Source organism: Chenopodium album, chromosome 19 (genome assembly GCF_948465745.1).
Source record: "Chenopodium album chromosome 19, dcCheAlbu1.1, whole genome shotgun sequence".
In the NCBI taxonomy this organism is placed as follows: Eukaryota; Viridiplantae; Streptophyta; class Magnoliopsida; order Caryophyllales; family Amaranthaceae; genus Chenopodium; species Chenopodium album.
The window spans coordinates 3,926,474-4,048,369 of record NC_137852.1 but is presented as its reverse complement, the minus strand read 5'-3'; the positions used below and the strand labels follow the sequence as shown (position 1 = coordinate 4,048,369).

The 121,896-nt window shown below is 34.5% G+C and overlaps 14 protein-coding genes, 1 long non-coding RNA gene and 2 other non-coding genes across 21 annotated transcripts in view; 13 read left to right on the top strand and 4 right to left on the bottom strand.

Moving 5' to 3' along the window:
• The first annotated feature begins 3,801 nt into the window (after window positions 1-3,801).
• On the top strand, window positions 3,802-6,738 carry LOC145595155 (uncharacterized). The gene is made up of 2 exons (XR_014102919.1): window positions 3,802-4,090; window positions 4,609-6,738. It is a non-coding gene; the product is annotated as an uncharacterized LOC145595155 (long non-coding RNA).
• Window positions 6,739-10,661: 3,923 nt separating this feature from the next.
• Window positions 10,662-14,251, bottom strand: LOC145595364 (uncharacterized). Its single transcript, XM_081651761.1, has 3 exons — window positions 13,623-14,251; window positions 12,400-12,616; window positions 10,662-11,686 (listed from the first exon to the last, which is right to left on the bottom strand). Exons 1-3 carry the CDS (start codon window positions 13,962-13,964, stop codon window positions 11,196-11,198), a joined length of 1,050 nt encoding a protein of 349 aa, XP_081507887.1. The 5' UTR covers window positions 13,965-14,251; the 3' UTR covers window positions 10,662-11,195.
• Window positions 14,252-21,133: 6,882 nt separating this feature from the next.
• Window positions 21,134-25,777, bottom strand: LOC145595350 (DNA replication complex GINS protein PSF2-like). Its single transcript, XM_081651744.1, has 9 exons — window positions 25,631-25,777; window positions 25,479-25,553; window positions 25,259-25,373; window positions 24,804-24,903; window positions 24,692-24,722; window positions 24,512-24,604; window positions 22,822-22,974; window positions 22,020-22,083; window positions 21,134-21,335 (listed from the first exon to the last, which is right to left on the bottom strand). The coding sequence occupies exons 1-8, from the start codon at window positions 25,676-25,678 to the stop codon at window positions 22,063-22,065; spliced, it is 636 nt and encodes a 211-aa protein (XP_081507870.1). The 5' UTR covers window positions 25,679-25,777; the 3' UTR covers window positions 21,134-21,335; window positions 22,020-22,062.
• A 1,945-nt stretch (window positions 25,778-27,722) lies between these two features.
• On the top strand, window positions 27,723-33,364 carry LOC145595152 (triosephosphate isomerase, cytosolic). The gene is made up of 9 exons (XM_081651520.1): window positions 27,723-27,883; window positions 28,834-28,909; window positions 29,002-29,125; window positions 30,174-30,258; window positions 30,383-30,515; window positions 31,059-31,153; window positions 31,872-31,950; window positions 32,866-32,948; window positions 33,081-33,364. The coding sequence occupies exons 1-9, from the start codon at window positions 27,845-27,847 to the stop codon at window positions 33,126-33,128; spliced, it is 762 nt and encodes a 253-aa protein (XP_081507646.1). The 5' UTR covers window positions 27,723-27,844; the 3' UTR covers window positions 33,129-33,364.
• Window positions 33,365-37,317: 3,953 nt separating this feature from the next.
• On the top strand, window positions 37,318-40,438 carry LOC145595151 (receptor-like cytoplasmic kinase 176). Its single transcript, XM_081651519.1, has 6 exons — window positions 37,318-37,477; window positions 38,147-38,424; window positions 38,622-38,757; window positions 38,864-39,006; window positions 39,089-39,212; window positions 39,521-40,438. Exons 1-6 carry the CDS (start codon window positions 37,420-37,422, stop codon window positions 40,018-40,020), a joined length of 1,239 nt encoding a protein of 412 aa, XP_081507645.1. The 5' UTR covers window positions 37,318-37,419; the 3' UTR covers window positions 40,021-40,438.
• Window positions 40,439-40,909: 471 nt separating this feature from the next.
• On the top strand, window positions 40,910-48,326 carry LOC145595149 (uncharacterized). The gene is made up of 10 exons (XM_081651517.1): window positions 40,910-41,328; window positions 41,435-41,510; window positions 41,646-41,743; window positions 42,339-42,440; window positions 42,597-42,683; window positions 43,119-43,235; window positions 43,527-43,630; window positions 46,858-46,997; window positions 47,073-47,209; window positions 47,686-48,326. Exons 1-10 carry the CDS (start codon window positions 41,065-41,067, stop codon window positions 47,881-47,883), a joined length of 1,323 nt encoding a protein of 440 aa, XP_081507643.1. The 5' UTR covers window positions 40,910-41,064; the 3' UTR covers window positions 47,884-48,326.
• Window positions 48,327-48,702: 376 nt separating this feature from the next.
• Window positions 48,703-52,455, top strand: LOC145595150 (serine/arginine-rich SC35-like splicing factor SCL30A). Its single transcript, XM_081651518.1, has 8 exons — window positions 48,703-48,837; window positions 49,586-49,790; window positions 49,921-49,998; window positions 50,955-51,119; window positions 51,236-51,279; window positions 51,664-51,748; window positions 51,834-51,992; window positions 52,100-52,455. Exons 2-8 carry the CDS (start codon window positions 49,594-49,596, stop codon window positions 52,218-52,220), a joined length of 849 nt encoding a protein of 282 aa, XP_081507644.1. The 5' UTR covers window positions 48,703-48,837; window positions 49,586-49,593; the 3' UTR covers window positions 52,221-52,455.
• A 1,852-nt stretch (window positions 52,456-54,307) lies between these two features.
• LOC145595663 (16 kDa phloem protein 1-like) lies at window positions 54,308-57,594 on the top strand. Of its 2 annotated transcripts, none has more exons than XM_081652084.1 (5): window positions 54,308-54,498; window positions 55,694-55,759; window positions 56,120-56,258; window positions 56,589-56,721; window positions 57,124-57,594. In XM_081652084.1, the coding sequence occupies exons 1-5, from the start codon at window positions 54,432-54,434 to the stop codon at window positions 57,193-57,195; spliced, it is 477 nt and encodes a 158-aa protein (XP_081508210.1). In that variant the 5' UTR covers window positions 54,308-54,431; the 3' UTR covers window positions 57,196-57,594. The 2 variants fall into 2 exon arrangements, with proteins under 2 accessions (XP_081508210.1, XP_081508209.1); XM_081652083.1 differs by having other exon boundaries at window positions 55,691-55,759.
• A 332-nt stretch (window positions 57,595-57,926) lies between these two features.
• TRNAK-UUU (transfer RNA lysine (anticodon UUU)) lies at window positions 57,927-57,998 on the top strand. Its single transcript has one exon. It is a non-coding gene; the product is annotated as a tRNA-Lys (tRNA).
• Window positions 57,999-58,101: 103 nt separating this feature from the next.
• On the top strand, window positions 58,102-58,173 carry TRNAK-UUU (transfer RNA lysine (anticodon UUU)). Its single transcript has one exon. It is a non-coding gene; the product is annotated as a tRNA-Lys (tRNA).
• A 1,770-nt stretch (window positions 58,174-59,943) lies between these two features.
• Window positions 59,944-62,086, top strand: LOC145594977 (uncharacterized). Of its 2 annotated transcripts, none has more exons than XM_081651331.1 (6): window positions 59,944-60,081; window positions 60,234-60,350; window positions 60,710-61,010; window positions 61,181-61,755; window positions 61,836-61,895; window positions 62,040-62,086. In XM_081651331.1, exons 1-4 carry the CDS (start codon window positions 60,013-60,015, stop codon window positions 61,612-61,614), a joined length of 921 nt encoding a protein of 306 aa, XP_081507457.1. In that variant the 5' UTR covers window positions 59,944-60,012; the 3' UTR covers window positions 61,615-61,755; window positions 61,836-61,895; window positions 62,040-62,086. The 2 variants fall into 2 exon arrangements, with proteins under 2 accessions (XP_081507457.1, XP_081507458.1); XM_081651332.1 differs by having other exon boundaries at window positions 61,184-61,755; window positions 62,040-62,078.
• LOC145596155 (uncharacterized) lies at window positions 61,745-63,041 on the top strand. Its single transcript, XM_081652577.1, has 4 exons — window positions 61,745-61,750; window positions 61,836-61,895; window positions 62,040-62,123; window positions 62,535-63,041. The coding sequence occupies exons 1-4, from the start codon at window positions 61,745-61,747 to the stop codon at window positions 63,039-63,041; spliced, it is 657 nt and encodes a 218-aa protein (XP_081508703.1).
• A 610-nt stretch (window positions 63,042-63,651) lies between these two features.
• LOC145594536 (AP3-complex subunit beta-A-like) lies at window positions 63,652-84,770 on the bottom strand. The gene is made up of 11 exons (XM_081650851.1): window positions 84,409-84,770; window positions 83,691-83,767; window positions 81,379-81,628; window positions 80,400-81,026; window positions 79,739-79,912; window positions 78,675-78,801; window positions 78,470-78,579; window positions 77,643-77,843; window positions 74,948-75,954; window positions 73,491-73,760; window positions 63,652-64,211 (listed from the first exon to the last, which is right to left on the bottom strand). The coding sequence occupies exons 1-11, from the start codon at window positions 84,622-84,624 to the stop codon at window positions 63,842-63,844; spliced, it is 3,429 nt and encodes a 1,142-aa protein (XP_081506977.1). The 5' UTR covers window positions 84,625-84,770; the 3' UTR covers window positions 63,652-63,841.
• Window positions 84,771-86,678: 1,908 nt separating this feature from the next.
• On the top strand, window positions 86,679-92,234 carry LOC145595731 (protein INVOLVED IN DE NOVO 2-like). 2 transcript variants are annotated; one of them, XR_014103001.1, is made up of 9 exons: window positions 86,681-87,009; window positions 87,573-88,525; window positions 89,041-89,222; window positions 89,443-89,532; window positions 89,650-89,937; window positions 90,041-90,250; window positions 90,667-90,904; window positions 91,732-91,790; window positions 91,890-92,234. XR_014103001.1 is itself a non-coding variant. In XM_081652149.1 (7 exons), the coding sequence occupies exons 2-7, from the start codon at window positions 87,616-87,618 to the stop codon at window positions 90,895-90,897; spliced, it is 1,911 nt and encodes a 636-aa protein (XP_081508275.1). In that variant the 5' UTR covers window positions 86,679-87,009; window positions 87,573-87,615; the 3' UTR covers window positions 90,898-90,904. The 2 variants fall into 2 exon arrangements, 1 of the variants encoding a protein (XP_081508275.1); XM_081652149.1 differs by lacking the exons at window positions 91,732-91,790; window positions 91,890-92,234 and having other exon boundaries at window positions 86,679-87,009.
• A 12,762-nt stretch (window positions 92,235-104,996) lies between these two features.
• LOC145595529 (factor of DNA methylation 1-like) lies at window positions 104,997-108,785 on the top strand. Of its 2 annotated transcripts, XM_081651945.1 has the most exons (6): window positions 104,997-105,145; window positions 105,734-105,942; window positions 106,524-106,660; window positions 107,248-107,382; window positions 107,492-107,707; window positions 108,267-108,785. In XM_081651945.1, exons 2-6 carry the CDS (start codon window positions 105,756-105,758, stop codon window positions 108,498-108,500), a joined length of 909 nt encoding a protein of 302 aa, XP_081508071.1. In that variant the 5' UTR covers window positions 104,997-105,145; window positions 105,734-105,755; the 3' UTR covers window positions 108,501-108,785. The 2 variants fall into 2 exon arrangements, with proteins under 2 accessions (XP_081508071.1, XP_081508072.1); XM_081651946.1 differs by lacking the exon at window positions 104,997-105,145 and having other exon boundaries at window positions 105,809-105,942; window positions 106,514-106,660.
• A 2,087-nt stretch (window positions 108,786-110,872) lies between these two features.
• LOC145596154 (factor of DNA methylation 4-like) lies at window positions 110,873-113,466 on the top strand. The gene is made up of 7 exons (XM_081652576.1): window positions 110,873-110,876; window positions 111,340-111,744; window positions 111,840-111,979; window positions 112,302-112,463; window positions 112,549-112,761; window positions 113,164-113,340; window positions 113,443-113,466. Exons 1-7 carry the CDS (start codon window positions 110,873-110,875, stop codon window positions 113,464-113,466), a joined length of 1,125 nt encoding a protein of 374 aa, XP_081508702.1.
• Window positions 113,467-120,456: 6,990 nt separating this feature from the next.
• Window positions 120,457-121,896, bottom strand: part of LOC145593821 (expansin-A4-like) — a 2,891-nt gene continuing 1,451 nt past the window's right edge. The window contains exon 3 of the mRNA XM_081650189.1: window positions 120,457-121,060. Within this exon, the coding sequence (XP_081506315.1) occupies window positions 120,751-121,060 (310 nt within the window). The 3' untranslated portion in view covers window positions 120,457-120,750. The remainder of the gene's footprint in view (window positions 121,061-121,896) is intronic.

Here is a 121,896-nt window from a genome sequence, read left to right as displayed (position 1 = left end):
CTTCACATTTAACATATAGTTTAAGACTAAGAGCCTGTTCACTTTTACTGAATTGAGCTGAGCTGAACTGAACTGATTGGAGCTGAACTGAGCTGATATGAATATTTTATGTGAGGGAAATTAAGAGCTGAACTGAACTGATCTGATTGGAGCTGAACTGAACTGAAATTAAATAAATATGAACAGACCCTAAGTTAGCAACATATTGTGTCACTGTGTACATATTTTTAAAATGATTGAATATTTAAAAAAACAAAGTTTTAACTATTTAATGCCGCGACGTGAACTTTTGAAATAGCTACTCTTAATCTACTGTACTCCGTATTTAATACTCCGTACCACATATACTTTTTTTTTTTTTTTTTAGAAATAATACCACATATACTTTTGAATAGCTATTTGATACCAACCTACTCTACAATGTATTTGGCTTTAGATTAATGCCGCATACTTTTTTTTTTCTTTGAGGAAAAAAAAAAAAAAAAAAACCTAACGTTACAAATAGGGGTGTACAAAAACTGGCCCGAACTTGAAATCAACCTGAACCAGACCTGTTGGGATCGGACCTGTAGATTAAGGTCTGGTCCCGGTCCTTGAAATTCAAGGATTTTGGGTTTCAGGTCCGGTCCGGGTAAAACCCGGAATTTTCAGTTCTGGACCTAAAACCGGTAAATCTACTTTTTTTTATAATAAGTCTAAAAAAATCCATAAACAGGTCCATAAATAGGTCTAAACAACAAGTTTATAAACAAGTCAGCTGTGTTATATTAGGTTTTTTTTTAAAAAAAAAAAAAAAACAACAATCAAGTCTATCCAGGTTCAAACCCAGACCTTAAAAATCAAGGATTCAGGTCCCGATCTATTTAAATTCGATCCAATTTTGAACTGGTGTACAACCCTAATTACAAACCTAATATTAATTAGTATCACAGGCCACAATACATAATAACAGGCCCTATATTAAATACCATACTTAATAACAATTTAACTTTAAGATGTAAATTAAACTTAACTGAATATGCCTTAAAAAAAAGGTTTGATTGATACATGATGCAATTGTTGAATTACGTTTTCGTATGGGTCGAGTCTCACCAAAACATACACGGTATATCTCTATACAATAGTATTTTTGATTAAAAACCAACAAACACAATAAAGTCTCTTGAATTTTAAAACAAAGTTTGGTTTACAAATAATGGAGTAAGAAATAATGCATCATTTCACATTATATAGGAGTAGTATTTAAAGATTTGAAATACACGTCTCTCTCATGATGACGTGAAAAAGGGAACCAAACGCAACGGGGGAAGCTTTAGAGCATATACTGTAAACGCCCATGTTTGCTTTGCTTGGTCTAGATTCTTCTACACTAAACTAAGTAGTAAGTACAAAGTACTAGTATACAAAGTGCTTACAACATTTTAAAGTATCAGATTTGATCATAATTACTACTCCTGTTTAAATTATTTGTGACAATTTGACATTAAATGTGAATAGGAAATATGTATCCATTACAGATAATTTAAAACGGAGGTAGTATAATATTAGATAACACACTCCTTTAATTTCAGTTTATTATTACTCCGTACCATTTATTTTTGGGTGTGGAGGGAGTTACAAAGGAAACGAGATATACGGGATCTGGTAATGTGGCTAATTTTCTATACAGAGTACATTTTTCGTATCTAAATAGATTTATCACGAGCTGCTTAACTAGTGCTATATCTTAACCATGTTTGTATGATATTATCCGTGTTAGTCTAACTCACAAGAATTTGTCTTGAACACTTACAATGGGAATATGGGACCTAAGCTAACAGGAAAGGCTACACATATAATGGTTGTATGTGGGCCCCCACATACAATCATTGTTGGCAGCATTTGATTGGTTTGCATTTTAGGATCCACTTTTCCTATCTTATTTCTTCCTATTTTTTACTCTTATTTTTTTCCCTCCCTTTTGATGTGGCATACATACAATGGTATCGTATGTGGGGTACCACATACAATCATTGTATGTGTAGCATCACTCTAAGTTAACACCCTATAACAAGTAAGGTATGGTATGTAAGAGAATCTAATTCAAAACAAGTACTCCATATTCATGTAAAATTAAGCATCGTCTGGTTATTATCGTGTCCACTATTCTCTCTCTCTCTCTCTCTTTTTTTTTAGAGGGAACACTATTCGCATAAGTTATAAAAAAAAAATCAATATAAAGATGTATGTCTAATAAGATAATCAAATCAAATACGTAGTACGGTAGTGTGTATATATATATACACATATTATGAAAAATATTCCATACAAGTATTGAAAAATAGTCAGATCGTTAATAATATATATAAAAAGTCAATTACTTTCTTTGTCCAGTTTGATGTTTAAGTCTACAAACAAATAACATAGGATCTGTTCTTATTGACTCAACTCAGCTGAATTGAAATGAAATGAATATTTTATAAGAGAAGGAAATTAAAAGCTGAACTGAACTTATAAGAGCTGAACTGAACTGAACTAAAAATAAACGTATGAGAACAGACCCTTATGTATATGCAGAGTATGGAATTATCAATTTATTAGAGGACCAACTCAATAAAAAGTTTCATTTTTCAAATTAATTTTATTATAATCTCTTTTGACAAGTTTTTTCTTAAGCAAACTCAACAAAGCTAATTTATTTGATCAAGCTAATACACTTCCCTAGCTACAAGGTGCTTTTAGGGACTATTCTCATACGATTATTTTCAGTTCAGTTCAGCTCTAATAAGTTCAGTTCCGTTCAGTTCAGCTTTTAATTTCATTCTCTTATAAAATATTCAGTTCAGTTCAGCTCTAATAAGTTCAGTTCAGTTCAATTGAATTCAGTCAATGAGAACAGACCTTAAAGTATTATGCTTTAATGCTTTATGTATACTCCCTTCGCCCCTAAATTACATTCCTATTTATAAAATTACACGAGAATTAAGGAGGAAAGAATAAGACAAATAACAATAATGAATTATTTCAACGGGAAATACAAAACTTTGAATGATGTCTTTGAGTAAAACAAAGATAGATTGATGATTAATGATGCATGTCATCAATCCTTTGAAATAAAAAGGACCAATAACATGCTTTTAATTGAAAATTAAGAACCAATCATATTCATTAGGTTGGTTATGGACTCTTGGGAAGTATAAACTTGAGAAAAACGATAGAGAGAGAAAATAAGAGTGAGATTAGGATAGTAAGAGTGAGAAAGCATTAAATATACAATAGAAAAAGAGAGTTGATTTACTAAAAAAACTTACCAAAAATAGTAAGGAGGAATGTAATTTTGGAATACCAAAAATAGAAAGGAGGAATGTAATTTAGGGACCGAGGGAGTACTAAAAATGAAAATGAAGAATGTAATTTTGGAATACCCAAAATAGAAACCAGGAATATAATTTAGGAATGGAAGGAATACCATTTTTATAAATTTAAATATTAAATATTTTTTATTTTAATTAATTTATAATTATAGAAGTGCATATCTAGGGTTAGAGATTTTGTGTCGAGGGGTTCAAATTTTAAACATGTGTCCAACTTTAGACGGCACACCAAAACACAAGCAATTCTTATCTGTCATGCCTTTGAATTTTCTCGTCCATTAAAAAAAACCCACCTAAATTTATCACCAACCGACTTAAATACGTCATCATCCATCTAACCGTCCATCCCACATCCCTAGATCTAATCTCAGCCGTTCCTTTCCACCCTATTCCTCAATAAATTCCCCCTCTTCCGCCTCACAACTTTGTCATTCATTCATTCATTCTTATCATCCTCTCGTATCTTCTCTCTCCTCTCAAAAACTCTGCAACTCTGAATTTCTCAGATCTACGTAATTGAGATCTGATTCATGAATTTCTTTCAATTGATTCGAACAGATCGTTCGATGATCTACGTTTTGAGTATGATTTCTTCGTGTTCCGTCAATGGATGTTCTCTCAAATCCGATTTACTCTGCTATGGCGGTGATGATGCTGGATTTGTTGTGCTCTTCAATTTCTGGAGGCGAAATACTCTAGATCGTATGCAATCAGAAGCATATTAGTCATCGGAGATGGTGAGTTTTCAGATCTGACCTATTTAATTTATAGTTATGTGATTATGAGCCTTTAAACTGTCAGATCTTGTTGATTTATTTGATTTTCAATCAATTTGTCTCGTTTCTTTGATTGAAATTACTTTATAGCATAAGATCTTCACGATCTTTCGATTACACATGGTTTTTATAAATTCTAAACGATTTGATTGCAAAGAACATGATATATTAGCATGTCTTCGACTTATTGAATCAAATCTTATTTGTTAACAAGATTTTAATTATACGATTGTTCGTAATTATCATGATTTATGTTATTTCGTCTTATATATTAGATCGATGCAACTACAGAGCATGATTTATCAATAATTTTTGTTTTTTTTTTGTTTTTTTTTTATTGAAAAACCATACTTTTTGTCGTTCAATTTTTAAGTAACATGATTATTTTACACTCTTTCATTGAACATTGAATATATTGAGCTTTGTTTTAGTCAAATCTTAATGTTGTTGAGCTAATTAGTTTTTCTTATCTCTATCAGATCGATGTTACATACTGATGAATTGACTTGGTCAAGATCAATGTTACGAAACCCGTGCTGATGGTGATTTCACACACGGTCGAGTATCCTTGAAGCTAAAGTGAAAGCGTAAACTACAAGTGGATTTCGATGCTGCTGCTGTAATGGTGGTTTGTATGTATTGCCAGTATGATGGTATTGGATTTATGATGTGATTAGATTTGAATCTGGTAGGATTCATTTCTTAATGTGCGTGGTGAGGATGAAAAAAATTGTGAGTGAAAATAATCCGACCTTTGCCATGTTGGGTGCGCTCGCTTGGCAGGTCAACCTTAATAAAAAAAGAAACGTTTTTGTGGTTTGTTGGGGAAGATGGCACGGTGTTTTGGCCGGCTCTTCCCCACTGTGTGCTTGTGTCTGTCTTTCTTCTCTCTCTCTTTTCTCTCTCTCTCTTTTCTCTCTCTTTCTTTTCTCTCGGTACTTCTCCCTCGATTGAAATCGTAGTTATTCATCGATTGACAGCTCCGATCATATCAGTCTATCATCATCTGGAGCGCTCGATTTACAGGTATATTTTCTCAGCCAATACTCCATTTGAATATTCCATTAACTATCATCGATTTTAGTTTTCATTTACATGTTGGTTAAGGATTGAAATTATTATGTCGTTAAATTAAAATCATCAAATCAAAGATAATAACGTATGTTTGTCTTCAATTAGGAGTTAATATTAACTAAATTTAAAAAAACTTTGCCAGATTTTGCTCTTACTTCTATTAGGTCATTCTATAAATCTTCATTTTATGATTAATAGACTAGTTCGGTCTTCAAAATTAGGAAGTACTATCTCAAGTAATTTCAGTCAATTTAATTATCAATCCTGAAAATTCATAATTATATCATGCCATCGTCCAGTAGATTAATGGTCAAATTTACTAATCAATAATCGTGAACTATCTTGGCCAATTATGATAAACACTTGATCAACAACATATCAACCTTGGTGCATACACTTGATCAACCTTGATATCTTACTCCCATCATACTATTGGGTTAATCAGTCCGTGTTGTCCTAACCATTGTTTAGAGATTTGTCAATGATTTTAACCGCCGCATTCAACCGACTTATATCCACTATTTGCGTTTTGGTGTCCATTTAGTTTGTTTTGTTCTATTTTCATTTTGATCTTCATATTTCTTTTCAATTTATTATAATTATATAATTAAGGTATATTTTGCATTTGCAAATATTTAAAGTCAGATTATGATTTATTTTCAACAATATCCCGTGGTGACATTGATGTTGTTGTCAATGATCTGCCTAGCGGATATCAGTTGTAAAGTAATTGTGTATAGGTTGTGCTAGGAATTGTTAGGTATTCTATGTACTGTTGTATTATGGTTGCAACCTTTTGTACGAGTATTGGGCAGTTTGTTCGACATTATACCATTCTTATTGATGAGGCGGACAAGCAAGTGGGTGCTGGTGCTGGTATACCATTCTTATTCATGATGCGGACGAGGAAGCGGGATGAGGGAGCTGAAGACTCGGAAGATTTGAATTTGGAACCTTGAATACGCAAGGTATTGATTTTGGTAGCTGCACGGGGTTCCTTTGATTAAAACAAACAATTTTGGCATCATATCTTTAAAGATAATGCCCTCTTTCAATTTTTCATGGTAGATTTGTTCTTTTTTTAGTTCGTACATCTTTGATATCATTGTGCTGAGATGGAGAAACACTGTCAAGTTTCTGTACCTGTGATCTGCTTCTCTTGAGTGCATCAGGATGTTTTGTTCAAGTGGTTGTTGCTGTTGACTAAAGTGGATATCAAGTCCAGGCATATCTGTTATACTGGTGTTTTAAAGATAATCGCCTCGAGTTTTATTCTAAATATGAATTGAAGCAAATTTTCATCGATCGTCAAGTGGATAAGTTCTCTTCTCTGTGAAACCTTGTTTAATATCAACTTCTTATGCACAATTATTTAACTTCTGTAAATTTATTGCACTTATTATTTGCATAAAAATTGTGATGAAGCCTGTTGGAAAATGATACGAGTTTAATCTCATGTCAAATTAGTACCAGTACATTTATTAATCCTTCTTTTATTGATTTGAGTTTAATCAAATGTCAAATTAGTACCAGAACATTTATTCATCCTTTTTTGTAAATTCTACAAATAGTTGCCATAGTATTGGCATTTCAGTTTATGGCTTGGTCTCTGTACTAATTGTTGCGACATGTTTTTTCTCGTTAGTTGTTAATTTGTGGTTTAAACCAGCCAAACCTATGCTTAACTATGACAGTTGCCTCTTTAGCAGGATTTGCAGGATTGCAGCAGTTGGTTGATTTTTCGCTTTTTTTTCCTTGTAGAATTTTGAAAATCTTTTTTTTTTTTCTCTCTTTTTGTTCAATTTCTTTATTTTTTAAATTTGTTTTAAATACCTTTTTAATTTTCAAAATTTCGTTTTTTTGATTTAACTTTTGAAGAAAAGATTTTGATCTGTAAATTCAAAGTTATTTTGATTAATTAGCTTATTTAATTGTGCTTTTGAATTTTGGTTTTATTACTATGTTTAGAAATAACTGTTTTGATCATAAATGACTGAATTTTTGTTAATATTTCAACTCTTGTTTTTGTGCAGAATTTCATAGGCATTTCTGATTTTTCTTAGAATAGATATCATTACCTGCTAATGCCGTGCATGTTTTTGGGAACTTTGTTTTTGCTTGAACATTTTCTTCCTTTGTACAAGAAGTATTTTACCTTATTAATTACTTAACCGTTATAAAATTAATTTTAGATAAAATAGTCTTATATTACGTATGACTTACTAGAACATTTTTATTGCATTGGTTTATTTTACGCACAAAAATAAAGAAAGCTACCAGGAATAAGGGCCTGTTCTCTTATGTTGAAATTCAGTTCAGTTTAGCTGAGTTCAGTTTACTTCAGCTCCTAATTTCCTTCTCTTATAAAATATTCATTTCAGTTCAGTTCAGCTGAGTTCAGCAATGAGAATAGGCCCTAAGTCACATTGAGCTGAAAGATAAATGGAACTGTAAGCTCAAAATGGTAGAGCGACCAGGTTTTACAACCTGGTAGGTTGGTGGTTCGAATCCACCCAGGTCCAATAGATTTTGATTTGTCAATCAATCTGAGTCCATGTCTTTAGCCAAGCCTTGGCTAATTGTAAATACTACCTCCGTTAACTATTATTTGCAACAAAGGGGTATTATTTGTGAGATATAAAATATTCCTTTGTTGCAAATAATAGTTAACGGAGGTAGTAAAAGACTTGTCTGTTGGCTAATTACCCAAGCCTTGGCTAATTGTAAACTAAAGACCTGTGCTGGCAAATTGAAAAGAAGGGACTTATCTGTTATTTTTGTGTCTAGACTTGCGAAGTTATGATGATGTTACTTCTTTAACAAAACTAACAAAAGAATGATGTTTAGATATTGTTAAGAGTTGTAATCTCAGTAGTTTTCACAAACAGGCCTAATATGCATTAATTTAAGCCTAATTGTTATTTTTACCCTTTTTTTATTTTTAAGGTTTGACATTGGTACATTTGGTAGTGAGGCTTAAGCAGGCACAACAGGTTTGGTTTGGTGCGCGAAGGACTTTTAGAATAACGTAGACATTGCCTTTGCTTTGAACCCTGTGATTGTTGGTGGCAACTTGCAAGTAAGGTTGGCGTAGTTGGAAATTGCAAGTTGAGGTTGATTAATGGTTTTGGCAATGAACTTAATTTTTTCTATCATTTTTTTTTAACATAATTAGGAGAAATATTAGATTTAAAGGCTAAAGCCTTAAAATTTTTTCTATCATTTGTTAAAAGTAAAAGATATACATAGTGTTTTTATGGGGGTAATTTATTAATTTCTTTTTGGTTTTATTAAGGGCTCGTTTGGTTGAATAATGTAGGAATTACAAATTCCTTAGTACTTTAATTTTCATGTAATTTGATTTCCAAGGAAATTCTAAATGTGTTTGGTTAACATTACCTAGGTCTTCTAAAATTATTAAATTCCTTCATTTTGTGGGAAATTAAAAATGAGGATTTCTACTTTGCATGAGTATGTCAATTACACAATTGAAAAGAATTTCAACTTTCATGTTTTTAATTGTCAACCATATGACGGCTAAGTGTTCGGATTTATTAATACAAAACATTTAGGGCCTGTTTTTATTGACTGAACTCAGCTGAGCTGAATTGAACTGAACCTTGCACTGAAGTGAACTGAATATTTTATAAGAGAAGGAAATTAGGAGCCGATCGAACCGAACTGAAATGAACTGACGTGAACTAAACTGAATTGAATTTCAACGTAAGAGAACAGGCCCTTAATCAATTTGATGCTCTTGGTCTTAGGCAATACCACCATAAATTCGAAATGATTGTTGCTTAATGACTATCCAATTAAGGCTTTGTTTGATTATTATCTGTATGCTTATTGTTATTTTGTCTGAAATAATTTGAAATTATGTATGAGCTATAATTAATTTTTCTTAATTTATTTCATCAATTTGAACTTGTACTATAAAAGGGTTTTCCATATAACTTCTGAAATCACTTTCTCAGATATGATGAACATTGTAAATAGCCATGAAACTAATACATACTTGGGCTTATGGAATGTAAGAGTTAAGTAAATCTCACTTTAGTAGTATCAGTATGACATTCTCAGCCTCTAATTACTTGATACCAACAAATCATTTTGTGTTCGTTGGTATTACTAAGAAAAAAGTTTTTTGATATCATGGTAAATTGGCAATGCAATCAAGCACAATTTTGTATTAGTGAATATTATTAGTCATTAGTGACTAAAATTACTAAATGCTGAGAATTTTTCCGTGTAATTATAGACCGGTCCGATTAGTAGTACTATCATTATGAGAAGGTTGGCATCACATTTGAGATGTTATTTGCCAAGGTACAACTGCATAAGGTATTGGGCACTCCTGTCAAAACTTGATGTAAAAAATCAAGTGAAGGTGGAAATGTAGTTCGATATCACAACAAATTATTTGGACCCATATGCGGATATGCCCCACTAGCCGGTGGTCTCGAATCAATGGTTGGAGCTTGGAGAGCTTGGATGAATTTGTACAACAGGCTTGTAGTTAATAGGCATAATTGGATGGTTTAACTATTTAAGTAGTCCCCTGAGGTCTTATGGGATCTATTAGAAGCTACTCATAATCTATTCTTGATGAGTCCGAAAGTGTCGAAAGTCCACAAGTGCATGTAGAGGGGTGTTTTCCGGGATCATAAAAGTTGATTTGAAACCATAACATATTTACTAATGGGTGTATAAAGCACCACAAATGAGTTTAGGAAAATGCTGTGATTTTAATCAACAACTAGGCATGTAGGGGTTCATTGATGTTAATCACTAATTTATTTATTTCACCTTTGTTAACGGTTGTTCACTTTGTTGTTTAAATATGTTCACTTTGTCACACCCTTCATTGTTGATGTATCTAAAATGGGGCTACTCTATGTTAAGAAACACGAATAATTTAGAGCTCCAATTCTTAATTATTGATTTAAGTATTAAGGAAGGGTACACATGATACTACCTGAAATGCATTACTAAATTCATACCAAGAAAGGTAATTACATACAGTGTACCTTTGGATGCCCTTTTTGTAATTGTTTAATACACATAGATAATTATTCTGATATTTTTAATCATTTTTATGAACTACAAATTCCAAAACTCTCTCTCTTTTTACAAAAATCAGCTAAAAGTTCCCAAAATGCACCCATTGAAATTCGAAAATACAGCCAGTTGTAATTTAGTAAACTTTGTTGAACACAACACAAGCAGACAACTTTGAAAGTTGAAACCTTTACTCATTGGAATGCAAATAATATACGCCTTATCATAGGATGATGTACACTTTCGTAAACGCGTAAACCGACCATTATTCAATAGAGAAAAACGTGCCTGAAAACTCATGGTAACTTCGTAGACAACCAGCAAGCAATCCCGTATAAATTTACAAAATAAACGACAACTCGTATTATAATACTAGAAAGAATTGATTTTAAGAGAATTACTATAAAACGTATTCAATAGTTACTTATATTATACCCGTAAAGATGTACTGGGAAAGTTATGTTTAACAACAATGCCATCGTAGAGATTACATCAACGATTATAGACTAGTAAAAATGGAAGCAAAAAAAATGACAAAATCTCCCGGGAACCTAAAAATGACGGTCCAGGAATACATTTTATAGGCAATTGCCAAAAATATAGTAAAAATATTACAAGATCCAAAATGAAAGGAAAATGAATCAAGGATACTTCAGAACCAAGGGAGTCCCGGCAATGAGATTCAAGAACACAAAATTAGCTTACGATAAACAAACAGAGCTCTGGATGTGGAATGAGGCCGACATGTTGTTGCTTGTGTTGTACGAAGCTATATTTCTTGAACCATGAGATGATCCCACTGTCGATTTTATTCCCTATTCTCGAAGAAAAAGAATTTTTGGTTTTGTAAGGTTTAGAAAAAGAAAATGAAAAAAAAAAAAGTATCTCTCAACGTAAATCACAATTCCCGCGGCAAAAACTTTTGTACAGCTCAAAGGGTCCTGAAAGAAGAGGCTTTCCTCCTTTCAAGTTTCAGCCTTCTGCTGGCTTCTCTCTTAATAGGCTTCAGCAATCGCTCAGTTCCAATTTCCGACTGAAGGGCGGACTGCAGCTGCCTTAGATGACCACTGCACTGTATATGGCCAGTAACAGTAGAGCTATTGACAATCTGTTCTTCCAAGGTTACCTTTCTTTGATAAGGCGAATGCCACTTAGCTTGTAAATAAGCGAGGGACCTCCATGGAGGAAGAGGCATAGAATTCTGCTTAAGAGAAACCCTGGCAGCTTCAGCCATAACTTGAAGGAACTGTTTCAGCTTTATCAATGAGCCCACAAAAACAACTGGAAGTGATTTCAATATCTTGTCATATGATTCAACAGCTCTAGCTATCTCAAAATGGCTTCGAAAATCAATGTCAATTATCAAGCGTTCGGTGCTTCCATCATTCAAGTAATTCACCACATCAATATACTCATGGTCACCTTCAGTAAGAAAGGAATAAAAAAGAGAATACAATCAGTTTGTCTACTATACTTATCACTAAGACAGGACCTCTCCAGAGTCTCCACTAACAAATGTGTTTTCACATAGAAGAAACTAGACAGATCCCCACATTGTCCGATAGCGAACGGTTTATTGAATAGATTATAAATCAACCAGAAAACTCTTTATGTTTGAAGAAAACATACTCTAAATTAAATATGAGTATTTGACAGACAACAGCCACGCTACAGACAATTTTAACTCACAACTCTTAGATAATATAGCACATAGCTCCAAAAGTTCCAACTTCTAGACAGCAAATTCTATCTCTCTTTCCCCAACATTCAGCATGATCTGAATGAAATTTAGCAAACACTAACAATGAATTAAAAAGGCTAACGTTAACAATATCCAACAGACACACGTGTACTTTCTCTCAACATCCCACATGCTTATAGTGCACAGTTATCAGCAAAAAGGTTGGACATTCAAACAGTTCATAAAAAGAATACATCTAAAAATACTACTAAAAGATGTTCAGCAATTCCATAGAGCCCCATGAACAGCCAAAAGCGAATAGCTAAGGAATTTTATTAAGCTAAAACTGATTGTTAATTCTACTCGTAATTGCAGTAGATGTCAGCATAATGGAGTGAGCTAGAACATGCTCAAAATATGTGATTGTTAAGAATTTTAGGGATATGACTAATACCTCCAGGAACCTTGTTACAACCTTGCCATTTCGAAGCACACACTGCAGCATCATAGCCCGACGATCTGAGAAGCTTTACCAAAGAATAACGAATACAACTTCCATTGCATAGACCAGACTTAAAAAGCTGAAGATCCTTTCCACCCATCGAAAGTAAAAGGGATTGAACAACAGAATTTAGGTCACTCTCATACTGATCCACCGAGCGCTTAAAGAACTGTACAATGGCATTAAGGAAGAGCTCAGCACAATAGCTAAAAAAAACATTACGTCAAACATCTCATAGAGGCTATAAATCAAACCATGAAAGCAGAAATGAACCTAATGAATGTCATCCTACGACAGTATCAGAACAACAGGTGTTGATGTAACCAAAATTCGGATTACAACTGCAGTATTATGCACCAAATATTGGATCTAATGAACAAAACAAAATAACATCTTGAAATTGCAAGTGGTGCATACTGCATAGGATACAATCTAATGAGCTGCCTCTACCGCAATAATCGTATAACATAAGAATCAAAACTCGAATTAATTTTATGAATTGGATTTTCCTCAAGTAAAAAGTTTCAATAAATTAAAATCAGAATTAATTCCCTTATTTCCAAGCAAGTATTTCAATACTCAAATATAAAAACACGTTTCTTCCCAAAATGTCATTGTCCAAGGTTAATCCAATCAAATTCATAGCACAAAGTTCCAAATTTACAGAGCTATCAAACAAATGCATCAAAATTCAGCCAAAAAAAAAAAAACTTCTCTTCACGCTAATTGAATTCACTACTCAACTCCTACAAGAATTTCTCAATTAAACAGGCAATTTTCAATAAATTGGACTTGAAAATTACTCGAAAATTCGTTCTCTCGTATGCAAGCAACTGAAATTCAAACATAAAACGTCTAATTTAAGTAACTTCCTAATGTAACAGTAACGAAATTCAGCTCAAAAATTAAAATCCATTAATCAAAAAAATAAAAATCGCAAGAGCCAAATTCAACAATTAGTAACAGCAAAATTCAGCTAATTTCAATTCTTTATCTCCACAACTAATCAAATTACACAATTTTCTTCAGCTCAAACAATTTTTCTAAGTAAATTCCCGCAAAAATCACTAAAACCAGCTCAAAACAATCAAATTTCCACAAATTCAAACAATTTTCACCAAAATTCAACCAAATAAAAAAAAAAATTAGAGCTAATTAAAGCGAAGAAAAAGTACCGAAATCTTGTCGGCGAGGTGGTGAAGATCGGAGAAACCAGATTCGCCATCACTGCTACACAAAGAATCGGCACCATAACTTCCATTATTCTCAAGAAAATCACTAACCATGGCAGCCAAATCATGCTCGCTTTCATGGCTGAACTTTCTCTCTCCTCCGCCATTACCACCGCCAAAACCACCGCCTAACACTGTTCTCCGCCATATATCTCCGGCAGGACTACAAACCTTGACCTCCATATCATTCACCTCCGTCGTCGACGCCGGAAATACCTTGGCGCTTCGATCGAACCACAAATTTCCGAACCCTAATTTTTTACCTGTTGTTCGTATTTTTATCATTCAATTAAAATTCGAAAACTTTTCAATTCAAAGATTTTCGCCCAAATTTGACCGGAGAAAAATTCAAAAATTCAATTAACAAACAGCTGAAATTGTTAATTGTATGAATATTATTGAATTCAAAATCTTTGGAATGAATTTTGTTTTTTTTTTTCTTTTTGTTTATGAGTAGTATTATTTATTAATTTGTTTACTAATATTCAAATTAATTTGGTTTGTTTTATGATCCAAAGGGTGTGTTGGTGAAAAATAAAATTTGAAGAGAGAGAAAAAAGTGGTAAACATACCCAAAGGATGAAGAGAACGAAAGAATTGCGAAATTTGGTCATATAAAGAGAGTGGAGAGAGAAATCTTTTTATTTGACGAAAATACCCTCACCTATTTTCCAGAATTATGGAGATGTTACTAATTACTTTTAATTGAGTCTTTTTGTAATTTACAGTTCAGCGGGAAGATGGGAGGTTTTGAATTTGGACGGTAAATTAGGCCACATTTTTTGACATTAGTTTTTTTTAAAAAAATTTATGAGTTACACTATCCCAAATGTTATGGGTTGTTATTTATTTATTTAAAGGTAAGAAAAAGATGAAACATTATGAATTTGTTTATAGTCATTACTCATTAGTGTTCATGAATACGTTGTGATGCAAAATAATGGTGACAACTTTTTAGCCTGTATAATACGGAGTAATATTTGTAAAAAAAACCTTAGCTTGAATATGTTACATGGTTATACTACGAGCAATTAAAGCATTAACAAATAACAATCAACAACTTCGTTATGTTTTATTGTATACTCCATTTGTGCAATTTAAAAGGCTCAAATCAAAATCTATAACTCTAAAAAAATACTCTGAAGTTTATCTCTAAATATTTGTTTGAATAACTAAACTTCATTTTATATTTCAATTTTCTTAAAATAGGGATTATTGTTTCTTACAGTACAAACTATCAATATTTTCAAAAGTCTGTATCAGTCTATCATATACAAAAGAACGAGTTTAATATTCCACTAAAAGTATATTCTTTTTTATTTATATAAGTCTGTTACCGTCTTCTTTCCACCCAAAATTATACAAGTATTAAGTAAATAATCCAAACTTGAAACTTGAAAGGTAAGAATGCAATATAGAAAAGGGCAATGAAGTAAAAAAAAGGATAACAGAAAGAGTAATGCACAAAAATAGGAAGATGAGTCATAATGACAACATTATTAAAACAATAAAAATGTTATGGCTTGGGGAGCAAGGTAAAGTTATAGAGAAAAATGAGGAATCTTATTATGGAGAATTACACTCTGGCTGGATATAATACAATCAACCATAATCAATAAATCAATAAATCAATAATTTATAATCAATAATCAATCCTCTCTTTTTCTTTTTATATTTTTTGAAAAAAAAAATGATTGATAGCTGATTGGATGAACCCATCCAAAACGCGCCTCATACGGCTCCCACCCTACTACTCCTAGTCACTAGGAAATTAACAGCTTTTTTGAGTTTATACTAAAGTTGAGTTGGAGTTTGGATGTTTCATTTTCTTTCCTTTTCAAAAATAATGACGACATTTTCCCATCATTTTTTAACTTCTTAAGGTTGGATTGTGGGTCCCTTTATAACTAGCTCCCTCTCTCATGAATCATTCGTGATTTTGGTGGGTTAATTCATCTTTATGTGTTCGATTTGATTTATGTATACTCCGTAATCAATAACGGGAAATTTATTTGTTTGGTACGGAGTATATTTTTTGATATTAAACTGATTTATAGTGTTTTGTTGTTGTAAATCTTGTATAATGCATTAGTGTTAGAATATATAAAGTTTTTTTTTTTTTTTTTTTTTAACTTATTTGATTGATTTGTTAAAAAATAAAATAAAATAAAAACTTATTTTGATTAATTTGAACACATTTCATAGACGTGTACATGTTTATTTAAATTATTTTGTCTTTATAATTTATTTATTTTTTTTTAATTTCTAATAAGTTGAAAAAAATACACACTTTTAGATATTAATTTTAAGAATTATGTCACATTCGAAGCTTATATATTTTCAAAGTATGGGATAAGGTAATAATACGTGGAGCAAAAGAATTTTTCAACAGCAATATAATTTAATTTTAGCTACAATGATAGAGTAGTAGAGTACTCCGTATCAAAGTATGGGAAGATGTCCAAATTTTAGCAAGCTGTAAATTTCGTTACAACTTCCAAATACATGATAAAATCATCATTCATAATGAATAAGATTGAGGCGTATAAGAAACTCCAAATAAGTCCTAACAACCCTAGTTGTAACATGCTCAACATTTTTATCATAAATTCATACTATTATGTTAAAAGTTATTAGTTTTCAAAAAAAAAAATAAAAAAAAAATGTTAAAAGTTATTATAATGTCTTAACCTCCTACGAAATAGGGGCAAATCCATCTTATTATGTTTTCAAAATTACCTCAATTAACCAAACATCTTAGTTCTTCCTTATAAAGGATTTGCCATTTATTCTTTGTTGATCAAAAATATAAAAAATGATTTGCCATCTTTTACAAATTCATCCATTCATATAACAATCATCCATAAAACCATTAACATTATCCAAAATGCCAACCCATAATCACCTTATCCAGTACCTAATCCTCACGTCTTGTACAAAAGCTAGCGTGTTAATAAACAATTTTGCTTGGAAAAGTAGGAATAAGCTAGAGAAGGTGGGAATTAAAATTTGATTAATTAGATCTTGTATATTTTATAATCCGTATTCTTCGCATTTAGCCATTGACTTTTACAATAAGCCATGGTTGATTAGTTGGTATATTTCATTGTTTTGGTTAAGCAATTGAAGTAATAATAACTTAGGTAACATGTTTAAGATATGTTCTAAATAAAGTATGCTTTTCATCGACCCTTAAAGTCAATGCATTTCTTGCGGCAACTAGATGAGTTTTGAAACTATGCTTAATAGTTATATGCATCAAAAATTTCAACATAGGCCATTGAGTCAACGTTGAAGTCATCTCATATGGGATTAGTCACTCCATTATATAGTAGAGAATAGGGATGATAGAACCTAACTCGCGAGCTACTTGAACTCAGGCTTTGCTCGATATATATATTGCTATGACTCAATCATAATGAAGCTCAATTTTATAGACTCGCGAACATGACTAATATGTGTGAGCTTAAGTATGGTAACATGTTCTGTAAATTTATAATATTATCAAGGATCACAAAATATTAGCAAAACATTAATCATATAAAAGTTGTGAATTGAAAACATTTGTTTAATTAATATTCTTGTATTCAAATTGTAGTTAAGCAAAGTGAACTTGGACATTTAGAGCTATCAAAAGGCTTGGATTTTAACTCGAGCTTCCCTATAGATGTTACAGTCAAGTTAAACACTTACTTCGTATATAACTTTTCTCAATTCCTACCACAATATCTACGACCAGAAAATAAATATACACACACTATGTTTGTTTAAAATTATCTATGCTCTATACTATATCACGAAAAGTATCAACCAACAATACATCAAATAAAATGTCTTGAAATAATCATTTGATAGATCAAATAGTATCTTACTTTCAACTATCAAAAGATTCCACTCCTTTAAACAATAAGGAAAAACTATAAGTCCCATAGAACATATTACAAAACGGGGAAAAGGGAATATAAATAATTAGCTAAAGATTGTCCATTAATCAAAGAATAATGAGATAATTAAAGTAAAGAAATTAGGTCTTATGCTAATGCAGAAGGAATAATCAGACTTTTAAGATCGCCAATTGGATATAGCTGGCATAGGTTTGCACCTGGAAAGAGGTTACATTATCTATTTATTTTTTAAAACTTAATTTTTGATAATGATATTGAATTATTTATTTAATAAATTGCATATTTGCATATGCTTTGAACCATATACTAAAATTAACACATTTGTTGGCTGAATAAATTAATTTGGCAGGTAAACTTCTACTCTGTAGTTGCCAAGTGTAATCTTAAATTATGAAGTCAATGATCAGATTGATTAAGCTAGGAGTATGAAATATAATACTTCAAATTAATTAGGCAGGTTCATTAATTTTAAAATATGAACGATCCTTAGTCAAACAAAAATTACGAGTTCACAACCAATCCAATCTCAAGAATTTCTTTAAAATATTTCAATTAGTACAATATTTTAGTTGAGCTAACTTGTTGGATAAACTACATCAACATCCTATCTATACCTATATCTTGATTGTCACTTTAGTTTTTCGAAATCGAATCTTGTCATTTTTTTTACTTTTCTTTTCTTTTTTTAAATAAAGGGTGACCTTTTGTTCTTATCATAAGCATATAAGTTGTTATAAAATTACCAGATAATGATCGTATAAGTACATTTGAGTTTGTAATACAAACATAACAATACTTTACTTATAATCTATCAATACATTTTGACTATATTTATTGGAAATTAAAGCCTCAATATCTAAGAATAAGTTCGTACAAAAAAAAAAAAAAAAAAAAAAAACTCTTTTAATCCAAATTACAAGCACTAGTAAAATTAATAGTAGCAGTAATTTCAAAATAAATTTGTATCTCAATTATCATTGACATGAAACTTCCCATGGATACATGCATATACACTTACTACCATCATCATAATCTAATACAGCGAATACTACCCGCTTTTCACATGTCAACTAAATTAGCTAACATATTCGCTCAGGTTTCCATTTCTTGACAAGCAAATGACACAAAGATTAAAGAGTGGCTTCTCTGTTCTAGTACAAGTTAGCAATGCATGTTCCATTAGCATCAATGTAGCTTGTAATTTCTGAAATAGAACACATCTTTCCTCAAAACTTAATATTTTTAACCATCTAAATTATCTTATAAATGAGTACAAAATCTAATAAAAGAACTCCAATATTGATCATTGTGACAACCATATTTACTCGAAATGCTAAAACTAGCTGTCGACATACAACAAAGGAAATTCATTCATGTACCTTTCTCTCTAATCTTTGTAGATCTAATCCAAACAATAACTCATTCTATAAAAATAACCAATAAATGAATAATGGGATTCCTCACATGTTCTTGGATCACTACTAGTAACAACTTTGAGATCAGTCTTTTTTTTTAAAGAAAAAGACTATCCTTACGTATTATATAGGGTAGGGTAGATAGAGTGGGGACAAAGAAAGGGAACATAAAGTGGTGAAAATTTAGGTATATCTCTTTCATGCCTACCCATTTCATTTCATTAATCTATAGAGGTATATCCGTATATGCTAGCATCTCCTTCCTTTCTTTTGTTTTTATACCTAATATAAAAACATTTTGGCCATTGTTTTTATCGGTAGTTACGAGTAATCCCTTCGTTTCATAATATCTAATCACGTAACGAAGAAGATTTGTACTGTGTGAAGTATTTTATACTAATTTGTTAATAAAAATATCCATACGTTATTACTCCGTATGTGAATACTAAAAAATGAATTTTGTATTGTATTCAAATTTCAATTAATTGTAAATCATACAATGATTAACTACCCGTTAAGAAGACACTTAACTAAGTCAAGTGATTTTTTTGAAATGGACATGTTTATAAATTGAATTTTAAATAACTTACATATTTTTAAATATTTTCAAGTTCAGAAAAGTTTTTTTGAAACAAGTTCAGAAAAGTTTTAATCAAACAATAAATAAAAGAGATAAATTATGGTCCCTCTCTATCCTCTCTTTTTCCTTGTTACTTCAAAGCAACATGGATTTCTATGAAGCCTACAAATATTATTATGGCCACTAGACACACACTTGGCATCCGTTAAATGCAAGAAAATATCTGTAATTTTCTTAGATCACCTTCATACATAAATGATTTAGCATATCTTTATCAATCTATTAATACATATAATAAATGCAAGTAGAATTATTTATTCATATTGTATGCAATTTAAGTCATGTTTTTATGGAGTTCATCCTAATCCTGTGACAAGTGGTTGACACTTATAGTTAGGAAAATGTCAGCGTTACTTACTCTACTGGCAAATGTGTCTGAAAGGATAGTGCAATAAAGATGAAAACTACAACCACAAAATACAACTTGATTTTTACTTCGTATTTAACTAAAGCCAACTATGAAGGGCTACTTTACTCTTCATGGGAAAATTACCAACAAAGTAGATTTTTCTAAAAAGGGTGTTTTAATTACATGGGTGAGGAAGGTACTTCTAATCCACCTCTCCATTAAACCTAACATCTAGAGGAAGATAAGGACATGCAAAGCAACTAATCCACTCGCAATTGAGGTTATTGTATACTCCCTCTATCCTGCAATGTTACCTATATCCCACAATTTTTTGTGTTTCGCGCATTTGTGAATTAAGGCAAAAGAATGAAAAATTATTGACAGACTTACTCAAACTCAAAGGGCCTCTGTTGCATATGCATTATTGACAATATAATTGTCAATTGGACCTATTAGTATATTATTGCAATATTGCAGCAAAAAGGCAAATATTATCTTCAGTCATGTCAGTGATAAATCAATAATTCCTACTCGTATCATTATTTTTCATAATAAATCTTCGTGGACATATTTCAATCACAAACCTTTTTTTCCCCTAAAAAATTGTTTTTTCCACATTCAATGTAAGAATGTTAAGGCAAATGTACACAGCTGATAAAATGAAACATCAATGGCCCAAATTATTGTATAAAAAGCTTGCATATGACAAACAGAACTTGAATGATAACAAGTTCCAAACTTTTATCATATAGCAGATGCCAAAACCTTGGGCATTGTTTGGTTCTCCCTACCAATATTATTCCTAAAATGATTAACAGCATCAAAGCTGCTTACCGTGTTTCTTACAAATTCAACAAAATTACAACCACCTACCGGCTACCGCGTTTTACATAATTTTTATACCACAACCTACAGATGCTCCACAGCAATTCCTACCTAAATGATCGGAGAAAGTGCAGATTTTTTATAGAATAGAATTGGCTTTGTTACACTTCCTCACAGAACTATATGCTAAAATATTAGATATATACTTTATATAAGGGATAAAAGAATTGTAGTTAGTTCAACAAATGTGGTCGAGAACCCAACTATCTGGGCACTAGACACGGAGATTCTCTCTATGATTTTGAAGCTATTATAAAAAATTTCCGAAAAAAAAATGGTTCATGTTAATGATCAATCATCCATGACACAACATGACCAAAGAACAAACAACGCTAAAATAGGACTAAAGAAAGGAGATTTGTTCAATGACTTACATAGTTTATGTGCAAGATACATCAGTTAGCCTAAATTATAATGTAGAAAGCCATGTGCTTGTTGAGCAGGAACCACAAAGGCAGCAACCTGACAGGAATGAGTGATTTTTCAATTTCAAACTATCAGGATCGTCGGGCAAAATGACATTTTAAAACAACAAAACTAAACGCAATCAACTACTTATCGAGGAAAACATGTACTTGACATTCATGGATTAAAAAAATCAAGTTGTCATACTTCTATGCATAGTCATTATACTTTGTTCTAAATACGATTGTCGTACGAGGAATAATAAAGTGGCAGCTCATATTATGGTGAAAGCAGGCTCTAGTTATTGTTAATGACGGCCAGTTAATACACGATCATCTATACTTGAATAGATAAACTGCCATAAAGGCTGGCATGCCAACCACGATGATAAAAAATAATTTAAAGTTGATTATCTTAACCAATCTTATCTTTCTATCTTTTAACCTTCAATAAACTGTATCTTCTTTATTCAATGACTGGTTAAAGTCAATGCTAAAGTTTTAAATACTTATTGGAACTCCTTTATTGACTAAGCTGATGTCCTTGTATGTTCCTGAACACTGTTTAAGAACATTACTATAAATTCGCATAAGTTTAAGCTCAATATTAGACTGTTTCTGTAGATTTTTATCAGGATATACTGCAGAAATAGTTACAATTAAAGCCTTCAAAGGCATGTTAAATTTCCGATTTGTTAGTGCTTAACTAGCATGCAAAGAACTTGATCAATTGGAAGCTTACCGACAAAGAGGAACAGCTAATCTGTTCTTGGGAATTAACTTTCCTACCGACGACGCAAATCCCTCTGTAGATAAAAAGGCAAGAAAGTACAGGGCATTAGACAATTATAATTTCTAAGTCATGCAGTCAATGAAGAATACCATTCTTACTTCAACCTAATTTCTATATGCAACAGCCTTTATACATTATGCCTACTCTAGCATAATTTGAACTTTTGAAGTACTTCATAATTCAAAAGTAGCCTCTGTTCCAGGACAAATTTGACATCAACAGATGCATATGATATATATTAGATACAAAAGCATGTGCAGAAAAGCCTCTTGCCAATGGTAAGAACAAAGTGCATCCTTCAATCACAAGCAAAAACATGGAAGAACATGGTGCACAATTATGGAATGGTATATTTCTAGAACGGCTGATCGATGTGTAAAGAACGACTGAAAGAGTTCAAGCTCAACAGTCTGAACACCAGCATGCTAATAAGTATTAAATAAAAAAATTGTCAAGTTTTAGCTAGAATTCAATGGTCAAAACAAGTAGATGTATAGGCAAGACATGTTAGCAATACAAATGGTTTCACACCTGACCATGGAAGAGAAGTAAAAGCCATTCAGCAAGAAAAAGTCGGAAAACACTAAACCTTAAAATCAGCCTAACAGCTATTCAACACAAGCTTTTGCATTAGATGATGAAGCCCTAAACCAGAATTCCAGGACAAGCTTGAGAGCACATTGCTCCAAGAACTTCTAAGGCTCCAACCCTTTTAGCATTACCAAATGTACACTTGCAACATGAAACTTACTCTTGGCCCACGGTCAGTAGCCTGTGGTTGTCTAGTAGGCATCTGAACAGGTTGTTGAATCATCTCTGGACTGTCATGCTTGTAGAATGACTGGAGTGTTCTCACGACAAATGGGCGCACTATATTCACCTCCATTGCAGAAAGATTTTTCAGCTGATATCAAATCACAGGCAAACAAAACCACTTAGAATAATCAATGGATACACCTCATGTTTACACTTAATCAAAGAACACAATTCAAACAACAGATCCACAAGTTCAAGATAGCACAACAAAATTTGGTATAATCCAGTCTACTTTAAGTGATAGTGTCAGGGTCCATACTAAAAATTAGCGGCATTACACACCCTCCCCCCCCCCCCCCCCCCCCACCCCCAACAAACAAAAAAGAAATGTGTCCGAAAAAAGCAACATAACATGCAAGGGAGTTGCCTGAATTTACAACCACACGCTTATCAAAAAACTAACAGCAACCAGAAAGATTGATAAATAAAGACGTTACAAACAAATTTTTTTCTGTCAGTCGGGTAGTAAATTAGGAGTTTCAACTGTGAACAGTAATAAGCTGACACCAACAGTTGAACCTAAAATCAACATCACATCGACAAAAGCCCTAACATTTTTTACAGATCAAAACAATCAGAGTACCCATGTTACAACTTGAATACAAACCTATCATCTTCATCATTCTAGACAATAACTAAACATAAAATAAGCCAAATACATCGTTGCAAAGGAGAAATTTACGTGCAACTCCATCTCATCATAGCCAGTCAGATCCAAAGCATAAATATTCAATATGTTTGTCCGTTAGTTTAAATGATAAGCCATCTATTAAAATTTGTCCAACAAAATTTCCTTGAATGAAGCCTTTATATGTTGACCATATTTGCTAAAAATTTTGAAAGCAATCAAACCATATAAAACTGTAAAACATTATCACTCAATTGTCACGCTAAAATGTGCCTCAAGATATGATATTTCAGCATTATATATTTTTAATAGGTCTTAACTGTTATTAGTTGAGCTTATCTAAGCAGAGAAAGTACTTTAAAAGAGCAATATCACACAACGATCGTTGCCTCATCAAGTTCTGTTGCTGGGCACAAACAGATACTCTGAAATCATCTTTGCTCCTTGTTCTAAATAAAGCAAAAATGGCACACACTACAGGTCTACAGTCATATCATTTTCCCTATTTGGCAAGATAGCTTCGCCATACTTTTCACCCATATTCCATTATATGAATAAATTTATCATGCTCAAAGCTGTCTTCTTCTGTCAAATTGAGTCATAAAAAGTTTCAATGTTGTTCACTGAGACTGATCTCTGAAATTATCATAATGGTTTTATAAAATCCCTTGTTATAACTAACATCTTATTCTCAGAGCTGTCAAAGCCTAACACCCCCCCCCCCCCCCGTCCCCGTCCCACCCATCCCAAATGGGAAAGAGTTACCTTCAGGTTATTACTCTTACTAATATGCCAGGAGGCCCAGCACAAAGACAGTAAACTGTATAAATTATGCATATGCTTTTTCTAAAATAAAGCAAACTAAAGGGCAAAATACCATTAGAAAACACTCTGAATATGCTTCATCATGAATTAATGATTAATGAAAGGCACAACTAAGAATAACAATCATGAGGTCTCTGTTAAATGAAGCTTAGTTTGAAGCAACTAACAATACCTTCACTGCATGCGTCTGAGCAGATATGGTTTCCAAGCCAGACTCGACTTTATGGAATCTCACATCCCTAATGTCTTCAATGAGAGACCTCACCTGCATAACATGACTACATGAGTGGGCTAAAGTCTCAGCATGGCAAACATCAAATGCAAATAACATGTTTCAAAATCTTCGACTGACCATGTATATGTCTGGAATATCATCCCTGGCACTGGCATAAAACAAAATCTATTTGTCAGTTGAACCTCTTAAAAGGTCATGGATCAAGTAAACTCTGTTAATTAGGACTTACTGGTCAAAGAGAAGCCGAGAAATTTCGATGTAATGGAAAGGTAGTGGCTGAAATTCCTTAGGGGAATCTCGTTCAGACTCCAAAACTTGTGTTAACCTCTCTGGTATCCACAAATGTATATGTCAAGTCGTTAACACACCCCATGTAATTATGTCATAACACAATGCAATAAAATTGAATTACATATATAATAGTTAATCCAACAATATAATTGGCAATAAAACAAGGATACAGCCACAATGCGCACACATGTTGATAACTTGACACAACTTCATATTATAAATCCACTTTACTGTAAATTTATCTGAAAGTAAATTCTCTATACAACAAGACAACTTCCTAATTGGGAGTTCAAGTGATTTGAGGTAGTAGAGTTTGCCATATACTATACGCCGGTTGTATACTAAACAATCTCATATTCAATTGACAAAAAAAACTCAGATAAAAGTACCCACCAATGGACATCCACTCGGGTGGTCGAATCGTGCACTTCCCTCTTTTCTTCAATGCCACAGCAAGCCACAAAGGTACTTGTGTTGCTATTTGGGGGCGGAATGGACCATAATCACCCTAATAATCAAAGCAAACCACCAAATTCAACTCTCTAATAAACCCAATTAGGGTTTAACCATAAAATTGACAAAAAATAAATCAAAAAGTAATCAGCAAAATTACCGATATCAAATTGAGAGGCTCCATTCTCATATTAGGTACAATTTCAATCATTTCATCTTCAGCCAAGAATTCCATCTACAAAATCCAATAAATTGCATTTCTGACAAAACATGAATAATTAAATAAATTGTTGAAGATGATGTGAGGATTACCTCGGCTGCTGTAAATACTGAAGACTGGGGATCTGATTGGCCCGCCATTTCTGGAAATAATTGCTGAATGATTAGCTGAAATGCTTGAATTTGAAGTTCGTCGCCTGAATTTTGCCTAAAATGATTGATAGAGTGGAGTTTGGCGAAAATTTTCAATTTTGGTTGCGTGAAATTACAAACCCTAAAGTCCTAAACTAAGATGGCGGGAAATGAATGGACTAACTAATGTTACTGATGTTCACCTTTTGAATTTTTCTCTATAATCTTAAGACCTCAATTAGTAATTCAATTAAATCCACGAATAATTACTGTTGTCTATGCCATACAAATTACAAAGTACAATAATAAAAGAGATTTTCTGGTGTTGTGGCTTACGAAGTCGCCTAGCATTCTCAAAGTGCAAGGTTCGATCCGTGATAAATCCCCTTCCCCGAGTTCCATTGTATAAGGGAGAAATTTTGATAGCTTATAGAAACGTTGCAAGTATTAACATCTCGTTTCAATACATTTTGTACAATTGTGTGAAGTTGTAGCCTTCCAATCATATATCTATTCATAGCTATCGATTTGCTATTTGTGCAAGACAACTTAAAAGGATTCACACTGATTTTCATTAACCCTTATGTCTGAGACAAGCATAGACATCCTATCAAAGCAGGTTCATACCTATAGTTAGATGAACATAAACCTAATTTGTCAGTTCCTAAATTTTTTCTCTCATAAAACAATTCATTTCAGCTCTATTTAGTTCAGTTCAGCTTAGTTCAGTAAATTAGAACAAGCCCTCACTTGTCATCCATAATATTCTTATTTAAAAAGTATTACAGTTGTGGATAGTGGCTTGTGTCCTGGTAGGGCACATGCCAGAAAAAGTTAGTAATTTTTTTAAAAAATAGAATACAAAGTGTATTACAGTGTTCTAACTTACTAGTAGCCTAGTGGTTAAAACATTACCCTGTGTATTAAAGGTCATGGGTTGTATCTTGATTTTTTCTTTAACAAAATCTAAGACCTTGACTAAAGTGTTCCAGTTAGGGGTGATAATGAGACTGAGCTATTCGTGAACTATTTGAGCTCAATTTGATCAAAGCTCGGTCAAAGTTTGATTTGTGGTGGCTCGGCTCGGGTTTGAGTTTGGCTTGAGACCTTAACGAGCCAAGCTGAGTTATGCCAAGCTCGGCTCGAAAAGTTCATGAACAAGCTTGATTCTTTTTTCTATATAAAAAAATCATGTATATAAATATAAATATATTTATCAATAGATATTACACAATAATAAGTTAGTATTTTCATTATTAAAAATAAACTCGTTGTAAAATAAAAACTTTAATAATGAACAATAAAGAAGACAAGTAAACTAGGGCTAAGAATAAATCAAGGTTGTTCGTGAACAGCTCGAGTTCGGCTCGGTCAACGCTTAGTCAAAGTTCGGCTCGGTCAAAGCTCGACTCATAAAGGTTTGAACTCGGACTACTCGGTTCGAGTTTTAAGCAAATTTAAACGATCACGAGCCGAGCTGACCATAATTCGGGCTCGGCTCGCCTAATTAGCACCCTAGTTCCAATAGTACCAGGGGCGGAATCAAGGGGGGTTAGGGTAGACCATGGTCACCCCCTTAATTTTTATATAAAAGATTTCGTATGTAAAAAATTACTATGCTCGATAGGTAGATCAAATAGTTAAACTTGAGATAAGTTCATTATTAAAATGTGATTATGTTTGGTTCGAAACTTGCTACACCTAATTTTTTTAATGCGAGGCCGATCATTTGTACCTATATTCGTTCAAACTACTGTAATTGCATGGCAAAATCGGCAAAAAAATGAAGCTTTACATAGGATTCATCACCACTTTGGTATAAGTCAACTCTCAAGTCTCAACTCATGTGCTAGTGACAAGGAGCACACCGTTTTGTTCGTCACCTGTCAGGCTGTTACAAAACTCACTCACACCACACACTCTAATTTATGAGAAAACTCGAACTTACCCTCGACAAAAGGCACCAATAATGAACCTTGTCCAACGTGTCAAGGTCATAAACGTAATTAAGCTCAGAAGTTACTAGAATATCCAAATATTCGCCTCCGCCGAAAACCACACATAAATAAACTATCCACTTTACATCTCATCGAACTCACAGTCACAGAAATCTCAAAACCTAACTAATCGCAAAAAAACCAAATCTCAGAAAATTTTCAATCTTCTTCTTCAAAAATGGGCAGGAAATTCTTCGTCGGAGGCAACTGGAAATGCGTCAGTCTCTTTTTCTCTCTTTTTGGTTTCGAATTTTCTATCGATTCTGTTGTTTATGTGTTCATTAGAAGTGTTGATCGATTTTGCTTTTTGTGTGTTTTTTTTTTTTTTTTTTTTTTTTATGATTTGTTGATGTAGAGTTAATCTGGTATTGAATTTTGTGAAGTCGTTGCTGAGTATGATTTTGATTATGGATCAAATCTGGATGATGATGCCTTTTTTTGTGTTGATGTTTGTGATTTGTTTGTTGATGTACGATTGAAGCTTTGAGTACAATTTTACGAGTAATTAGGGTTAATTAATGCTTGATTTAGTTTTTTAATCAATTCACGTGAAGTTAGGTTTGTTTATTTAATTGGACAGTCAAATCAGCAATTAAGATGTTGAAGTACTTCATACTAGCTAAGATGTGGAAGTTGTCACTAATCTAATCTCATGGGTTGAGAATTTTACGAGTAATTAGGGTTAATTAATGCTTGATTTAGTGTTTATCAATTCACATGAAGTTGTTGGGTTGTTCATTTAATTGGACAGTCGAATCAGCACTTAAGATGTTGAAGTACTAGCTAAGTGCTTCATGAGTAAGATAATACAGAGTATGATTTAATTTTAGGAGCATTTTGGTAACATCTGGAGTAAGTATGTTTGATTTAATTGTACTTAATTAGTGTACCGTCGTGTCTGATTGTGTGTATTGATTTATGTTTCTTTAGAGAACAGACAAGTAGGAGCTGAATGGCATATAATTTCTTATATTAAACTTCATGATTGCATTTTTAAAATAGACCTTACTAAAAAATGGTGATGAATTTAGTATCTATATGATATATAATTATACTTCGTATATGTTGATAATGGAAGTTGTATATAAAATCAATGTTGATCTGAGTTATTTCAGTTTTAATATTGATGTTTATTTATTTAGTTTTACCTTTTCCTTGTTTCTATAGAACGGGACTTCAGGAGAGGTGAAGAAGATAGTAGAAACTCTCAATGCAGGGAAGATCCCATCAACAGATGTTGTTGGTGAGTGATTGTGAATCATATAAGGAGTTCTTGAATTAATCTGCTTTATGGTTGACAGGCCAATTTATTTATTTTTGTTTGGTTGCTTGCAGAGGTTGTGGTCAGTCCTCCATATGTTTTCCTCCCCGTGGTGAAAAGTTCATTGAGGCCTGAAATTCAAGTTGCTGCCCAGAATTGTTGGGTTAAGAAAGGTGGCGCCTACACCGGTGAAGTTAGGTACGTTGTTTTTTTTTTTTCCTTTTTTTTTTTTTTCTTGTTGCTGTCTCTTTTTTTTCTTGGTTGTTTTTGGTTGCATTTTATGGGTTTGCTTGTTTGTGCTTTTACTTGATTTATTTATTCATAATTTCCTGTCTCTTGATGAGATGTGACAATAATCAATTTCTGTGTAGACGTCATCGGATTATCCGACCTTTTTGCAACCAAAATATCTCATTTAGGTGTTTCACCTTATCATTCTCAATACTTAGGGTGTGTCTAATGGATACTTGTCCTGTTGGTTATTTTATGTTTTCGCATGTTTGTTGCATAGTTGATTTAGACTTCATTCCATGGCATTGCTTTCTTTAAGCATAATTTCAAGGAGAAGATGGATTTGAGATGCTGACTCTTAAGCTCTTATTATGTCCATTTTGGGTCATCTGTATTACATATTTCAGCACATCACTAGGGATTTGTTGGATGTAGAGTCATGTGGAGTAGGAAACATACATTATTAAGGCATCTTTCTTGCATGATGAACTAGCCACACACACCCCCCCCCCCCCCTCTATCTTAGATTAAGTACCATTCACTTGCTTGTTTTTACCGGGTCTGATATATTAGGTTGCATGATATATGTGTTGAGATCACTAGAGCTTGTTTTATAGCAGTCATCTAATAATTATTTTAACTTTTTCTGTATATTATTGATGGTCATTTTTATTATTATTTTTTTTCCTTGTCATGTTAGTTTGTTCATCTGAGAGGTTTCCAAGTAGAGAGTTTATAATTTGAGGATATGTGTTTTAGATGACGGGTGCTGTTTATCCTATGAGTTGGACAAATATATAGATGAATCCATTATTAAGATACTTGTGACGAGTTTTGTTTTGAAGAATGTCGTTTCTGTATGTTATTTTGGGCTTGTAATATGTCATTGACATATATAGAGAACGATCAAATTTTAAAGTTGTTAACTTTGGCCTCGGGGGTTATCAGATATTCGATGTGTTTCTAAACTATAATTTATATACTTTTTTCTTATTTGATATTTTTCTAAATGTAGCGCGGAGATGCTTGCTGACCTAGATATTCCATGGGTCATCCTCGGTCACTCTGAAAGAAGGGCTTTGCTAAATGAGTCCAATGAGGTAGGGATTTGCATTTTCAGTTGAGTTACTATTATCATTGCTGTTTTTGCAGTGCATCTTATTGCTTTGGATAAGTTCTGTAATCTTTGCTATTTATTTCTGATTTGCATATTTCTTCCTGAAGTTTGTTGGGGACAAGGTTGCATACGCTCTTTCAAAAGGTTTGAAGGTCATAGCTTGTGTTGGAGAAACCCTTGAACAACGGGAAGCTGGTACCACTATGGATGTTGTTGCTGCACAAACAAAAGCAATTGCTGGTATATATTCTGATGTTCATGTTTGATAATATCATTGAAGATGTTGTGCACTTTATAGATGTTATATTGAGCTTGAATGTGACTGGTCCAGCTTAAAACTAAATGGGATTCATTATTATATTATATTAATACTTTAGATGCTTAAACTAATCAAATCTGTCTTGAGCAAATATCTATGTATTATTAAACATAACTCTATTGCACATAGTTATGTTGGCCATGGATATGGATCCCCAGTATCTACTCAATATCCCCAGTATCTACAATTACCTCACTTTTGTGAAAAGTTAGCGTACAGATGTTGGTAAAAGATGAATAGTCATGTATAGCTTTGTCTAGTAGAATATACTGTTTGGTTAATGACCTCTATATGTGCTCATGTTAAGCCCTATCTCACTATGTGGAATTTGTTCTCAGTTATGCATGCACCTTCATGTTTTTATATTATTACTTCTTGAGCATGGTTGGATTGTAGATGTCAAATTGTCAAGATTACTTTATAATATTTCTGACATCTGATCCAATATGATTTTATTACCACAGACCGAGTAACCGACTGGACAAATGTAGTTGTTGCTTATGAGCCAGTATGGGCTATTGGAACTGGAAAAGTTGCATCTCCAGAGCAGGCTCAGGAGGTATATTTTTAGTTTTCTTGTCCAAATTGGGGTTGGGGTTGTTTTTTGTTCTTTCTTGCTGCATTAACAAATCAAATTTCTGCCTATCTTTTAATGATACAGTAGCTAAATGTGTGGTTAAAAAAAAATGATTTTCTTAAAACATTTTTATTTATTTATTTTTAATGATTGTATTGCTTGGGGCAGGTAAGAGTGTAAGACTATATACTTCTCTGACCTTAAACCTTGCATGGGATGGTTTTATATTGGGCAGTTGTTGCATTATACGTTTATGTCTTTTTGGTCTTGAGCTTATGTTGATGCATTTAAAATTTTAGAACAGAAATGAAATTGCAATATGCCAACATCCTCAGTATGTTTGCCAATGAACTGGATAGAGCTACTCTTGCATAATCAGTTAAATAAATAAGTTAGTTTGGATTCAAATAATCTCCACCAATTATGACATGTATTTTGTGCTTAGCCATGTTTATTTATTGGGTCGGGTTTTGGCTTCAACACAAACGATGGTCTATCTTATAAATTTGTACAAGTAATTTTTTTTCTCTTGTCAAGCATAACTGTATTTGTAGCAGGTTTTAGTTTTGATTTCTACAAATTCGGCTACCAAAGTTGTAGGCCTTGGGGGTTTAAAATTCTTATTTTGTTCTAGTGCATGAATTTATTATAAGCTTTACTGTAGTCATAATCTTTGTGAACATTTTATATCATACAACAGGTACATTGTGAATTGAGAAAATGGCTCGCAGCCAATGTCAGTTCTGATGTTGCTTCCACCACTAGAATTATCTATGGAGGTACTTCCCTTCTTTTCTAGCATCCTCTGTCCTTTTCCCCGTCTTCTATCGTATCATTATGCCTGACATACTCCTAGCTTGTGTTTTTTAATCTGATTCTGTTGATAATTCTCAATACGGTGTCAAGTTTATAGGCTCTGTGTCTGAGGTGTGTTGCATTTGTTCTTGCTCTTCGGGTCTTCCCCTTCTTTCAGTCTGCTAAGAATTCACTCTATTCAGCTATTGCTACCTCTTGTTCCCATGCGAGGAATATTCTATCGAACCTAGCTGGCCTGAGAATCAGCTTGTGAAATTCTGAGTGTTTGTCTGAGGCAGGGTTCTGAAACCCGTAAAGTGTCTTTTTTTTTTTTAATATAAATAATCTGAATCCCCATCTCCCATCTTTGTTTTGTTGCATAAATGAAAGAAAGCAACATGATGCTTTGTAAAAATATTAACCAACTTGCACCTATTCTTTTCGAGGCTTATCTATTATCTATGTTGCATCATGCAACTCTTCAAAAATGCTTCATGCCTTTTCATTCCTCATCAACTAAAATCTCCACTTTTTGAAAGCATTATACCATTCAAAAATAACAAAATAAAAAATCGAAATATCTATGATTGAATTGCCATAGTTTTACATATGTAGTTAATTAGTATATCCTAGAAGTTTAAAATGAATTGTATGGTTCAAATTAAAATCAATATATTATGTGTACTTGTAAGAGTAAATCTAACTTAATTAAATTCGAGTATTGAGTCTTTTGACTTTAAGGCTAAAGAAAAGATAAAATCAAACATTTTTACAGAGTACTAGAAGTATTAAATTTACACAAGAGATGTACAAGAGATTTATGGTACTATGTAAATACATAGATTCTTTCCATTCTTCTAGATACACCTCTCAATTGATTACAATATTTGGTGCTGCAGGTTCAGTTAACGGTGCAAATTGCAAGGAGCTGGCTGCTAAGCCTGATGTTGACGGTTTCTTGGTTGGAGGAGCCTCTCTAAAGGTATGTTCCTCATCTAACTTTTGATCTTTTGCTTGCCAGAACCTGCTAACTGCTACATACAAGTACAGTGTAATTTTTTGTTTTTTTTCTTGCTCTTGATCTCTAATCAAGATTGATTTTTCCTTTGTTCAGCCGGAATTCATCGACATTATCAATTCCGCTACTGTCAAGAGTGCTTAAGTCTACGGTGTATGAAAAAGCTTCGGTTAGGAGCTGCATTCAAGGGCGATTTTTTTTTGAAGCTGCTTTTGAGAGAATAAACTAGAATCTGAATCTCTGTATTTTGGATTACCAGTAGCGTTTGGTTATCATGTAGTGGAAATAACAATTTGATGTTGAACTATTTCACTGTATGACAATTACCCAGTCTCATTATCTGTGTAATCTTAATTTAATTTCTCTGCCCAGTTTGAACATTTGACTCAGCTTCTAAAAGATACATTTTTGGAGTCGTCGATGTTACTTAACACTGCCGAATTGATGTCAATGTAAACAATTTGAAAAAAGGCAGGTCCATCTGAATTAATTAACACTACTATCAGGTCTGTTGTTAATCAAACATTAAATTGGCTTAAGAATTGATCTTTCGAAATACTCAAACCGTTTGACCTGTTTTTAGCATATATAAACTGGTAATACGAGTTGTGTCCTACGGAGTAACTAATTTCAGACAAAGGAAGTAACAATCGACAATGTAAGAAAGTCATGGCTAATCTTCTTTTGAGGCCTACTTCAGTGTAGAAAATGTTCTCTATGGTTTAATGAGGAACATCGGTGTAGGTTGGTAGGTGCAATAGGATCTGTAAAATAAAGGCGCATCATTGTACGTGTGAAGAAGCTTACCAAATTGTCAAACGTGTGGGATTAATGCAAGCTGAAACACAAGGTTTAGAGTTACTAGTTTCTTGGTCCCAACTGAAATAGGAAACGATCAAAAAGGGTGGGGATTGGGATAGGGTTGTGATTATAATTAACATCATTAGGGTTATCTATCTATCTACACCTTCATGCAAGTCATACAAGAAGATAAAAGTCTACGAATTTGTGTCGCGAGTCTTGTGGTGTGAGATGTCGATCTCTGCTTTTGGACTAGTTCTACTAGTACTATCAATTTGAAGTAGGGTTTAGTAACTTGTCATGGATATTGTTATAGGTTTATACACCTTCATACAAAAAGATAAGTGTCTCCTTGGATTTGTGTTGCTAGTCTTTTGGTGTAGATGTGGACTTCTACTTTTGGACTAGTGCATACTAGTAATAACAAAAATAAGCTTAGCAGTGTAATAACTCATCATCGTATTGTTATTGGTTAAGTAATAAGGACTTTGTCTAATGTATTGGAACTTATTATCCGTAAGTCCTTTTAAATTTTGTTTGGCAAATTAGAATCCTGAAACATTACCTAATATTTCACCAAAAAAAAAAAAGGAACTCTAGTTAAAAGATACCGCACAATGTAGTGATGTTTCTTTTAGATATACGAGTATACGAAAATAGGTTGCACATACTATGATACTATCACATACAAGTATATATATTGTATAAGAGGATCTTACTTGTCACGTACAAAACACGTGGATAGGAAAATATGAGAGGGATAATAGATGATCAATAATACAAGTATTAAACTTAAGTTACTGCCCTTTATAGTTTGTAACACACGGACGTAGTTATCCTTGTGCTAGTAGCTAGCCTATCACTTAACTAGTCTACAGTCTCTATACTCTATCCAAAAGGACATCAACATCCGTTTAATTATCTTTCATGTCATCACCACAATGATAAGCAAGCTTTTGGTTACGTAAATTAAATTATAATAAATTACTGTCATTATAAATACTTACAAAGCTAGCTTAGGACTTCCTATTTACAATTAGTCTTACCAACGTATTATTATTCATCATTCCTTTTTTTTTTTCCCTTGGGACAAGATTCATCATCACTTAAAATTTTGGTACAGTATTTAGCACCAAAACTAAAAACGTACTTTATTATGTTGTATTGGATGAGTTTTAAAATAATGTATTATTATCAATGTAATAAAAAAATAATCAGCTGAAAATTGAAACATCAACAAAATTTCTACCTTCATTAACAAATATAAAGTCGTTAATGATTATGACATAACTGGCGTCACGACAATTAATCGTATTAATTTTCACTGAAACAATAATCATATTATTTATTTTCATCAGCTAAAAATTTTATATAAGCTGTTTATTATTTCTTATTGTTGGGGGTTAGTGGGGACTGGGGAGGTTGGGAATTAGTATTTGTATCATTTGACTCATGTTATTCTATGATTATTTGTTAAGGACTACGTAATTTTTTCATATAACCAATTATTCTCATTTTTTTATTTGTTGCAAATGGACAATTATATTCTCAATAATACAGTAGACCTTTTCTTCTACTTTGACTTTTCTTAATACAATCAACATACGTAGTATGAAAATTTCCTAACGACTCAACTTTTCAAGTACTAGTATAGTAGTATGAAAATTGATCACCAGCTTAATTTGTTCAATAATAACTTTTTATTTATTTATTTGTTTCTTATGATATAATCATTTTATAAAAATTATCGATCCTTTAACTAATTTACTTTTATCGTACTTTAACTAAATAGCTATTAATCTTATCTCAAATTAACTATATTACTCCAAATCAAATGTGTGTATTGCCTATAAATGGAAGGCGTATGGTGATACTTTTAAATTAAAGAAAACATTTACAAGTAATCATATACAAGTATATAAATATATACTAATACTTGTACCAATTTGTTTGGTGGATGTCACCTAATTTGATGATATTTTAAAACTTCTCCAAAAATATGACTATATCTTTTCTTCAATGACTCTTTATATGTCAAAAAAACAAAATGGAGAATAAAGCAACTAAGGTGATTTGAACAAATCTAAGGACTCTTCATCCTTGTGGAATTGGTTACGTTGCTGGTTGCCATGCAGTCTTTCATGCACTTTCTATTGTCTAGAATGCTTACTAATTCTTCATGCTCTTAAATTATTAGGTAAAAAGCTAGAAAAAGTTGAGGCCCCTCAAGCTTAATTGCTTGAGAAATTGATGACATTAACATTATTATTATAATGAAAAACATCTATCGTTGTAATAGACTAGTAGCCTTGACTTATGCCTTATGAAAACTACTGCTATATATGGAAATATGTTCCCAAATAATGAAAATAACCATATTGCAACTAGTTTATTACAAGACGTGAGGCCATGTATTTTGAAGAAAGAATTTGACCTTCACTTGTCATTGTTCTTGTTGGTAGATGCTTTGAATTTGGATAAGTTATTTTGTAAGAAACAATAATTTTCTCCTCTTTCAATCTTAAATAAAAAAATCCTCTTGATTTGAGGAGGGGGGGGGGGGGGGGGGGGACCTACGAGGATTCATTCTTGTTAGTACTTATATGTTGAAAATTAAAAAGGTTTTTTAAAGTGAAAACTATTTATTGAGATGAATTATTTCGATGGTCAAGCTGTATAGATAGATATGTATGTTCGATGGAATGTATACATCATAAATCATTAAAGTTAAAGGTGTGAACTATATATACGATGCTAGAAAAATGGACTAATATGAAGTCGAAGCATGTACTCATCACTCACATGTTTGATTTTGGCATTCAACATTGAATATGCCAAAACCTTTGAATTCATTCTATTTGTAGGTCTCATTCTAAGAGGACTAGATACTCTCATACAACAAATCACAAATCTTTGAATATGCCAAAACCTTTGAATTCATTCTATCGTAATAGAATAACTCTTTTACACTGATGTGAAGAAAATCACAAATCTCGAATGATAAAGATGAGATTCAATCTTAATTAACTCTTGAAAACTGCATACCTTTATCCAAACTTTACCAATTATTCTAGTTGACATTGACACGAAATTAAAAAAAAAAAAACAATCCGTGTGTATGTAATGATGGACGATGGGTAGATCATTATCAACCTCAATTATAAAACATGAATTTCTTGACCATAATCACCAAATCCATCTCCCACAACACACACATAGATGATAGATCAGTTAAGTTAGCACTACCTATAATAAACTATTCAGTCAACTCAAAAAGTCTACTACAGAATTATTTTAAACTGTAAATAATCAAATTTTTCTTTAATTTCGACTGCATGCCAGGCTAGTTCGCGCAAAAAGCTATTGCAAAACGTTGAAAATTCTTTGTTTTCATATCAAATTGCTGTCACCTCTCATCTTCCCCTGTCCTTTTCACTTCTATTAAAATCTTTACTACAACTTGCTTAAATTTCTGGGTATTTTCCTTTTTTAATTATCTTTTTCTCATATTCAAATAAATTCTACTCTCCCCACCTTACCATAAATCTGTTTATTTTTTGCAAAAAAAATTTCCCAGAAACAGGAGCTTCAAGCTCAAGCTACAAGAAGAAAATTTCCTGAATTTTGAGATTTAATGGGGTGTTGTTTAAGTATTCAGATTAAAGCTGATGAAAGCCCTGTTCATCATTCTGGTAAGCACCCACTAAATTAATTATATTTTGGGGTTAATTTTTTGCAATTTACACTGATTTACTGTTTGATTTTTAGTTTGTTTCATGTTTTATTGGGTTCATATAGCTATACATACATACATTAAGTAATGTTTGATTGTGTCTTGTATGGTGTTGGTTGGTCAATTAATTTCATGTTATTTTGATTGAGAAATGGGTAATTAGCTATAATTTGAAATACCCAAGTGAATTTTTCATCTTGTTATATTTTGATTAAATTGTTGTGATTATTGATTATTTTGGTGGGTTATTTAGATTCTCATTCTTTTAGTCATAAACACATGACTTTTCATAATCTACCTGGTAGAATTGGATTACTTTTTCTTCAAAGGGGATGATAAAGATAAAAGATTGGAACTTTAGTATAGTCAACCATAGATTTTACTAGATTATGGGCATGGGAGAATGTCCATTGTACACCCAAGGCTAATTTATGTAGCTAATTTGATTTCGAGATAGCCTTGGGTATAATCAACTCTAGGTATAATCAACTCTAGGTATACCCGAGTGTATAGTGGAAATAATAGTCGATAATATAGTAATTGTGGTTAGATATATATAGAGCATACTTTGTATTATCTCTATGTCCATTACTAAGGTTTAAGTTAAATTGTTTTTGTTCTTATAAAGGTGATGGCAATGACCGGGCTCGATCTGATAGATTAAACCTAAGATCAGAAGGGGAGATATTGCAATCGTCGAATTTGAAGAATTTTTCTTTCAGTGATCTTAACCAAGCAACTCGAAATTTTCGACCTGATAGTGTACTTGGAGAAGGTGGCTTTGGTTGTGTGTACAAGGGGTGGATTGATGAGCATACCTTTGCACCTGCTAAGCCTCGTTCTGGAATGGTCATTGCTGTCAAGAGGCTTAATCATGAAGGATTTCAGGGTCATAAAGAATGGGTGGTAAGTATTAGTTTCATGGCATTTCATGTTAATCTACTGACTTTTTGAAATATTTTTGATTTATTACTCAATCATTAGGCTAGTTGTTTCCTCTTAATTATAATGCTTGCGTTCTGTGCTTCTGCTATTTTTTACCTTCTTGGGTGTCTGTGTGGATGAATCTTACTAATTCACTGTCTGTATGTTTTGAATTGCAGACTGAGATCAACTACTTGGGGCAACTACGACATCCAAATCTCGTGAACCTGATTGGATACTGCTTAGAGGATGAACACCGCTTGTTGGTATATGAGTTCATGCCGCGTGGTAGCTTGGAGAACCATCTGTTCAGGAGTGAGTTTTATAACTTTTCATCTTCAATGGAGTAAAGAACTAGTTTGCTGGTTTCTGTCTTCTAATTTGTGGAAATCTGTTTTTTTTTTTTTTTTTTTTTTTACAGGATCATCTTATGTTGAGCCTCTATCTTGGAATCTCCGAATGAAGATTATTCTTGGCGCTGCAAAGGGGCTTGCTTTCCTACACAGCCCAAAGATTAAAGTCATTTATCGAGATTATAAGCCTTCTAACATACTCCTTGATTCAGTAAGTCTAGCTCCTGTGTATTAGCTAATTAAGTACTTCTAAACTCTCTTGCAATGTTTAACATTTTAAATGTGCAATACAGGATTTCGATGCAAAGCTTTCTGATTTCGGTTTGGCTAAAGATGGGCCATGTGATGACCAAGGCTATGTATCCACACGAGTCATGGGTACCCAAGGATATGCAGCTCCTGAATATGTAGCTACTGGTAAGAGAAGAGTTCCTCTCTCTGATTTCTCTTATCACATGCCTGTTGTTTCAAAGCGTACAATCGTCAACTGTTTTGATAGTAACTTAGGATTGACCTTGTATGTACAACTAGCTCCATTGGACTTGATTAGAAAAAGGTTGGACTTAATCTGTACTCCTTCAAATATTTGGACCTTCAGACTTGATTAGGAGTCAATCCATTGGAGTCCAAATTCCAAACACAAGGCCAAAATTATTTATTGTGATGTTGGCTCTTGGACGTGTAAGCTATACTCTGACAGTGAGTTTTCTTTGCATTTTCTGCAGGTCACCTCACTCCGAAGAATGACATCTACAGTTTTGGAGTCGTTCTCCTTGAAGTACTGACAGGAAGACGAGTGTTAGATGAAAACCGGGCTGTCAAGGAGAGGGACCTAATTAAATGGGCAATGCCTTACCTTCGCAAGGAAAAGGTAAGCAGGATCATGGACACAAGAATCCAAGGGCAGTACTCTTCAAGGTCAGCAAAAATCATAGGCAACCTTGTTATCCAGTGCCTGTCAGTAGACCCAAGGTTCAGGCCGAATATGGTTGAGGTTGTCTCAACACTAGAGCAACTCCAAGACTGTAAACCCACAGGTGGTGATTTATACCCTGCTGTCCCTCGCGATTTATATCCTGTCAACACTGAAGTAAAGCAGAGTTCTAATCGGAAAAACCAAGGACCCAAAAATCGGAGGAGAAGTAACATTGCTAATGAAATTTGCAAGGGTGGTATTGTTATTTCTCCCGATACAACATCATCTATTCCACCTGTTCTTAGCTAACATGAGTCCATCTTTAATTGTTTTTCCTCATCTTTCGGTTAAACTGTTTAAGGGAGGGTAGGAGTTCAGAGAGTGTATGTGTATCTCATGCCGCATATGATTTAGGAGCATCTGTTATGGAATGAGAAGAGATAGTTAGGTAGGTTGTGTTAGCATTTGGGTTTATCAATGTAGATTGAAGAACTTGGGTAATGGGTGCACTGATCCCATGCTTTGGGTTATGATTGTACAGCAAGTTTTTATTGTTGTAACTTTTTACATTGTGTGGAGTAGAATTTTTTTTCAACTTTATTAACTTTTGTTTGTTTGGTTGATAATATTTTCCAGAGGTGTTGTAATATAAAAGATTTGGTTGCTCCTCTGAGCTCAGTAATCTGCAATAATATGTCTGCATGATATCAGACTTTTACATCGTCGAGTGCTCTTTGCCTTTTCTGTATGCTGTATGTTTATCCTTCAGAGTTGTAGCCTTAATGCCACAATTTACTCAAGTACTCTCTAGTTTGATTTAGAAAGGACTACAAAGAGAAGTAATGTAGATTGGGTTCGATTGTGGTCTTGAATTCCATCAATGTAAAATTGCAGTTTTAGCACACACAAACTTCAAATTGAGAAAAACTTTAACACAAAAACCTAATCTACATTCATACGGAATATTACATTGTACGGAAAAAAAATATCATTCGAGTAACAATAACAAGGATATTATTATACAATTAAAAATCCTTAAGCACACAACCCCTTCACTCCAGTCTTAGGTCCCTATTTTCGATACTTTTTTTTTTGTTTGAAAGAAGTCCTATTTTCGATACGTAGTCCAACTACGACACAAACCGAGCCGATGTGGTCTTGAGCCGATTAACACCCCTCTCACTAGGTAGCATTAACCTTCTTTCCACAACTAGTCGCCAACTTGGTGCAACACAAATTGCTACTCTACACTTATTATCCATTCACAAAATATACACAGAAAAAACACAAGCTGAGGTTTTGGGTTTTTGCTGCATCTTCTTCATCTTCTTCCCCAAAACAAAGCAACCAACAATGGCGCTACTTCAGCAAGTATGGTCTATCCCAATTGCACGTGCCTCAATTCACTCACGTGCTTTAGCCCTCACAATCTCCTCTCGTTCATTTACGGTTGTTGCTGCTGCTTCTCCTTCTCCTCCTACTATTACAACTAGTATTGATACGACGCCGTCTAAACTTTCAAAAGCACCGCCTGCCCGTGCGTCGCTTTCTGACCCCCGTGTTCTTCTCGGCATGTCTGAGCTTGAACTTCAACAACTTGCCCTTGATTTTGGCCAGGTAATTTTTTTCAAAAAATGAAATAAATCTTGTTTATACCCATGAATTTTATTTGATTTTTTCATGATTTTTGATGTTTAATTGATGGAATTTTGTGGGAATTCAGCAAGGTTATAGAGGGAAGCAGCTTCATCATTTGATTTATAAGAGGAAGATCAAAGAAATTGATGAATTCGTTCAATGTGAGCTCTTAATTTTAGTGAATGTTTTGATTCAATTGTTTTCTAACATGCTTAGGGTAACTTATTGCAGTTTTTTGATAAATTGGTTGTATTAATTAGTCACTAATTAGGGGGTTTGTTTATTTGTGAGGAAAGTGCCACAGTCATTAAGGAATGAGCTGCAAGAGGCAGGATGGAAGGTGGGCCGTTCGCCGGTGCATCATATGGTCACTTCTACTGATGGCACTATAAAGGTTCAAACCCTTGAAAACCCCATTTGGGTTCATTGCTGAAATAAAAGTGTTTCTTGGTTTTTGTATTGTATTGTTTTGTTTTAGTGATTTGTGTAATTCTGTTGGATTGCTCTATGGTGTCGGTCTGTCGGATTAATTTTGAATTGATGTGTTTTTTGTATGTTGCGAAGTTTAAATTCCCAATCAAAAAGCATGGATTGTGTTGTTTGGGATTGGGATTCCTATGTAGAGTGTAAATATTGCCCCTTCTTTGTAAAATATATATGTTGCTATAGGTTTTGAAAAAGCTTATGTGAATTTGTAGATTGAAAGTTGTTGTACATGTTTTAATATACACCATAATTATTGCAATATACTGTTTTGTTGATTTACTTTATGAGGGTGATAGTAATGTAGCTCTTCACTGAAGTTGCATAAGAGACTGATGAACAGTTCATCAATCTGATAAAGTTTCTGCTTTTGTGATCATCTTCAAGTGTGATAGAACTTACTCTCATTTAATTCTTATTACTGGTGTATGCTTTTGGTAAAATGATGAGGCTATGAATGATTGCTCTTTTATTGGCCTCAAAGAATCTTTGTATTATCCCTGCAGTTACTGCTAAAGCTGGCGGATGACAGGTTGGTTGAAACAGCAGGAATACCAGTGACAGACGAGAACGGTTCAGTAAGGCTTACTGCTTGTGTTTCATCACAGGTCATTTTCTGAAACAGGCCTTAATTTCAGAAGAATCCTCTGCCTTAGCCTCAAATATAATATTTGTTCATTTAAAAGTCAATTACTTTTGTTTGTCCATCTGATCTTTCTGAGTAATGCTACTCATCTTTTATGCCTTTCATGTTGGTGGAGTAGGTTGGTTGTCCATTACGATGCTCATTTTGTGCTACCGGGAAGGGTGGTTTCTCGAGAAACCTTCATAGGCATGAAATTGTTGAACAGGTTTGTTCAATCTCTATTCTGTCTATTGCAAATTTGTAAGGTCTTACTTGTTATTAGTCCAAAAGCATGGAGCCATACATATGATGTAGCATCAAATTTCAATTGATCAAACTGAGTTCAAAGGGCAACAACTTGTATCAAAAAGCAATTACATAATTCTTGTCAAGGATTTCATTTCCTCATCTATTGTCATACCATGAGTTATGTTTATGAACTTAAATGCTGCAATAGGCCAAGAACTTATTTTACAATCCATTTGTACCATTTTTTTTTTTTTTTTTCCTTTTTCTATTTCTCGATTCTATATTCTTCTTTGTACTACCTGAAATCATGAAAATTTATTTTGAATTTGAATTTGTAAAATGAATGAGCTGTAATTGTTTTTTTTCCTTCGATTTAATATGGCATTAATAATTTTATAAAAAAATATTTCAGGTCTTGGCTATAGAAGATATATTTAAGCATCGCGTCACAAATGTTGTTTTCATGGGCATGGGGGAGCCTATGATGAACTTGAAATCTGTTGTTGAAGCGCACCGATGTCTGAACAAGGTAGTACCTATCATTTGTCCATTGCTCTTATGACAGAAGAAGAATTGAACTTTGATGAAACTTCTTAAATTTAATAGTCTGCCGCCATGTTTTTTTTTATTCTAAGATGCAAGCTCTATGGGAACAATTACTCTAGTTTTGACACAGATGATAAACACTAGTTTTATTTTATTTTTTTTTTTAATTTTTTTATTTTTTTTTTGGGTATGTTATGTATTCTCTTTAACTCAACTGTCTTCGTATGCTAGATTTTCTTTTACACTCATTTAAAGTGGTCATCTCTTATTTCAGGACATTCAAATTGGGCAAAGAATGATCACGATATCAACTGTAGGGGTTCCTAACACAATGAAGAGACTGGCTACATACAAGCTTCAATCCACATTAGCTGTCAGGTACATCACCGTGAGAATGTCTACTAGTACTTCTCTTGGAACTTTGTGTAATTATTTTGGTCTAATAAGCTGCACAGATATGTGGCTTACTTGTTTATCTACCCTTGTGCTTAGTGGTCTTATGTGTACTAGAAGCGGTACCACTTTCTTCATGCATTTCCCTTTGTGTGGTTAAGCTGTTTTATGGTGTTAATATCAATTTATCAACAACGATAACCACCTAATATGGATCTTGTTATAGTGATTCGTGATGCTAGTAAAGTACTCCGTATAATATATTCACATCTATATATAGTTTGATGTAGTGAGGTGGCCCCAAGCCCCCAATTTGGGCTTTCTTCCCATGTAGTAACTAGTAAGCTCTTTTATGTGTTGATTTGAATTCCCAAACAGCCTGGACAATGTTTAGGTGGCCCAAAGACTTCATTGTGGATCATTTTAGGACTTGTATGTTGGATATCTCAATAATTCTCCTGGATCTGACTTCTGGCCTTTACTAAGGCTAATCTGTCAACGCTGTAATTATATGATCCAGGAGACTTCTTAGTTATTGTTGACATTTTATGCCGAGCCTTGGAAAGGTCTCACAATTGCGCTTTATAGTCTTTTGGCCCTTCATGCTAGATTTTCTAGGTCGTTTTTTGATGGGTGTCATATGTGCTTCAGATATGTATTGTAGACTCGAGCAGTATAGAGAAGCGAGCCTGAAATATGGCACCATCAGTATCTTAAGTAAACGTTGGATATGTTGTCTAATAGGCCTTTAGACCAATCTGACTTTGCATTGGGAGGCTTGATAGATAGCATCATAGCAACATTAAACCAGTGATGCATCAATGTGAAATGAGCTTTCGTCTCTTCATTTGATGTAGATGTAATAGTATATTCCGATGTTCATTGTTGGGACTTGGGAAGGTGCAAAGAACATCAGCCAGTGCAAGAGGTTCTTGCTGTAGACAGATTGATGGCCTCCCGGGGTGTTATGGGAGCACCCCTGACCCCTTTCCTTTTCGGGTCTGGAAAAGTAAAAAATTGTCCAAAATTTAAGGCAATATAATACACAAGATCAGACAAATTTTGGAGGTTTCAGGATCTAGTGTCGAAATTTTTTAGGATGGTAGGGGATAAATCCTAGGATCATATTATGTTTGGAAATATGTACGACCACTAGTTAGTCACATAAAGGCTCGTGGTGGGCTAGAGTTAATTAAGGGAGGAATGTACGTAAACGGCTAAATTGACGGTTTTAAGACAAAGTGGATGATTCCAACTGCCCAAATGGCCTCTCGAGATGTTGTGGGATCCATGGGAAGCACCTTGACCTTTTTCCTTTTCGGTCCGACAAATGTAGAAAATTGTCCAATAGTAATAATTCACGCTTTTGGACCAATTTTTTCAAAATTGAATTGAATGCGTGGTGTGACCCCTGTGGTCATATAAGTTGGTTTGGAACCATAACAAGCCTACCAATAGGTTTCAACTACCCAAATGACCTTTATTTTAGCATGTACTTGGGACTTTAAAAAAGAATGAAGTAGCATTTTTGGATGTGCCAAGATCTTATATGTGAAAAAATAAGTAATGCGCCAAGATCCTATACTTCGTCTGCTATGCACCTTTTGGTAAACTGCTTTGTGCTACAAACACCAAGTATTCTCCCAATTCCAGCTGTAAAATTTTCCTATTTGTAGCTTGCCATGTAGATTGTTAGGGCCACTGTTAGAGTGTTGGGTTATTAAGACTTTCGTCTTTTGAACTTTCAATTGTCATCTTTCACTTCTAGTTGTTCTGGGACATGTGTGATTCCCTTCCCCTTGTCTCCCTGTTGTATGTATTACTGAATAGTAGTACAATAATTTCTTGGGGTTGGAGATGTCCAGAAAAAGCTGTTCTCTTTAGTAATGATATGTTGAGGAAATTGGACTAGTGAATATACTTCATTTGGATGGAGAGAGTAAAACTCTTTCCAATCTTTTCCATCCCACAATAATCTTTTATCACTGCTTTGGAAATTGCTCTATTATTGCTTTTACCTCTATGTTGTTCTTCACTATATATCACATTTCTAGAATGTGTTCGATATTGAAATCCCCCCCCAATAATTCTGATTGATTAGGTTTTGGCATTTGTAGATATTCGTACATATCATCACTGGCGGACCCACGTTGGAACCTGGGGGGGCACGTGCCTCCCCCTCAAAAAAAAAAAAAAAAAAAAAAAAAACTTTTGTATAAAATAACCTGTTTTAATATAAGGTATATATATTTTATATTGCATTTTATGTCAAGAATGGTAAGTTGCTGCAATGGTAACTAAGGAGTGTAATAAATTGCTATGTGTTGGTTGGTGAAGGTTCGAATCTCTCTCCATTCATTTCCTTTTTTTTTTTTTTTGCATTCATTTACCCTTTTTTTTTTTTTACCTTCAGTCTTTGTTTTTCCAAAAAATAATTAATCAATGTTTTACATTCATTTTCCCCTTTTGTAGCTTTAGTATTTATTTTTCTTTTTTATCAATGTTTTTTTTAGTCTTTGTATTTTTTAAAAAAATTATCCATGCTTTTTTTTTCTCTTCCCTTTTTGACATTATTTTTCCCTTTTGTGCCTTTAGTATTTGTTTTCATTTTTAAATTATCAATGATTTTTTTCCCTTCCATGCCTTAGCTTCTTGATATTTACGTATATATCTTTGTTTTACTTTTTTTTAACTATCGGTGCTTTTTTCCCTTCCATTCTTGACATTTACGTATATATTAAAATGACTTCAAATAATTCATAATTAACATGAGTATTTTGATAAATATTACTATTTACTCTATATTACTTTGACTGTTATTTATTGATTTGATTGTCATATTGAGTATTTGATACTTTGTAACTAGTATGGGGTATATAATTTATTTGTAAAAACCTCATGGAGTCATGGGCCTGGGAAATTGATCGTTTTTTAGATTTTATAGTTACTTTTGAATGATAACACAATACATTGTGTTAAAAAAATTAATTTGATCTATGCTAGCTAACTACATGTGTTATCATTAGCTTAAAAATAGTTTGAGGCTCAAGTTATTAGGAATTTTTTTATTTGGTAGTTTCTAGTGCCACCCCTACTTCAAATTCCTGGATCCGCCACTGCATATCATCATTAGCTGTGTTCACACCTGATGCTCTAGTTGTGAAAGTTTTAACTGATTACTAAACAGCTTTACTCTGTAACTTGTGCGTCAGCTTACATGCACCAAATCAGAAGCTTAGAGAAACGATCGTCCCAAGTGCTAAAGCTTACCCCCTGGAAGCATTGATGCAAGATTGCAGGGATTACTTCCTTGAAACTAACCGAAGAGTGTCTTTTGAGTACACTCTTTTAGGTACTATGCTCAATTAATTGTGCCATTAGAGTTTGGGTGTAGTACAAAAAGTTCACTGGCCAATGTTTGTTTCAGCTGGAGTAAATGACTCAGTAGAGCATGCAAAAGAACTTGCTGAGCTACTACATCAATGGGGACGTGGTCATCATGTGAACCTGATACCTTTCAATCCAATTGAGGGCTCTGAGTATAAGAGGCCCTACAGAAAGTCGGTATGTTTGCTTTCTTTTGTGATGATGAATTCTTGCTTCTAAGTCTCTTGGAAATCCCTATCTCAATTTTAGCACTAGCTGGCTATTAGATTGGACTAACTCAGAAATTAGCAAAATAAATGAATTCCTAATGGCTGATGGGTGAGGGAGTGATGGTATAATAGATCTATCTCAGAGATGGGGAAGAATATATAATCTTAGGGACATTCTTAGCATTCCTGACATATATAGGGGCATTCTGGGGTTTCCTGAATCCTGATTGTATAGGGATCAGTTTTAGAAGAAATTCCTCTTTAGTTTGGATGATTTTGCCCAATTGACCATCTCCATGATCAGATTTTCATGACTTTGAGGGTCTGGACTCTTAGGAAGGGTTGGGGAGAAGAGGATCATAGGACTGTAAGGCAGCAAGTTTTTTGTTGTCACTCGAACATCAATATTGAATGGAATGCAAATATGTTTTATAACTACTACAGGTGATTGCCTTTTCTGCTGCTTTGGAATCTCGCAAGATAACCACAAGTGTACGTCAAACAAGGGGACTCGATGCAAGTGCAGCATGTGGACAGCTGAGAAATGAGTTTCAGAAGACACCTTTGGTTAAAGATGCTGATGCTGCTGGTGCTGAGATGCAAGTCATGCAACAATCTCAAGATGTTGCCCTTGCTAGTTGATGGCATTCATTAGATTCTGTGTCACTTTGGCTATAATAAGGATATGAAGGAAACTAATAAGCTGGTGCCAGACAAATAACTTTGTGCATTTCAACTTACATCTTTGGTGAAAGAGAAAGGGGACTGAGGTCAAGATTATAGATGATAATATTGAGTTATTGACAAGAAGAACCTATTCCTCGGCGCTGCCTAGTTACAACAGCCTACTGCTTATAATTATGGGTAATGATTCTCGACAAAAGCTGGGATTTTGAAGATGTGTACAGTTTTGTAATATCAACTCGAATTGCATAGCTTAAAGAGAACCTTTTTTTTTTTTTTTTTTGAATTAACATTCGTAGATGTTTTTTTTTTTAATCAACCTATTGTTATAATTGTTTTTTTGTTACTTTGTATTACATAGCATAATGAAATTTTTAGAGTAAAATTATTTAAAGAGTTAACCTCTATGTTTATTTAAGTGTGATTGACACTTTTTTTTTTTTGAAGATACTTTGATTGACAGTTTTGCAACACGAAAGGTTGACCACTAATATCGTTAATTAACAATAAATGTAAATTATAAAAAGTTAATATTCGGTAACTACACAATATAAATTGATATGAATATGCTTGATTTTATGTACCCATATTACGTAACTTAAACATTGGTCTAAATGGTATACATGAGGTCGTGAATAATGCAAAAGTCAAATAAAGGGGAGCTATGAAGTTTAGCCGTTTAGGTGTTTCCGGTCCACACGAAAAAAGGAAAGAAAATACTCGAACCGGCCCACGGTTCACAGTGGTTAACCGTACATACGTTTTGGGTGTCGTCATTTAAAAAGAAAGTACGAAGCTTAGGCGTTGAGTTTCAAGGGTTTTCTCTCTCTTTCGGGAGCTCGTGTTTCAATTCTCTCTCTTCTGTCTTTCTCTCTCCTCTTCATCCAACTTTCTCTTTCAATCCAATTTCTGGTAATCTCCTAATTCTTAATCCATCTTCTTTTTTTCCTTTCAATTTTATGAATTTAATTTGTTATTTTAATTTTTTTTTTTATAATTCGTCGGCGACGAAACCCTAATCTGCGATTTTTTTTTTTATTTTGTTTTGTTGTTGTATCAATTTTGATCCTTGGGAAAGTTTTTTGTTTGTTTGTCTTTAGTGAATTGATTTGCCTTTGATTTGGTAGATTTTGTGCTTTTGAGATTGTTTATCTGTGGATTTTGTTGTTTTTTCTCGAATATCATCTAGAAATTAGGGTTGATGAATTCTATTTTTATTGTCAAACGATTAGAGGTGAAGGTGGTTAAAGGTTTTCCGTACTTGATTGTTGTATGAAATAGGCAGTATAAAAATTGGAACTTTACTTGCGATTCATTTGTCTCAATTTACTAGCTTCCTTTTGAATTGAATATGTTGTAGAAAATTGCTTTGTTTTGTTTATTTTATAGGTATTTCCAGTATTTCTCCACTTTTGTTGTGTTATTGATATGAAGAGGTATTGTACTACTATGGAAGTTAAGTTACTGTATGAGCCTGGGAACTCGTTTTGTCTCTCACTTATGAATTGTACCCCTTGGAAATTATAGAAAAGGTTCTGTCTAGAAGTGTTGTCCCTGTTTTAGTTGTGTTATTAAGGTATTTTAAGCACTTTGTTTATTGTCTGCTATCGATATAGTTCTTGCTTTTTCGAAAGTAACTAATGATTTGTTTGTATCGTAGCCCACATCATGAGGAGGTACAGCCCTGGTTATTACAGTCCCCCACGAAGGGGTTATAGTAGTCGAGGAAGAAGCCCTCCGAGAGGTGGATATAGCCCCCCGAGACGGGGTTACAGTCCTCCAAGAAGAGGACATGGTGGTTATGGAAGACGCAAGGAGCCAAATCATGGAAGCTTGTTGGTTCGTAACATTCCATTAGACTGCAGGTAACCGCATATGATGTTTTTCTCCTGTTTTACACTACACTGTTTTATGCTTGTTATCTTGTTAATTTTATTTTTCAGGAATAGATTTTTTTAATTCTGCAAATAATAACTGAAAGTTGTGTTATTGTAGACCTGAAGAACTTCGAGTTCCTTTTGAAAGATTTGGGCTTGTCCGTGATGTCTATATCCCAAAGGATTATTATACAGGGTGAGATGTTTTTGCTTTCTTTTGCTGTGTGCTTTAAACTCCAAGAATCGTAGGTCTTGACATGTCATTTTTTTATTCTTCGTCATCCTTTTACATTAATTGATACTTTATATTAGTTGCATTATTAGTTGTGCTGTGCATCTCCACCCTTCTTTGGAACTATCAGTCTCTATCCCTAATATGGGAATAGCATAATCTTTATTTGTTCAAAAACCTGGAACTAATAAATGGAATAGTTGGGACTACATGTTTTTGGGATGAGGGTAGTGGCAATATGCCAATATGTGGATGCTTGCGAAATTTCTTTGGATAGTGCGTATGCAAAGTGACATTCTTCAAATTTGTCAAACATATCTCTTTGATTGTCAATAAGATGTTTTCTGAACTGGTTTGTCAGGGGGTGTATTGGTTTGAAGTTAAACAAGCCCAAGCCCCACTTTTGATCAAGATCCACTGTATATGATTGCTTAACATTTTGCCTGCCAAGATTTTAGAAGTAATGTTATAAAGAAGAATCTACCTATATGAAGAAAAAGTATGTGATGTTTATCAATGAAAGCTTGAGTTGAAGAAAGATGATTGATTCTTGATGAAATGAAGACAAGATGGCAAGGTTTTTAGTTTCATCCAAAGTTGAAGAGTTTCATTTATTTGCACGTGATTCATTTAAATACGCGCATTTGAGGAATTTCAAGTCCCATCCTTTTGAAGTTGCCATTCACATTTTTTGAGTGCAAATGGAAAGGTCAGTACCATAGTAGTGGACTCTGTATTGCATTTTGTGTAAGGCTGGTCTGGGCTTCTTGTTAAGGACGAGCTTTGGTAAATCAAGAAAGAGGTATATGTATTGACATTATGGTCTTGCATCACTCACTGTTTGTTTGCACATTTCGGTCTTTGTTTGTTATGCATGGAGTGTTTTGTGAATTGAACTCTGTTTATGAATTGCCATACAGGGAACCTCGTGGCTTTGCCTTTGTGCAGTTTGTGGACTCTTATGATGCTTCAGAGGCTCAATATCACATGAATGGGCAGATTTTTGCTGGACGAGAGATCAGCGTAGTTGTTGCTTCAGAGTCGAGAAAAAGGCCTGAGGACATGCGCCGGAAAACCAGGCAGAGGTAGGCATGCATATCTGTTTTGACCTCAAGACTATTGTGATTGAATGCTTGATGGGAGCCTGGGTAGTAGTGAGATATTTATTTGATGATTGTTTTTATTTTTGGTACTTGTGCAGAAGTGGTGGTCCACGATATGGTGGACGAAGATCACCTGGTTACAGTAAGTATTGGTCTATGCTTATGAATTTTGTCATTGATGTTATCTATGGAAGCATATTTCTTGCCTTAGGTCTTGTTTATGTTTATGATTTTTTTCATTAATCGTGGGACTGGAGATTTAATATTATTGCAGTTTTGTGCGTATGGTTTATCATGCTATGCTGTGCAGTTAGTCCATATTTGTGGCCATGTCTGATGCTCATATTCTGTTCAGTTGCTAAGTTGCCTTAATTATTTGATATAGCTCTATTACTAAATGATACTCTTAGTAAAAAACCCAAGTTATACTCCTATTTGATCTGGTTTTTGATGCCAAACCATAGATTTTATTTACTTTATCATTTACGATCAATGTTTGATTAGGGTATATCTATGTTGTTGTCAGGACGCTCTCGTTCACGATCAGTTTCCCGCTCACGCTCGCCTCGCTTTCGCTCTGGTTCTGGCTCTAAAGGAGTTCATCACTCAAGGTGCATTTTAAATGTTGTTTAAATCTACCAGTTTCTAATACGCAGATGCACGAGGGTGCATTATATGCTAATATGTTGTTATCAGGTCCTATTCCCCCTCTCCTAGAAGACGTGAGGAGTACTCAGCCTCTCCTAGTAGAAGGCCTGTTGATCGCTCGAGATCACCAAGGGATTCACCACGTGGTGGAGATGCCCGTAGATCATTTTCCCCTGATCATGAAGATCGTAATGAAACTGCTGTTGGGTATGACAAAAAGTTGTGTTTATTTTTTGAGTTTTTATTGTGATACACTGTCATTTGTTAATTAAGGTTTTACCGCATTCATACTGAATTATTGGTTATCATTCCAGGAAAGCTAAATATGAAGCTGAGGAAGAACGAGGCCGCGGAGATTCTCCAAGGCGTGTTTCTAGATCACCATCTGGCTCAAGATCTCGATCTGCAGATGCGTCACCAGCCCCTAGTAGATGAGCAGCGATGATGTGATTCTAGTTTGAATCAGCTTGGGCTATAATCTGCTGAATCATTTTATAAACTGCTTGTTCTTTTAGTTTAAATGTCATGTGAACTAGGATCTTATAATCTGTGATTATGCTGACTCGTTCAGACTTTTGGATCTTAATCTAGTACTTCGTACTTCATGTCCTTGCCAAAGCTTCTCTCATGGATGCTTTTGTTATCAGTATGGATTATACATTTTATGTTATATCTGTGTTTAAAAATTACTTTTGGAACCTAACCCTTTTATGATCTTGGGTGAAGTTATTATTATTACTTTTTGGATAAAATTATAGAAACATTCCCAACAATGGATTAATTCAAATTGATAAGAGTATATTCCAACTATACTCTCACAAATTGTCCCAACTACAGTATATGATTTACTGTAACTTGTGACCGGCGACCCACCACATCCCCTCTTCTCTCTTTCCGTTGTTACTTGATCTCTCTGTTATGTAACTAACATCTCTTCTCTCTTTCCGTTGTTACTTGATCTCTCTATTATGTAACTAACATGATAATCGTGTATCAGTGTACAATATAAACTTGTTTACAACCTCGAAAGAAAATGAGGATCAACAATGTTGCTCCGTATTGGAAGTCTTAAAAAAACAAGGCAAATCTCCCTACAAATAGGTAACCATTGATTATGCATGGAAATCCATTTACTACAAGATCCAATTGATTCAATAATCAACATTTCCATATTACTATCACCAAGCGTTTATAAGGACAAGGTAAATTATTATTTATATATATATATATATATATATATATATATATATATATATATATATATATATATATATATATATATATATATATATATATATATATATATATATATATATATATATATATATAATCTTCCAAAATACAGTGAAAGAACATAGACTAACTTGTGCTATTATCTTCCAATTTCTATATCTATTGAAACATAAATATTACTCTTAGGGCTTGTTCTCATACGTTGAAATTCAGTTCAATTCAGCTCCTAATTTCCTTCTCTTATAAAATATTCATTTCATTTCAGTTCAGTTTAGCTGAGTTCAGTCAATGAGCACATGCCCTTAGAATCCAAACATAGGAGTAATTAACATTGTTCCTACCAAAAAAAATAATACAAGTTCACATAAAAATAATTAATTTTACTTGTGCTGCTTAATCATTTTTTCCCACAATTATGCAAACGTTGTAGTTGCCACAAAGCTCGTTGAATTTTATCCAATGATCATTATGTTGGACAAGAGTTGTTAGCGGTCAAAGTATAGCTGGTTTGGCATAAATTAAAGCCGCCATGGTTTAATTTTTATAAAGGGAAGTATAAAAAACTCAATTAATTAATTAATTAATAATCAGAATATGTCATAAGAATTTTCGGATGACTTGACTTTCTAACATTCTAGGACATTGAAGTTTACCATATCTTCGAGAAAACATCCTCAAGTAGGATATAATCTACCATCAAGATTTTTAAACCCTATAAAATATTGCGCACAACGTTATTTATCCGTAATAACAAAACATTCTTTATATTTCTTCTGTCTTTAAAAGTTTGACTTCTGTATTTTTGACATATAATGTAATTTGCAACGTGTATGTTATTTTTACATTTAGTAATTAAAAAAGTTAAAAAGAGTTAAAATTTAAAGAATTTATAGTGTAACAAATATAACTAGATTTCACATGTAAGAAAATATTAACTTTTTTTATTATTATATAAATCATAAAATGTAATCCGTTTATGATTGACATTATTTGATTTTAATCGCTTGAATAATAAGTGGCGTACTTTAATTACACTAACCCCTAAAAAATAGTCAAATAGCACAAGTTTCCCTTAATTTATTATGAAATTCCCTCCAAAAAGAATAAATAAAAAAAAAATAAAAAATAGTGAAATAGCCGAAGGGATGAAAGTTTGACCTATTCTGTAAAACTTCAATTTCTCCGTCAACTGATCACAAAAACGAGTAACGACTCCAGCTTTATTCCACCTTATATATAACTTATAAGGACTTACTCTCCACAAATAAACTTCATCATTTTCCAAAACCTTAATATTTTCATTAAATCTTCTCTCACAAAAATTAAAACTTTTTTTGATTAAATTCATCAGAAAATTAATTACTTTAACAAAAACAAAAATTGTCGAGGCGAAAAAAAGATAATTAGGAAGAAATGACAGGAGGATTGCTTGAGGTTCTAGTGGTTGCAGCTTCTGGTCTTCCCAACGTTGATTTTCTAAGTATGTCTTGTTTTTCTCTTAATTATTTATTTTTATGATTTATTTCGATTTAGTTTGTTAATTTTATACTCCCTCCGTCCCTAAATTACATTCCTTTTTCTAGCATTTATTCCTCACATAATAGAGAGAAAGAGGAATGTAATTTAGGGACGGAGGGAGTACCATTAATTTACAATTTGTATAAGTGCATGCGTGCTTGAGATGATTTGGTTGAATTCGTCCTGGAAATTTGAGTATTTTAAAGTTGATTACAGGAGAAAATATCATCAATTTAGAAGAGCACTGGAGGAAATTGGGTAGAAGTTCAACAAAACAACTAAGATGGTTATTTATGTTTTAAAGATTGGTTTTGATGTCGAGTATAGTTACATGATTGAATCTCGTTTACATTATTAATTTTTACGGGGTTTAGTGTTACAACTTACAACTCTCTATAAACCAATAGAACTGATTAAATTATGATAATTAAAATAGTTGCTATGTTATATTCCTGGAGTAATTCCCTAATTCATACTGTATTCCCTAAACAGCTAAACTAGGCTAATAAAAAACGGAGGAAGTATTATGCCCCATGAACAGTAATGTTGTTCAGATTTCAAATTCAAAAATAGTTGGTTTTTGAACCATATTTGTCGTTTAATGCTTTAATAATCCTGGATATCATGTACACCAGTAATTTATGGCAGATTAATTGGCAGCTTTGCATGCATGAGTTGTTTCATACTTTGACTCTAGTCAGTTTCAAATTGTAACAAGTTCAGTTAAATTTGAGTTTACGCCACGTGTTTAATGTATCAAACATACGAACTAACTTAAATTTAATTTATTTAAGAACGAAGGGAGTAGATATTCTAGATATCAAGTACGAATAACCTAAACATATGTTGTTGTAATCTATTGTATCAATTTGTTGAGAAGGACAAAATATATACGAAGTATAATTTCGAGTCTATTGTGTGCCATTGAATTTCAATTTTGCGTGATATGAATATATGATAGCTAAATCACCTCATAAGAAATTTTGAGTCAAGCTTAAATGTCCTTTGATAATTAGGTGACTTATTAAGTTATTAGTTGAATCATGCATGCCACAACTTTGAAGTGGTTTCAAGTTGATTTGTTCTTTCTTAATTACAAGTATATTTCTAAGCACTTCAAAGTTCTAAACGGTTTTATTTTTATTATTTGTTAGCAGATAAAATTGATCCTTATGTCGTGGTCAAGTACAAAGGGCAAGAGCGAAAGACCAAAATTGCAAGAGGTGTGTATCGGTTATAAACTTGCATTACATTCTATATGTTTTTCCACTTGATTATTAGGTTAACTTGCATTAAGAACTCAAATCATAAAGTGAATATCCTATGCATCAGTAGTTTAAGTAGTTATTTGAGAATTGTAAGATAACTAGCTTAGCTTAACACTATGTTCGTCTGGATTTAGTTGTCACATTGCTAGTTGAAACCTTAATTTCGGACAAGAAAAGTTGAGCTGAGATGTATGTACGTCATATCAGACTGTAAGATCAAATTTTGATTAAACCCTTTTGTTACGAGCTTGGTTAGGATTTAGACATAACGAAAATTGAAAATTACTTAACAATTGTATATATTGTCCATTGCAGGACAAGGTGGTAATCCAGAATGGCACCAAAAATTGACATTCAGGGCAGAGTACCCTGGCTCAGGTAGTGACTACCACATCAATCTAAAGATCATGGACCACGACACTTTCTCTTCTGATGATTACATTGGTGAAACTATGTACGTATTTTTTACTTCTATATCAATTCTTATTGATGAAAATTGTCTTCTATCTTTAATCAATTTATCACTTTAGAAAGCCTTGAAATTAGATCATTAGTGTCTGGAAATAATAGTCTTGTTGTTTACTCCGGTAATATGACAAGTAAGTCTATTGAGGTTGTACATTGATTAATTTGTATACTAAAAGAAATATTATAGATACACAATTTTGTGTGTGATACACAGCAGAATGAATATAACTTTGCTATATCCGTGGCATAAAATTAAGTTTGGAGTTGTGATTAATATAGGTAGTTGGCTGATTGAATACTTGGTGTATTATAACAGGATTCATGTGGAGGATCTCCTAGCTTTAGGAGTGGAGAATGGTTCTTATGAAATGAATCCGACAAAGTTCAGAGTGATCGGAAGTAATGATAAGTACTGTGGTGAAATCAAAGTTGGTGCTAAATTCACCAAGGTACAATCCCTCTCTTTTTTCTTAAATGTTGAGGAAACTATTCTTTTAGTTTGCATGATTTTGCTTGAATAGTTGAGATGTACATGCTTGTAAATGGCTTCCAAAACTAAGTTTTAGTACCTGATCTAAGTTCCTTTCTTTAGCACGATGAAGTAATTCTTAAGATAATCTAAAATACTTGAGTTATACTCCGTATTAACAAGTGTTGTGGATAAGAAACTAGAAGAGTAAAGTTAGGATTGTAGAAATGCTAAAGTGTATAGCACCAAATTGACTAGTGACTTTGTCGTAGATTACCAACTTACTCGTTATACAATGTTAAAATACAAATATGTAGAACTTAACCTTTTTGTATAGATTATCAGCATGATCTAAATTGGGTGTTTATCTTGGATTTTGCAGGCATCAGATTACGACGATGATGAAGAGTTTGGAGGATGGAAGAATAGCTATGGTGATGAATCTGATGAATAGCTTCCTTAATAATTAATGAATATTGAATTGGACTTCATTCAAATATCAATTATTGTAAATATTTGTACTTTGTAGTTGAATCGGTTTGGAAGTTTTCATCTTCTAGTGTTCAAGTTCAATCGTTGAATCGGTTTGGAAGTCTTCACCTTAGAATTTCTGGTGCTTTGAGTTGATCTCAGAAGACTTGGGACAACTAATTTTGTAATTTAGTTCAAAATCTTAGAATCTATTCAATTTATATCTTTATTCAGCAAAAAAATTACTAGTATAAATTCCAACAAAATGTATTAATTTTGTAGGGATCCAATTGTACTTCTCATCTAAATCGTGTTAATTGTATGGAGTATTAGACTATTAGTTATTATGATATACGAGTATTTGTACTGTGTTTTCATTTATTATTGAGAAAATTGATAGGTTTTTTTTTCTTTCAACATATTATTATTAATCAGACAACAAAGTAAATTATTCACATCTTTTTTGAAGTTTCCTCTACGATGTTGTATTCGTTTTGTAGTCTCCTATATATATTCCGAGGAAGTAAAAGAAATGTATGTATATGAAGTACTATCTTGTATTGATGATTCAAACGCCAACAAGTGTTCGAAATAAAACATTAATTTATAGGATATCCGATATTCATTGTCTGAAGCAGGAAATATGAAAACTTAGAGTGAAATTATCAATTAAAACTAAATTAAAAAATAATTTGTTAATTGTATAATCATTAAGCCTTCTTAGCTCAGTGGTAGAGCGCGTGGCTTTTAACCACGTGGTCGTGGGTTCGATCCCCACAGACGGCGTTTTGAAATTTTGCAATGTAGGAGTTTTTTTTTTTTTTAAAAGTTGCAATGTAAGATATTTTTGAATAATTATTTAAATTAAACATGATTTAATATCAATAAAGCCTTCTTAGCTCAGTGGTAGAGCGCGTGGCTTTTAACCACGTGGTCGTGGGTTTGATCCCCACAGACGGCGAATTCGTTTTTGAAACCTTTTAAGTTTCATTTTTGGAGAATTAATAGCAAGAGCGCATGCTTTTTAACCCTGTGATCGTTGGTTCAATCCTTACAAACGGCGGTAGAGTTCATATTAATTTTTTATTTAAGTTTCATTTTTAGAGGAATAGTAGAGTTAGTATTCGGGTTCAAGTCAACTTCATCTATATGGCATGAGTCATACTATATTTCAACTAGAACTATTTCAACTCAATCATTCAATTTTAGGTATAGTTTGAATTTCATATCGAGTCAACTTTCTGCATGTGGCCGGCTAGCATTCGTGGTGATCGTAGGCGGTGGGTTAACCGGCTCCCCGCCTCCGTTTCGGAGCTCTATACAATAAAACTCTTATCGAGTTACTCTTAATGAAAAACAAAACTCACATTAACTTTTTACATGTGGCCAGCTGACATACAATAAACTTTTACCGAGTTATCTCTAGCCTATTTATTTACTTTTGACCGAGTTAAATTTTAGACCGAGTCAATGTCAAATCATTTAGCTAGTACGATTCAAAATTGGATTGAGATATTCAAATCCGATTCAATATTGTCAGCTATAATATTGAGCATGAGTATCTTGTCATTTTCAACTCCATCAATTTTGATCAACTACTCATTTCAAAATGGGGCTAGCGGACCTAAGCAATATAGTATTATTAAGTTCAACTCCTACAAGTGATTGACTTTATAATATAATTATACTTGTATCCACTAAATTAGTTTTGTTCCCAATTAATCCCTTTATGATATTCGTTGACCAAAAACGGTTATTTTAAAATAATGTTGTCACAACAATTTAACAACTAAAATAAATAATACTTGTTGAAGGCGAATGTTAGGGTTTAAGGGAAAAAGAATGGTTAGATACTTAGATGTTGATTCATCAGCTATAACCTCATGGTAGTTGAAGCATCACTACCACAAAACGGAAGAAATTACTTCAAAATGGATACAGTTATGGATATTAGTCCTACACTCCCCATATGTGGTTGACAATTTCTTTTTATGCATTTGTTTCCAAAGGTTTAGTTTTTACTATTCTAGCGACTTTCAAAACATTATACAAAGGTGATTTGTTATATTACTCGAACTCTCAAAGGCGTGACTTGTTATGTGTCTGTCGCTATCTGATGTAAGACCTGTCGCACCCAAAACTTGCAAAGAGTTTAAAAAGCCGTTTACCCTCTCCTGCTTGAATTAGGAATTGGTACGTGGTATAATGTGTTACATTCAGTTAATATAGTCAGCACTATAGACATATCATTGCTGATGTTGAAGTTTTAACCCCTTTGCAGATCTTGATTAAAATATCATTAAAGCCAAGGTCATAAACTAGTTATATTTAATTAAAAACATAAGATAATCTTGTCAAATTCAAAGCACTAAAACCCTGACAATCTCTTTATCTATTGTGCCACCTGTTTCTATGGATTCTGAGTATAAACCTGTAATATTTTTTTTGGGAAAGATAAAAAAAAAACAATGTCATGCGCTTCACGTCCTTCACCTCCCTTCAAATAGGCATAAAAATAAATGAACACAAATGGTTTCATGTGATTTATTTCCTTTAAGTTATTATGTTAAAAACCTTAATTTGATAAGTTATACTTTCTCCACCATCACCTGATCACTAACCTCTCCACCGCAACTCAACTCAACCTGCTTCTTGTTATTCATTCCTTTCCTACCTTTTTGTATTGCTGCCTTTATTTCTGTCTCTTCATCCGTCCTTTATAACTCGACTAACGTTATGGGCACCAACCAGTATGCTCGTATGTACGTGTGAATTGTGATATTCCTTGCTAGAACGAACAATGAAATTCGAAGACTTCTTAATGCCATCAAGTGAAAAGCAACGCAGAAGGATTGCTCTCGAGGAGGAGGTAATATATCTTTTGAATATTTAAAAACCTCCAACTTATAAAGCTACAACAAAAAAAAATATCAGAGCTTTAATCTCGATGATAGACCGTGGCTACCAAGATTCTATAAATGTCGAAAACTTAGATTAATTACCTGAATTTATGTTCTACAGGTTGAGGAGCTGCAAGAGAGACTAACTGGGGAGCTGCAGATAAACGGCGTGCTGCAGAATGCATTAAAGGGATCTCTTCTTTCCTGTTCTTGTCTTTCTTCAAGGCTACCCCTGGAGGTAATTGTCTTTCGCTTTCTTGTAGTACTAGTTACCTGGACGTTAGACGTGAAACTAGTTAACTTGCAGTCTTGCAGACATGCCACAGTTAGCTGGTTATCAGGTCAAAAAAACAAGAACAGTAATGAAGTTTGAGCATTTAACCAAAAAAAAATGAAGTTTGTGCACAATACAATATACTCCAGTGAAGAAAACAAAAATTTTTAACAAATTGATTGCTACATTCACATGAAAAATTCTGAATGTAACCACAAAGTTTCGTAACAGTTATTTTAATTATCCTATAACATATAACCAATCGGAATCCAAGGTTGCAAAACATGTCCAAAATCAGAGTCTAAATTATGCTTCTGGTGCAGGTACAGTTGCTTCTAGCAGAATTAGAAATGGTAGAGAAAGAAATCAATTGGCTAGAAACTAAAGTCGAGAAGCTGAAAAAGAACACATACAACGAGAAGAAACTTATCAAAGACAGCGAGTTAGAGCAACCAAAAAAGTACCTTGAGTGGCAATTACCATACAAACAGCAAAATGGAGGAGAACTTAAAGATCCAAAATGGGTTACAGTAACAAAAAGTCATAACAGGCGAAAAAGCAGTTTAGACGATGGAAGATTATCTTTGAGCTCTATCTCAGACATGCAAAGTTCTTTTGCGAAAGGTTAGTATCTGCCTTTTTTTTAAAAAAAAATCAGAATTTCAATCTATACAATCCAGAAACTCCTTCTAAAGAATAAATGTAGCAAATACTCCTATGGATATAAAGTAAAAAATAAAAAATATACTTGTATATCTTATTCACTTAAATTTTCATTGCACCATGGATGAAAGCAGAAGAAACTGCCAAGAGATACCTGAGAATTATCAGGAATAAACCAAACCGAGTCATAGATGCTGAAGCCAGCAGTGAGGAGCCAAATAGACTCTCTGAAGAACTTCTCAAATGCTTGATAAACAAATTTGTAAAACTAAACCAGACATCATCGGAAAAAGAATCAAATTCTGCTGCTTCCAAGCATAATTTAAACTGTATCAACTCCAAAGGCTTCTCACCAAAAAATACATTCAGCTGTAAAGCAAGATCATCTATCACCAGTGATGATGGAGTTTCACAGGATGGCACAGAAATTGGTTTTGGCCCTTACAAGAAATTCATCCAAATCTCAAGAAACTCACTGAAGACAGCTCGGCTTTCAGATTCTTGTCCTGCAACCAGAAAATTGAGATACCTAGTACATTCCTCAGCCAGCAAATATTTAAAGTAAGATGAAAAACTGACATGTTATAGGACTTCATATCAGGGTTCTGCTGCAGAAGTTATGCTACGTAGACCTGTCATTTTTGAGCAACAAGCAAAAGCTAGCTTTTTGGATCAACATTTATAATGCCTCTATAATGCATGTACTGTAAGAAATCTTCAACCAGTCCGAATCTAACTAAATACCAAAACTTTGGTACTGACACTTCTTTTGTGTGACTGAACCAGGCTTACTTACAATATGGGCTGCCAAATTCACAGGAGGGAATGTTGACACTTCTGAACAAGGTAGGTATCCATGCTGCAGATCTTCATCCTTTGCAAGCTTAGAAAACATGTTCAGTAGCATGAAGCAAAGCTAGAATAGTAAAGCAGTATTTAGAAAATTAAATCTGTATGATAGGGAAGAACTGATGTGTACTTTTGTGCCAGGCAGCTCTGAATGTTGGTGGAATAGTGCTGAATGCTCTGGCAATTGAGCATTACCTTCTTCGACATCCAAGTGATCCAAAACTTGTAAGTAGTCACAGAATCTTCCTTTCCGTCTCCTTTAGTATGGTTAAATATTTTATATTTGAAACTAGAGAAAAATGCATAAGAACATCTATGCATGCAACATTACTTATGCAGAGAGCTATCCTAAACCTACATTTGATTCTTCTCCAACTCCTATACAAAGTAAATCTTTGCTAACTAGGATAAGAAAGAAGAAACTAAAATGATCTTAGATTTCCTCAGAATATAAATACAATCTTAATTCATATTGTATTGTCAACAATTTATAACTGCGTTCATCTGAGGAGTTGGTCAACAAATTATATTCAGGGGATATATCATTCACATAAAGCAGAGTTTTTCATTCATTGATTCTACACTATTCTCTGCAACTTCAGATTCTTCACCTAACTCATCAATTTCAATGTATAGGATCTCATAAACGAGAAGGAAATGTTACTACGCCGGGCTTATGGACTGCGATATCCAGAACCAAACATCACCTTTGCACTTTGCCGAGGCAATTGGTCTTCACCAGCAGTGAGTATAATCTCTTTGACTATATACACTATTATTACCTGGTGTTACAGTAAACCTCAAGCTAAGCATCTTAGTAATTACAATTTGCAGATGTGGATTTATACTCCAGAAGATGTGGTAGATCAATTAAGTAGAGCAAAAGTGGAATACTTAGAAGCATTTATACGAGTAACAAGCAAGAGGAAGATCCTAGTGCCCAAACTCCTTCAATGGCACATGCAAGATTTTGCAGATGACATGGAATCATTAATAGAGTGGATATATAGCCAGTTACCGCCAAATGGGGTATTAAAAAGAGCAATAATGGAGTGCCTATATGAAGACAGAAAGCTTCCAACAGGAAAGATGATAGAAATTGTGCCCTACCAATATGAATTCCAGTACTTGTTGCCACATTAAAGGAATAACAAACGTGAAAAAGGAACTAACACATCTGGTGCAACAGGCACACTAAATTACATAACTTCACATATGTACAAAATATTTTCTGTAAGCTACTAACAGATGATTCAAGAAGTCATATACTCCTATATACTAATGGTAGTATCTAGGTAGCATTAGTACAAGGCCATAGTACAATCAACAGACAAATTATAACCAAACACTTCAACTGGCTGTGGAATATTTATTGTAAGATGCACCTTCAAACTGTTCAGTACTATACTATTTCCACATCCAAATATATAAAATTAGGTACACATTGATTTCACATTGCAGTGACATGTACCCAGCAAAAGGATTGTTTCAAGGGTGTGTAAAGTTGACACACCTCTCAGACTCCAGTTTGACTGGAATCTGATACATTGCTAGCTGTCATTCTTACCTTTACATGGAAAGTTTGTTTGCAGCAGCAAAAGGAACTCTACCCAGTGTGCACCTGGCCACTAGAGGTATCAAGGTTCTCAAGGGTGGTCAGCATGTACATAACTTCACCATGATAACTGATTAAAGCATTGCAATGTATAGAAAGAATAATTCACACATTAAATTCATTGATAAAATTTTGCTTCTCAAGAAGTTTTACAGATACCTCAACTCATATACAGCCTACAGACATGTCCAGAACTCTCTTGATGATAAATAGGATAGAAAAACAGAATCAGATGAAAGGTGGGAAAGGAGTATGCAGAAAATGTTGTATGAAGGATAATGATATAATAGAAAACAAGGTACCACAAGAAAGAAGCTCATCCATATTGTTATGAGCTGCTAGGCAAGGATTCACTTAAGAAATTTACAACCCTAATCAACAGATTCAAGCCAAAAACAGTTTCTTCACAGTTGACCTTCACGGATATATTCAATGGTTCTGAGCAAGAACCTTCAACTGTAATGGTAATCAAGCAAGGAACAGAACTGCTTAATATCTCAGCACTAAATCGTAAGCACAAACCTGATGTATCATCAAGTTTAGAGGCCAGTGGAAAATCCACAGATACGAGAAAAAGGTTTGCATTACTTAGCATCTTTAGTGCTATGCTCTCACAGATTATAAGATACACATCCTTTGTCAAATAAGTGTCACTTTTGTCCTTGCTCAACTCCACAATATGATCAGCAAAGGTGCACCTGAGATATAAGCGGTAAACATTAAACACCAGGGGGGAAAAAACGATATTAAGACAAGTCAAGGACAAATAGCACCGAATCCTGGCAAAATAAGATATATACACACTTGCATCACACCAACTGGTGAGTGACCCAGCCAAGCAATAATATTACAGTGATTCATTGCCAATGTGTATATATTGTGGTAATTTTTATTACTGGGCGAAAAAAGGTCAAAAAATTACAAAATTGAAGGTTATATAATCCACGCTTTATAAGGAATTTTTGAGGTTTAGGGGCCTGGTGGCGAAAAGCCTTGAGACCCTAAGGGATACATCTCGGGGTCATATAATGCCATTTGAAACCATATATGATCATTATATGTTGTCATAAACGTCCGTGGTAGGCATGAGTTTACAAAATCAATGCAAGTTGCGAACGGGTAAAATGACCGTTTAAGGGCATATTGGATGGTACTACCGACCCAATTGGACTCTTGGAGGGTATTAGAGACCATGGTAAGCTTCTCCACAATTTTTATTTCCGGCCGAAAAAAAGTCAAAAAATTAAAATATTGAAGGCTATAATTCACGCGTTTTTAGGAAATTTTGAGGTTTTGGGGTCCGGTGGCAAAAAATGTTGAGACCCTAGAAAATATATCTCGGTGTCATATAATGCCGTTTGAAACCATATATGGTCATTATATGTTGTCATAAACGTCTGTGGTAGGCTTGAGTTTACGAAAACTACAAGTTGTGAACGGGTAAAATGACCGTTTAAGGGCATATTAAACGGTTCCACCGACCCAATTTGACTCCCCGAGAATATAAGGTACCATAGTAAACACCATGACAATATTTATTTCCGGGAAAAAAAAGGTCGAAAAAATTACAAAATTGAAGGCTATAATCCATGCTTTTTGAGGAAAATTTGATGTTTTGGGGCCCGGTGGCGAAAAGCCTTGAAACCCCGAGGGATACATCTCAATGTCATAAAATGCCATTTGAAACCATATATGATCATTATATTTATCATAAACGTCCGTGGTAGGCTTGACTACAAGTTGTGAACGGGTAAAATGATCGTTTAAGGGCTTTTTAGACAGTACCACCAACCCAATTTGACTCCTGGAGGATATAAGGGACCATGGTAAACATCACGGCAATTTTTATTTCCGGTCGAAAAAAGGTCAAAAATTACAAAACTGAAGACTATATCCACGCTTTTTCAGGAATATTTGAGGTTTCGGGGCCCGGTGGCGAAAACCCTTGAAACCTTAAGGTATACATCTTGGGGTTATATAATCCCATTTAAAACAATATATGATCATTATATGTTGTCATAAATGTCCGTGGTACGCATGAGTTTACGAAATCACTACAAGTTGTGAACGAGTAAAATAACCGTTTAAGGGCATATTGGATGGTTCCACCAACCCAATTGGACACTTAGAGGGTATTAGAGACCATAATAAACATCTCGGCAATTTTGATTTCCGGACGAAAAATGGTCAAAAAAAAAATACAAAATTGAAAACTATAATAATCCACGCTTTTTGAGGAAATTTTGAGGTTTCGAGGCCAGGTGGTGAAAAGTGTTGAGACCCTAGGGTATATATCTCAGGATCAAAAAATGCCGTTTGAAACCATAAATGATCATTATATGTTGTCATAAACGTACGTGGTAGGCTTGAGTTTACGAAATCACTGCAAGTTGTGAACGGGTAAAATGATCGTTTAAGGGCATATTGGATGGTTCTACCGACCCAATTTGACTCCCGGAGGATTTAAGGGACCATGGTAAACATCTCGACAATTAATTTTTATTTTTTGGCTGAAAAAGGTCAAAAAAAATTGCAAAATTAAAGGCCCGGTGGCGAACAGGAGACCCTAAGGGATACATCTCAGGGTCACATAATGCCGTTTGAAACCACATTTGATCATTATATGTTGTCATAAACATCCGTGGTAGGCTTGAGTTTACGAAATCACTGCAAGTTGTGAACAGGTAAAACGACAGTTTAAGGGTAGATTGGATGGTTCCACCGAACCAATTGGTCTCCCAAAGGCTATTAGGGACCATGGTAAGCATCTTCGTAATTTTTATTACCGGGGGAAAAAATGTCAAAAAATTACAATATTGAAGGCTACAATCCACGCTTTATAAGGAAACTTTGAGGTTTAGGGGCTGTGGCAAAAAGCCTTGAGACCCTAAGGGATAAATTCGGAGTAATATAATGTCGTTTGAAACCATATATGATCATTATATGTTGTCATAAACGTCTGTAATAGGCTTGGGTTTAAAAAATCACTACAAGTTGTAAACGGGTAAAATGACCGTTTAAGGACATATTGGACAGTTTCACCGACCCAATTTGTCTCTCGGAAGATATAAGGGACCATGGTAAACATCTTGACAATTTCTATTTTCGGGCGAAAAAAGGTAAAAAAATTACAAAACTGAAGGCTATAATCCATGCTTTTTTAGGAAAATTTGATGTTTCGGGGGCCCAGTGGCGAAAAGCCGTGAAACACTAAAGGATACATCCCAGTGTCATATAATGTCGTTTGAAACCATATAATATCATTATATGTTGTCATAAACGTCCGTGATAGGCTTGAGTTTACAAAATTACTACAAGTTGTGAACAAGTAAAATGACCGTTTAAAGGCATATTAAACGGTTCCACTGACCCAATTCGACTCTCGGAGGGTATAAGGGACCATGGTTAATATCTCGGCAATTTTTATTTCCGGTTGAAATAAATTTTAAAAGTTACAAAATTTCGAGGCCCGGTGGCGAAAAAGCTTGAAACCCTAAGCGATACATCTCGGGGTTATATAATCCAGTTTAAAATCATATATGATCATTATATGTTGTCATAAACATCCGTGGTAGGCTTGAGTTTACGAAAGAACGGGTAAAATAATGACCGTTTAAGGGCATATTGGATGATTCCACCCACTCAATTGCACTCCCGAAGGATATTAGGGACCATGGTAAACATCTCGGCAATTTTTGAGGAATTTTGAGGTTTCGGGGCGAAAAAAGGTAAAAAATTACAAAATTAAAGGCTATAATCCACGCTTTTTGAGGAATTTTTTAGGATTCGGGGCCCGGTGGCAAAAAGCCTTGAGACCCTAAGGGATATATCTCGGGGTTATATAATTCCGTTTGAAACCACACATGATTATTCTATGTTATCATAAACGTCCGTGGTAAGCTTAAGTTTACGAAATAAATTCAAGTTGTGAACGGGTAAAATGACCGTTTAAGGGCATATTGGATGGTTCCACCGACCCAATTGTACTCCCTGAGAATATTAGGGACCATGGTAAACATGTCGGCAATTTAAATTTACGGGCGAAAAAAGGTAAAAAAATTGCAAAATTGAAGGCTATAATTCACGCTTTTTGAGTAATTTTTAAGTTTCGGGGCTCGGTGGCGAATGTCTTGAGAACCTAAGGGATAAATCTCAGGGTCATATAATTCCGTTTGAAAACACATATGATCATTATATAAGTTTACGAAATAAATTCAAATTCTGAACGGGTAAAATGACCGTTTAAGGGCATATTGGATGGTTTCACCAACACAATTGTACTCCCTACTCCCTGACCAACACAATTGTACTCCCTGAGAGTATTAAGGACCATAGTAAACATCTCATCAATTTTTATTTACGAGCGAAAAAAGGTCTAAAAATTGCAAAATTGAAGGCTGTAATCCACGTTTTTTTAATGATATTTAGAAGTTTTGGGGCACGGTGGCAAAAAGCTTTTAAATCCTAAGTGATACATCTCGGGGTCATATAATGCCGTTTAAAATCATAAATGATCATTATATGTTGTCATAAACGTATGTGATACGCTTGATTTTACGAAATCAATGCAAGTTGTGAACGGGTAAAATGACCGTTTAAGGGCATATTGGATGGTTCCACCGACTCAATTAGACTCTCGAAGGGTATTAGGGACCATGGTAAAAATCTCGGCAATTATCATTTCAGGGCGAAAAAAGGTCAATAAAATTACAAAATTGAAGGCTATACTACACGCTTTTTGAGGAATTTTGAGGTTTCGGGGCCTGGTAACGAAAAGCCTTGAGACCCCAAGGGATATATCTCGGGGTCATATAATTCCGTTTAAACCACATATGATCATTATATGTTGTCATAAACGTCCGTGGTAGGCTTGTGTTTACGAATCACTTCAAGTTGTGGACGGGTAAAATAACCGTTTAAGGACATATTGGATGGTTCCACCGGCCTAATTATACTCCCTGAGGATATTAGGGACCATGGTAAACATCTCGGCAATTTATAATTCCCAGCAAAAAAAGTCAAAAAATTGCAATTTTGAAGGTTATATAATTTACGCTTTTTGAGGAGTTTTGAGGTTTCGGGGCCCGGTGGCGAAAAGTCTTGAGACCCTAAGGGATATATCTCGGGCTCATATAATTCCGTTTGAAACCACATATGATCATTATATGTTGTTAAAAACGTCTGTGGTAGACTTGAGTTTACGAAATAAATTCAATTTGTGAACGTGTAAAATGACCGTTTGAGGGCAGATGGTTCTACCGACCCAATTGTACTCCCTGAGGGTATTAGGGACTATGTTAAACATCTGGGCAATTTATACTCACGGGCGAAAAAAAGTCAAAAAATTGCAAAGTTGAAAGCCATAATCCACGCTTTTTGATAATATTTTGAGGTTTCGGGGCAAAAAGCCTTGAAACCCTAATGGATACATCTTGAGGTCATATAATGTCGTTTGAAACCATATATGATCATTATATGTTGTCTTAAACGTACGTGGTAGGCTTGAGTTTACCAAAACAATTCAAGGGCATATTGGATGGTTTCACCAACCCAATTGGACTCCCGGAGGATATGAGGGACCATGGTAAACATCTCGGCAATTTTTATTTCCAGGCGAAAAAAGGTCAAAAAAAAATTACAAAATTGAAGGCTATAATCCACGGTTTTTGAGGAAGTTTCGAGGTTTCAGGACCCGGTGGTGAAAAGTTTTGAGACCCTTGGGGATATATCTCGGTGTCATAATGACGTTTGAAACCATATATGATCATTATGTGTTGTTATAAACGTTCGTGGTAGGCTTGCATTTACAAAATCACTACAAGTTTAAAAGGTAAAATGACCATTTAAGGGCATATCTGACGGCTCCACCAACCCAATTTGACTCCCAAAGGATATAAGGGACCATGGTATATATCTCGGCAATTTTTATTTTCGACTGAAAAACGGTCAAAAAATTACAAAACTGAAGGCTATAATCCACTCTTTTTGAGGAAAATTTGAGGTTTCGACCCGGTGGCGAAAAACCTTGAAACCCTAAGCAATACACCTCGGAGTTATATAATCCCGTTTGAAATCATATATGATCATTATGTGTTGTCATAAACGTCCGTGGTAGGCTCGAGTTTACGAAATAACAGCAAGTTAAGAACGGGTAAAATAATGACTGTTTAAGGGCATATTGGATGATTCCACCAACCCAATTGGACACCCGAAAGATATTAGGGACCATGTTAAACATCTCGGCAATTTATACTCACGGGCGAAAAAAAGTCAAAAAATTACAAAATTGAAGGCTATAATCCACGCTTTTTGATGAATTTTGAGGTTTCGGGGCTCGGTGGTGAAAAGCCTTGAGACCCTAAGGAATATATCTCGGGGTCATAGAATTCCGTTTGAAACCACACATGATCATTATATGTTGTCATAAACGTCCGTGGTAGGCTTGAGTTTACAAAATAAATTCAAGTTGTGAACGGGTAAAATAACCTTTTAAGGGCATATTGGATGGTTCCACCGACTACTTCCTGGGTATTAGGGACCGGTTAAAATCTCGGCAATTTATATTTACGGGCGAAAAAAGGTCAAAAAATTGCAAGATTGAAAGCTACAATCCACGCTTTTTAATGATATTTTAAGGTTTAAGGGCACGGTGGCAAAAAGCCTTGAAACCCTAAGAGATACATCTCGGGGTCATATAATGTTGTTTGAAACCATAAATGATCATTATATGTTGTTATACACGTATGTGATGCGCTTGATTTTACGAAATCACTGCAAGTTGTGAACGGGTAAAATGACCGTTTAAGGGATATAGGATGGTTCCACTGACCCAATTTGACTCTCGGAGGGTATTAGGGTCATGATCAACATCTCGGAAATTTTTATTTTCATGCGAAAAAGGTCAAAAAATTACAAAATTGAAGGCTATAATCCGCGCTTTTTGAGGAATTTTGATGTTTCGAAGCACGGTGACAAAAAGCCTTAAGACCCTAAGGGACATATCTCGGGGTCATATAATTCCGTTTGAAACCACATATGATCATTATATGTTGTCATAAACGTCCGTGGTAGGCTGAATTTACGAAATAAATCCAAGTTGTGAACGGGTAAGATGACCGTTTAAGGGCATATTGGATGGTTATACCGACCTAATTGTAATCCATGAGGGTTTTAGGGATCATGGTAAACATCTCGGTAATTTATATTTGCGGGCGAAAAAAGATCAAAAAATTACAAAATCGAAGGCTATAATTCACGCTTTTTGATGATATTTTGAAGTTTCGGGGCATGGTGGCAAAAAGCCTTGAAACCCTAAGGGATACATCTTGGGGTCATATAATGCCGTTTGAAACCATATATGATCATTATATGTTGTCATAAACGTATGTGATACGCTTGATTAACGAAATCACTGCAAGTTGTGAATGGGTAAAATGACCGTTTAACGGCATATAGGATGGTTCCACCGACCCAATTGGAGTCTTGGAGGGTATTAGGGACCATGGTAAACATCTCGACAATTTTTATTTCCGGGCGAGAAAAGGTCAAAAAATTATAAAATTGAAGGCTATAATCCACGCTTTTTGAGGAATTTTGAGGTTTCGAGACCTGGTGGCGAAAAGCCTTGAGACCCTAAGGGATATATCTCGGGGTCATATAATGCCATTTGAAACCATATATGATCATTGTATGTTGTCATAAACGTCCGTGATAAGCATGAGTTTACAAAATCAATGCAAGTTGCGAACGGGTAAAATGACCGTTTAAGGGCATATTGGATGGTACCACCGACCCAATTGGACTCTTGGAGGGTATTAGAGACCATAGTAAACATCTCGGCAATTTTTATTTTCGGGCGAAAAAAGGTCAAAAAATTGGAAAATTGAAGGCTGTAATCCACGTTTTTTAATGATATTTTGAGGTTTCGGGACACGGTGGCAAAAGGCCTTGAAACCCTAAGGGATACATCTCGGGGTCATATAATGTCGTTTGAAACCATATATGATCATTATACGTTGGCATAAACGTACGTGATACGCTTGATTTTACGAAATCACTGCAAGTTGTGAACGGGTAAAATGACCGTTTAAGGGCATATTAGATGGTTCCACCGACCAAATTGAACTCTTGGAGGATCTTAGGGACCATGGTAAACATCTCCGTAATTTTTATTACCGAGCGAAAAAAGGTCAAAAAATTACAAAATTGAAGGCTATATAATCCACGCTTTTTGAGGAATTTTGAGGTTTCGGGGGCCTGGTGGCGAAAAGTCTTGAAACCCTAAGGGATATATCTCGGGGTCATATAATTCAGTTTAAAACCACATATGATCATTATATGTTGTCATAAACATCCGTGATACGCTTGAATTTATGAAATCACTGCAAGTTGTGAATGGGTAAAATAACCGTTTAAGGGCATATTGGATGGTTCCACCGACCCAATTGTACTCCTTGAGGGTATTAAGGACCATGGTAAACATCTCGGCAATTTTTTTTACGGGCGAAAAAAAGTCAAAAAATTGCAAAATTGAAGGCTGATCCATGCTTTTTGATGATATTTTGAGGTTTCGAGGCACGGTGGCAAAAGGCCTTAAAACCCTAAGGGATACATCTCGGGATCATATAATGCCGTTTGAAACCATATATGATCATTATACGTTGTCATAAACGTACGTGATACGCTTGATTTTACGAAATCACTGAAAGTTGTGAACGGGTATAATGACCGTTTAAGGGTATATTGGATGGTTCCACCGACTCAATTGGACTCTCGGAGGGTATTAGGGACCATGGTAAACATCTCGGCAATTTTTATTTCCGGGTAAAAAAAGGTCAAAAAATTCTAAATCGAAGGCTACAATCAAGGAAATTTTGAGGTTTTGGGGTCCGGTGACGAAAAGTGGCAAAATTGAAGGCTATAATCCACCCCATTGTCGAGATTTGGGTTTGGTCAAATCATGTCTCGAGATAAATTAGGATCTGGTTATGTCGGGTCAATCTAGTTTCATATCAGGTTCAAGTTCGGGTCGGGTCAATTTTAGTTGAGTTTATTCTGGGTCGTTCACATTTTCGGATATAAGTCGGGTTCAATTCGAGTCAAATTCAGATCAAATTCAATTCCAGGTTCGGGTTGTGTGTGAGTTAGGTTTGAGTGGGTTAATAGATGGTGCATTCAGGTTCGAGTTAGTGTTGAGTTGGGTTTTGGTTCAAGTTCAATTCCAATAAATATCGATGTGCTCAAGTTGAACCTATATAATTACGTCTTTCATAATTTGATCAGTTTTATCAAGATTTTATTAAACCTATATATGAGTAATAGAGAACAAAAGGTATACAAGCTGAATCGGATTGTGGGTTTACAGATTTGTACCAGTATATAAGTTGAACAAAAGGCATATAAATTTTATTAAACCTTCCATGACTAGGGTACAGGTTTTAATTGGGTCGGGTAAAGATTGTTGTTGGGTCGGATTAAATCGGTTGACGGTTACTCTCAGGTCGGGAGCAGGTTCGGATTCAGATCATTGAATCAAATCGGTTGTCGGTTAACATATGTTCAGGTTCAGGTCGGGTTACATGTCACTAGTTTCACCCCATTGTCCGGGTACAGGTTGGGTTCAGATCATTGCCGGTTCAGCAAGCAAATTGATTTTCCATCAGCCTAAAAATAGAGTGAAAGAAGAGACAGCATTAGATCAAATTACAATCATGACTGTGACTATTCTTCCATATGTAATCTGGCTTCCATTAAACAACTTTTTATTATAATTCATGGTTTAGGACAAGCTAAAGTGTTATTAAAAAAAGAGTTTAATGATAACATGCAAGTCTATGTCGAGTACCACCCCTCGAGATTTTAATCAGCTAAGTTGATCATCCACACATGCACTTCAGCAAATTTATGTAATCAGATAACAGTTAGGTAGCTCACACTATGGACAAAACAAGAAGAACAAAAATAATCAAGTGCCATACCTTCTCACATATTCAAACATGCCAGGCAACTGTGATTCCTTATTTCTAAATTCTGGAACATCCATTTTTAAGGGCTTTATAAAGTATCCAATATCAGGCCGCAACTTGACAGGGTAATTCTTGCCATTGCACAGTAATGACAACTTTAAGGGTAGCAGATGATGATGAAACCGGACCTGAAGGACCCGTTTTATTATTTGACTTGGTCCAAGAGAATCAATTCCTTCCATTGGAACCAAAGTTGGAACGTCAACCTGAGCGGCAGATGACCTGAGATATCAAACCCTCTAATTTACTATTTTTTTTAAGAAAAAAAAAGGACTACAAGGAAGCTCTGGAAAATCACAAAGGAACTAAAACAAACAAGAAATTTACAACTGAACCATTCCATCCATCAAGTACTGCCACCTATAATCTTCATTTTTTTAAAAAAAATCACAATGGAAACTAATGGTGTCACGCTCATGTCACAACATGATAAATGTGATAGCATAACAATGTCTAAAACCTTCCTTTCTTTATTAATGATATAAAATAAAGTTCAGACAAATGCTATCCCAAAAGGAATCTTCCCAAATAGCAATGTTCATTGTGTCAAAACATCAATCATCATGGTACAGAGTAATAAAAAAAGAGCTCTGCACATTTTAATGCCCCTAGAAACATCAATACAAGACCTAAGCTGCTCACTAATTAGAAAGAAGTATAAATTATAGAAATCAGTCCTCATGATCAAGAAATTCCTGAAAAAACCATTGACCTTTTCCTAAGTATATTCCTCAAGCTAACTGTTTGCAAAATCTATTTGACCAAAAAGCACTATCCTGAGATAATAATGTCCCAGACAGCTGGACCCCACAGCATTAACCTGAAAAATGTTCCTCTATACTGGTACCTCCCCCATACAAACTTTACCCTTCTATTTATCATTCTAGAGAGGTGTCAAATTTCGAAACATACATAGGCATGTCACGTGCAGTTGCCATTCCTTGATTGGGAAAGCATAACCCAGCAAACAACATCACAAGTAAGAAGCAAGGCACAGCATAGGGAGACAATTGATGCCATCCAATATTTCCAAAGTTGAAAATTTGGCAGTAAAATTTTGACTTTTTCAGCTGTACTTATACATAGGCATTTCTTCATATGTTCTCAATAAATTTTGAGTAAGCATGCCAGATAGGACTCATAACATTTTCAGTGAAAATGATAGGAGTTCTGGCCTTCTAGGCATAATTTTAGAGGAATTTCACATCGCCAAATTATAGTTTTAAACTTGACTGACAACTCAAATTTAACAACAGAAAGCACCCACTGAATCCACAGATTACAATGAAAGTTTTTTAACAAGAGATGGGAAATACTCATCATGTCAAGTACGCACATCAGTTTCCTTACTTTATGCTCATATAAATAGTTAAGGATTTAAAAGTATTATTAAGTAGTTCAGTTAATACCTCTCTGCTGTCATAAATTCTTGTTCTGTCATATCTGGACCTCTGATGGGGTCTGGATCTACCAACATCACTTCTGAAATAGGCTCGTCAGAGCAATTATGAAAAGTAACCTCCACACAAGTTAGCAATGGTGAGATGTCTGATATCTGAGAGGAAAATGAATAATCCACCTTCAACCCCTGGCCACTCACAGTATCAAGAAGCGTATATGATTTAGGCTTGACCCGATTGCTAAGATCGTCAATGGAGATTCTGGCAGATGCCTGGATGGAATCACTTCCAGATGGTTTTAGGTCCGACAAAACAGGCTGCTCGCCCAACCATGACTCTAAAGCCCTCCTAGATAAAATTTCCTCCACTCCACCAGATCCAGACGGATTGTGCATAGTCTCAACACTATTCGGCCCCTTATAAGAGTAGTCCACATCTGAAATCTGGATCAGTGGACCTGAATTTTTATCAGCTTCACTTAGAGGTTGGCTCTCCTCACTGCCATAATTAGAAACTGAGGCACTATCTGAATGCTGAGAGCTGAAATCAGATGCACTTCCTTCATCCAGAGAACCAGAATCTATCTCAGAATCATCTGTTATATAAAAATCCCCAGACTTTTCTGTTCCTTGGAGTACACCAGAGTCTTGGTCAATATCGGCAAGAAGCAAGCTACAAGGTTTAGGGAGAGGCTCATAACCTGGCGCAGCATGATAAACTATTTGTGAAAGAGAGCCAGGAAGATAGAAACGGGAATTTATGGGTTCCGACAATGGTAACCCTTTAGGGGGGCCAAACATTTTTTCTGCAATGAGATGGGCTGCCTCCTGTGTTGGTGAAACATAGTCTACATTATTACCATGAGAGCCCAGAAACGAAGACAGTATCTTTGATAAAACACGAGCCCGGTCACGGACATCATATTTCATGTCGTTTTTTGCCAATTCAAGCACATAAGTTATAAGTTTTTTAATTGTCAATTGATCTTGATCTTCCCCTTTGGCACACAACAAGACCTGAATTGAAGGAAAAAGAAACAGCTCAGTTATGAATTATACATTTATTGACAACACCAGGAACATGAAAAGAAAGCTTATCCACCAACGAGAGCATAGAACAGCAACTGTGAATTGAAAATGCCAGAGTTTACATCACTTAATGTATCGGAAATGACCAAAACACTTTTTCTTTTTGCCATATTCACAGGCAGGCCATTGTCAAAGTCATATAATCTACAATCACAGATTCAGAAATTGTTTCTAAGGAACTACAACACTGTACCCTCGCTTCAAGGAACTGTACTTGCCATTGATCAAATTAGTGTTCGATACCACTCATACAAGTCAAAGAACCTTGCATGTGGTCAGACACATGAAACATATGCAGAGGATAAGTTCCTATGACACTTTGATGCCATGTCTGTCCATAAATCATGGCCAATCACAAATTACAGAGGAATTGAACCGTATTTAGGGTTATATTGAGCAACTCTGGGTTTATAAATTGAAAAGTTGATAGGTGATAATCAAGATATTACATTTGGGCTTTTATTCTCCTTAGATAAGCGGCCTAAATGATACATCGGATTGTGGTTCACTTTACTTTTCAATCACAAAATAAGATGCATAACTATGAGCCACTTACATTTTATCCGTTCCTTCTCATAGTATTTTTTGATATATCTGATTTTCTGATCCATAAAAAAAACTAAAAACAGCTAAGCAGGAGCAATGTATGTAGTCATTCAAAGTATGACGAACTTTTTCATATTTTCCTACTATACAAAAACAAAGCACTCTATTGCATAAAAGTATAAACAGGAGGGTAGACAAGGACGTACATAAATCATAATCCATAGGAATACATATTTGGGCCTTGCCTAGATTTGGGGAATAGAGTGTAAAAATCAATGGGATAAAAATAAGGGCTTGCACTCTTTGCCAAAATTGAGGTTAACCTCTTGGGCCCTTAACATTTCCCCCTCAAAGGAGGGTAATACATTACCCACACAGCACCTAGAATAATAGTTACCCAATTATTATTTTTCTCACCACTTTCCAATTCCACTTGCCTCCTCTCTCTGTTTCTTTTACAGGCTCTTTAAATCCCTCTCCTCACCTCCACCCTCTCTCCTTTCTCTTCCCTCTTTCCTTCCATAATAAATCCATATGCATGAGCAATCCTCTAAGTACACAAGTATTAGCTTTCAGATCTGGTTTGTACTATAATTTTCTATCTTTAATTATTCATCAATTTCGATTTTCAAGTATAGTCCAAGTTATTTTGTTTCAAGAAAAAGTATAAGTTCTTATTTTCTGGTAAATTATTGTTGAATTAATATTGTAATTTGTTATAAAATTAACTAAAAAACTGCATGTTGCATGGGACTTAAGCTAGTTTCAAGTAAAGATAAATAAACAGGACCAAATTGATTAAATGTTCTGCACCAATTGAATCCTCCTACTCTTCAAACAAAGTACACATTTCCATAGTGATGAATTGGACGCCTGGGCATGCAGTTGCGCCCCCATACCCAATATATAAGCGAAATTTGATTAGCATTGCGGAGATGAAACATTTAGTGATCACTACAGATATAACTTGGCATGAAAGCATCGATTACAGACATTAACGACGGCACAACGGCAATAAACAGTGAAATTTTAGAATGAGAAGAGCCACAGAATGGTAGACCTTGACTTACCTTAGTAGCAGTATTAAGTATTTGAAGCTTTGTTTCAGAAGCTTCTGTAGTGAAGCAATGAGCAAGATATCTGAGTACTGAGGTTAACATCAAAGGAATTCTGTCTCCTAAAGAGTTGTATTCACCAACCATCCATATAATTATTGCTCGTGCTGCAGGCACCTTAATTGAATCCAAGCTTCGAACCAATTGAATAATAACCTAAAAATTTTCAAAGATTGAGACTTAAAAATATCAAGCACATATAAAATGCAAAATCATTTCAGAAGAGCAATAATCATTCTCTGACTAATAAAGTAGTCTTGAAACAGGGTGATAAAGAATCCTCATCGGCAACAAAAGGCACGTCAACTGGATGTCCGGAGAAATTTCTGAATTTACAAAATTTATCAAAAGCAAAAGAAAATCCCTTAGGACCTCCACAGCTCAGACATGCAGGGAAAGGACAAAAAAAAAAAGAAAAGCAACATCAAGCTATGATCAGAAGATTCACTTTAAAGAATCAGTAATCAAAGGTCTTCAGAAATATGCTTTGTTTACATAGAAATATTAAAACTATCCCAACAACCCTGCCCACTAAGAGATAATAAGTATCAAGCGAGGTCCTAAAGACTACAAGCATAAACAAACCTTATGGAGTAAAATAGCAATTTCATACTTCAAGTATAGCACAATCTAAATATTTTTAATACTGTCACAAAACAGTATCCTAAATTTGAAGGTTTATCTCGTATTTCAAGTGTTCGCTGTTCCCAACGTGAGAGGAAAAAAAAAAACAGAGAGATAAAATGACAATTTGAACTGGAAATGATTAGCTGAAGCACTACCTTTTCCTGACTTGGTGGATCTTGACTTATGATGGCTTTAATGGACATCACTGCTTGGATCAGAATTCCAGCTTCCTCATCCAAAGCATTTTTCTCACTCATCAAAAATTCTGTGATGTATTTTTTTTTTTGCTAATAAATTCAATGACCTTGTTACAGAGTTTAATAATGAGAATAAATAAAGAGAAAGCCTTAAAAAGCTCACCCATTTTGGTAAGTGACAAGAGGCCTTCCAAGCATATACTAGAAAGTTTTGGGAGACGTTGAGCACATAAACCAATGGCAGCAACTGTATCAGCAGCAAATCTTCTGTCTGGATCTTTAATGTAATCCTATCAACAAGAAAATGACAGTTAACAGAATATACAATGAGAGAAGCCACTTGGAGACTCTAGACCTTAAACAAAGAGATTTATTAAGAAAAGAACAATATTAATCAAGCTAAAATATAGAGAAGCGGCTATTCACACTACTTGCAGTCTACTGTGTACACCACTTGGGTCCAGGGTTCATGATCAGTAGAGAGTCAAATGCGAAACAAAGACGATTCTCCAAATTGACTTTTCTGACCTCAACAAAAAGTCAAAAACCATAGTTAACAAACATGAGTATTAAGTTCCACTGTTCCAGAATTGTCAAAATCTTAAGGCTACTTTCAGTTTCCAATTGTTCAGGATCAACAACAAAATATCAATCCATATAAAATATTAAATTAGCTTATGCACAAATTTTAGGGCATACAAGAAATTAAATTAGCTTCTGCACAGCTAGCAAAATATTTCTGAAGGAGGATTTGCATATAATTACTTGGTTCTAAACATAGATAGACAAGCAAGAAGAGCCTCCTGTTCTAGGCTTATTCTTTTTTCCTGAACATAGGTTAGATTTGTCTCGATGTTTAGTTCAAGATAATAACTTTAAATAATATGTTTTTACTGGTATTGATGGCTTGATGCTCACATGTATGCATTAAAAATTGTGCAAAAACAATAAAGACTTAAGGAAAAATTCTGATTTCTCCACATGTCTCTTTTTAGGAAGCCTACAGCCATTATTGGAGGGAGTATGTCTCAAGCTCCACAAGTGTATAAAATATCAATTTGAGAGTACTGGCGAACAAGTATGCATATAATAATTAAAAGTTGGGAAACAACATCAACATGTCACATCATTATAGCTACCCTTACATAGTGAAAACAAAATGTTCATAAAAAGGGAGGGGGAGAGAGAGAGAGAGAGAGAGAGAGAGAGAGAGAGAGAGATGGGTACCTGGAATTCTTGAAAAATGCAAGGAATTGAAGAATCCGTAGCAATCAAAGAAAGAATGTCAAGCTTTAGAGCTTTTATCTGGTATGTTTCTGAAGTTGATATGAAGAAATCTTCATAATAGTCGGTGAAAAGTGAAGGCATGACTTTAGCAAAAACTTGAATATTACAGAGAACCTAAACAAGCCAAGCATATTGAAAAATCAGTGGCATCATCTCAATGCACCACACAAGTAAAGAAACTCTACAAAGTAGTTTAATGACCACATTTATCCAAAGGCACAAAAAAAAAAAAAAAAAAAAAAAAAAAAAAAAAAAAAAAAAAAAAAAAAAAAAAAAAACTTTCTAATCTGACATGCTTCAGAGACTCTTAGAAGATGCAAGTCTAACTGAGATCAAAACTATCACCAAAGAAATACTATGACAAGATTATAACAGATTAAAGAGAGGTAACATAATTGCAGAAGACAGAACAATTGCTTAACAAAAAGGTATTTTTTCTGAAAATATTGTCCTGTGGAAGAGCAAATGTAAATGCAAGTAGGCAACATCAGGTGATTGGACATATTTTACAAAAGCAGATAATGACAACAGTGACTCTAGTACAGTAGTACATATTACAGAAACAATGGAGAGTAAAAGGATAAAGAACAGAGAAACCAACCACATATTTTGAAGCGCGTGATGATCTCAATACGAACAACAATGGTTTCACTATTTTGTTTACACTATCCTTCGGTGCCATGATCCAGTGCACTCCAGCAGCTGCAAGTACCACAGCACTGTTCTGACTCCATAGAAGGGGTGATGTACACTTCAGAAGCATCTTCAGGTCATCATTTGTTTCAGCAGAAGTAAGGGATACATCCTCTATGTTAAAAAGCTTCCTTTTCTCAAAACTCGATCGTGATAGGTATTCATCAGAACCTTCAGTGTACGACCTGGCAACCAAGTCCACCAACTCTCTCTGACAGCTTCCTTGGCCTAAGTCATGGCTGTCTTGTAAGTGAATGTCTGCATTTGGACCAACCTTCTCACAGCTGTTAGTTACAGTAACACAGGTAGAATACAGCACGGATTCTTTTGCAAGGCCATGCCTTGCAATCACATAGCGCAACAGAATTCCAATCAAGATTATTTGACCCCATTCTTCTACATCAGGGAGAATCTCACAGAGTCTTTTATAATTTCTTGCTATAAGAGGCAAGTTACTAGGACATATTGAATTAAATGAAGCAGCAGCAGCTCCAACTACTCCAGGTGAATGATCATTTAGTAATATACCAATAATCTGCAGAAGAAGTACTCATTACACAAGTATAAATAAACAGCCAAATAAGTTAACAGAACTGCTGTACAAGGATAAATAAAGAGTAAGACAGGGTGGCAATAACTTGTTTGACACATTGAGTGTGAAAGTAAGGAAAAAGAGAGAGAAAGACACTTGAGAGGTATAAAATGTTGATGGGGTGTCCAATCCCAAGAGTATGAATTCAGAATGTAAGAATGTACTCAAAAAAATATTGGTGGAACTGGGCTAGGATCTTTGCCTACAAGCATGTCAGAGACATTGCGGCAAATAATCCAGATTACCTTACATGAGTATCCATACATCATATTATGGCTTTCATATCATTATATACCTCTTCAATTGCAGAAGCATTTTCCTCAAGCCGCAAATCATTCAATTTTGGAAGAGCATTGGCTGCACATCTCCTAACATAGACAGATGGATCTCTGGCACATTTGTTTATAGCAGCTAAAACAAGAGGTGCAATTACATGTAGACGGATGCCTGCCATGGTGCGGAGAGCCCATGCACGTACCAAAGGGTTGGTATCCCCCAAGTCCTTCTGGAAACAGTTAATTGATAATAATGCTTCATTTGGTCGCCTGGAAGACAATTGCCAGGATATATCAATTAAGTATGAGAGGAAGAGTACAAGTTTAAGGAAATGATTAACCTTGTAACTTTATGATATCTACCCTTAAATCTACATTGCTACAGAAGACATCCTAAACCAAGTACAAAAGATTGTGTTCCTGCGGCTGGGAAATTGAACTGTCGATCAATAAAGATATATACACAAAGTACAAACAAGGCACACCAGATTTATATGTGGAAAGTGGGGGAATACTAATAATCCAGCATATGGCAAATATTACAACCTAAATTTCATAATCTAGTAGCTCAAGGTATACTCTTATCATGTATTTAAGCTTTCCGCCTTAACCATAGTCACACACCATGACTCTCTCACAACTCACAAGTAGACAAAAGCTTGCAAGTTGCAAATCTTGCTCACACATTGCAGCACCCTTTATAAGCACAGCTAAGTGCCTTCTCTAGTAATCATGACACTAATTGGACACTATTATCTTCTTTGTCTCCACTAAACAGTCACCCCATTTCCATAGAATTCAGTTTCACACATTCTTGAGTTGGGTATCTCTCATAGACCCACCAAGGCCTAGCAAGTGGTTCCCAAACAATGTAGAGTTCACAGTCAACATGCTCCACACTTCAACCATGTCTTGTATTCCCTTGACATAAGTTTATTGATGGGCTCTTGGTCATCCAATTAGTATGCCTTATAAAGTAATGAACTTTATTCAAGATTCATAAACCAAGCTTTTGATTCACATTCCGATTGTTTCAAATTCGGGAGTTACAGCCCACATCAACAAGAATTAACAAGTTGCAATTTTCCAAGCTCCAGGAGGAATGAGGAAAAGGGACCATATATCAATGATGATTGGAAAAAAACGCTGACACTGGACAATATTCTGTAGACAAGTTCATTTTTAAAGACTAATTATAGTTCACTTAACATAGCCTGAGTACTGAGTAGGCAATAGGAAGCAGTATATCTCTTTATCTTACTCGACATTATAAATGTATAACCCCTCTGTTCCAAATTTTTGCAATTGCCTTGGGTATGGAATTTAAACATTGTGGATAATAAGAAAGAAAAGGTAAGAGATTGTGGGACTGGAGAAAGAAAAAGTTAACCTGTAAAAACAAGCATGTTACATAATATGAGACAGAGGGAGTGCATGCTTAGAACCTCATTGAACTACTACAAACATTTGTCTAATCCACACCTATCAAAAGACAAAAATAAGAGAAAAACAAATGCTACCAATAGTTCAACCTACCACTCTAACAAGCTGAGAGGCAAAGATAACTAAAGAAAAGTCCTATCAATGAGTCAAAGCAGCCCTTAACTTTTAATTACAACTTGGGAAACTTTTAATTTGTTCGTATTGAGTTTAAGCCTAGTGCACAAACCAACAAATAGGTAACTGTCCATATACCTAATCAAGATAGGGGAGTTTTAAATACTTCTCATTGTTTCCTAATTTATTAACAAGAAGCTGTGGGAATCTATACTTACTATGTTTGCTCAAAAGAAAGCAGTTTTCTTGTTTCCTCACTAATGATTTAAGCATTTCAATGTGAGTTTGAATGGCAATAAACTCTTGGAGATGAGGATTTAAATGTCCAAAATCAATAAAATATTATATATGAGCAAAGTTAGAAATTAAAGTTCTCAATCAACAAATAAGTTTTGCATTAAAACTTAATTAAATTAGTGCAATCATGTAATTCCTTTTCCCCATTGTTGAGAAGCAATTTAAATTGTTAACATAATTCATCTAGAAGAATGCTATAAGTATCCAATTATCCATCAACAGTCAAGCTAAGGTGAGTCAACAGCATGTAAAAATGTTGACGTGGTGCATTTAATATATAAGCATTATATCCCTGGTAACCTAAGACTGCTAGTTGCTGTCCCTTGTCCCTTACAAAAGACAGTGGCAGTTCTGTATTCTGCAGACATGAATGCAATAATCAAGAGAGGAAGGGATAATGCCTAATTAATAACTCTAAATGGACTTTTCCACGGGATGTAGGAACATTAGTTATTAATTATTATTTAATGAAGCATACTTTTCAGCGTAATGCAGCAGGTATACATAAACCAGCTTCTTCACTTCCAATGAATGTGATGCTACATTCTTCACAACCTGTACACAAAACAAACACAAGAATGTCCTAATAAATATAATTGAAAATTAAGCCAAATGAAACCTTTCAGCAAAATGTGCTTCCTCGAGAAACCAAAAAGAGAGCCATAACATGATTAATACAGTTCCAACATGAACCCAAGGTACCCCTTCCCAGTGAAACAGGATCTTGGCAATGATGTAGTCCTCACAGCCCAATTTGACGAAAGCCATTTCAAGTAAACGATGCAACATTTAGTTTAACAGACAGCAGATTAAGCAGCTAAACCCACCCTGACAGTAGTAACTACTGAAGACACTAGGCTCTACATTTGCTTGCAACATAACTACAGCATCCATATCAATATCAACAATGTAGGACCAATTCGCCGTTACAATAAAACAGACAATGCGTATGGAAACAAATCATGGAGTATGATCTGCGTTCAAGCTAATTCTTCTTCTAGTAATAGATCAGTCAATTCATCCAATACAATTCAAACACGAGCAAAAACAATATGCATTTAATCTAATTCTTCTTCTCGTATTAAATTGAACTTACAGAAACTAGCATAAATCACTCAAATCCAATCTCAACTTCAAATTAAGCTCAATCAACACAAAATTTATGCAATAACATCAATTTAAACTGGAAATTCAACCTGAGGGAAGAAATTAGAGACATCAAAGCCCTGAGCAATGAGAGCAAGAAGACGTTTAAGTGCTTCGCACTTTTCGGAGTCGAATTTGCTGCCGAGAAGAGGAGCGATGCTGACATCTTCTGGATCATCGTAGAGGTGAGCGTCGGTACCGATCCGAAACACCATTGTTGACGCTTTACTGAATGATTCGGCGGTTGCTCCGAATTGCGGGAACATCTGTATGCAATTGATCGATTTTTGAGTGATTTCTAGGGTTCTTGAAATTTGGTAGTGAATTTTCAGAGAAAAAAGGGGTAGTAATGGCGGGGGAGGAGAGAGATTGAAGGATGAAGAACCGGCTCTTTTAGAACGTGGTAGCCCGGCCTATACAACGGTTTTGATCAGTACTAGTGATTAATTAGGCAATTGTGGTTTTAGAAAGGCTAACGAGACGGCTCGTTGTTCGTGTCGTGTTATGCCTTGCATTAACTTTCTTTTTTTTTTTGAAAACGCATTAACTTTCTTGATTATTGTTTGGCGAATGACGGTTGGCGTGGTTGGTTGGTTCACTTGGATTTATTGACCAGCTGAAATGTTTGGTTGTTTATAATGGATTTTGAATTTGATCGTTTAAGCTAGCGGTTTATAAATGTGTGGTAAATTTAATTGTTGGTTGTCACATGTCAATTGTTTATCAAATAATTTGTGGGCTAACAAGCCGAAAGCCAACAAAAAAAAGCTACTTGTAGCAGTTTTTTCATTTTGATTTAAAAGTCAGCTTTTTCGCTAATTGAAAAGCCAATCACCAAACATTTTTATTCGCTATTTGACCACATAAAAAAAAGATAACAGCTAATCAAAAAGCCACCAAAAAGCCACTTTACGAAATATGGTCTGACAATGTTGACATGATGTAGTACTCTCGGGTTTACCTATTGATTTTTCAAAATACTACTAAGAATAAAAAATTATAAAATTGATAATATATATTAACATAATTGGACATTTGAGATTCATATTAAAATGATCATGAGAAACAAACTTTGAAGTGTTGTGTCATGTGCGGTGGATATTAAAAAGGATTAAAACAGCATAAAACATACGTAGTATTACATAAAATTAAATAAATACACACACGCACTAAATAAGAAGTTGAAATGAGAAAGTTTAAAGTAGTTTAAAAATCTATAAAACATGTTCCAAGATAACACACTCATATTACTATTAAAAAAAAAAACTCAGCATTTTATGTGAATGTAATATTGAGGTGTAATCAACAATCACATACTAAAATCATAAAACATTATTGGGTTTTCCACTTAACCAAAAAAGGCATCTTAATGTATCTAAAACGAATGGGATGAGATTTATATAGAACTTCATAATTTGTTTTAATGATGATTTATATAAAATGTTCGTTCATGCAGGTGATTATTATCATGATAGGATATATAAGTTGACATTGTAACCAATTGACTATTCGATATTGATTGATTCGGTGCAATAGTCTAGTAAAATACATGAAAATAAATTAAAAGATAAACGACATATCTTGAAAGGAAATTGAGGTGCATGGATTACATGTGCAAGCATATTGTTATTATGTCCCACTCACACATCTTTGTAAAGATATATTTATGTGTTTTGCTTAGTTTGCCAAGCAAATTAGTTTGATAGAGTAAATTGACTTAGCAGAACAAATTAACATTTCTTACTCCAATGGTTAAACAAATAACTATAAGTCTGATAAGTTGCAAACAAGTTCTTAATTTACACAGTCGAAGTTTCTCAAGAATTTCAATACTAATCCAAGGAACTTTAGACATACACCCGATGCTAAAAAACATTTAAAATTCCATATATACAAATTATGGTTATTTCGCTATCTTAATTGCAAATTTTCATATTAGATTGTAACCCTCTTTCAAAAAGGGGGGTAATATTTATGTAAAGGTGTCAATTTAGATACCCAAATCGGTATCAAATTGGGTATCCGAATGGAGTTCGATGAGGTCTAGTCAGGAAAAGTCTATATTTAAATTAACCTATGCTTGATTATTACATTTAGGCGAGTTGAAATCTAAAACCGGTTATCTTACAAATCGGATATTCTTTTGCCACCTCTCTTAAACTAAACTTAAAAAATGTTAAATATGTGGATCACATTTAACCCCAAGCCCACACAGTGACACAGCAGTATTGCACAATTGTATCGTCCTCCTTGTAAAAACCTCGAAACTAGAGTTGTTTACCAAATCTGACTTGGCATCGTACTCGCTCAAAACAGCGCGTTTTCCCCATAAAACGGCATCCCCAAAATCAACTTTTAACTTTTTTTCAACGTTTTGTCATTTTTATCAGTGTCACCTTTCACTGCTTTCAGTAACCCACTCTCTTCCCCAAAACCTCCCCAAACTCTCAAAATCGTCTTCAAGTTTTTCCCAGATTTTTCTCTGATTACGAATCTCTATATTAATTAGCTCGCAAATCTCAATTTTCTACTTTTTTTCCTCTCCTATTTAATTCAGAATTTCCCGATTTACAGCTTTGTTTTGGGTTGTTGGCGAATACCCAGCATTGTGCATGGTTGAAGGATTTCCGAAATTCTGAGTAAAATCTGAGGTATTTAGCTGTTATTTCTGTAATTCCAATTTCTACGTATGATTTTGAAGGGGTTTTGTTTGTTCTGGTTGTTAGATTTTAAGTATGGAAGGATTGGAATCTTTGAATGTGACAGTTTTTGGGGGTTTTATTTTAAATGTCTGTAATTAGGGTTTTGATATTGGCACTGAAATGTAGCTTCCTAAAACCCTAAATATGTGGATTTATTGTATTGTTATTTTTCATTATTTGTTGATGTAGGTGTGAACTAAATTTTCGTTTGTTGGAAAAATTATTTATTAAATCCTGGTTTAGTTGAACGATATTCGACTCTAAATGATGAGGTTTATGTTAAGGGTTTTCTGGTTTGTAGTACTCCGTAGTTTGTTTTTTGGTGAACCATGATTAATAGAAGGGAAAGGTGGGGAAGGGAGGGTTGTTTTACAATAATAGGTTAGAGATATATCTTCTTTATGCTTCAATTGGATGATTTTGGTTTGAACCGGATGCTGTTAATGTAATGAGTACCTCAGTCTTTGGTGCTCAAGTTCTGAAATATGCCCCACATTGTATCTTATTTACAGGCTTGTTGAGTTTGTGCTGTGATCACGAAGAGGTGAGAAAATCATGGCTCATAGCTCTGAAGAGGAGGACACTGACATTAGTGAATCTGAAATTGAAGAGTATGGAGACAAAACATTCGAAGATCTTAAGAAGGGAAGTTCCAAGCTCAAAGTCTCGGAAGAAAAGTATACTTGTCCATATTGCCCGGGAAAAAGGAAGCGGGATTTTCTTTACAAAGAATTACTTCAGCATGCTTCAGGGATTGGAAATGCTAGCTCAAATAAAAAAAGGGCAAGGGAGAAGGCAAATCATCTTGGCCTAGCTAGATTTTTGGAAGATGAAGTGCGAAATCAAGCTAGCTCGTCAAAACAGGTTAATGGTGATGCTCCCGTGGTTGATTGTGACCATGATGACAAGTTTGTATGGCCTTGGACAGGAGTAGTGGTGAACATTCCTACTCGGTACAGAGAGGGCCGGTTTGTGGGGGAAAGTGGTTCGAAGCTGAGGGATGAGTTGAGAGCTAGAGGGTTCAACCCCAAGAGAGTCCATCCCTTGTGGAACTTCAGAGGCCATTCCGGTACTGCTGTAGTGGAATTCAACAAAGATTGGCTGGGTTTAAACAATGCATTGGCATTTGAGAAAGAATATGAACTAAATCAGCATGGAAAACAGCATTGGCAAGCAAAGGATACTGAAAAGTTTGGGCTGTACGCTTGGGTTGCTCGTGCTGATGATTATGATTCACCTGGGATTATTGGGGAGCACTTGCGGAAGATTGGAGACGTGAAAACAGTGTCCGAGCTTGAAGCAGAAATAGCTCGAAAGGCTGGCAAGCTTGTCTCAAACCTGACAACCGTGCTTGAATCAAAGAAGAAGAGTTTGAAGGAAATAGAGACAAAATTTACTGAGACTTCCATTAACTTCAACAAGCTGGCAGTAGAGAAAGACAAGCTTCATCAGGCATATAATGAAGGTACTAATTATTACTACATTCTTGTGTATGCACCATGGTTTTGAGTGCTATTCTCATTTTTTTACCTTCACATTGAAATTTATACTTTTTGCACTACGAATCTCATTAGAGATGTTAATTGTAACCATAGCTATTTGAGACTCCTGTGATCATCTCCCGCTGGGAGTAATACTCTTATGGAGCAGATATTATCCTTTTTTACAGTACTTTCATTGCAATGTCTGGGATTCTTGATCAAAAATTTGATTTTAATGTTTCTTAGCTAGAAGATGTTAACTGCTCTCTGTTGATAAAGGATCTGGCTTATTGTTTGGACTCTAAGGTCTAAGTGCTAGCTATGACCTTAGAATACTACAGAATTACTGGAGGATCAATGAGTGGACATTCTGTTGCCCTAGCTCTCTCAAATGGGTGTATAGAGCACTATAGTTTCTTTTCAACTTTGTCTAGTTTCTGATGTGTTCATTTTGTGATGCTTTTCTCTACGTGCATTCATTGGAGTTTGTCTTAATCAGAGATTAAGAAGATTCAGCTGAGTGCTCGAGATCATTTTCAAAAGATCTTTAATGACCATTCCAAGCTTAAGCAGCAACTTGAATCTGAGAAAACAGAGCTTGATGTCCGTGTGCACGAGTTAGAGAAGCGTGAAGCAAATAACGAAACTGAGAGAAAAAAACTCCAAGAGGAGATTGAAAAGGTATAAATTTTGAGCACTTACATGCTCTGGGATTTATTGAATTTCTGATGGTAGTGCTTTAATATGTTTGATTATTCCTTTCATAGCTAACTGAATTTATTCCGTCTTCTATAAGAAATCTGATATAAAATTTATTAGATAAATTGCATGATAGTGCCTCTTAGCAATTGTTCACGATTTCTGGATAAGACCTTGATATATTGATTTGTTCTCTGTTTAGAATGCTGTGAAAAACGACTCACTTCAACATGCATCAATCGTGCAACAAAAGGCTGATGAGAACGTGCTGAAGTTGGCTGAAGAGCAGAAGGTTGGTGACAGTTTTGACTTTCGAGTGCTGTATGACAGTGTTACTTTGCAAATTTATGATTTATTTGTGACACAACATCGTTTAAATTTGAAACCAAATTATTTGTCTTGATGACAGAAACAAAAGGAGGATCTACACAAGCGGATTTTGCAACTTCAAAATCAGCTGGAGGCGAAGCAAGCACTTGAGCTGGAAATTGAGCAACTAAGAGGGAAATTAAATGTGATGAAGCACGTGGGTGATGAAGGAGACATGGAGGTAATACAAAAGGTAGACTCAATGCTCAAAGATCTGCGAGAAAAAGAAGAAAGCCTAGAGGAGGTGGAGTCTTTGAATCAAACTCTTGTTGTGACTGAACGCATGAGCAATGAGGAGCTCCAGGATGCTCGTAAGGAATTGATAAATGTATGCATTAAGAGCTAATCTAGATTTTGCACTTTCACATTTCTTGTGTCTTGCCTATCCTTTTCACACTCCCAAATCCTAACACTGCTTACTTGAATACAAGGGTTTGAAAGAGATGTCAAATCGTGGCTTTATTGGTGTTAGAAGAATGGGAGAACTAGATAGTACAGTTTTCCAGGAAGCTTGCAAGAGAAAATATCCTGAAGACATAGCTGAAGACAAAGCTGCAGAGTTCTGTTCTTTGTGGGATGAATATCTCCGGGACCCTGAATGGTATCCTTTTAAGGTGGTTCAGGTTAATGGTGAGCATAAGGTATGTGTTTTATAGTTTTGTCTTCATGTTATATATTATAGGTTTATAGCTTCAGCGGTGTATTTTTGGTCTTCTCATCGTGATTTATACTATAGTATCATTATCTCCACGAAGCATGCAATTCTGTCTTCTTATGAGGAGTTATATGTCTTTTGCATTTTTATAGTTGTGTTGGGTTTGAATTCTCTGTATCCAAGCTGTTGCTGTCTTGCTGAGATTATTAGCTGTGGGTGATACTGTTCTCTTTGCCTCTCAAAAGTTGAAACTTTTCTTTTTGTGGGAATGGATTAATTGGTGGAGATGCTTTACAAATATTATTTTAAATTTAATTCTATTTTAAAGTATAAATGGATAAAGTTTGCTTTATTTGCATTCACAAAAGTCAGCTTGTTTAATACTGAATTTTCCTTTTACAGTTAATAATAGATGTTACTGATGAGAAGCTGATAGATCTGAAGAGAGAGTGGGGTGATGATGTTTACGAGGCTGTTACAACAGCTTTGAAGGAAATCAATGAGTATAACCCAAGTGGTCGATACGTTATTACTGAATTATGGAATAACAAAGAGGGCCGGAAAGCTACATTACAGGAAGGAGTATCATATATATTGAACAAATGGAAGGATTACAAGAGGTTTAGGGGTTGAACTCCAGGTTAGTATATGAAACTCTTACAGTTGTTCACGTATTATAAGCCAAATTGAAAATTCAAGTAATTTTTCTTCATATAGAGTTGTTTGTCCTCTTTAAAATAGTGATTCAACAATACAAAGGGACAAGAAATTTACCGTGTGTGTGTGTGTGTGTGTGTGTGTGTGTGTGTGTGTGTGTGCGCGCTCGCATGTGTGTGCGTGTGTGTGTTTCTTATCAAACCCTTAATGCATTATCCCCAACAATATCCTCTGAATGGAATCACTGCTTCAAAGATGACTTTGAGTAGTAGATTTGGACCATGAAGTTCATGCATTTTTTTGCATCAATGTTGAACTTTCTGCTTCTGTAAAGCACCATTGTGAATAAGTTACGTGAGAGAATTGAGACCAAATGATCTTCATGTTTGAGGAACTTTGCTCAATGAGAGTAAAGTGTGAGTAGTTTTTCTCCATTCCACCATTACGTTTAGCATATTCTCATTTGAGATGTCCCTCTAATATATTATCTTTTTTTTTTTTTTTTTTTTTAATAGTTTTCCCTCTTTTCCGCCCCTCTAAAGTAGGGCCCTACCCCTACTATAATCTCTATACTTTTCACTCAATTCTGTGCAAAAACATATGTTAAATTTGTGAGGTGGAGGCAGTATTAGTCTATTAATCTAATTGTTATTTTGATTGACATCCAAATCTTTTAATCATAGTATGCCTTTTCTATGGGTTCTCAGGTGCTGGTAATTGTAGTTTTCGTTGCTTTCTAAGAATAGTTAGCCCCACAAGTGTTCTGTTATGCTTATGGATCTAATGCCTCAGCTGTCAAATTTGGTGCAGAAATTTATTTCATGGTGTATATCTTGTTGGACTGATGCAGTTATGAATATATGACATTGGTATGAAATGGTTACCATAATATTTGAAGTCTCTCTTGAAATTATATTTGTGAACACATATTATTGTATGATAAACTGACCTAAAAGTAAATTATGCAGATTCAATGCAGGGTAAAGTATGCAAAACATTGGGCGTGAGTGCGTGACAGCTTCACATGCAGGAGGCATTTCGGCTAGCAGAAATGTTTTCCATAAATAATATGTATTAAAACAACAATTTTTAATCCCCCTCACCCCTGTAAACCAGGCACCAGTTTCATTCTTTGTTGGTGTCCTGGAATACAGACATTTATTATGGTGCTGTTAGCCCAGAAAAATCGCTCAAGGGTATGGAACTTTAGACCATATCATTTCATGTTTGGACCCAGAAAACTGGCAATTAGTCTGTTCGATGATAGAATTTGCAATGTGATGCTGTCTTATTCCTTATCCATTGTGATTTGTCTGGGTTCAAAAAAAAAAAGGAAATGTTTGTTAGATAGAGCAACCAGGTGTTGTCCTTCACAAGTTTTTCAATTTGGAGCCATGTTAAAGCTAAACTACATCCTACATGGCTACATGGCTGTTAATGTCATGTAGCAAAAAAAAAAAAAAAAAAAAAAAAAAAAAAAAAAAGAGGTCATGCTTGATTTGTTTCAGTTTTGAGCCATTAACCCGCTCCTCGTTCTCTTGTGCTCTCCTCTGGTTAGGGACATATATGGCTGAAATTTAATCTTTACACGCACCTCTAAAACCACCATGATATTTCGATTACGAGATCAGGTTTGTAGCCTGAATGTCTTAAGATTGCTGTTGTTCCCTTTCTCCCTCGTGTCCTAAGCAGCTTAACTATCGACCAGATGAAACATACTTCGTATGCTACAAGCCTACAGTGATAGATAGATTAAATACAGAGTAAAATAACTAAATTCTAGTCACTCCATATGAACTGTTTCTTAGTACACTCTCTTACAGTTATTGGTTTGCCCTTTTGCTACGAGTTTTTTTCCTTTTCCCATCCATTGGAGAGAGAGTAAGAGAATGACCAAAAAAACTCGACCACAAATGTAACTAACACATATTCCCATCGTCAAGAAATAATTATAAAATACAAGTAATATTTAAGTGCGAAGATTAGTCCAAAACGATCAATCACATATTCCCTTTGTTGAGAAAAAATTATAAAGTAATATATAAGTGCGAAGATTAGTTTAAGACGATCAAAACAGTAAATGAGATGGAAATTTTTTTTGTTAACAATTATTTTTGTGTTTTAAAAAAAAAATTAAATGAAAAAAAGTAAAAATATCAGTAAAGAGCGCCAATTTCACAAATGGCAGCTAATTTGTTAAAGTGTGATCACACTCATTGTGTTGTTACTTTGGTATATTGTCTTCTGCATTTTCTCTCTCTAACAGAACAAAGAACAAACCTTGTTTTTGGCACTTGGTATTGCTATTATCTCAATTCTTTTGTATAAATTATTTTTAATTTTATGCTAATTGTTCCCTTTTTTTCCTTTTAACAGCCACTCAGAAGATAATTATTCTTTCCAAATTCCAATTTGGTCAGTTGTGCCCTTTTTCAGCTCTAATCTTTATTTTGTTGTTACTATTAATGGAATTGATATTTTCTTTCCTAATGATCATGTCAAAATTAACTCAAATTTGCCAGTTAATTATGTTCAAATTAAAATTAGTTGGTTAATGTTTAATGTTGTTTGTTCGTTGAATTAAATTATGATTTTCAATGTGAATTTTTTTAGACCCAGTTATAGAAAATTGCTCAGTTTCCCGTTTAGGTATTGCCCATAATCTCCATATATATTTGTGAAAAAGTCCTAAGATGATAGAATGTGTACATGATTTGTACAAATTTGATCACCTTATATAGTTTTTAGGGCAACTGTAACAATTTGTTGATGGTTAATTTTAGTCAAATTCTTTGTTTATTTGCTTGCATTGCCATTGAATGACTATGCAATTGTCATAAAAAGCTTCCGAGCTCGAGTTTTGACTATAGTTTACAGAAATCCGCTGCTTACTATAGTATAAAGAAATCCGTTGTTTCTTGTGTGTGTGTTGCTTGTTCTTGTACTCTTGTTTCTATGGCCATTTACTATAGTATAAAGAAATCCGATGTTTGCACATATAATAATTTGAAATAGTATCTAGATAATCATAGTTTACTAGTTGCAGCTGTGAGTATGACCAATTTGCTGAAACGCGTAAAATTGCTAATGGTATCTGCTGTTCTTGTTATTTTATTCGATGTGTGTTTGATCTGCATCTTAACATTGATCTTTCAAACTTTAATTGTATCATTAAGCAGGACATTAGGTTGCTGCATAGTGCATAATATTATGTTAGCAGTCATTTTTGCTGTCATTCATGATCTGACTTTCAAACCATGTTACAAGTTAGCCCTTGCTTCTAGCTGATGTAGAAATATAATATGTAAACTTGTTATACTGCTAAGTCCTAACTAGATTTACTTAGTAGTTCTGGCAGAATTCACTATGGCAGATGACAACAATCGAGAGTTAAACAGTATGCGTCGAACTGTAGTGAGGCTTGCCAATGAGTTAGATTACAAGAACCATCTATTGATGGAGAAGGAAGGTCTAAGCCTTGAAAGGTTTGCTACGATGAGCTCTTTGATTGAAGAGAAAGATAGGCTTCTTGGTGAGAGATCTGCTGTAATCGGCTCGTTGATGGCACAAAAACATAGGCTACATGAAATTTTCGTCGAAGGTGATCAAATTTTGCAATTAACAAGTCCTCTATTGTGTAAGATGAATGACATCTTCTAATTAATCTGAAGATTATCTCTTTGTTGTTGTCTTTCCATCTTTGAATGTCCAGAGATGCGAAAATGTGAGCATTTGAAACAAGAGATGAAGAAAATCAGACATGAATTAGAAGTTCAGCAGCAGAAATTGGATACTAGAACCATGGAACAAGAGGAACTTCTGACCGTAAACAGAAAGGGACTCAGGATTGTGACTACTAAATCGACAAATGCTAATACTTGTTTCAAATCTCCAGAGTTCAATCTGATTGTCCCAGAAAATCAATTAAGTGAGTCCTTTGATAAGCTTGACAGCCTGCAAAATAATCTGGAGAAGGTAAGCGCCTATACAATTTTAAAAGTATGTGTTGAGGAAAATGTGGTGCTGAAAGCTGTAATGCATAATATTGATAATGGCAAGTTCTGCTACTTTCTTCACTGAGGTGTTCACATTTGTAAAGTTCATAGTAGCTATACTTACCAGTTTACTACCATGTTTTCGTGAATTTTATTTCTCTCCACCTTCAACTGTGTTAATAATCTTGTTTGATGATGACATGGATAATTAGGCTAATTGAAGGTGTATAATTCTCAGTTGCAACACTTGCAGTCACAGAATGAATATCTGAAAGCTCAGCTAGATTTTTTGAGGAAAGAACTTAACGAGAAAGGGGAAGCAATGAATCAACTTAAAAGCCTTAATCAAGCTCTTACATCGAGTAAGTCTTCAAGCAACAAAGAGCTGAAAGCTGCAAGAACGGAAGCCATCAAAGTATAGTAACTTTTCATTCTTCTACTTCTGTCAACCTCATCCTTTTATGTCTATCTCCCAGCATCCCTTCCATTGTCTTTGTAAAAACATACATAATTCATTGATCCCTATCAAGATATGAGAAGGGTGTTCCATATATGCACTTCTGCTTTCTCCAAAAAAAATTAATAAATTATCTAAAGAAGAAGTGGATTATCATTGATTTTTACCATGTTATTTTATTTATTTATTTTTTTTTTTTTGTTGTTTGTGATCTCAAACAGTGTTTCCTAACTATGGAAGGCAATGGAACAAAAATTGGAATCAAGAGAGTGGGGAAGATTGATCCACAACCTTTCCGAGATGTATGCTCTAAGAAATTTTGCAGCTTAAGCTGGGAGGGAAAATTCAATGAGTTATATTCTTTATGGCAAGAAATTGTTAATGATTCTAGCTGGAATCCCTTCAAGAAAGACATCATCAGTGGGGAATTGAGTGTAAGTCTATATGTTTCTCAGTTGCTAATTGTGACTATGTGCTTGCTCAGAAGCTTATATTATAGTTATGTCTTCATTCATAACAAAAGTAGAAAATCAATGTCAGTAGATGATTATTTGCTTAAAAGTCTACCAACGATATGATTCTTATTTGGAAGATGCAGGAGGTTGCTGATGACGATGACAAGAAACTCGCAGAGTTAAGAGAAGAATGGGGTGAAGAAGCATACAAAGCCGTTGTTAATGCACTACTGGATTTTAGAATATACAACCCCAATATGAAGTCTTCTATGCATGAACTTTGGAACTTTGAAGAGGGAAGAAGGGCTGATTTGAAAGAATTTATTCAGTACATAATCCAGTGCTGGGAAATTCAAAGAAATAAAGACAATGAACAGTCTGGAGCAATCGCTGAGCTGTTGTCAGAGAAAGAGAGACTACTTGGACAATTGGCAAGTATCAATATTCTAATGAAGGAGAAGGACAAGCTTCTCAAAGAAAAATATGCAGCAGTTGAAAAATCTATAGCACAGGACATGGAGAAAGATAAACTACTGAACAAAATGTCTGCAACTATCAGCAAATTAAATGCAGAGAACCAGATGTTACTCGAATCTTATAATGCAGGTTTGTTATTTTGAGGACATGATGCCATTTAGATTAGTCATGAAGTTAATTGACACTAATGACTAAACAAAACCAAGTTTCTGGTCATTTTAGCCTCTAAAAGTTATCTCTTTTTTTTTTTTTTTGGCATTCCAATGTTTTGCTAGACCATAATGACTTGTCTTTTTTTTTTTTTTTTTTTTTGGGTCTGACATTATTAAAGTTTTTGTAGAAAAGAGTAAGACTCAATGCATGGTGGAACGGACTGAAAAATTTAAGATTGAGTTGCATTCTCAAGAGGAGCTGGCAAAGCAAACAGAGGAGCACAAGGAGACAAAACATCTCAATTGTGGGAGTAATGAAAACTTAAAAATCAAGGAGGAAAGTACTGATTGGTGTCTGGATTATTTGGTAGATCAAGGTGGACCTGCAAAAAAGTTAAAGGACTCAAAAGTTCATAATTCCAAAGGGCAAATTTTCTCAGCATCAGAAAATGAAATGGTAAATATTCTTACCTTATATCATGCTTGCATGGTAAATCTTTACGCCTACCATCTTATGAGGAGCCTAAGTTACTCTTTACAAGCCAGAGACATCACAATATGATGTTAGGCTTGTGCTTTATGAGTGTGGTAGCCTGGTGAATTCATACATCATAATCTTCTACTCGTCAGAAAGAGTTTTCATACGACATACATCATAATCTTCTTATTATATCTGTCTTGTAGCCTGGTGAATTCCTCTCTGGTTGATGGTGCTGTTTATGCCTATAAATGTTGCTTATTCATCATGACTTGGTGTTGTTTAGACTTTGAAGGTCTAACTGCTTATTCAATTTAACTTCATAGAATATTTGTTTGTATGGACGAGTAATGCAATTTTAGTTTAGGAAACAGCATGTTAGTTTGGCAGCCCATTTCTTCCTATGTAGGTCAACCAGTTACAATTCGGTCATCATCCTTGATATTTAAGGGCTTAATGGCTAGGTCATGATCTTCTCGTTCTGTTGGACTTCACAAATTTTTCACCAGTTAATAATGCCACTGGTTTTCATGTCTGCATCCTATATTAGTGACATCTTCCATTATTATTCTGGTTTTTGTTGCCACTCTAATGCCGAGAACCTGATTAGTTTTCAGTACAGACATCCCCTTGTGTTCACTTTCACAACCTATAATTTTCTGTAAATGATAATGAAGGTTGAAGGCAATTATGTAGATTGAGAATTTTGTCAAAATTATATGTTTCTTGTTTGATTGCCTCATGCATGAAATTTATATGTATGAATGAAGTTACAGGGTCAAAACATGGGAGAATCATTAAAGCTTCCTAAAGCTGAGCCTGGCATGTATGGGGAACCATTGGAGGGGAGGTGGAATATATTAGGAGTTTTACGACCAAGCACAGACGTTTCTTCTTCATCACACTCAAAGGCCCTGGAAAGAAGTAAGTGTTTATTTCTTACTTGCTGCAAGAGCTTGAACAGAGAAAGGTAAATCCTTGTAATGTTGGAAATATATTGTTGTCTTATATGGATACGAATGAAGATTTTCAGGTAGCTTATGTGAAAAAAGAAGATGAGAAGATAGTTTAACGAAGAGAAGGGCATGTGGCTTAGCTTGTATGTAATACTGATGTTCAAGTGCCGTGAGTAAAGGTTAAGGTTAAAGCCAGTTCAAGAAAGTAAGTGGAAGTTGTGACAAGATCAATATCATGCAACAATCTATCGTTGGAATAATCTGTGTAAGATTTAAGAGCTTACAGTGATTACAGTACCTGCAGAAGTATAAATCTAAAACTATTGCAGAACTTTGAAACTCAAGTTGTTTATGATGTTTAATTGAGTACATGTGTAAAACCTTGGTCAGTTTCGTTAACTGTGTTATATCTTTATCATGTCTTTCTAGTTGCAACCTGCTAATTATTTCAAAATTCTGTCAACAATTTTTTCCTGCATTGCTCTCCCTTTAGCCCTTTACTTCTCGTCTTTTATGGTCATTCGATTTAATATCCATGTTACCTTCAAAGTTCAAAATCACAAGATCAAGTAAATTTACGTGCTACAGAACTCAATATAGAGTTTTTATGGACTTACGGTATCTGTAAAGTCACATAGAGCTACTCCAATAATCCAATTCTGGTCCAGAATCCTCATAGGACAAGAAATTCGAGTTTGTTATTTTCAGTTACTCAAAAATTCAAGGTTGTTATTTTACTGTTGTTTCTTGTCAATCTGTTGCTTCAATTTCTTTTAACAAGTAAACTTTTGAGCTGTTTACTTTACTACCCATTTAGGCTCTTACAGAAACTCAATCATCTAAAGTATTTAAAGACTGATAAAGCTTAAGTTTTTACAATTAAGCTCGAAGTTAATAAATTTTTATCATCCCCCTCAAAACCAGATGCTGTCCTTCCTCATGTGAACACTAGCATTCAATTGTCAAGACTTTGATCAACCTCTTTCTATATTGGGATGTTTTCAGCTAAATATATGCTAATTTCTTCATATATTTCATCTTCCATAGAATTTATAGGAACGAGTGGAATTCAAGAATACAGATGGGAAGGGGTGTTTTCAAATAAACATGTACTAATTTTCTCACTAATAAATATTGATCAATATCGAATTGAAACATTAAGAGTTTAAATTTAACCAGACTATAAAAATGTCCTGTCACAAATGTAGCATTGAGATAGTTCAGTCCAGTAGCATGTAAAAGGACTTGTATCAGACACACCATTAAGACTTTTACTTATCTCTTGTACTACTAGTACAATAGGCCTTTATTGTACTATATGCTTTTCTCCTTGCACCACTTTACTTAACACATGAGTAAATGAATTTTAGTAATTCTATCTGTAGCATATCATATTAAGTTATACAGGTAACATTTATAAATCTGGTTTCTCTGTCTCATTTGATGATTTGAGCAGCTCGATTACCTTCTTTCTGCTGAATCATTTTCAATAGCTTAGAAGTTGATGAATTTTGATTTTCTATTAATTCACGTAACCAATGACGTCTTTTATGTTATCATACTATTTCACTGAATATGCATTCCATATATGTGTTCAGTATTCAGGATAAGGATAATTTTAAGTCAGGACTGAAGTTCTGATCTCTTACATTACTTATAACTGTTATAAGTATATCATTTAATTTGCAGCTGCGGCTCATTTTTTACACAAGGTGTACAAATGGAAATCTGCCCTCAAGATGATGAGATTAAAAAATTGCGGAAACTTGTGTTGAAACTTTCCACAGAGCTAGATCACAAAAACTTCAAGTTGATGGATTTGGAAGAAAAGAACACAAAAGACAGAGAAAATCGGATTAAAGAGACAGAAAAGTTGCTTGTTGAGGGGTCTGCAGCAATTAGTTTATTGGTGTCTGAGAATGTAGACAAAGATCTATTGCTTGATGAGAAGTCTGCGCGCATCATTGCTTTAACAGAAGAGAAAGAACAAATGCTTTGTGAGTCCACCAAAAGAATGAATTCATTGAAGGAAGAGACTGATAAACTAATTAATGGGAAATCTTCAGTCATCAACACTCTGAAGGCGCAAATTACTGTCAAAGACCGGCTGCTTGTAGAGAAAGAAAGACTTCTTGATGAGAGATTAACATGTATGAACATAATAATTATGGAAAAAGAACGACTTGATAACGAGAAATCTGCAGTGATCAGAACTTTGATGACACAGAACGCAGAAAAGGAGACACTCATTGAGGAGAAATCTGCATCCATTAACAAATTGATGGCAGAGAAAGAACAAGGGATTGAAGCTTATCTAAAAGGTAAGAAAATTTTAATGTCTTTGATATGTAATTGGCATGTTTCTTATAACTGATCATTCTCTTATAAATCAAATTAATTTCAACCTATGTATGATTGAGTGAACATCATCTGCATAGTGTTGTTTTCCTTCTTAGATGTTACATCCCACATTTGATGTGTTGAGTTTCCTTCATAAACGCCACATAAGAACCAATTTTGGCTTCTTAAGTTTACAAGAAACTCAGAATGTCATTTGCTTTTTTCAACTCCACTCTGACACTGCTTTCTTCATGCACCTGAATCCTGATGGTTATATTCAATTCTAGTTTAGTTTGCATTTGTAATGTGTTGAGTTCGTATTCATGATTCATATTCATAAGTATTATGCAGAATTGAAAAAGACTGAGAACATGAAGCTTGAAAATGACAAGCTCCGGTGTGATTTGGATTCTCAAAAGGAGGAATTAGAAAGGTTGATCAAAGAGAAGAATGAATTGGTGCAAGAAGCTAAGAACACTACTGAAATAGACATTGTTCAATGCTGTAGTGAACCTCCTAAGAGTGGACTGAACTTTCAACCACATGAGCTTGAGGGTTCGAAGATCCAAATCGTGGAAGAGATGAACTGTTCTACTGCAGGAGAGGCGGTAAGATTTTGAATGCCTCATCTTATTTTTGGTTTTTGCACTATAGTGGTTGTAACTTGTAATATCAAGATTTTACAGTTTTTGGTTTTCAATTTTATTTAGGTGCTGGAAATGCAGAACCTGGAAGATTTAAAAACTGAGATTCATAACTTAAGAAAAGAAATGGAGGAAAAAGTGGAGCTACTGGAGAACTTGGAAATGGACAATCAAATTCTGATGGTGAAAGAGCTAAGGAGTAACCGTGAGCTACAAGTTGCTCGCAAAGCTGCTATTGAAGTACTATTTTTGATCGATTTAGATTTTAATCACGGTCTTATTGAACTTGTGCTTTTTATCTATATGTGTTGTATGACCTTCCACCTCAATTTGCAGGGTTTGATATCCATGCAGAGACCTAGGATGAATATTGGGATCAAACGAATGGGAGAGGTCAATCCGAAGCCATTTAGAGATGCTTGTTCTAAAAGGTTTCACAGTGGAAATTGGGACGAGAAATTTGGACACTGGGAAGATAAGTCTGTGGAGTTATGCTCGTTGTGGCAAAAGGATATTAGTGATCCTGAGTGGCAACCTTTCAAGCAGGAGACCATAAATGGAAAACTAACTGTATGTCATATAATTTTCCATATTTTTACAACAAATTGTTTTCTTATTTTCTTAACACTACTTTGCCAAACTATGCAGGAAGTGATTGATGAAAATGATGAAAAATTGAGAGAGTTGAAGGAAGAATGGGGTGAGGAGGCGTACAAAGCGGTAGATGAGGCATTGGTTGAAGTGAATGAATACAATGCAAGCGGGCGTTATCCAGTACCGGAGCTTTGGAACTACAAAGAGAACAGGAAAGCCACTCTAGAAGAGGTAATTCAGTATATTATCAATCAATGGAAAATTAACAAGAATAAGAAGAAAATGGCAATGTGATTTCTATTATCTATTGTTTGACACATTTTTAGACATTTGAAGTTATGATCTGTAGTCTAGACATATCTGAAGACTAAGGTCTACAAAAGCTTTTAAGATGTTATCTTGTGCACTTTTTACTTGATGTACACAATTCCTGGACTTTGCCAAATTTTAGTACTAAGGCTTGCAATAGAACCTTTTGTACGTAGACATGTCATGATCCGCAGTGGCCGGTCAAGGCTTGACCCCAAATATATTCGAACTATATTTTATTATAAAATAAAACTACGTCATCATTTATTTACTTATACAAAGAAAAATGTAGTTTTCTCAAAAAAAAAAAAAAAAAAAAAAAAAAAAAAAAAAGTAGAATGTTGTTGCATAATGGGCTTGTGGGTCGTGACAGCTAATCCCAAAGCACGTTGGCTCGACACAAGGCCCGGCCCAGACAGCCCACAACTATATTTACTGACCTCTACTTCAATCAATCTCCAGCGTAAACTATAATACGGAGTATAATACTTCGCACAACATATACAGTTGATTAGGGTTATCAAAAAAATAAATAAATAGAGTTTGCAATGGACAAGAAGGTGAGAGTAGCAATGGAAAAGGACACCATTAACAAAGATCGAATATCCGAATTACCGGAACATATAAGGCATCACATCATCTCTTACCTTTATTTAGAACAAGCCGCAGCAACAGCCATACTCTCGAGATCATGGAAGAACTTGTGGCTCACTCTCCCATGCTTACGTTTAGAAGAAAGTTTCTTCTCCATACTTGAGCATCAGAATCAGTCCTCTGATCAATCTCACCAACAATTTCTTCTGAATAAAGTCGATGACATATTTACACAACGGTCCAAGTGCACTAATAACGGCGTGATCATGATATTGGAAGAGCTTAAACTCCATATCCCAACATTGAATCTTACAAGCACTACTTACGAAATCTCTGAATCGTTAGTTTGCTTAGTCAATAAACTTATTCTTCGTGCTGTCAATGAATTCCGAGTCAAGAAGCTTGATTTCTCGATTGGTCAGTGGGAAGACTACAACTATGAGGGCTTCGAAGGTACAAACTTGCCTATATCATGTTTGGCTTTATGGGATCATAAAGTAAAAATAACAGAGTTGAAATTAAGGGGGTGTATGCTTAATTCTTGTGTCGAAACAACGTGGCCTTCATTGAGATGCTTGTCTTTAAAAACAGTAAACTTAAACCAACAAGTAGTTGATAGTATCACTACTAATTGCATCCTATTAGAGTCCTTAAGATTAATAGGATGCCGAGGTGAAATTGACACCCTACACGCCTCGTCTCTCAAAAGACTTGTCAATCTGGACATTTGTTTAGGTAGTAAAAATCAAATCAAGAAGATAGAGCTAGATAACCCGAATCTTGAAACCTTTAAGTTTAATGATGTTTGGGAAAGAGTTGGACCATGTGTTATCCATGATTTAGCGTGTAGCAAGGGGTTAATCGAATTAGAAGTATGCAATGCTATACTAACCGATATAAGGTTACATAACATCGATTTTGGTCATTTTCCCAAGCTAAGGGACCTCTATTTGGTTAGATGTTATGGATTAAAGTGTGTTAAAATTTCAAACAGAGTATTGACGGATTTGAATTTGATATATACTTGTACTCGTTTACCGTTGGAAGAACTAGAGATAATGGATGCTCCTGCACTGCAGAAATTATCTATGGATCCTGTTACTCCAAGGGTTAAACTTCACTTGAAGTTGAACCATGAAAATGAAGGCGACACTCATAATGATGCTTTCAAGTATGAGAACATTGTTAAGTTGTTGGGCAATTTTGTTTATTCAAAGTTCAGAGTTTTATTGGATCATTTGGAAGTTCATTTTATTGAGGTTTGTTGACTCGGCCTCTAGTTTAATACAGTACACCGTTTTTGTTTAATGTATCATAAGGAGTAACGTATTTACCATTGTTTTTTCTTGCATAGGATTTGGCACATGATGTGATTTCATACTATGTGGTTCCTCCGGGTTTAAGAAAAAGAATAATGCCTCCTTTTTTGGGTGGGTGCAAGGACTTGAAACTTAACTATGTCGCGAATTTTTGGAAGAAAGATGACAAATTTGAAGACCTTCTTGACGGTCTGTTTTGGCTATTTTCGCACCCAAACACAGTCATTATTGAGTTGCTTCAGCAAAGGGAAAAGATAGTGGACTCGAAGGAGCTTAAGGTATTAGTATTATAGTATTGTTCTTTGGCTAATATAATGCTTTAGTTTCTTTCTTCCCTTTTGCTTATACATAGTATATACTTTATATGTCATGTTCATCCTTTTGAATCCTTCATTTAGTGTGTAAGTGTAATTATATGCTATCATCTGTGATCAGTTTGAGTACGCGGAGGACTATGATAGACCAGAGAGGTGTGACTACTGCGAGGCCCCTCCAATTACATGTTTGCAGCATTCAAGGGAGAAGTGTGACTTTTGCGAAACCCTTACACCTACATGTTGGCGGCATAAGAACTTAGACAAAGTGTCAAGGGAGAAGTGTGACATTTGCGCTGCCCTTACACTTAGATGTTGGCGGCATAGCTTAGACAAAGTGACGATTATAAACAAGCTAGATCAAATGAGTCCAATTTCAAGGAAACATGATGCTGAAGCTGTACATTTCTTCAAGACTGCAACAAAGTCTAGAAATGTCCAAGTTAATGTTATTCATCTTTGAATGAATTTGGTCAACTACTGATGTAGCTGCCAGCTTTGGATGATCTCATAACTGTTTATCAGTTTACAAGATTATTAACTATTTAAAGACTGATTGTTTTGCTAATCTTATCTAAATTTTCCTAATTTAATTTGATTATATGATTATTATTTTTGTACCATAATGTGATGCATTGCTATAAGAAAGCAATATCAATTACTTGCTTTGTGTTACATTACTTGTCTCATTTTGATTTGACACATTTGTTTTTATTACACACTCACGATATATATTACTCTCTTAAAACTATGTGCATTTTCAAGTGATGCGAATAAGAAAATAATAAACGGAGGGAGTAATTATTTATCTAAGGACCTAAGGCGCTTAAGTACTAAAATCCCAAAAATTACGGAGTACGGAGTAGTAAATTTGGTGCGAGTACAAAAAGTCAAAATAATGCAAACAATGTAGGATGATGAGAGAATTAGATTACACAAATGCCAAGGTAATTACCAGTACAGAGGAGTAATGCACAATTGTCCATTGGTCAATTGCACAGTGTGACATTGTTTATCAGAAGTCAAGTGAATCATTCAATTCAAAATTTCAATTAAGCAGAGATTTCTGGTAGAGTGGTAGTGGTACTACCCAAATCTGCTAATTCCTCAGATTTTTCTCTCTCCTTAGTTCCTCCCAAGGTACGTGCCCAGCAATTACTTGGTTCAATTATTTCTATTTTCTTGTAATATTACTATTTATTTGGTTTATCTATTAATGAATGCTTTGTATTGTTCATCTTCAACTATGTCATCAATCCTCCATTTCCCCTAATTCGTTTGTTCTCATGAGAAACATGAGCATGGTTTATAGTGTGAATTATCAAAGAAATCGATTCAATTTTTCAAGGGTTTTTGATTTATTCCCCTTTTTCAAAAGTTACATGCTTTCCTTATTATTACCCTCTTTTAGGAATAAAATTTCTCCAAAACCCCATTTCCCCTTTTCAAATTTCCAATTTTTACTGGTTTCTTTCACTTCAAAACTCTTCCAAAATGTCATTTTTCTTTCAGTTTTCCAATTTATTTGTCAAATTTGAAAAACTGGTCATTTGTAACACAGTGCAAAGTTGACAATTACCTAATAGCATGTTGATTGATTGGAATTTCAGGTTTTACTCGAATTTGTAAGGTTTATTATATTAGATTAGATGCAGCAGTATATAACTGAGACAAGGAGCTAATTCCTTTTCTATGAAGTGTGTAAATTGTGTTTGCTTGAATTTACAGATTTAAGATTTAGTGGAGAGTAATGGAGGAAAAGGGTTACCCTTGTCAAGAGGTACAGCAACTGCGTAAGTTTGTTTCAAAGCTTGCCAAGGAAATTGATGTTAAAAACACGAAGTTGTTTGTCATGGAGAAGAGGAATGATAAGTTGTCGACAACCCTCAACAATATGGTTATGGAAAAACGGAAGCTGCAGCAAGATCATGCTAGAGGTACTTCACTAATTCTCGCTCTATCTCTGTGATTATGAACCAGTATTTTAGATTTAATAGTTAAGTGTATATATAAATGAACCCAAATCTAGAGGCTCAATAGTGAAAGAGTTTGTCCTTGATGTATATTTGTCAATTTCCTTGCGCATTTTCTGTAGAACCTTTTGAAATTATCATGCTTTTTGTTCTCAACTTCAAGTAGTCCTTGCCATGAAGGAGGTCTATTATGGAGTTTACTTTTCAAAGGGTAATAGGTTCCCTTGGATTCATATGTTAAAATGTGGATTTCTCTTTTGTAAGTATTTTGACAGATACATTGGAACTAAGGATTTAGAAAAAGATGTGCTATCGCACTTGGAGCTAAGTAATTCATCAATATGCTTTATTGATCGTCTTAGTGCATACAACTTGAATTTTACTTGTCCATCTGACTGTCATCCTCCCAATAAAACATTCATGTATGCCTGGCTTGTTACTTTACATTTATCAGTCAGTTTTCAGTAATGCATCTCTCTTTAGCCAGACAGTTCTGTTTCATGCTTTTGCAATCAAATTGATGAATCTGTTTCAGTTGCTTTCAGAAATCGAAAGATTGCAATCTGTGATATTAAATAGTGAGAAGACAAAACTGGAGTTGGAATATCAAAGACAGCTAATTGAGCTGAGAGCGGAAGAAGTTGATAAACGTGAGATGCAAATAAAATCTAAGCATGAAAAGGTATTTAATCTCCTCTGTCTGTTTTTTTTTTAAAAAAAAAAAACCGATGTCATCACTTCGTATATGCAGAACTGCAGAAAAACCATAATCAATTATCTTGTAAAATTAATCCTAACTCCCATCAACTGCCGGAAAAGAACCTGCAAAAGGGAGGAACTTTCAAATTAGTAGGTTTTGGTATGTCTATTCTAGTTACTATATTTATACAATTTTTTACATTCACTTGGGCGTACTTAAACCCATACTCAACAATGCAACATATTTAGAAGGTGGATGTGATAATTACCTTCTAGAAGCTGCATTAAACATCTTAAACTTGGGTGTGGTATACCCAGGTGTATAAAAGACCTGTTTAATTAATTTCACTTATCACTCAATCTGAACTGTCTTCTGCTCTAGTGGTATTTGGTTTTAAATTCATATATACTCATCTAAATTATCTTCCTGTTAAAGCATAGATTGTTTATCTAAAGAGTGAGTTGTAAAAATCATTATCATGTAAGTTTCCGGATGAGTTAATATTCCTTTGGCATTGTAATAATACAAAGCTGATCTTTTAAAATGATTCAAACTTCTTTCACTGTCAGCTTGATTCTTTAATGCGAGAGCTGGAAGAAGGTGGAGATGACATGCAATGCTTAGAAACCCTTAACCAAACACTTATCAGCAAAGAGCGTATAACTAATGCAGAGCTGCAGGATGCTCGCAAAACTTTGATTCGTGTAAGATTCATTAGACCTTGTTGCATCACCAGCTGAGATGCTAGCTTGCTTTCCATTTCAGTTTCTTGATCCTAAATCCTGCTAATTTGCATGCTCATTTATGCTGCAGACGTTGCAAGGAATAGCTGATGTTGAGGCTGATAGTATTGGAATCAAACGGATGGGGGAGGTTCAAATTAAGCCTTTTCGAGATGCCTGTCCGAAAAAATTCCCTTCTAGGGATTGGGAAATGCAAGCATCTGAGCTGTGCTCATCATGGCAACATATCCTTGGAGATCCTAGTTGGCATCCATTCAAAAATAAAGTTGTAGATGGAAAACTGCAGGTACCTTGAATATTTCTATGCAAATTATTTACATGTTGAGAAGAAAATAGATATTAAATGTGCAAATGCAGGCATGTGGAGTTGCTGGCTTCATTTCTGCTTTTACATCTGAAGATATTGAAGACCAAGATTTGTGGTAGAGCTAGTATGAACTAGCCCGTAGATAGTACTCCCTTATCTGCATTTTGCACTCTGTAATCTGTATTACACTTGTCTGCTGTCTTGTTGTGCTGCAAACTTTCATTGATTTAATTCTACTTTTATTGGTACCATATCTTATCATATACTTCGTATTATGCAAGGAAAGCAATTACGGAGTATATCAATTTGCTCGATGAAGGAAACTCTTTAAGTTGACCTTCTTCCTTTGTGGTTGGCTTTTATCTTCCTTCTAATTAAAAAAACGGAAAAAATAGTCACGAATATCACATTTGCTGTATTAGAGATAATTAGATAAATGCTTTCATCCAGATGTTTAACTTGCCTGCTGCTCATATGCAATACCTATGAACCATTTTTAGCAATGTCAAAATTGAATTGTTTATTTCTGTCAACTCAGGAAGTTGTAGATGAAGATGACAGTAAGCTGAAGGAATTGATAGATAAATGGGGTGAGGAAGCATATAAAAGCGTGGTTAATGCATTGTTGGAGCTGAATGACTACAATCCCAGTGGTAGGTTTGTTGTGTCTGAACTCTGGAACTATAAGGAGGGAAGAAAAGCTAGTCTGAAAGAAGCAATAGAGTACCTCGTACAGAAATTGACAGCCAAGTCCATGAAGCGCAAAAGATAACAAGTACAAGTTTCAGGGTGTACTCTATTCTAAGCATTTTCTTATTTAAAGCTTCATGAGGTAGTAAACATCGTGTATCACTCTGATATTTAAGATTGCAAACTTTGGGGAGTTACTGCTAGTTATTGCTTGCAAGTTTTACCAGAGCAGCTCTTTTTGAGATCCTAGCTTACTACTACATCATGTTGTATCGGCTACTGTATGAAATATGCTTCAGATATTGGTGTAGATATTCTATTATGAATTACTTATGGCTTTTGCATTGTGTAATGCAGTCACAGAACACCACTAGTCCACTATTGTCTGAAACTTTTAACAAGCAGAAACATCCTTTGTTAACATAATCTAGCAAATGTTGGTGACAGCAGCTAGGTGCCTTATTGCCGATGCACCAAGAATAGTGTATATTGATGCTCTGCGTTTGTACTTGCTTTCCAAGCACTTCATTTACCAATAATTTTATTAAATACTTGGATGCTGCTGCTACTTGTAAACTCTCGTGCCCTTGAGATCATTTAGGAATTAGCTTGGCATTCGCTTTAGCTGTGAGCATAAGGTTCCCTGTATGTTAGGTATTCGAGATTTAGAACATTACAGTTCATGTATTGGGTCATGATGCAAAGGCTTGCAGACACAATCACCTTTGTTAACATGACTAATTCAGCTTATTCAAGTCATTGACCAAATGACCCTTGTCACCTTGTGTTCTTTAGATTACATCTGTGATCACCATTCTAAAGATGAAATATTTATACTGCGGCTTAACTCGTGTAGATTGTTAAATTGTTAAAGTACACATTGAGGTGCCAAGAACTCCATAATACGGAGTATAATGGAGTAGAATGAATTGAACAACTCTTAGGTCACCAATCTATCAAGTAGATAAGATATTTAGACTAGAGTTAAGTTGATTAAACCATTTGATGATTGATATACAAGTATATCTTAAATTTACGCCATAATATATCCCCAAAAAAACCATGATTTATAGAAAAATTCTAGTCGGATCAACTCAACACGACTTGTTTAGTATGTTTACCTCTATGCTCAATTCGGTCATCAATTTACAACTCAACCCAAATTGTGTACGTGCTAGTTTGATCATCAATATTCGAGTACTAAAGATTAAAGAGGGGCGTACTTGGTGTACCCGTAAAAGTTCACCTTATAAGTAACTAAGTACGACGTGCAGATTATTTAAGAGAGCATTAACGATATTAGCTGATCGTAACATAGCATTTAAAGCGTACTAGCGTAGGTGACTTTGCACACATCATTTTGAACTACAAAATTTCAGCCTTTACTTAATTTTTTTTTCTCTCTCTTTTTTCCCTAAAAAATCACTCAAATTTCTTTAGTAGTGATTGTTGATAAAAATGTCGTCTTTTTAGTAATAATTTCTGGGTTTTGTGTCAAAATTTGGTGGAAATGGAAGAATCATCAGCTGAAAAAATGAGCTCAGAAACAACAATAATCTCCCCTGATCATAAAACCAACCTTCTTTCCACTACTATCCACTCAGGTTTTTTCTCTTTCTCATTAATTAAACTAAAGTTTAATTTAATTTATTCCCTTTTTCATATACTGGATTAACTATTAATTCTGATTTAGTATATATTTTCTGGGTGCAATTAAAATGGATATTCTGTGATTATTTCTACTATGGTTCTAGTTTTTTAATTGTAAATTTGATGAAAAGGTTGTAATTATTGGTTAAATTGAGTAAAAATTGAGATTGTGGGTCTATGTATTTTATTTTGGATCAAATGTAGTTACATTAATTAATTATGGTGTGGGTCACTTGGTTTGCAAAGGATAATTTGTTGCAACTTGCAAGTAAATTATTTATTAAATTCCTTGAGAGTGAAAGATAGCTCAAGTGATTAAAGCTTCCTTCTCGATTCCTCGGAGGCTCCGATCATGGGATTGATTCTCATCATCCACCCTAGTGGCTCTCTTAAAAAAAAAAAAAAAAAAAAAAAAAATCCCTTTTGGCAATATGATGATGCTGCATAATAATAAGATGTGTTCTTATATAATGATCTTGGAAGTTGGAAGCATGCATATTACTAGAACTCGAAGAGGTTTTTCGCCGTGTGGATGAGAATTTGAGTTGCTACAATAGAGCCTTTTACTCTTCTTATAAGATTGTGTAGAATATGCTAAAGGGATATTGTAAAGAAGTAATCAAATGCCTAGGGCTGAAATGTGTTTTTGATCTGTTAATGATTGATGGAATTATGAAAGCTAAGGTAGGGCTAATCTTTGTTCGGAATGCTTTTACCTAACATAGCTGGAAAGTTGATAGTCCTTTTAGTTAAATGGGGTGAAGTACATTTTGTGGTTAGATCTTGCAAGTTATTGTCCCAATAATGGGTATGTGAAGCCTTAAGGGTTCAATTTTTGGAAAACTTGTAGGACTTGGTAAATGTAGCCATGCCATGGATGAAACCGAGCAACTACTCTTTCCTTTCAAAATTAATTGTCACATTGTCCTAACCTCTCATAATAATAATGTTAGTCATGTTACAATGACATAAATTTACAAATAGACCATTTATAATAGATGGGTTGTTTTCATCTGTTTCCCCATTATTTACTACAAGTAGTGTGATAGTGTCATATTCCAAACTCTAATCATATATGATTAGCTGGTTACCAATTCATGGTGAAAAAATTCCTTAAAAGTGTGCCAATAACAGAGTACAAACCTTTTGATGTTGGAAACTATTTACTTAAATTGCCGGCATCATTCTATTGCTTTTTGTTATGTTCCCGCTTGCGCATGTACTTTGTGTATGATGATACAGGTTGTTTTTAACATTTTACGATGATGCAGAGACCGTAGTTGCGTCTACATGCCTATCAATAGAGAACCAGGACACAACATGCTCTCTGGATCAATTAATTGCAAGTTTGTGTATGGAGATAGAAGACAAAGATGCAAGAATAATAAAAGTAGAGCAGAAGTATAACCAAACTTGTGAATCTCTTTCCAAGTTCATCACCAGCCTCGTTAAAGAGATCAAGGACCAAATCAAGAGGATGAATGAATTGGAGCAGGAGAACAAGAAGAAAGATGCAGCTTGTAAATCAACTTCAAGAGCACTTGTTAGCTTCATGAATGAGGTTGATAACAAAGACCAGCAAATTTATGACCTGAAGCACACTTGTAGTGAGATGTATAGTGATATAAGAAAGCTGGTGGAGGAAAGAGATTTGTTGCACAGATTAAACATCCGAGGTTAGGTTGGTATATGTTTGTAAAGATAACTTTGCAATAAAAAACACATATTATCAGACTATTTAAGAATAATGCAACTTTCTTTGTTTTTTTAGCGGAAAATGAGCTGCAGAGCATAAGTCGAAGAAACAAAAGGCTGAAATCAGAATTGATAACTGTCAAGAAAGAGCTTACTGGACAGTTGGTGCAAGGCGTGGGTGGACATCAAAGCAATGAAGGGGAAAGTCGTTCAATGGTTAGTACACAAAAAAATAAATTGATGCCATATTCATCTTCTCTATATTGCACAATTGTATGCTAATACTTGATACCAGAAAGGGTAGAAACCTTTTGCATTGTTCTTCGCTAATAAAGTAATGAGAAATCACCTATTTATCTTATCTAGCTATCAGAAGCAAAGAAATTCATATCTGAACAAGTAATATGTCATGCGGACTAATTAATATATCTTTCAAATTTAGCTTTACTGTAAATCTGAACCTGCAATGAGGTTGCAGTAGACTGGGCTTGCACATAATTTTGGGTCAAAGTTAACATGAACGTTATTGGTTGATCAGCAAGTGACAGGTTGTTCAAACAGTGATATTAATGCTTTAAAGAAAGAATTGGAGGATAAAACAGATGAAGTGCTTTACTTGCAAAACCTCAACCAAATTCTTATACTCAAGGAGCGCGAAAGCAACAATGAGCTGCTGGAGGCTCAGCAAGAATTGTTAAGTGTATGTCTTCTATCTTCATGTATTTTGTGGAAATCCAATTTAGCTGACTGTTGAAATTTATAAATCTGCATTTTTCGCTTTTCAGGGTCTACATTCAGTACTGAGTAACCGAACAATGCTTGGGATTAAAAGAATGGGAGAACTAGATACAAAACCATTCCTTGAAGCATGTGCTGATAAGTTTCCAAAAGAAGAACAAGGGATTAAGTGTGCTGAAGTATGCTCAATTTGGGAAGATCATCTGAAAGATTCAAAATGGCACCCTTTCAAGCACGATATCATAAATGGGAATCTGCAGGTATTAGAGCAAATTACTGTTATAATACTTGACTAAGATTTAGTGTACGTCGTGACAGGCTTATAAAATCAATAGCTTAGCTATGGTACTTACAATACAATCATGTTTGCATTTGAAGGGTGATAACTTAACACTGTAAGACTTTAAAATTGAGACTTATCTAAAAATAAGCATCTTTAGCTGCATTGTAATACAGTAGCTCCCTGTATTGTAAATTTGTAATAGCTGATATCAGTAACTTACCTGCTGTTGAGATGTTTAACATGAGAGTTCAAGTTGAATATAATGTCAATTCAATGCAGTATGCTAATTCGTGATAGCATACTGTGATGGCTCATCTCTTTGCTAAATTTATTAACTTATACTCCAGCTTATTTGCTCGATCATTTGACTGAATGACAGGCAATCATTGATGAGAATGATGAGAAGCTGGAAGAGTTGAGAAAAGAATGGGGTGAGAAAGCATACAAAGCAGTGGCTACTGCTTTGATGGAGCTGAATGAGTACAACCCTAGTGGGAGGTATCCAGTCCCGAAAATTTTGAACATCAGAGAGGAAAGGGAAGTGAGTCTGAAGGAGGTAATAGGGTACATAATCCAGCAGCTCAAAACTCACAAACGCAAACAAAGGTAGTATGTTGAGTGCTAACTTGTGATGACCTTGCTAACTCACTCTTTGTAGGTAGTTAGGCGTTACAATCCATGAAACAGTAAACATAGCTAGCAACTGATAGTACTGAGCTGCTGAAATTCTGTATAAAAGAAAGTTGGAAGGAAGACATTTGTAGGAGTAATCTGTATGTATGTGCTTTAGCATTCAAAGTAGTAAACCATTAGCTGTTGCACTAATTCTTCTTTACTCCAAACCATTAGTGCTTATAATTCAATCGGCAAATTTTATTTCTGGGTCAAAATAAGTGGTAAATTGGCCAAAATTTTATACACGATTTCGGGTTAGTTTTTGACATTTTTTCAAAAAATGAACTGAATGTGTTGAATGAAACCTGGGGTCATATAAGGAGGTTTGAAACCATAAGACACTAATAAAGATGTCCATAAAGTATCAAGAATGAGTTTTGACCATATTGAAATTCATAAAATATAGTGATGTCATATAAGTGTAATAATGTAAAATGACTTGATTATAATAATGTCATATAAGTACATTGAAGTGATGTGACTTAACTATAATAATGTCATGAAAGTATATATAAAGTGATGTGATTTGACTATAATGATGTCATATTATAAAAATAAATTGTTAATGATGTGATGTCATAATATGACATGACTTGACAATAATGATGTGATGTTATGATATATTTTGACTTGACAATAATGATGTGATGTTATATTATGATATGACTTGACAATAATGATGTCATAAAAGTATAATTATGCTATGTAAGTGATGTAACATGAGTAAAATAGTGATGTGATGTGATGTAATCATAATAGTGATGTGATTTGACAATAGTAATGGAAATGAACACATTACAAATACTACCTCCGTTACGTTTTATTTGCAACGATTAGACATTTTCTCTCTCTACTTTATGTTAAATCGTTGCAAATAACATGTAACGGAGGTAGTATGAATAGTGTCGTGACTATTAATTGTTACTATTCACATGTGTGTTATGTGATATCATGTGATGTGATGTGATTGGTATATTTGAACAAACTATTCGTGTTTGTAATGTAAGTATCATATCTTATCTCATGTAAACAATTGCCTACAACCCAAATTGTTCCCCAATCACCCTGTTTTGGGGTCAACCACCATATTCTTGGTCCCGGTCTCAAACCTCGAAAAAAGTACAATAAGGGAAATATGGGATGTAAAAAAGTGTTAAAAACCCATCCCCCTCTTATTCCCAATCTTTTCCCCATCTGCTGGACTGTTTTAGTAAATTTACATTTTTTTTCAATTACCGCCTTTTTTCCCGTATTTTCCCTTTCTAAGGCCCACAAAAAATATTTTTTGGAAATAAAAGTGTCAAATTGTAGATTAATACCTTTGGATTTCACCAACAAACACGGCGACAAGGTATTATAAGTGGCGGAGTGGCCTTGTTGCCACGATCCACTGAGATTCAGCACTATATATGTCGCATCGATTCGTCCTCCTCCCCCCCCCCATTCCCTAAAAACACCTATATTTTGGAAAACGAGGTGTTAGCAATGCATGTCATATTCCATAAATGGCTAAATACGGGATTAAGACAAGTCACAAAGCCTAAGGATGTTGGATGGTACAAGGGGTCGTGTGCCATGTGCACAGGACTTGTTGCACCTAATCACAAGGCAAGCATACCGAGTTTCGGGCACTATTTACGACTCTCAAGGCCCTTAAGACATGATGATTAAGGATGAATTAGATGGTTCCGGAATCTATTTATGACTCCCAAAGTCCTTTGGGGACCCTTGGAAATACTTGAATGCATAATCTTGCCAGTGAAAAATGATATACGGAAGCCAAATATAAAGGCTATAATACACGAAAGTGGAGTGATTTAGGAGGTGCTGGGACCCGGTGTCAGAATATAACGGAACATTATGAGATGCATATCGGGGTCATATTATATTGTTTTGACCCATATATGACCATTATTCGGCTACGGAGAGGCCCCGTGGAAGTTAATAGCCAATACAAGAGGTGTGTACGAAAATGGTTAAATTGGATGCTTAAAGGAAAATTAGATGGTTTTACCCACCCAAATGGGCTCATAGAGGGTATTAGGGACCATGGTAAACATCTCGACAATTTTTATTTCCTGGCAAAAAAAAGGTCAAAAAAAATCCAAAATTGAAGGCTATTATCCACGCTTTTTAAGGAATTTTGGAGGTTACGGGACCCGGTGGGAAAAAGTGTTGAGGTTCAAGGGGATAAATCTCGGGGTCATATAATGACGTTTGAAACCACATATGACCATTATATGTTATCAGATATGTCCATGGTGTAGCTTGATTTTATGAAATCACTGCAAGTTGAAATCCGGTAAATTGGCTAATAAAGGCATATTGGATGGTTTTACCCACCCAAATGGGCTCCTAGAGGGTATTAGGGGCCATGGTGAACATCTCGACAATTTTTATTTCCATGTGAAAAAAGGTCAAAAAATTCCAAAATTGAAGACTATTATCCATGCTTTTTAAGGATTTTTGGAGGTTACGGGGCCCAGTGGCGAAAATTGTTGAGATTCTAGGGGATACATCTCGAGGTCATATAATGACGTTTGAAAACACATATGACCATTATATGTTATCATAAATGTCCATGGTGTAGCTTGATTTTATGAAATCACTGCAAGTTGAAATCCGGTAAATTGGCTAATAAAGGCATATTGGATTGTTTAACCCACCGAAATGGGCTCCTAGAGGATATTAGGGACCATGGTAAACATCTCGACGATTTTTATTATCACGCGAAAAAAGGTCAAAAAAAATCCAAAATTAAAGGCTATTATCCACGCTTTTTAAGGAATTTTAGAGGTTACGGGGCCTGGTGGCAAAAAGTGTTAAGGTTTTAGGGGATACATCTCGGGGTTATATCATGACGTTTGAAACCACATATGATCATTATATGTTATCATAAATGTCCCTAGTGTAGCTTGATTTTATGAAATCAGTGCAAGTTATAATCCGGTAAATTGACTGTTTAAAGGCATATTGGATGGTTTTACCCACTTAAATGGGATCCTAGAGGGTATTAGGGACCATGTTAAACATCTCGACAATTTTAATTTCCGGGCGAAAATAGGTCAAAAAAAATGCAAAATTGAAGACTATTATCCATGCTTTTTAAGGATTTTTGGAGGTTACGGGGCCCGGGGGCGAAAATTGTTGAGATTCTAGGGGATACATCTCGAGGTCATGTAATGACGTTTGAGACCACATATGACCATTATATGTTATCATAAATGTCCATGGTGTAGCTTGATTTTATGAAATCACTGCAAGTTGAAATCCGGTAAATTGGCTAATAAAGGCATATTGGATGGTTTAACCCACCGAAATGGGCTCCTAGAGGGTATTAGGAACCATGGTAAACATCTCGACGATTTTTATTATCACGCGAAAAAAGGTCAAAAAAAATCCAAAATTAAAGGCTATTATCCACGCTTTTTAAGGAATTTTAGAGGTTACGGGACCTGGTGGCAAAAAGTGTTGAGGTTCTAGGGGATACATCTAGGGGTTATATAATGACGTTTGAAACCACATATGATCATTATATGTTATCATAAATGTCCCTAGTGTAACTTGATTTTATGAAATCAGTGCAAGTTATAATCCGGTAAATTGACTGTTTAAAGACATATTGGATGGTTTTACCCACTTAAATGGGATCCTAGAGGGTATTAGGGACCATGGTAAACATCTCGACAATTTTTATTTCCTGGCAAAAAAAGGTCAAAAAAAAATCCAAAATTGAAGGCTATTATCCACGCTTTTTAAGGAATTTTGAAGGTTACGGGGCCCGGTGGGAAAAAGTGTTGAGGTTCTAGGGGATAAATCTCGGGGTCATATAATGACATTTGAAACCACATATGACCATTATATGTTATCATATATTTCCATGGTGTAGCTTGATTTTATGAAATCACTGCAAGTTGAAATCCGGTAAATTGGCTGATAAAGGCATATTGGATGGTTTTACCCACCCAAATAGGCCCCTAGAGGGTATTAGGGACCATGGTAAACATCTCGACAATTTTTATTTCCATGTGAAAAAAGGTCAAAAAATTCCAAAATTGAAGGCTATTATCCACGCTTTTTGAGAAATTTTGGAGGTTAAGGGGCCCAGTGGCGAAAAATGTTGAGATTCTAGGGGATACATCTCGAGGTCATATAATGACGTTTGAAACCACATATGATTATTATATGTTATCTTAAATGTCCGTGGTGTAGCTTGATTTTATAAAATCGGTGCAAGTTATAATCTGGTAAATTGAATGTTTAAAGGCGTATTGGATGGTTTTACTTACCCTAATGGGCTCCCAGAGGGTATTAGAGACCATGGTAAATTTTTTGGGCGAAAAATGTCAAAAAAATCCAAAATTGAAGGCAATTATCCACGCTTTTTGAAGAATTTTGGAGGTTACGGGCCCGGTGGTGAAAAGTGTTGAGATTTTAGGGGATACATCTCAGGGTCATATAATGCCGTTTGGAACCATATATAACCATTATATGTTGTCATAAATTTACGTAGTAGGCTCGATTTCACGAATTCGATGCAAGTTGCGAGTGGGTAAATTGGCTGTTTAAAGGCGTATTGGATGGTTGCACCCACCCAAATAGACTCCCGGGGTGTATTAGGGTCTATGGTAAGCATCTCGACAATTTTAATTCCGGGTCAAAATAAGTGATAAATTGGCCAAAATTGTAGGCTATAATACACGATTTTGGGTTAGTTTTTGACATTTTTTCAAAAAATAAACTGAATGTATTGGATGACTCCTGGGGTCATATAAGGAGGTTTGAAACATAAGACACCGTTAAAGATGTCCATAAAGTTCATTACGAGCACTTGGTAGTATTACCAGGAGAAGAGACTCATTCTTTACAGAGCTTCATAGTAGTTTCAAGATTTTTAATCATCAGTACTTGAACAGAAAAGGTTACTACCATTATTAATTTTTAGATAAAAGAAGCCAAGGTTACTACCATTCCATAAACCAAGGTCCACGAGTTACATTGAAATAACCTTTTCAACCTCTATTCTCCATTACTACTCGTACAAAACTAGCCAAGAAAAGGTGAATACTCCGTGATAATTTTTTAAGTTGGTTAAAATCTTGAAATCCGGGAATCAAGTATCAATTACTAAGAAATTTTCCGTGTACATTGTAATAACTTTAGTCATTAATGACTATCATTGTGAATGGGATGAGGACATAAGAGATGGAGCTCCCCTTCCCCCTCCCTCCCCGCCCAGTGGTTGTGGGTTCAATCCTCATCCCCCATTTATGTGATAGGTATCTTACCGTATTTAAAAAATAAATAAATAAAAATAAAAAAATAAAAAAAAAAAGAGTGGGTTTGTCACTTATGTCAACCATTACCAAAAAAATTAAATTGGCCCAAAACAAATTGCAACAGCCCATTGAAAAACAAACGCAAATACACAATCCTTGTTAAAACCCTAGCCCCAACTAAAATCCTCTTCCTCTCCCACCCTCCAGAACCTGCCGTCTCTCTCCACTTTCTTCCGCCATTAAAGCTCTGCAATTAATCCAGAATAAGGTAACCTCTCATCCTACCTTTCTTCCTTTCTATTGCTAGTAATCAATTCTTCATTTTAAAAAAAAAAAAAAAAAACTTTAAAAGGGCGATGATTATACTCTGTTTTTCAACACCCTCTCTCTCTCTCTCCACCGCCATAACCACCATCTCCATATTCTCTCTCTCTTTCTCTCTCCTCTTTTCTGTGTGTGTGTGTGTGTATTTGTGTAAATAGTTTTATGTAATTTGTTATTGATCTTCCGGGTTTCGAACTCGCGACCTTTGTGGATAATTTAGATGGGGCTATGATTATAAAGAGAGAGGGTGGAGTAGGGTGCTCAAATTCTTCAATCTAATTCATTTATTCGAATTTTAAGGGGATTTTTAAGGATTTTGATTTTGCTAAAAATGCCGCTCCCTTATTTATAATTTTATAAAAAATGGTTGAGCTTTTTCTGTAATTTTTATGGCGTTTTTGCAAATCTTTCATCTTTTTCTCTCTCCTTGAAATTTCGAATTTTAGATTGTTGGGTTTGTTTATCTTCCCTACTATGATTGATTTCTCCAAATACACTTGATATGAGCCCTTTTTGTCAAATTTAATATTTTTTTCTTTGATTTTATTTTATTGATTGATTTGATGCTATTAATCGTTCAATTTTTCATGATTCTTGGATTTTTTTTTTATTTTTTTTTTTTATTTTTTTTCGGAGTTGTTGAACAGGAGAAGAGTTGAGCATTTGGAGCGATTGTTTGAGACTAGAAGAGGAGCATGCATGATATTAGAAAATTAAAATTGTAAATAATAAATTGATTTTGTAAAGTGTATAAAATTGAATTAAATTTGAGGAGTATGAACAAGATTATCTCATTCTGGTTCAATTTGGTTTATGATTATCGAATTTCATGCAGTATAGGATTCTGATCAAAGATTTCGATGTAGTTGCAATGTTCATGTCACGAACTTAAATTTTAGGAAATTTGAAGCTGAATTTTAGTGGCTCTTGCAAATTGCAACATGACTGAAATATGTTTAATCAACTTTTAATCGACTATAATAATTGATTCTAATGTAATGGTGAGCACCAAAGCAAGCCAAAATGCTCGCTTTATTATAGTTCAAACATTTGCAAACGCTACTTATACAACATGGACGAATCACCTTGACTATTTGGCTGATCAGGTAGATGCTAATGGAATTGCTAAAATGAAGATATAACTTCTTAGCTTATGACTATGGATTAGACTTAGGGTCTGTTCACGTTTACTAAGTTGAACTGATTAAAGTTAAACTGAACTAAACTGATAGGAGCTGAACTGAAATTAAACTGAAGTTACACGATGGTCCACTTAATAGTTGGTATTTCTCCATTTTTCCACTCTTTGAACCACTATAATGTATGTTTTTTTGAATTTAAACGCAAATCAAGCATATAATTAAGGTGGCTAACAACTCCAATTAGCTAAGATTAAATACTTGTATTCATATATCATTATAAATCATATTGGTCAATTATAACACAAACTAGTATAAGCAAAGTCGCGGGCTTATCACCATTTTTCTTAGCCGCCTCGACTTTTGACAATTTTCTCAAACTCATTCTTTTCCAATCACACCTACAAAGTCAAAAAGACACTTGACTATCAAAAGACAAAAACACCCCCAAGTCTTCCTCCCATTTCCCTCAAATCAAGGGAAGAAAAATAAAAGAAAAGTACAACTAATAGGGGTACATTTGGTATTTTGGATACTATTAAGACTTAATTAGACCCTAAAGTTTTTGCCAATGAATGTTTGACCAAATTGCCAATTAGGAGGGGCAATGTTCCAAGAGGTAGAGCTTCTACGGTCACTAGCCGTAACACGGAATGAAAGTGCTTGACCAACAAGAACGGAGTTGGATTGCCAGTTTTGACCCCAGTTTCGGCTCATACTCATCCACCCTGTCTTTGATCCTTTAACACTTGCTCTTACTAGATCACCGGCACCCGCGACATTGGTGATTAATACCAAGTTGAAGTAACGGAAACCATTAATTGTGAATCGAATACCACCCTTCTTTCGGCATGGTACCCTATAACCAACAATAAAAAGAAATTTAATCATTTATCCATCAAACCACGTAAAAAAAAAGAGATATTGCTTGTGTGGCACATTAGGTCACATCCTCACGAGGTTAGTGTGGGATACATGTTGTGTTGAGTAATATTGGAAATATGTACTCTCTGCGAACTCTACTTTATGTAGTTAATGAACCATCTATTCTAATTAATGCATGTTAACATAAAAAATCATTCTTGTCATTTTAGTACTTTAGTTTCCATCAAAATGAAGATTCTTGTAAAAAGTTAATCAATTTACTCAATTAGCATAGTACTCCTTTTATGCATATAATATATATCTGAATAGAATCCTTCTTTAATTAGGAACATGGAATATGCATTTTTTTTTTTTTTTTTTTTTTTTTGAAGAAACATGGAATATGTAATTCAAATTACTTAATAATTGGGCAAATGTCAAGCAAAGGTTTTGATCTTACTTCCACCTTAGGGTCAAGAATATATCTTTTTGAAAGAAGATTATTGAGTGATAAGATGTGATTTTTAAAAAAGTGGCTTTTCCTTGATTGAAAACCTAAGATTTAAGAAAATCCAAATAAATTTAAAACTATTTGTAAAATAGAAAATACTCCAAATTATTTTTAAAAAACATTTATTTTAATAATTCTAAAATTTTTTGGACAATGAAATATAAATGACAAATAAAAAGGGTAGGGTACAAGTAGGTCTAGTACCACACAAAGTACTCTTAAAAATTGAATAAGATTCAAGAGGCAGCCTTTTCATCCATGCAATAGAGATGCAACAAATATGAATCAGACTTCTTTTTTCTTTTTCTCTAAAGACAAAT

Bases quoted from the DNA above. Each gene is read 5' to 3' on its own strand.
- LOC145595364 (XM_081651761.1), bottom strand. From the start codon at position 13,964: ATGATAAAAATACGAACAACAGGTAAAAAATTAGGGTTCGGAAATTTG. The intron at 12,617-13,622 runs GTACTTTTTCTT...GCCATTGTACAG, and splicing joins ACCTCGCCGACAAGATTTCG to TTCTTTAAGCGCTCGGTGGA. The intron at 11,687-12,399 runs GTATTAGTCATA...TTCTTACTGAAG, and splicing joins TTGTAACAAGGTTCCTGGAG to GTGACCATGAGTATATTGAT.
- LOC145595731 (XM_081652149.1), top strand. From the start codon at position 87,616: ATGGCTCATAGCTCTGAAGAGGAGGACACTGACATTAGTGAATCTGAA. The intron at 89,223-89,442 runs GTATAAATTTTG...TTCTCTGTTTAG, and splicing joins TCCAAGAGGAGATTGAAAAG to AATGCTGTGAAAAACGACTC. The intron at 89,533-89,649 runs GTTGGTGACAGT...TCTTGATGACAG, and splicing joins AGTTGGCTGAAGAGCAGAAG to AAACAAAAGGAGGATCTACA.
- LOC145595350 (XM_081651744.1), bottom strand. From the start codon at position 25,678: ATGGCGGGCCAATCAGATCCCCAGTCTTCAGTATTTACAGCAGCCGAG. The intron at 25,374-25,478 runs GTAATTTTGCTG...TTTGATTATTAG, and splicing joins AGCCTCTCAATTTGATATCG to GGTGATTATGGTCCATTCCG. The intron at 24,904-25,258 runs GTGGGTACTTTT...TGTGGATACCAG, and splicing joins ACCCGAGTGGATGTCCATTG to AGAGGTTAACACAAGTTTTG.
- LOC145595149 (XM_081651517.1), top strand. From the start codon at position 41,065: ATGGCGCTACTTCAGCAAGTATGGTCTATCCCAATTGCACGTGCCTCA. The intron at 41,329-41,434 runs GTAATTTTTTTC...GTGGGAATTCAG, and splicing joins TTGCCCTTGATTTTGGCCAG to CAAGGTTATAGAGGGAAGCA. The intron at 46,998-47,072 runs GTACTATGCTCA...TGTTTGTTTCAG, and splicing joins TTTTGAGTACACTCTTTTAG to CTGGAGTAAATGACTCAGTA.
- LOC145595150 (XM_081651518.1), top strand. From the start codon at position 49,594: ATGAGGAGGTACAGCCCTGGTTATTACAGTCCCCCACGAAGGGGTTAT. The intron at 49,791-49,920 runs GTAACCGCATAT...GTGTTATTGTAG, and splicing joins AACATTCCATTAGACTGCAG to ACCTGAAGAACTTCGAGTTC. The intron at 51,993-52,099 runs GTATGACAAAAA...TTATCATTCCAG, and splicing joins CGTAATGAAACTGCTGTTGG to GAAAGCTAAATATGAAGCTG.
- LOC145595151 (XM_081651519.1), top strand. From the start codon at position 37,420: ATGGGGTGTTGTTTAAGTATTCAGATTAAAGCTGATGAAAGCCCTGTT. The intron at 37,478-38,146 runs GTAAGCACCCAC...GTTCTTATAAAG, and splicing joins AAGCCCTGTTCATCATTCTG to GTGATGGCAATGACCGGGCT. The intron at 38,425-38,621 runs GTAAGTATTAGT...TTTGAATTGCAG, and splicing joins AGGGTCATAAAGAATGGGTG to ACTGAGATCAACTACTTGGG.
- LOC145596154 (XM_081652576.1), top strand. The intron at 111,980-112,301 runs GTTAGTACACAA...TTGGTTGATCAG, and splicing joins AAGGGGAAAGTCGTTCAATG to CAAGTGACAGGTTGTTCAAA. The intron at 113,341-113,442 runs GTAATAGGGTAC...CACTCTTTGTAG, and splicing joins GGGAAGTGAGTCTGAAGGAG to GTAGTTAGGCGTTACAATCC.
- LOC145595152 (XM_081651520.1), top strand. From the start codon at position 27,845: ATGGGCAGGAAATTCTTCGTCGGAGGCAACTGGAAATGC. The intron at 28,910-29,001 runs GTGAGTGATTGT...GGTTGCTTGCAG, and splicing joins CCCATCAACAGATGTTGTTG to AGGTTGTGGTCAGTCCTCCA. The intron at 31,154-31,871 runs GTATATTTTTAG...ATCATACAACAG, and splicing joins CTCCAGAGCAGGCTCAGGAG to GTACATTGTGAATTGAGAAA.
- LOC145595663 (XM_081652083.1), top strand. From the start codon at position 54,432: ATGACAGGAGGATTGCTTGAGGTTCTAGTGGTTGCAGCTTCTGGTCTT. The intron at 54,499-55,690 runs GTATGTCTTGTT...ATTATTTGTTAG, and splicing joins TCCCAACGTTGATTTTCTAA to CAGATAAAATTGATCCTTAT. The intron at 56,259-56,588 runs GTACGTATTTTT...GTATTATAACAG, and splicing joins GATTACATTGGTGAAACTAT to GATTCATGTGGAGGATCTCC.
- LOC145594977 (XM_081651331.1), top strand. From the start codon at position 60,013: ATGAAATTCGAAGACTTCTTAATGCCATCAAGTGAAAAGCAACGCAGA. The intron at 60,082-60,233 runs GTAATATATCTT...TATGTTCTACAG, and splicing joins GGATTGCTCTCGAGGAGGAG to GTTGAGGAGCTGCAAGAGAG. The intron at 61,011-61,180 runs GTTAGTATCTGC...CATGGATGAAAG, and splicing joins GCAAAGTTCTTTTGCGAAAG to CAGAAGAAACTGCCAAGAGA.
- LOC145596155 (XM_081652577.1), top strand. The intron at 61,896-62,039 runs GTAGGTATCCAT...CTTTTGTGCCAG, and splicing joins TGTTGACACTTCTGAACAAG to GCAGCTCTGAATGTTGGTGG. The intron at 62,124-62,534 runs GTAAGTAGTCAC...TTCAATGTATAG, and splicing joins ATCCAAGTGATCCAAAACTT to GATCTCATAAACGAGAAGGA.
- LOC145594536 (XM_081650851.1), bottom strand. From the start codon at position 84,624: ATGTTCCCGCAATTCGGAGCAACCGCCGAATCATTCAGTAAAGCGTCA. The intron at 81,629-83,690 runs GTATGCTTCATT...ATTGTCTTCCAG, and splicing joins CTGCTGCATTACGCTGAAAA to GCGACCAAATGAAGCATTAT. The intron at 81,027-81,378 runs GTATATAATGAT...CTTCTTCTGCAG, and splicing joins ATGCTTCTGCAATTGAAGAG to ATTATTGGTATATTACTAAA.
- LOC145595529 (XM_081651945.1), top strand. From the start codon at position 105,756: ATGGAGGAAAAGGGTTACCCTTGTCAAGAGGTACAGCAACTGCGTAAG. The intron at 107,383-107,491 runs GTAAGATTCATT...TTTATGCTGCAG, and splicing joins CTCGCAAAACTTTGATTCGT to ACGTTGCAAGGAATAGCTGA. The intron at 107,708-108,266 runs GTACCTTGAATA...CTGTCAACTCAG, and splicing joins TTGTAGATGGAAAACTGCAG to GAAGTTGTAGATGAAGATGA.